This window comes from Cibotium barometz, chromosome 59, assembly GCF_041138505.1.
Source record: "Cibotium barometz isolate CiBa-2024 chromosome 59, ASM4113850v1, whole genome shotgun sequence".
Taxonomy (NCBI): Eukaryota; Viridiplantae; Streptophyta; class Polypodiopsida; order Cyatheales; family Cibotiaceae; genus Cibotium; species Cibotium barometz.
The window spans coordinates 21,171,712-21,315,890 of record NC_141104.1 but is presented as its reverse complement, the minus strand read 5'-3'; the positions used below and the strand labels follow the sequence as shown (position 1 = coordinate 21,315,890).

Genomic DNA, 144,179 nt, shown 5'->3' with positions numbered 1-144,179 from the left:
ACAACAACAAAGTTCTTATATGAGCAAATTATTTCGAGATTCGACTACCCATTAGAGTTAGTCAGTGATCGCGGTTCACATTTCATTAATGAGGTGATTGATCACTTACTTGGCTGGATTCCTAGTAGTTCACCAAAAGTCATCACCTTATTATCCACAGGCTAATAGTCAAGCAAAGAGTACAAACAAGATTTTGTGTACTATCTTGACAAAAACCTTGGAAGCAAGTCAAACAGATTGGGAGCATAAGCTAATAGTAGCCTTATGGGCATACCAAACATCGTATAAGGTAGCGACGGGATATACTCCCTTTTGTCTAGCTTATCATGTTGAGGCAGCAATGCCTATGGAATACTTAGTTCCAAGCTTGAGAATTGCAGTGCAAGAACATTTGACGAAAAATACATTAGCTGAAAGGCTAATTGATTTAGAGAAGCTTGATGAAACCAGACTAATTGCATCACATGGACTTATGGTCAAAAAACTACGAAGAAAACATTGGTTCGACAATAACTTAAAACAAAAAGAACTGGAAACGGGGGACCTTGTCCTCATGTATGGTGTAGGGAGCACCAAAAAAAAGAAGCTCAAGTATAGAGGTTAAGGACCCTTACCCGAGATCACACCTTAAGGGTCAGTTAGAATTGAGACAATTGAGGGCGTACAAATGGAGAGTTACATCAATGGGAGAAAACTTAAAAAATATTTTGGACCACTGACCCAAGAGATGCTTTGGCAAGAACATCTTTTAAAACAACGGAAGGAGCTCGTAAAAGAAAAAATCTAGCAAGCTCAAGAAGAGGCTAAGGCAAGGGAGGCCAAGGCCAAATAGATACTCTAGAAGAGAATGTTGCATGTGAACATGGCTTCACTAACTCTCCTAGACGAAGATGAACTAAACATTGAGCCATCACGACTCAGGGTGGGAATCTCTACGACTAAATGTCATGCAACAAGCATTGCATTAATAGATACGGGATCAAGTCATAACTTGATCTCATATGAGACATGGGTAGCCTTAGATAAACTGCACCTTGAAACCACCAATGCACAAGTACGCAGTGTGCACTTGATAACTACAAAAGCCGATGGATTTCTAAGTGTTAATGTTTCCATCAAAAATAATTCCTTGGTTAGAAAGGTGTTTGTCATGCCTGCAGGTTCAATGGAGAAGGAAATGATCCTAGGACGATCTTGGATTTGTGCTAGTAACTATAATATCCCAATGGGAAGAGGACAACACTTCTAAAAGAGGGCAACAATGTCATTTTTGTACCCTTATGGAGCCCGATAAACACAGGGAAGCAGGCCATGATTGAGGGTATAGAACCACCAAACACTGTGACATCAGCTCAGGAAGCAAAAAAAGCATCAATTTTGCAATCCCTACGCAAAAAGCAGCCCAAGTCACAGGGTTCACATTAGTGGGTGCCTAAGGGTCAACTTGGAAACTAGCTCTACAAGGATGAGAAGGACGTTAATAAGGAATCAATAAGAAAGGTTCAAAGAGGAGATAAGGGACAGAAATGGTCTTCACATGTAAGTTGGCGGTACCCCAAACAAAACAGCACTCCAAAACAAAACAGCACTCCACAAAGCCTTCATAAGCAATGGGTTCAAAAAGACTTGCTAATGGCACAAGGTTATTACCAGGGCAATACAACAGTATGGGTGCCCAAACTCCACCCACCAGTGGTGGCCACTGTTGCAAACACATCCAAATAAAAAGACAAGGGGCAGTAAAGGCATTTAGAACCAACTCCCAACTAAAATCAATGCTAAGAGTGCACAAACACTGGTGTGGAGGAAGAAGCCAACCCAACAAGATGGGTTAAATATAACAAAACCAATACCCGTAACCACCTCGATCAAGGAGTTGGACAAGGACATTGAAAAGAAGAAAAAGAAGGTGCAACAAGTAGACACCGATACAAACCCCAATCCAGAGGACTCAGTAAAAACACTCTTCAATTGGGTGTAGAAGGAAGAATCAAGCACTCTCACATGGAGTTAAAACGCCTGCAACAACACCTGCCCAAAAGTGCCAAAGTACCACCTTGGTTTCCATGGCAATAAAAAGATGAAGGTATCCATTACTCAAAAAATGGATACAAGGTAAAAATTAGTATCATTCACTTCATCCAATCTTTGAATGTGTGGTTAAGTGTCTGAGCATGAATAGAAATATAGGGTATCAATCTTGCACACACATGGTCTAAAAAGGTTCATGCTCTGAACTGGTACAAAAAACCAGTTCACACCATGAATTGGTACAAAACAGTTTACGTCGTGAACTGGTCTTAAAAGTTTCACGCCGTGAACTGGTCTTAAAGGCTTCACGTCGTGGGTCCAAAAGGCTTCATGCCGTGAACTAGTCCAAAAGACTTCACATCATGAAACAGTTACTTTTTTTGGACCAATCATAGGAAGACACGTGGCATTCTTCATTAAGACAGTCGCCCAGTCCGATGGCTACGCCATAAAATCAAAATTCTTTCCTTTTTTTGTCATTTTGCATTCGCCGTTCATCGTGTGTGCAATGCAAGCATTGATCCCTTCTCTCATTGCTTTCCTCCTCAATTCATCGAGTGCAAAATCGACACATACAGGTTTGAGGTGGGAGCTTGTGCCTTTCCCTTGCGTTTTCTTTTTTTCATGTTTTTGAATCTTTTCTTTATAAACATAAAATTACAAGAATTGAAATCATTGATTTCCCTTGTCGACAATGTCTTTCGTTTATCATCGTTATACAAACGTCGCTCTACGGTTCAAAAACATCATGCATTCATTAAATCAAATTAATCAAAAATGAAAACTTCACAAGTTCACGGCCTGCAATTTCATGAGTTTCCCCATCTCACGGGATTACCCTCATTGCCTACACTTTCACGAAATTCCACCATTTAACATAACTAAATTTCACGGAACTGAACTTCACGGGTTTACCCCATCTCACGGGATTACCCTTCACAGCCTGCACTTTCACGGGTTTACCCCATCTCATAGGATTACCGTTCATAGCCTGCACTTTCACAAATTTACCCCAATCATGAGAATTGGGACCCTATCATGTCATAGCACTTATAACCCGTTAATTGCTCACACCACCACGAATACACTTCCCATCAAAATTAACCTTGATACCATCCAAAAAAAAAAGAAAACAAAACAAGGCGTGGCACATGCCCCCACCAGTCTATGGACTGACCTTTTTCTCAATGTACGGATGTCGACCTCAACAACATATCCGACACCCGGAAGCTGCACAGAGACCGCAGTGGGTGGTGACACAAGCTAGTGCCACGGGATCCGGAGTGAGCAAAAAGAAAAGATCTACACGGGGCCCGAAGCTGAGCTACCTGGGTCAATACACCCAGGCATTCCATGGCACGATAATCAACAGAGAACTCCACACAACGCATGGAAAGGTGGCATTACAGTACTACAGCCTTGAGTGCCTCCAAATTTTGGAAGATGCCGAAGTCAAGAGAAGGTGGCCCTCAGGCAGATGGCACAGATTCTCCCCCGAAACATAGACACAGAGCTATGTGCGGAGTACATAAAGACATACGACAAAGCCACCAAGAGGGGGACATTGACTAAAGCAGATATGGCACCACGGAGCAAGTGTTGATCACAGAGAACTTGATATGTGAGGCTTTGCAGCTACCACCTAACTATGAAAATACATACACATAACTATGAAAAGATGCCCCTAGATGCAATGCTAAAGAAGAGCTCGTATAACTCTAATGGAGCAGAATATGAAAATATCAGGGATGAAGTGGGCAATGTCATTAATAATGCAAGTGAATCCAGTGGACATGTACAACAGGGTGCCACTAAACAGAAAAGCCAAGGTGCATGAGGAAAAGGAGGATGATTGGGGATACTACATCCACAGAGAGATGAAGAATTATCTAAAGGCTCATCAGTTGAAGATCAACTAGCACTCCTGACAAAATAACCAACACTGACGGCTGTAGAGAAATGTAGGAAGGGTAAGCTATGCTCATTGAAACTAAAGAGATAATGAAGGAGATCAAGAGAGGAAGGAAAAAGAGGACTGAAAAAAGATGAGGGGAATCATACCAGTTTTTGCTGAAGAAACACAGACGATTGAGGCCAAACTAGCTCAAGAAATAAAGTCGTATCAAGAAGTACTAGGGCAGCAAGAAGTAAGTATCAGCGAGAGGCAACACATCAAGAGAGGACGGAAGTACATCAGCTGACTCCTCCTCAAAGCTCGACATAATTAATCTTCAAGAATCTGTCTCCCCTAAAGAATTCCACAATGTCAGACACACCTGCAGGGTTGCAGACAAAGCCTGAACCAAAAGCATTACTAGTAGTAGCACAGCCCCAAGGACTCGAAGAAGCTACATCGCTCCTAGTGCAACTCACAGAAGAGCCACTGGATATACAAGAAAATGACCACGGTGATGGCACGGAAGCGGTAAAGCAGTTTACGCCCTTATAGCATGCCACACTTCCACACACGCATGAAAACACACCAGAACACTAGACCAAAGAGCATGAACAAGACTTATATTTCAAAACGAACCTTGACCTTTACAGAGATAGATATCCCAAGATATCCCAGACACCAGCTTCAGCAAGCAACCGCTCGCAATCAGCCCTCTCCAGCTCCTGGTCGCTCCCAAATCCCTTTGCTCCTTGCTTCTCTGCAGCCGACCTTCTCGTTCTCTGCACTGCTCCTTAGCTGAAGTCCTCTCTGCTACACCACCAGCTCACTGCCAGTCCTCAAGGCAAAACCCAGTCACACTTCTGACTTTGTCACAAACCCAACAACCAAGCCAAATCTTCTCCCCTGGCATCTGGCCCCTCGCCAGGCACTCCTCTGCGACCCACTACACTTGCTACAGTCACCAGCCAGTCTACTTCTTTTTGGTTCTGCATCCAGAGGCAACCATCCCTTCCTCTCTCTCACTCTCCAGAGGAGGCACCTTCCTCAGTCGTCTTCAATACCTGCCACCCTCTTCTCTCTTCTGCGCCTATGGCTGCTGCTACCCCACAAAAACACACAAGCCTACTGTCTTCCACTCGCTTGCTCATCCAAGAGCCTCTCCATCACCAGGTTCTGCACATGCCAGTCCATAACAGCTTCCTTATTTGTAGCTCCAGCCCCACCAGCTGCCCGCAGCATCGTAGCAAGCTCAACTTGCCCCCACTTTCTCTCCTTCGTTGCCAACCCCTCTGCACGCCTGCAGCAACTTCGTTCCAGGCCGCTGATCACCTCTGCAGCAGCCGCCCAATGCAACACCTTCTGTGCATTTACGCCAACTCCTCGTCAGCAGCTCCTTCTCACCTCGTCGCCCAGCTCCAAGGGCGACCCCTTCTACACCAGCTGCGCCTGTTGCTGCAGCGCCACACACTAAACACACGGGTCTCTTCCCTGTCGGCTCCCAGCCGTATCCACACAGGCGGCGCTCCCCCTGGAGTCTTCACAAAAACGGCCCCCCCTCTTGTATTCGGCGGCGCACCCAGCAGAATCACCATCCCCTCACTTCCTTTTTTGTTTAGCTGCGCCAACTCCATGCACTCTCTCGCAACGTCCAGAAGATGCGCTGGCAACTGCTCCAACCTCCACGTAGACCACCAGTTGGCTACGTTTTTCTATTTTATTTAATTTTGAACAATGGCCATTATATTATTTCCTTTCACACCAAGTCCATACCTCCATACCTTTTTTTCCATGCTTCACATATCTTCAATTGCAACCTCAAGTGCCCGCACAAATCAAACATCCGAGCAGCTGACATCTTCTCCAGCCGACCACGCTCCGGACAAGCGGCACTCTCAGAATTTCACCATTTTTTCTGCACATACACCTCCATCAAAGCCCTACAGCCTGCTTGCCGCATCCACAACGCCCACACTGAGTCAATGGGTACTCCCATGACTTCACCACAACACGAACATCACTCATGTACACATGTACAAGTTGAGTCTGAGGTTCCCAAAAAACTACACACATATTTAGCAACCCCCTTTCTTCTGCTGAGACATTTATGTCCAGCAGCTGCACAATCAGAAACCACTTATCCCCCTGGATCAAACAGAAACCTTGGTGCATCTACCTTCCAATTCTTCAAGCATCTTTCTCCATCAAACAACCATTGATACACCCTGTCATGATCCTCTGCTCTCAGCAACCCCCTGGGCCCTTTGTATACGGCCTCATCACCATCTACTGTTGCACTTCCTCCTCCAGACCAGCTCACATAACTTTGTGAGACGGGAACATCCATCCTTCACCTCTACTCCCCTCTCCCACTCATAGTCATGTACCGAAACTACACACATCTCATCATCAACTCCCATCTCATGGTCACCCAATTTGCCACCCACATCACTGGCTTCCAACCCTTTTTCTGGAATATCTGCCAGACTCGAACTATAACCCAACCATTCATCCATATGCTGAGTATCCACATGTGGTGTGTCCACCAAAGACCCATTTCCCTTCAGCCTATCAACATCACTCATAACAACCTCGTGCACTGTAGACTCATTGCCGCTTTCCTGCAATTTCTCCAGCTTCAAGACCATTGGCGATCCTTCAAGATTCTCCACATCTTGCACAGGCATCTCTACCAAGTCCAAGCTCCCCAAACTGCCAGGCAAAGCATCTTGGTCCCCCTGACCAACAACAATAGCCTCACATGCATCCTCACCATTGACAACCACCAACTCATTCTCTTGGGCATGACAAGGAACACACACCTTATGATCAGCAACCACACCTGCGAAATCTATTGCACCATCAACCAAAGGAGCATCCAGCTCACCATCTCAGTCATACCATCACTCCCTTCTTGCTGCACAACTGGCATGCAAGCAATCTTCTCCAAGGAAGCCAACTCCAACAGATCATCTAGTGCACTGTCAAGTACACTATCCAACTCATCATCCACACTCTCACAGGCTGCAATATCCAACTCATCACCCGGATCATCCACATGCACTCCATCCACAGCATCTTCATTAGTAACACCTTGATCATCACTCTCTACCTTGACTGGCTGAAGTACTGGCACATGCAAATCATTACTCTTTTCTGAATCAAAGAGATTATCCAAGTCATATCTATGCTCAAACTCATCAGGCTCCACAACACTAGCACCACTTTCACAATTCACAGCATCATCAATAACCTCATCCTTCTCCTCCTCACCTTCTGAAAGCTCTTCAGGGCTGATTCCAGAAACCTTACCCTTCTCCATTTCCAACAGGTTAATCTGTCCCATATCCTGCTCTGCAAATGTGACCTCATGGACCTCACAAACACTGGGCTGAATTGCCTCCTTCACCTGCACATTAGAGCCACTCACCCTTTCACTCATTCCCAAAGGCAATTGATATATGCCACCATTAGCTTTGGCTGGTCTCTCACATTGCGGACTCATATGACCCCACTCACCACAATTGCGGCATTGCACATCACTCAGATACCCTCTCTCTCTTCCAATATCTGCTGAATTTCCTCCAAAACCAGATGATGCATCAGTCTTCCTTCCCATATCACCCATGCCTCGTCCTCTTCCTTGCAGATTCTATCCAATTCACGCTTAAAGACTTCATGAGCTCCACTGCTTCATGAACCTCCCTCTTCAATGAGTCCTCCTGCCTAGGAACAACAGCAGCTTTTCTTCCAGGATGCATGCTCTCAATCTGTGGCACTTTCACAAACCTCTTCGGCTCTTCCTGCATTCCCAACTGCCTCACACGTTTCACCTTCCACTCCTTCTCTCGAGCAACTCTGACAGCCTCCTCAAAGCTATCCAGGTTCTTCAGCTCCACCTTCAGACGGATCGTTGGCTCCAGACCAGCCACAAACCGCTCCCTCTTAATCATCTGCGGGGGTACTTTAGGAATCAGAGCCTCACACCATAGACTCCACAGTTTACCAAACTTTATCAGATACTGATCCACATCCTGACCATCCTTCTGCTGAATGTTACACAACTCCTTCCACACTTCATTCGGACTCTTCACATGGACAAACTGTGCCAAAAAGGCAGCTCTGACTACACGGTACTCAGGATCCTGTTGATGAATGTCCTGTGTGTAGTCACAAACATCTGCAGCCATGCTTTTGCATCACCCTGCAAGCAATAAGTCAAAATCCGAGAAAGGATCTCCGGGGTTGCCCTGTCTTTCATCAAAGCCGTAAACTCCATCTTCTCTAAAAACCTGGTTGCATTCTCCTGTGGCAATCCCCAATACTCCAGAAAATCCTGAGCCATTTCCAAATCTTTCTTCACACAGTCCCTATTCTCTTTCACAAACCAGAGGAAATCTGCTCCTCTGTGGAGGCACCAAAAAGTGATGGCACGGAAGCGGTAAAGCAGTTTACGCCCTTATAGCATGCCACACTTCCACACACGCATGCAAACACACCAGAACACTAGACCAAAGAGCATGAACAAGACTTATATTTCAAAACGAACCTTGACCTTTACAGAGATAGATATCCCAAGATATCCCAGACACCAGCTTCAGCAAGCAACCGCTCGCAATCAGCCCTCTCCAGCTCCTGGTTGCTCCCAAATCCCTTTGCTCCTTGCTTCTCTGCAGCCGACCTTCTCGTTCTCTGCACTGCTCCTCAGCTGAAGTCCTCTCTGCTACACCACCAGCTCACTGCCAGTCCTCAAGGCAAAACCCAGTCACACTTCTGACTTTGTCACAAACCCAACAACCAGCCCAAGCCAAATCTTCTCCCCTGGCATCTGGCCCCTCGCCAGGCACTCCTCTGCGACCCACTACACTTGCTACAATCACCAGCCAGTCTACTTCTTTCTGGTTCTGCATCCAGAGGCAACCATCCCTTCCTCTCTCTCACTCTCCAGAGGAGGCACCTTCCTCAGTCGTCTTCAATACCTGCCACCCTCTTCTCTCTTCTGCGCCTATGGCTGCTGCTACCCCACAAAAACACACAAGCCTACTGTCTTCCACTCGCTTGCTCATCCAAGAGCCTCTCCATCACCAGTACCTGCACATGCCAGCCCATAACAGCTTCCTTATTTGTAGCTCCAGCCCCACCAGCTGCCCGCAGCATCGTAGCAAGCTCAACTTGCCCCCACTTTCTCTCCTTCGTTGCCAACCCCTCTGCACGCCTGCAGCAACTTCGTTCCAGGCCGCTGATCACCTCTGCAGCTGCCCAATGCAACACCTTCTGTGCATTTATGCCAACTCCTCGTCAGCAGCTCCTTCTCACCTCGTCGCCCAGCTCCAAGGGCGACCCCTTCTACACCAGCTGCGCCTGTTGTTGCTGCAGCGCCACACACTAAACACACGGGTCTCTTCCCCGTCGGCTCCCAACCGTATCCACACAGGCGGCGCTCCCCCTGCAGCCTTCACAAAAACGGCCCCCCCTCTTGTATTCGGCGGCGCACCCAGCAGAATCACCATCCCCTCACTTCCTTTTTTGTTTAGCTGCGCCGACTCCATGCACTCTCGCAACGTCCAGAAGATGCGCTGGCAGCTGGTCCAACCTCCACGTAGACCACCAGTTGGCTACGTTTTTCTATTTTATTTAATTTTGAACAATGGCCATTATATTATTTCCTTTCACACCAAGTCCATACCTCCATACCTTTTTTTCCATGCTTCACATATCTTCAATTGCAACCTCAAGTGCCCGCACAAATCAAACATCCGAGTAGCTGACATCTTCTCCAGCCGACCACGCTCCGGACAAGCGGCACTCTCAGAATTTCACCATTTTTTCCGCACATACACCTCCATCAAAGCCCTATAGCCTGCTTGCCGCATCCACAACGCCCACACTGAGTCAATGGGTGCTCCCATGACTTCACCACAACACGAACATCACTCATGTACACATGTACAAGTTGAGTCTGAGGTTCCCAAAAAACTACACATAACGGGCTAAAAATACACCAAGTCCTAGCAAAAGGAGGAGGATGAAGAGGTGATACCAGAAACATCCTTCCTACATAATTTGGATTATGAAAGATTCTTTCAAGAAACTATGGAGGGATTGGACGAGCTCCTGAATTTGCCACAAGCTAGACTAGAAGGGGCCGCTGCAATAAGTGCTTCCCTTTGGGAGTAAGAACAACGAGTATGGCAGTGCCATCTCCTCACGACCCACATGCTTCATGATCGCAATGCCACACTATGAAAGCAGGTTCAAGAGGCAACCAACCAAGTACAAAACTTGCAAGAATACCTCACAGCAGGGCAGAAGCAACCCATAAGGATGTGATCCTAAAGAGCTTAAAGGCGACTGAGGAGCAAGAAGCTAGATACCAAGCGCTAGAAAAAAACATTAATCTGGTTCTAAGCCAGATACCAAGCGCTAGAAAACATTAATCTGGTTCTAAGCCAAACAATTATGCAAAGGATTAAAGAGAATACAGATTTGAAAGCGTAGCTGGAGCAACTTCAGAAGGAAGTCACACATAACCAGGAGAGCAAGCAGCTATCCGTGCTCAACAGCTACTACTACAGGAGCTCAAGCACACCTCCCTAGCCAAGGAAGAAGAGCTACAAGGCCAACTCCATACACTATCCTTAACTCTGAAGGAAGTAGAAAATAGAGTGAGCCAATTACAACAAGAAAGAGAACAGATCAACAAAGCAAATACCGAGAAGATTAGAGCATTCAATGACACCATCAGCACCAATCAATCTGATATGCAAAGAATGATGATTACACACCAAGAAGCTGATGATTACAATAAGAAAGTGGACAGATCAACAAAGCAAATGCTGAGAAGATTAGAGAACTCAATGACACCATCAGCACCAATCAGTCTGATATGCAAAGAATGATGATTACACACCAAGAAGCTATGGTGCAAGTCACACAGTAGCTACAAGAAAGTCAAAAATTGGCTGCAAAAAGAGGATTACAAAGGCTCAAGGAAGAGAGGCTACTGCCAGACGAGCATAAGAAGAAGAAACAAGGCACTTTGAGGACCTGGATGTTGCCAAGATGGTCAGAGAAATAGCTATTTCAAACCTTCTCAGTACCAAGGACTCGCGCATCCAAGAGTTGAAATGTCAACTGGCCATCCAAGAACAAAGTCGATGACAAGAACCCACAGACAAGATGCACCTACTCCTTGAGCGAGCCTCGGAGATAGGTTAGTTGCCAGTAATTCCTCAGGCCCCTCCTCAAACTCTGACTCTCTTTTTGTCTACTCTAACCCTCTCTTTGCTTAAATATGATATAAACCTGTTTGAGGACCTAAGCCTAGGAGAACTAACACTCATTAAACAAAACACCGAACGTGATATCGCACCATCATCATGGGAATTTTTTGAGGGGACGTAGTATTAATTGATCCTCAAGATATTTACTTTTATCCCTTGCACCCAATGGTGCTCAACCTTTGTAGTTGGTGTTGGGTGCTCCAGAACTCCGAAATCCTAGACAACAGCATCAATAAATTAGACCTGTTTGTTCCAGATGATATTCCTGACACATTGGCCAACTATGAGGTTGTAGCCTAAAGTTTTCAATGGATCATAAGCCATGGATGGCTAGAGGTATATAATACTCACCAACACTTAAATCTATGTGAATCCTCTTTATATCATCCTTTTGGTATTCTAAAACTATATCATAATATCTACAAACATCTAGAAGCCATGTTAACCAACATCCTTTATACATTTGATAAAACACATATTGAGTATCCCAACATAAATCCAAAGGATATAACTGAGCTCCAAGACTTTATGAAGCTCCACAAACCTAGCCACCCACCCCAAGTTCAGGCCATGGTCAAGAAGAAACATCAAGTTCATCATTTAACCCTACTTACCCATATATTCTAATGTCACTATACTAAATTACTTGATCCATATCCAAATGCTTCGCCTACTAACAAATCTCAAATGGAATGTATTTTTTCTACTCTCCCTTCTCAACCCTTAGAATTTCCCACTAACACTCTCGCCCTGATGAGGAGGTACCGGCACCTGACCCGTCTCCCCCACGGCAAACTCAGGAGGTATGTCACACTCTCCCACAAGACACCATTGAATCTTTTACTGATGATACAATTCTTGAGTAGGAGTGTGCTTTGCAAAGTACGAAGGATTCATAAGATGAAACAATTCTTGAGTCCTTGTCTACTACTACAGAGTATGAAGGATTCATAAGAGCCGGGAATCTGCTACTAAAACCAAAACTCATGTTCAAGGTGCTAATGCAAATTACACCCTTTAAACAAACTCATGTTCAAGGATTCTACCAGAAGCATACTCAGATGTCACACTGACGAAGCAACCCTATGTACCATACACTCTCTGAGCACCTAGACCAAAATTAGAAGAGCTCTTGCCTTTGGCTAGAGAGGGCACTTTATGGTCTAACGTGGCATGACACACCAAGCTAGAAAATCCACATCTGGTAGATCTATTGGAAATAAGAATTGTGACATTTATGATCAGTTACTGCTTCCGTAGGTGGAGGAAGGCTCATCCAGTCCACACAAGAGGGGGTTATATAGCAATTAACATAGATGATGCCAACCCCAAGCTGTAGGATTTTGGAATACCACTAGATTGGAGAAAAGAGTACCTCACAATTCTGAAGTATAGCCATGAATATATATGTGTGCGCCACCAACTCAAACAAAGAGTAGATCCCTTGTACATGCCACTGAAGAGAAGATGAACACCTTTGGAATTTCAAGAGGCAAAGCAACGGGATTCACATGTATGCTATAACTTCCCCAGCTTCATGCCAGCCACATTTACAAATATAGGAGAGCAAAGGAAGCAGATGCTGAATTGGATACAGGCATGGCACCGTATCCCGGACCTAGCAATTGTGGCCAGCGTTCGATTCCTAAAATTGCTCGTGGTCTTGATAGATCAACCGAAGAAAAGGTACAATGGATATGGTGCTGACAGCTATAGTTCGACATGAATCAAGGACCAAGTGACAGAGGCATGATGTTATATTATCATCGCCTAAGGTGTCTACCAGCCTATACGCATGTCACATTCAAAGACATGGTTGACACTGGGTTCTAGAGATCACACACTACATTCAGAAGAACCCTAAAAAAGATTCAGTCACACCTTAACTTCTATTGTCATGAGTTCGGCGACCAGGTCTTTTGACCTCGGTAATAGGTTCTGAGGATAGAACCTACATCATGTAGGGGGGATGTTAATCCCATTTTGGATTCACAAATATGCTCCTCCATTTGAGGACATTAATAAGTGTCATGCAAAGGCACTATAAAGTTGTACATTATGAGATATTGGCCACCCAAGGCCTTAGTTAAGTAAGTTTTGGGCGCCCAAGTGTGAATAAGGGCCAATTGTATCTAAGGAATTTTCTCAAAATGAATGGACACAATCCCCCTTTGTGTTATTGTTGAGAGCTCTTGCTTTTGTCTTGAGAGAGAGAGATTGAGAGAGAGCATTCTAGCACTTGTGCCTTTTTTATACTTGTATGTTGCATGCTTGTATTGAGGAGTGAGAGAGAGTGATTGCCTTATGTGGTGGTGTGCGTGACTCTATGGTGACAGCATGGAGGTGGAGCTTGGAGGATTGGAGCTTCTCAAGTGAGCTTGGAGACCTCAAGGGACACAAGCTCGAAGAATTGATAAGTACCCTACGATAGTTATGTTCTATTGCTCTTCCCTAAGGTGAATGCATTGAACTCCCTCTTGGAGGTGTGGTAGCCCATAACAACAAACAAATAAAAGGAGAATGGTAATTAAGAGGCTTATCCCTTAGATCACTTCATCAACAAGCTCTCGAACTCACCCAATAGTTTGAAGTGATGCACATCAATCATATTCTCTGTGTTGATGAAAATCACCTAACAAATCAGTTGGTCAAAAGTGCTTGATTATTGCCATCACCTAACAAGCACATTCATCCCAATGATTATTGCCATCACCTAACAAGCACATTCATCCCAATGATTTGGTGACTTTAAAAAAATCGCATGGTATTCATAACCTTATCCCAGCTAGCTCTCAGCCCATAAATGAGAAAGGAAATGCCATAGTATGTGTCATTCACAACACAAAACAGCCTTGCTTGGCTTGATTCAAGAAGTTAAGATGCTCTCATTAGTTGTGGACCATTTTTTTTTCACACAGTAGATGTTGTATTGAAGGGATTAAGATTAAGGAAGGATTCAAGGTGCTTGTGTGGAGGGTAGAGCTTCATGTAATGTGATGCCTACCTATGTGTATGACAAAATTGATAATTAAAATGCGCTAGGAAGACACTAGTAAGAATCAAAGTTATTAATGTCCCTAGTGGATTCCTCCAAGGGGTGTGCTTAATGGCCATTAGATTCCTCTAAGGGCTGTGTTGGTTGAAACTTCTAACAATGTTTGTGTAATTACACTTGTGGAATTTCATGTTGTTGATATGCAGGAGAGGCTACAAAGGACAAACCATTGATCTTTGAAAGACTGTAGCTACAAAAGATTAATGCGGTAAATTGTTAGTAGGCAACTGGGCACATTGTCCTTAGCTACAAAAGATCAATGTGGTAAGTTGTTTGTGGCCCTTAGTGTAATTACTATTGAAATTTGAGCATAATGATGAGCTATGGTGGATCATACACTAGAATCAACATCATTAACAAAGTGATTAACAAATGATTAAGATGTAATTAGTGAATAATTAGCAAATAGATTAATGTAGGCATGGATACTCAAAAACCAGCAAATTCTTATTAGGGCTATGCCTCAATTTATAGAGTTTACATCAAGCATCAAATCCCATTGATTTCTCCATGATTCACTCCACTCTTTTCCCTGATTCTCTCCACCTCTTCACTTTTCCCAGAATACCTCCCAAAATAACTCCACACTTCCCAGAATATCTCCACACTTCCTAAATCTTCTCATGCTACCCTTTATTCTCTCCCAGTAGATTATTCTCACCTTTTCACAGGTTCTTTCACATTTACTCATCTTCTTTTACAGCCTCTAACCAAGGGCTTATTCCCGCACACACCCTATTCACTTGTATTTTCAACACCTCCCCTCAAGTGAATACTCCTAGTACACCTAGACCCTATACCAAGTTTGCCTCCCTTTACAAGGAGGACTTTCAAGAAGATAGAGTCAAAACAAAAGTATTGAGACACTTTCCTATCATACTCCATTATCATAGGTTCAAGAGAAATTCCATCGCAAATCTTATGAGTTGGCATGCACTCAGTAGATGATGGGACATTGAGAACCCCCTTAGATTATAAAGCATGGAAGCACATGGAGAGAGACAAGGTGGCCCGAGTTTGCAAATGAGCTTGATAGTCGGCGACCAGTGTCTACTCCTCCCCTCAAGTTATCTCAGCACACCTGGACCCTGTATCAAGTTTCTTTCTTACTTGACAATCCGCGACCAGTGCCTCAAGTCCCTAAACTCCATAGTCCTTGACACTCTCTCTCTCTATGTGTCCAAGGCTACTATAAGTGCCCGCAACCTTGACTAAAGTGCTCACACATACATCTACCATGTGGCCTACATCATCGGTGGCTCAGAGGTGGTTTTACTTTATTGGGGCAGGTTACATTGGGTTGTGGGGTCTCTCTCTCTCTCTCTCTCAAAGATTTTCACATGGCTCTTTGGAGCCTCACATCTTCTCTTGTCTTCAGTCTTCTTCTCGTGGTGGCAGCATCTCTCCAGCGTCCGTCTCTTCTTTCAATCTTCTTGGGGCAGCTTCTCTTCTTGTGGCAACTTCTCTTCTCGTGTCCATGTCTTCCTTTAATCTTCTTTCAATCTTCTTTCAATCTTCTTGTGGCAACTTCTCTTCTCGTGTCCATGTCTTCCTTCAGCTTTTCCTTTAGATCTTCTTCTCGGTGTGGATCCTCTTCTTGGAAAGAGATATTCTTCTTCTTTCATGGCTGGGGCCATGAGCTCGTCCGTCAGGTCATTTTGCTCCATGTGAGCAACATGTTTCAATGTTTTGGCTGACAGTTCCTTTGGGCTTTTTATGTTTATTTTGTATCATTATGCAATGCAAACCCAAAATTATGCGGGAGGTCTTACCTCTTGATCCAATTTCAAGCTTCAAGGGCAGTGTCTACCCTTTTACAACTCAATCTGGTGTTTAATAGATGATTACAACAATTTTATCAGCATAAAATCACCAAAAATTACATTAAATTAAGGGTAACCAATTTGTACGGGATGGTTGGAGTATCAAACCAACTCCGATTTGTAATCTGAAGTTATAGGGATCTGTATCAGATACCTAATGGTTAATTTGAACCCTCAATTGCACCAAAATATAATTAGCAAATTAATGCTCTATTTTATGTGCAAAAAACAGAGTATGCGGGGAGTCCAGATGTGGTGCCTTCCACTTCAAATGAGCTCAAATGCTTTCAAAGGCATCAATAGCAATGAGTCTAGTAGAGGATTAAGCCAAGAAACACAAGATTTGACCAAATATTGAAAGCTTAATCTCTGTTTTACCAGATTTGATGAAGAGCTTGGATCTCACTGTAGACTTGATGAAACTCAATTCTGTCTTCACCAGCTTGTAGAGCATGCTTGATTACACCTTGGGCTAAGAGGAATTAGAAGGATTTGACTTGATGAAGGAGAAATCTCCAATCTGCTTCAAAAAAATGGTGCCCTTAGCGAAAATCGACAGTTCTGCGCTGAATTGGGCCATAAGCTTTGAGGTGTGTGTAGCCCTATGAGTCTACTATGAGTACCTAAAAGGGCTTAGCCTAATGTTATGTGTGCAAGGAGAATGGAGTCCTCCACTGGTTGGGGGTGAAGGGGAAAGTGAAAAGCTAACTAAAAAATTTGATTTTTTGAATTATCTACTAATCCTAATTAATTAACTAATGGGCTCATAAACCTAATTGATTCTAGGCATGGCTCTGATACCATGTTGAAATTTGAGCATAATGATGAGCTATGGTGGATCATACACTAGAATCAACATCATTAACAAAGTGATTAGTAAATGATTAAAATGTAATTAGTGAATAATTAGCAAATAGATTAATGTAGGCATGGATACTCAAAAACCAGCAAATTCTCATTAGGGCTATGCCTCAATTTATAGAGTTTACATCAAGCATCAAATCCCATTGATTTCTCCATGATTCACTCCACCTCTTTTCCCTGATTCTCTCCACCTCTTCACTTTTCCCAGAATATCTCCTAAAATAACTCCACATTCCCAGAATATCTCCACACTTCCTAAATCATTCACTCCACCTCTTTTCCCTGATTCTCTCCACCTCTTCACTTTTCCCAGAATATCTCCCAGAATAACTCCACATTCCCAGAATATCTCCACACTTCCTAAATCTTCTCATGCTACCCTTTATTCTCTCCCAATAGATTCTTCTCACCTTTTCACAGGTTCTTTCACATTTACTCATCTTCTTTTACAGCCTCTAACCAAGGGCTTGTTCCCGCACACACCCTATTCACTTGTATTTTCAACAATTACACTTGCTGAATTTCATGTTGTTGATCTAGGAGAGGTTGCAAATGACTATCCATTGATCTTTAGAAGACCGTAGCTACATAAGATTAATGTGGTAAGTTTCTAGGGAGTTGGGTAAAATCCTCCCATGCAACTAAGAGCTAGAGAAACAAGGGAGGAAGCCATGACTTCTTGGGGCGAGGAGGAAGATTCTGAGGACATGTCTCACATAAGCAATTTCAGTGATGCAGATGTACATGGCCCTAGGTGATTCCCATGTAAAAAATCTTGTATAACCAGGAGCTATAAAAACAAGGGAGGAAGCCATGAATTCTTGGGGTAAGAAGGAAGATTATCAAGACATGTCTTAAGAAAATGATTTCAATGATGTAGATGGAGAGGTATACACAATCGGTATGGACGATCCAATTAGTTATGAAAGATAAACACTCTCCACTTTCACCAAGCAACCTCATGCTTAATAAAACTTGAACCAAAGAAGAATCCATGTGAGTGATGATATGCTAGCAGGGTTTCCACAACTGTTTGCCACTTCCTATGAAGAAGTGAGGCAATCCATGGTGTACAACATGATAGAATTAGAAGAGGGTTGCAAAGCAGTGGTTTAGAAGCCAAGATGGTTGGGGCCTCTTTAAACTCAAGTGTTACAAGAGGAGGTGGCAAACTTTCTTAGGGGGAAAGATTCATTATTCCTATATAAAATTCCCACTCGATGTCTCCCGTAGTGGTAATACCAATGAAAAATGAGAAGTGGAGGGTCTGCATAGACTATAGGAAGTTAAACAAGGGTAAAAAAGAAGGATTACTACCCTATTCCTTTTCATGATATGATCTTAGATAAATAGTAAGATATGATCTTGGATAAATAGTAATGAAATATACACCTTTTTGTGTTATATATTTTGGATACTACCAAGTGTTGTATAGGTAGCTCCTAAAGATGTAAACAAACCACCTTCATCTCTCCTTGAGGTGCTTTTGCTTTTAAAGTTATGCCTTTTGGCCTTACCAATGTAGGTGCGACATTTTAGTGGTTGATGGAACCATATCTTTGTACCATACTTAGCTATCTTTATGCAGGTTTATATGGACGACTTTGTAATTTATAGTTCCTAGAAGGAACACTTAGAAAGAGTAAAGTTGCCTTTACCAAGATGAATGATATAGGGGGATGACTGAATCCAAGAAAATGCAAGATTGCTACAGAGAGCGGAAGGCAGAATGATTGGTCATATCATCTTAAACAATAATTTAAAGATTGATCTAGAGTCTACCTCACAATGTGCGGCCTGGTATAAGGATTTCTTTGATTAGTAAAATATTACCATAGATTTGTTTTTAACTTTGCACAGATTTGTAGACTTCTCACCTTACTATTCATAAAAACAATTAATTCTATTGGGGAAAAGAGTCTCAACCTAGATTTGAAGATTTAAAAGAAGCATTAACTAGTACACCATTTTTGAAGGATCCACAGTGGCATGAAAGCTTCTATCTAAATGTAGGCGATACATCCCATGCACTTGCCAGAATCATATTATAAAAAGGGGAGGAGAATAGAATATTTCCCATCTCCTTTACTTCTAGGTTGATGCTAACCACATAAACTAAGTATGAGGAGGAAGAAAAGCTACTAGGAAGAACATTTACTGTATTGGTAGAAAATGGTACTTTGAAGAGGAGAATTCTATGGGGCTTCCCTTGTGGAAAGTTTATCAAATGGAGCCAATTCTTTATAGAAAATGCCAAATGGGCTGAAGCCTTAGCCACTTCAAAGTGAGATGTTGTTATAGTGGTAGGGTTTATCATTAGTGACATATGTGCTAGATTTGGATGACCCTTTGAAATAGTGTCCAATCACAATATATTTTTACATGAAAGGTGGTGACATAACTCTTAAAGAAAACCTCAGTGAAACACAAGAGAAGCAACCGTTACTATCCCCATGCTAATGGGCAGACCAAGAAGACCAATGGCATTCTCTATGAAATTTTGGAGAAAATATCCATCGAAAGAAGAAATTGGGATAAGCTCTTACTCATAACGTAATACACACCCTTTGAGTTAGTATATGGAACCAAAGACATCATGCCCTAGAATATGAACTCTTTACCTTAAAAAGGTGTTGATGCACCAAATAATTAAAGACACAAAGAAGTTGGGGAACTCAAGATTCTCCAGCTAGGAAATTTGGAAGAATCTCACTAGATACCAAGACAGAACATGGAATATATGTAGGTTAAGTGGAAGGTTGCATTTGATAAAGCCTTGATAAAATCGAAGAAGAACCCAAGACCTACAAAAAATGGAATATGGAGTTGATGTTTGATGCTCGATAGGATAAGAACTTGGATAAGAAGTTTGCTCGAAAGGACCATATAAGGAATTAAAATCTTGGACCATGGGGCAATGGTACTAAAGAGGTTACAAGGAAGGCAACCAAAAAAGGTATATAACTAAATATATCTAAAGCCTTTCCTATCCAAAGCAATAGTGAGGTTCAAGGAAGATGGCACTCTCACTAATTTTGTTTAACTTCAAGTCCATTGCATTGACTTGAAGTTGAGTTGGGAGAAGAAATTGGGATAAGCTCTTAGTACCGGCACTTTGGGCTCACAACAATACTCATAAAGTTATACACATCCTTTTAGTATATGGAACCATCATGCTCTTAGAATATGAACTCCATACGTTGAAGGTATTAATGCAACACATAATTAAAGATGCAGAAAAGTTGGAATTCTCCAACTAGGATAGTTGAAACTTGGGATTCTCTAGCTACTAGGAAAGTTGGAAGAAACTCATCAAATAGCAATACATAGCATGGAAGAAATGCAGGTCAAGAGGAAGGTTGCATTGAAACCCAAGACCTACAAAAAAGGAGATCTGGTGTATAAGTTTAAAAAATCCATGTATATATATATATATATATACTATAATTACGAGCATGTGATGAAGTATGTGACCGACCAACCTCTATTGGTGCATTTTTAGATTAAGCTTAATGGCATCCTTCACTATTGAAGTGAGATTTGAAAAGAATATCATTTTAATATTATGGAAATGTCTTCTTGTAATAAAGAGTTGTAGTTGCTATTGAATTAGGAGTTGTCTTCTTGTAATAAAGAGTTGTAGTTGCTATTGAATTAGGAGTTGTCTTCTTGTAATAAAGAGGTGTGGAGTCGCTATTGACTTGGGAGTTGTCCCATTCACACTATACCCCACTTCTATCTGCCACATGTATGGATTAGTTTCATCCACTTCACCTTGTCTCCCATGTGTGCTTAGGATATGGTAGCATGTACCCATGGGCTCATGGTGCCTCCATTTTCTATATAAGGAGGGCTATTTCTTTGTATTGGATCATCAAATCCTCTCTTAGTGAAGCTCTTATTTTGTTAATTCTCATCTTTAGCCATGTTTTTAGTTCTCTTCTCTAGATGTGAGAGAGACTTTGTATAGTTCTTTTTACCATGAATGACCAAGTGTATTAGTGTGCATATTGGTGTGCAATCATTTCTCTTGAGAGTTAAGTCTTAGTTTGTACTTTAGCTCAATATCATCATGACTGTGATAATTGTAATTGGGTTTGAAGAACATTTCTTGTAAGATAGGGTTGTTGTTGGGAGGTGTTGAGAAATTTGGAGTGATTTCTTATTCCATCCCTAGAGGGATTTTGATTCCAATCCATCAACGCCCCTTATCAATGTGTGCTATGTGAAGGAGATGTGTGGTGTTGTGTGAAGGATGTGAGATAAACCTTTGGTGTAGGATTTTCTAACAACAACTACTATAGCATATCCAAGTGCCAAGGTATCTCCACTATTCCTCTTCTTTATTGAGGAATATGAGCATCGATGAATGCTTTTATGCACCTCTTTGTGCTAAGACTAGGAACCACTCTACCTTAGCCAAGTCTAAATGATCAATCAAAGAGGTGAGAGAAATTGAATGTGAGAAAGGCTTAAGATCATAAAAGATGCTATTAACACAATGGTGTATGACTATCTTATGTAAGTCTTATCTTGGGGGGAGAGGATGAGGAGTGGGGGAAATCATGGAAAGGCTCCAGACTTGGGAAGAGAGAGAAGATCATAAAAGATGCTATTAACACAATGGTGTATGACTATCTTATGTAAGTCTTATCTTGGGGGGAGAGGATGAGGAGTGGGGGAAATCATGGAAAGGCTCCAGACTTGGGAAGAGAGAGAAGAGGGAATGGTGAGGGATCCTTAGCAAATCTATGGAAGAATATATGAATTATCAATGATATACTTTTGTAGGGGTGTGGGCTTCATATATTGCAAGCTTGACCTCTTCCTTGATGATCTTGATCTTGTCTTTATTCGCCCTTGCATTGTGGATGTCTTTAATTACTGCTAGGTGCCCTTTCAACATAGCATTTGCCTTGGGCTGAAGTTGCTTTGGCAGTGGTTTCCTCTAACCACTCCTTGATTTTTCTTGTCTCCTCTAGCTAATGTAACCTTTAAGGACCTAATTTCTTTTACCATTCTTGTAAATCTAACATTTTGTGTGTGTGTGTGTGTGTGTGTTTGGATCTTTTGTGCTGCTACTACTGTTATAGCTTAGTCTTTAGAAGTACTAGCTCTTTGCGGTCTTCTTCTACCTTGATCTCTCTTTCCTTCATGGCATTATTATTAGTGGATAAACCAACACAGAGACTATAAGTTAAAAATTAAACATAATTGCATATAAACCATCATTCCAATATTCAAGATTATGTGATACACATATTACTAAACATTATAACAATCAAAAGACTACATAGAATTGTAAATATAAATCACACATAACTATATGTTACTTTTTCCTCTAGATCTCTTATGATAATTATATTGATAATGATAATCTCTTCCATTAAAGCTTTGTGTAGTGCATATAATGGCATGAATCGAGGAATAGAGCATCACCTACGATCTGCCACCATGACGATGATGAGGATTATACGGATAAGTAATGATGAATTCGGATTCTATAATTTCTTGATGGAAACTAGAATACTGTTTATATCCAAGTCTAGATTTATCACATAAATGCTTAAAATTTTATATCTATTATTTGAGCAAAAGGGTAAACTTGCCTATAAGAATCTATTTGGGAAAAAAATTATGCACTTCTAGATTTCTAGATTTTGCATTTTGCATTCTGCATTCTACTATCCAAATTGTTACTTCGACTATAATAATCAGGTAACAACACCATGCCTTATGAGTGCGAGAAGAAGCACTAGTAAAGCAAGTAGTAGCAAGTACATGTGAATTGGATGGACCATCTAGTGGAGGTTGCTATGCCAAATGTTGGACTTCATTACTTAAATTAGTGATAATAATCATTTGCACTACATTCCAATTTGGTGAAATGGGCAATTCTTCGACTCATAAGGTTTCCACATCATGTTGAATAAATGTGGCACATTTACTAATCTCTCTCTAGTACATAAATAGACGATTTCAACTGTTTAACCTATTCTTCCAAATTCTTTTATTTGTCTTCCATAATTCCGATGTACTCTACATGATTATTCTTAAGATTGCATATTTCTTCTTCATACTTATCAAGTTTTTCAAATAAGTGCTTTAAGCTCTCTTGATGATGCAGCTTTCTTTTTTAGCAAAGTAATCATGTCTATATCTTTTATCTGCTATTCTTGAAATTCAGTATTCTTCCTTTTCAGATCTTTATTGGCTATCTTTAAAGCCATAACTTCATCTTTTAACATCACTATATTGTGAAAATCCTTTTTCCTATTCCTTATAAATGATGCTTTCTCTTTGTGTTATGGCAAGCAAGTCATCATGTTGTAAGGCAACTTGTTTGCCCTTCTCTTGCTGGCTTGAACCTTGTGCAGATTCAGAGCTACTTTTTTATAGAGTTGGGTTCTCTAGGGTTTTTTCTAACATACTTCTGAATCCGCTTACTCCTCTAGATCCACCTACTCTAGATGAATCGTCAAGATTTTGAAGACCAAGGGCTTCTGATCAACATCCGAATTCAATCAAAAACTTAAATTGTTGAGTATACCCAGCATAGAGATCTTCTATGAGCTATGTTATTATGGCCTTATATGAATCAATATCACTAGACTATGAGCTTATAGACCTTATATGAATCAATATCACTAGACTATGAGCTTAGAGACCTCCAGACCTTGCATCGTATCATCTATCCTAGTATGGTAGGATTTGGAGTCTAGCTCGATCAGCTTTGGCCACAGTACCTTCATGCTGTCCCATGAGAAAAGATGCTACTCCATTAGCTTCTGGTATTTCATCTCTTAGCTTATAAACTTATGCTAGAAATCCAAGATCTCTTCTTGTATCTGGGCTTTAGCATTAGCTTGCAAAATATCATGTTGGAGAACTTTCAATTGTTTGTCTCGCAAGGTTTCCTAATCCCCTTCCAAGGAGGCCACCTTATTTTTTAGATTGTTTGCAACCCCAACAATTCTCCTGTGGATCTATTCAACTCATTATGTAAAGACTCCTTTTGAGCTGTAGGTGCCTGCATTGCACTGGTTGTATCTACTACGCACTTTAAAATGTAATATCAAGAAGAATATAGCAAGAAAGATCCAAATGATCTGAAAAGACCACAAATGATAACATTCCTACTGGTCTCGAAATTGGAGCTTATGGGGTTTGCTAGAGGGCCATCCGTATTAACATATGATATTACCCTTTTCTCCAACTCTTCAGTCCCTTCAAGTATTTTCTCCTTACTTTTCTCTTTGTTGGACACCTCATCCTTATCTTGCACCTTTTTCATTTTCTTCTTAAATTACAACTATTTTGCTACACCTGAGGCTACCATAATGGGTGTTAAAACTGCATCTGGTATACCTTGATGTAATAAATACAAGTACTACCCAATCTATGTCTTTGAATTGGGATAAATACTTTTAATCCTTCCCTTGCAATAGCTGGGACAAAACAAAATATGGGCCCATGCAACAAGCTTTCCTGCTCTGATGCATATAAGTATAATCCCAAGGCCTTCTTAGACATGTATGGGCCCATACCACAGGCTTTTAATGCATATGTAAATAAGTATAACCCTAAGACCTTCTTAGACATATATGTGAATTTATGTGTGAGGATAATCATCTCAATGATGATCTTGAAGTGTGGGCTTCTTTGTGGTTGTTCAGTTGATACTCCTTGCTAGACCCTTTGGAGCCAAAATAGAACTCCATGTCTTCTTCTATTGTAAAGATGGGACATTGGTGGATCCCTCTAAAGATAGCTAGAATACTTTTGCTACAATGTGGGTATCATCCCTCTAAAGATAGCTGGAATACTTTTGCTACAATGTGGGTATCATCCCTCTAAAGATAGCTGGAATACTTTTGCTACAATGTGGGTATCATCCCAATACTATTCTTCTGCAACTCAACGAGTTGCTTATTCACATTAGGGATAAGGGTCATCGGACTGCATGGTGGCAAAGATGCAAATTGCAACAAACAACCCAACTTTTTCCAACCATCTATCTATGGCAGTTGAAGGTCGTGTTAACATCCAGAATAGCTGTGTGAGTTTTCAATCTATCTACGGCAGTTGAAGGTCGTGTTAACATCCAGAATAGCTGTGTGAGTTTTCAATCTATCTACGGCAGTTGAAGGTCGTGTTAATCTTATAGTTATGTAGTAAGAACTTATAGCTTGTTAAAAAATGGAACTTATAGTTGTGTAAGAACTTATAGCTTGTTAAAAAATGGAAATTATAGTTGTGTAAGAACTTTCCAGTTATACATATATTTTGATTTTATCAAGTTTTTTAGAAACAAGAGCACTTTGAGATTGTAAACACATCACGAGAAGCATCTAGTAGGGGATTTTGTTTTTCTATTAAAACTACTTTACTCATCTTTTTAAGTGATTTAGAAGAACATTCTTGAGAAGCGTGTATTGAAATATATGTTAACATTTTTGAAGTGTGCAAAATTTTGGCATTTGATATTTAATATATGAAAGCTATTCATAGAAGGTAGTTTTATGTATTAACTATTTGAACTTACTAGTTTTCCTCTTGCAGTCTAGAGAACTAGATATCATTGATCATTGGAATGTAGTCAAACATGAGAATTGCTACACAAATGATTACATAGGTATTTTAAATAATAAAAGGAAATTAAATACATATTCTTAGTAATAAAAATACGTCAAACATTAGTAAAAGAATAAAATCTTTGAAGATATTTATCTTCAAAACTTTTTACTATTTTTACTTATCTTAATCTAGGACAAACTATGCCAGAATCGTTGAATATCAACATTATTTATATAACTCTTTCATGTCGTAAGAAGACAATATAAGGATTACATTTATGACTAGAACTAGTGGCCCGAGTTGATTTTTATAAATGGCTAGTGTTCACACTTGGCCGATCATAATTTAAAAATTGTCTTGGGCCACTAGTTCTAGACTACTTTCACCTAAGAGCTACGAGATTTTTTAATTACTAAGAAAAGATAAATGTATTGGGTCACTACAAAAAAGTAGACTACTTTAGTTTTGGGTCACTACAAAAAATAGAGTACATATAACACTTTAGTTTTATGATTGGTAGAATACTGAGTGATGAAGTTATGAATGTCACTATTGTGTGACTTCACATCTTTTAATATATTTCATGGAGTGCAAATTTGAAATAACGCATTATTACAATTGAATAGAGAACATGGTGTATGCAAGTTTGAAATAACGCATTATTACAATTGAATAGAGAACATGGTGTATGTAAGCTTGACAAGTACGGCAAAATGAGACTTGTATACAAATGGCTAGTGTTCACACGAGTCAAAACTAAAAAATCATCTCATGCCACTAGTTCTAGTTTTAAGTAAGTATATACACAAAGTTTGTTACTTTCCTATTTAATATTAAGCTCGCGTCTTTGATAAAGTCCAACATTGTCTTATAAAAGATGGGTTTTGTTGCATGTGAGTATAATGGCAATGCACCTTATGATAGGATAGGCAAGTGAAACCATGTTAACTTGTGAAGTAGTTAACATACCCCCTTCCTAATGATGATCGTGTCCTCATGTCACCAAACTCAAGTAGTGAAGATGTTGGGGGTTCTCGAGAGGTGTGGATGGTTCAAAACAAGGAGTCTAATTAGTTCAAAGAATGGATATGAGGAGAAGCATGACTTGTAATATTACTTAAACCCTACAAAATCATGATGCCAATGTTTGTGGTTGAAAGATTAAATAGAAAATGGGGTAACCTTAACCCATTTGGTATAGATATGTAAGATCAATTAGTGGGTCAATCTTAGCCCCAACATTTGTGGGTTAGACAAATAGCTAGTAAATGGGTAACTATGAACTTGGTGGTTTGACCCTTTTGCAAGTAAAAAATGGAATCCATAATGCATCTCTTTTGGCTTTGTCATACTACATGTAAATGGTGGATATGGTTGGACAAGGTGGAATCAAGAGTGCTCAAGTGATCTCGGTGAAGTTAGCATTAGTGTTTACTAGGAAGTGAAGTTGAATTGGTAGTGACCATAGTTGCATGCTAGTGACCACAATTAGATGCTATGCCCATAATGGATATGCTAGAATGATATGATGTTCAAAGGAGAAGAAGCTAAAAGAAGCTGTAGGATATTTAGACAATTATTAATCCATGAGGGCATGGTTGTAAGGAAAAATCAAGAAAACATAGTCTCATAACAAGGGTTTGATATCACTAATCACATGTTGAATCATGATATTTGATGACATTCCCCAGATTATAGGTTTAACTTTGCCAACCACGATTGTCAATAGTTAGTTTTGAAAGAAATTATGCCTTTGGAGTCTAATGATTTTCACATAAATGAGAAATAGGCATCTTCAATTGATGCACATCATGGCCAAGGAGATAATAAATGCCAAGGATTGGGGATATGTAGATTCATATGGATTTGGCCTTGCGAACTAGGAGGGGACCTACTTTGATCCTCTCCCTTTATGATGGCCTTTGTGACTAACTAAGGCATGAACCTTGTGATCAACTAAAGATATATAAGGGAGAAGTGTGAAGAATACGGGTCATGCAAGTGCCACTATTATTCTTTAGATTTCGCCAACATGGAAGCCTAGGCTAACAATATGAAGTTTGTAGAGGTTGTATTTCATTCCCATATAGCTCGTCTCCTAATAAAAAGTCAAGCTGGGCATTTAGATGATGGGCATTTAGATGATGTTTATTGTGAAATTTTAGTAGAGGTTGTATTTAAAGAGCTTCATTCCCATACAGCTCAAGTCTCCCAATAAAAGGTCAAGTTGGGCATTTAGATGATTGGTGTTTAGCTGCTTCTACTTGTTTTTTATGATAACAGTAACATAACGATGGTTTTAAAAGAAAAACTAGAGCTTGTCATACAACCTAACTTTTGAGATAATAATTTGTAGCTATTGAGTTAATTGATGTTTGATGAGAATCTTGATTGATATACATATTCATTAACATTTCCCATACAAATTCTATGTAAAATAGCCATGCCATCCCTTAGATTTGGAAAAATCTTAACTTATGTCAAACAATTTCTACCCTTTCCCATACAAATTGTATGTAAAATAGCCACATCATATCTTAGCTTTGGAAAAATCTTAACTTATGTCAAATAATTTCTATCTTTTCATTTAAAGTACCTTTACACACTTCATAAAAAAGTGGCATATGCACTATTCATACATTTAGCATAGATAACTTTGAAAGGATTTCATTTCAAGGTAATCATTTATTTAACATTAATTATAACTATCTAGCAATAACACTTTCTTGTTTTATTTGTTGGACACCCTTGAGCTCATGAACACTAATTTCTTCCTTATAATGTATAAGGTTTGTAAAAGACTAAAAGTACATGAAATAAGTGGTGATGAACTTCACAAAAATGATGACAAATACTATTAATAAAACTCCTAGCTCAAAAGTTCAAATTGAATCACCTTCTATTAGCATTTCAATGTCATATTATCTTTTTTTGAAAGAGTTTTCTTGGAGTTTGAGGCTACTTTACTTATGTCTCATATAAAACCTCTTGCAAATCTATGAGAGTATGTGTGCTTGTGTATGCACACTCTTACATATGCACGTGCATGCACACACATACGTGTGCATGTCCATGCATCGACACAATCACATGCATGCACACATGTATTTAGTGGTTTTAATTTCTATTTCACATTAACTTGTTAATTATTTTTATCATACACATTAACAAAATCTATGCCAGCCAAATTCCACCCACTTGGCATAATTCCCTTCACTATGACTACCACATACCATGCACCCCCAAATCCCTTAAAAAAAACATGTGTGTGTGTGTGTGTGTGTGTGTGTGTGCGTGTGTGTGTGAACTTTCAGAGGGGTGAGCCTTTATTCAATAATTGTGTGTGTGTGTGTGTGTGTGTGTGCACATGTGAACTTTTAGTTGGGTGAGCCTTTATTCAATAATTCGATGCCAAAGCCCATGGAACCTTATCTTCTAGATGATGTATGTATACTAGGCTTTGAAAACTCTGTAGAGCATAGGAGCTCTTTATTTCTTTTTTCCTTTTACCTTTTTGTGACGATGCCCAAAATGAGATGCTTCATCATCTACGGTTTATAATTGGTTTTATATTTGACCTCATCAAACATTATTAGTCTAGTTAGTTCTATATTTGACCTCATCAAATATTATTAATCTAGTTGCCAATGCATAGGTTAAGGACTAGTCTTTATGGTTTGTTAGCATGAGTTTTGTAATAAGAAAAACATTTTTATGGAGTTTAAAGGATTTTATAGAATTTTCAACCTTAAGGTTTTAAAGGAATTCGATAAATACTCTCGACACAAGCTAGTAATTAACAAAACATCAAGTATTATTCATCAAACAAATTTGAAAAAAATTCTACAAAATACCCTAAATAATTTTAAGGCATTGAAAACACAAGTAGAGATAGACCGAGTAAGGTTGAAAAATAAGCGGAGCAAGGTTGAAAAATTGGTGGTGGAGAATTGACCAGACATGTTCAAGAAGCCATGGTTTTTAGTCCTTAAAAAAAGCATAGTCTTAATGTCACTCAGTTTTTATCTTGGTTTTATAATCCGTCAAACAAAAAGCACAATCTTAACACCTCTTGATTTTATCTTGCTTTTTTTATCCTAAAACAAAGTATAGTCATAATCTCACTCCATTTTTATTTCTTCTTTTATAATCCAAAAATAAATCTAAAATTTTGACTTATTAATGACATATATATATATATATATATATATATATATCTGTGTGTGTGTGTGTGTGTGTTTACACTTACAAAAGTATGGCTTAATATAATTAACATATATGTATGTATATAACATTTATGAATATATATTAACTTATTAACATAGATAAATATTTCTTACACACACACACATATATCAAAATTCTAAGTGCATCAATAGACGTAAAAAGACAAATATATTCAATTTGACTATAGATTTGACCCAATTCCAAGTTCATAAAGTTATTGCTTAGCGTGCCCCTATTTTTAGTCCAAAGGCCAAAACTTGTAAGAGCTATAACTTCTGTATTTGGACTTGGAATCACATGAATAAGACACTTTGGATGCTTTAAATTTGAAATTTCAATTATTTAGAGAACCTCCACAAGATTCTTACCTAAACCCTCTCCCAATCATGGGGGGATATAGTAACATCTATTTCCTTTACAATATTTGGTGCTTTTGTATAAGTTCTAAAGCACGAAAATTTCATAACAATGTTTAAGATTATTAATATATAATTATTCAATGTTTAAATACTCGCTATTATTAATATATAATTATTCTGCTATTATGTAATACATAATAAACACACCATTTTTTTCATGATATTTGCTAGGTAATACATAATAAATACACCATTTGTTTTTTATATAAATATTATGTTGTTTTTATAAAATATTGATAATTATTAATATCATGTATATTATAAGTATACATATTATTTTAAATATTTCTATGCATATAATCATAAAATATTACAAAGATATCATATGCACACACTGTTATATATATATATATATATATATATATATATATATATATATATATATATATATATATATGTGTGTGTGTGTGTGTGTGTGTGTGTACTATTTTTAACAATGGGTATATTTTGTTGTGAGTTTTAAAACAAGATAAGAAATAGACAATATTTGCAACTGTGCTTTGCTTTGTTTGGCAATGTGTTGAATGATTATAGTTGTTTTGAGTCATTGAAAAGTGGAGCTCACTTGATCCATCACCGCATGGTTATATTCCTCCCTTAGTCCTTTGCTATTAGGAGAATGGAAACAATTTCTAAAGCATGCTACAAATATGATACACAAATTCTTTGATATGTATAAAAACTATTGCTTATACCTTCTATCAATTAAATACATATTGTTATCCTTATTTCCTTAAAAAACAAGGCTATTACAACAAATCAAGGCACTTTCTATTCTTTGAAAATCTAGGTTCATGTTTCTTTTTAAAAACTCTTACCTTTTGTAGGCTAACTAATAACACTTAAGTATCCTTTTGATTTTATTTACCTTATCATTTTTCAAAAATTCATAAATGAGCATTATGTAAATTTTTTTGGCTAGATTACAAGACTAGTGCAAGCAAATGAAGTTGAGGGAGAAAGCATATCACATTGTATTGTGTTAAATGTTTTCATATTAAGCATGATGCATAAGAAAAAGCATAATGTCAATCAAGGCAAGTACAACATAAACTTAATATCATATGGATCAAAATGACCCATTTCCTTGTAGAAATTATGACCCATTTCTCCATAGATATTGAAGTTTGGGGGGGGGGAGTGGGGGTAATAAATGTATTAAGCATCATAAGAAGTAAAAGCCTTGCTTTCAATTTTCTAAAAAGGCTTGTTTACTTGCTTAAATATGGTGGAAATTGACAAAAATGGTTGACGATGTTGACTTAGAATTGAAAACATTGATATCATGTGTTGGTCAATATCGCCTCCTTTCACTTAAGTGCCATTTGGAAAAGCATTATCGTTCAACATTGTCCTCTAATCATGTTGGGCCTTAGCTTTAACTTGCGGTCAAAGTGCATGTAATGTTGCATATCAAAGCCATGTTGGCAATGGGTATATTATTAGCATCACACTTGAGTTAATACTTGTAATGAAAATTATGCAAGCATTACCTATAGAACATCAACATAACTAATCAATCATGAGCGCCATGGCATGACATGACTAATTTGTCAATGTAGACTTTTCCTTAATTTTTGAGACCTTCCATTGGCCATTTGTAGTCATTAACATTTGCCTTAACCTAAAGCCTTCTTTTAGAAATATCATTTTCACCATGACGTAGCTAATTTATGCATGTTAACTTTTCCTTAGGTTTCATACTTTTAAATTTTTGAACATTGACCATTTGTAGCAATGGCGTTTAAAGCCTGCTTAATCTTTAAATTATCATTCTCAACTTTCGAGAACAAGAGAAAAAATTCATGTAATTATATTCAAGTTTCAGCAAAAGGTGAGCTCATGTCATCTTATTGTTGCCAGTTCAAACTTTGGGAAAATCCACTTCCTTATATTTTTTTGAAAAATAGTTATAATTGGACAAACATATGAAGGAAATACTTGTTTGAGATTACCATTTCTGGCAGCAGAGCAGGTGGTGGACATGTAGGTCATGGGTTTAATCCCTAGTACATCCTTCAGTACAAACATCTTGCCATTAGAAAAAAATAGCGTTCCTCTTCACCCTAAGGATTCTTCTAAAAAATGTTTCTAATGCCTTAGTTATATTTGGATAAAAGTATGAAGAAAATGCCTAGTTACCGTCTCCCCTTCAACTGATGATGTAATGTTCAAAAGAAATAGTTTCCCAAACACATCCCCCCACCCTCTAACACACACACACACACATAGCCATATGACCTACCTCCCTCCTCTGTGTTGTCATGGTCAATGGTCAGAGGAGGGAAAATGTTGCATGTTCAATCACGTGGCCTTCCAAACTAGAATGTTGAGCAAATAATGATACATGACAATTCTAGAATGATAGGTTCTTCCTCAAAGCAAACCATGACACAAATCATTTCTTATTTCTCATCAAGGATGTTTTTTGACACCCATCACGCTCATTTTTGAGCATTTGAAATGTTTTGTATTGCTATTTTTTGGGGATAGATTTTCCATCAAGAAGTAGTGTAGAATTTACAAAACAAGGTAATTTTTGAGAGACTAATCCCATCTATAATGACAGGGCATGGCTTCCCATCTGAATAGGCAAACCTTGCTCCTTGCCGATATCAAAAATTGAAAGGATGTATTCCCTAATTCATCAAAACTTCCTCCCCCCCCTCGCCCCTCCTTACTTCCTCTCATCATTATAATGTCCCCATGGGCTTGTCCCCTCGACTGGGAGCTTGTGCATCTACACACCTCTCACTGTTCTTGGAGCGCTTCCATTGCCATGGCTTCTCTCTACAAGTGGATCTTCCTGTTCTGTCACGGCCACAACACATTTATCATGCTTTATATAATTGGAGTTTATTAATCTAACGAGTTTATTGTTTGATTATCAATCTAAGAGATGGATGAGTTAAAGGGTATAGGTTATTTGGCTTCAAATTGAAACATTTGACCAGTATTTGTAGATAATATTGTCCTATACAGATACTTAGCTCAATCTTTTTTTTAAAACATGCATCCTTTAAACTATGATTTCTAATATATAAATTCATGGACTGATTTAAAATAACCCCTGGTAGCTAATGTTGTTTGAATTTGAAAAAATTAACTAGCCTTTGTTGATAGATTAAAAAGGTGCACTATGCATCTTGGTACTTAACTTGTTTATTTGGTAAGACTAAATATCTAAATCAATAATTTAGATTTTGATTTTAATTAAAATTAAAATTTTTGCAAACCCAAACATATAGATATATTGCAGTTAGTTTGAAATTTTAATTTTGGAGACCCTGACATCCTCATTTCAACACAATTGTTCCCTTGTTTGGTTTTGCCCACTTCTGGGTTGATTTGTAAAGGCTTAAACGGATATCGAGGGTAGCTCTCGATTTCTAGAAATATAAAATATACTTCGATAAGTCTCAGAATTTCGAAAAATACCTAGAAATATCAAGGTTGAAGGTCTCAAAAACTGCAAATTTGTGATTGGTTATAGAATGAAAAACATGAAATTTGGAAATTTTACTTATTTTTTTTTAAAAAAATAAATTGTTTTCCAGGTCTTTTACACCGGGTCTTATAGGCGCGCCACGTCGTCTCCACTAATGCAACGTGTCGAACCCTTTGATCCTGGCGGCCCGTAAGTGCTACTGGCTACGCCAGTCACTCCCCGCTCTGCTACAGGCAACTGCCAGTAAAAGCCTTTCATCGTCTCCATGCTTTTGGCGCGCCCGTCTGCTGTTGTGCTTGTCCGCCATAGCCAGGAGCTCACAAAACACGGGACAGCTTGCTATCCACGAGCGCCCACCAAAACCCCTGTGATTTTTCCTCTTTCTTTTCGCCACCAAAACACAGCCTCCTCTCTGCCCCCTCCTTCTAACCGCCCTCTTCCATTCACTCATGCTCCATGAACCCTTCTTTTAGCAACAATCTCTAACTTCCTGCTCAATGCAGTTGGGCAGTAGTTCACAATCCCTTGTTACCACCCTCCATAGCCAAGGAGCATCATATGGACACTTTTATGGTTTGACTGTTGCGTACAGATATCGAAGTGTCGAGAAGTGTTGATTCCTGTATGTGGGCTGGTACCATGCAGCAGATCGGAGTGTCCAAGCCTTCCCATCATGGCTTCCTCCCTGCTTCAAAGGAAGTGGTGTTAGAGATCCAGCTTAACAAACTGATCAATGATTTCTTGTTCTCCAGTGTTGAAGACCACAGAGCTACCACCATGTCTCATGATGCTGCAGGTGGACAAGATGGGTCGAAGCTTATGCCAATGCATGGCAACCCATCATGGAAAATTGAAAACCCATCATACTCTCCACGTGAAATGGGCTCCCCATCAAACCCATCTTGGGGAATGGGCATTTCTCAGCCGATCCCGCCTAATGCCAAGCAAAACCCTAGCAATGTGCCCACCCTGATGCCCGCAGAAAGCAATGGCATGTTGTATAGCAGTAACAATGACAGATGCCCAACCAGCTCGCTAAGCACAGAGGAGATTAGGCTCAATGTACTTGAGCAGGAGACAGGTTTTTGTGATGTGGATAAAGCTTCGTCTTCAAACAAGCTGAAGGTTCTCCATCTCAGCAAAGCCCACTCTGAAGCCAGCTCCTTGTTTTGCTTTGCCATGGAAAGGCGAGGACATGAAGAAGAAGAAGAAGAAACAGAAGTGGAAAGAAGTAGCATAAAGTTAACTAGAATGGGGAGTTTGCCATGCCAGAGCAAACAACACAGTGAAGCAGAGACAGAGGTCAAGCACACCTGCAGAAAGCCCCCCAGGCCGCCCAGGTCATCTTCAGAGAAAGGACCTTGTTCTTTGCTTTCAAGGTGCCCATCTGAAACCATCTTGGTCCTTCACAGTTCTTCAAGAAGGTCCAAAATGGAGAGGAGAAAGAAGCTGGCAGCGGCTTCAAGCTCAACCACATCCATGTGGGCTCTTGTATTCACATTCTGTTTTGCAGTGGCCATGATCGGCGAAGGTAAGAGCTTCATAAAGCTGTATCTTACTGCCAATGGCTTAATTAGCTCTGCATCAAAATCTACTTGTTTATGCAAGATGAAGGTGGTTGCAAGTCTTGCTTTGTCTTTGATTTTCTTATATGATTTTTCAGGTTTTTGGTCCCAAGGCACCCACATACTAGCAATGGAGGCGAGCACTACTGTCGTTCCATCGGAAAGTCACATGTGAGCTTGTTCTTTTCCTCCATTTCTTGTGTTTGGAACTTTTGATTGTATCCATGTACAGTTTTTTTTCTTTAAAATTTGTAATTGCAAGAGCTTGATACTGAAAGCAGTTTTTGTTTAGCAAGCAGGGCTTGAACCCAGGTTCTCCCTGAGAAGGTCAAACACCCTTAGCACTCCATTACAATGCTCGTGGGGGTTAGGATCCATCCAGAGTTAGGGTGTCTTCAGAAGAGATCAGACTGTCCAGGCTACCGGCCGAACAATCTGGCGGCCCTTTGAAGAGGCTCTCTTCCTGGACAGCTCTCCCTCCATAGCAGCTTTCACAAGGAGAGCTGTCTGAAGCCACCCTTATGTTAGTATATTTTTCAGGAATTGTGTATATGGTACATTCTCTCAATCATGACCACTCTCCAAACTAGCCTCACTAGTTAGAAGTGTAGATACCCAAACCCAACCCAATTTTACCATGCACTTGAAAGCACTAGGTCCAAGCATGTATACATAATAAGCAGGTGTTGCCTGATTAAAATCTTTGCCCACAAACTACCTTCTACATGCCTTTGCCATGCCCACCCATTGCTCATGTCTTGATGATCTCATGGTCGTTGCACTTTCTAATACGCGCATCGCTATACCTTTTCCATGTCCACCCAAATGTTTCAAGTGTTGGCATGGAAAGTAAACACAAGTAAATAGAGCTTGTGGTGTAATCTGTGTGCTTTTTATATTCTTTTGGTTATGTGAGGTCCCATGTTGAAGCATTGTGTGGGGAAGGATAAATATGAAGGCTTTTATTGTCATGACAAGGCATGGATTGAAGTGAAGGGAGCAAGTGCCATTCTTCATCTAACTTAAATTTTTGATCCAACTTAAGATTTGGTTGAGAACTGATAAGCATACAAATGATAATATTGTGTGTATGTGGATAAGTATGTGCATGTGTTCATTGCTTTCAAAATACCAATGAAGTTGGTGGTGATGCTTTGACAAATTGGCTCTTTGGTATCTGCAGAAAATCAAATAACCCCGCTTCATCAATGGATATGGGTGTGCAGAGTAGCCTGCACGGTCCTGGCCAGTTAGAAAAAGAAATGCAGATGCGAGCATTTTGGATCTCCAAGGGTCTTGATCCTGCTTGATGCATCTGTGAAAGGAGACTTGTTTTTCTAAGTCTCCTTGCGTTTCTTAATTTATACTCATTAATTGCCTTTCCTGGTGTTCTGCCATAGTTCCCATGTGTTTCTGGCCTGTGCGTGTCAAATCTCTGCTTAATTGGCATGCAGGGTTTTTATGTTGCTCATTAGGATTGGGAAAGGCCATCCCAATTGTTCTCTTGTTACACTTGATGTTGTGATTGTCATACTTGCAAGCAAGACCATATGATGATGCCTCCTTTTGGGATGTTTGGAGGTGGTAAAACTGTACTCCTGTTTGATTCCCTTGATAACTGAATAGTCTTTACATTGGTTTCATTGAGTTATTTGATGATCTATGGATGAAGTTAAGGTGGGATTATGTGTTTGTGGGCCTCTGAACAAAAAAGTGAGACAATCATGTCAAGGGCTGTTTTCAGACTCACCTGCCCTGCGCGCATAGGTGAGGCAATCAGGCTAGAGCTTAGATGGGGGAGATCATGGTCCATTAGCTATGAGTGGGGTCATGATTTTGTGAGAAATCTGTGCTACTACTGTAAATCTGAAAACAGAGAATAAAACAGCATATATATGTAGACAGTAGACTGTAGATGATCAAGAACCTGAATATGAATGAAGGTACAGGATGAGGGAGGCCCTTGAGTGCTGGTATGTTCAAGTCCGCTGAAATCAGGGATGGAATGATGTGGGAATGAGGCACCTATTTATATAGGTCCTCATGAGCTGTTCAGCCAAGTCCTACAGGCCGACGTGGACAAAAATCCATAAAATGCTAAAAAGGGCACCTAAAAATGGTGCAAAAATAGCATATAAAATATGCAATGCAGGCTCTTTTAAATGTGCTAGATACAAGCATGCGAGGAGTCTATCTGGGGATGAACAATTTTTCTAACACCTTTGGCATCCGTGAATCCCACCAAATTAGAACCATTGGAATAAGAGATACCATAACTTGATGTGCCGCGAAGATACCGAAGAACCTGCAAAGCAACTTGTGAGTGAGACCATCGAGCCATAGAGGAGAAATGATTGAGAATACAAAGGCGTAAGAGATATCCAGACGAGTGTTGTTGAGGTAGAGCAATGAACCAACCAATTGCCTATGCTTAGTAGAATCAACCAAAGGAGAATCATTGTCCTTTGAAAGCTTGGAATTAGGATCCATGGGACAAGAGAGTATAATCTATCAAACCATAAAGAGAAAGCAATTTGCGCACATACTTCTCTTTAGAAATAAAAATGCAATCATCACATTGCCATACTTCAAGGCAAAGAAAATGAAGTAATCCAAGATCAGTCATCTCAAATTGCTGTGAAAGTTGAGATTGAACATGAGTGACCAATTGAGAAGCAGATTTTGTAAGGATGAGATCATCCACATATACACAATGATTCAAATATTACTATAAGAGAGAGACAAAGGTTTGAATTTGAATAAGCTCTCTTAAAGCCAAGTGAAATTAAGAAGGCATTAATCTTTTGATACCAAGCATGGTGTGCTTGTTTGAGACCATATAGAGCCTTCCACAATAAATAAACATGATATGTGTCCTTGAATCCAAATCCTTGAGGTTACTCAACATATACCTCCTCTAAATCTCCTTTCAAAAAAGTAAATTTAACATTGATCTAAAAGGTAGGCCATCCAAAATGAGCAACCAAGGCTAAAACAATCCAAATGGTGCTATACTTGGCTGTAGGTGCAAATGTCCCATCAAAGTCCTTGCCATCTTTTTGACCATAACCATGAGCAAAAGGCGAGCTTTGTACTTATCCAAAGTACCATCAAAATGAAACTTGACTTTGAAAGTCCATTTGACACCGATGACCTTTTGATGTAATGGGTGTGGAACTAACTCCCAAGTTTTTTTCCACTCGATAGAAGACATCTCGGCTTCCATAGCTTGTCGCGCCACTGCAACAAAGCAAGAGTCTCCTCTGGAGACTCGGGCTCATCAATATCTTGTAGGGTACTCATAAGAGAAATTCATGGAATATCGAGATAGCAAGTCGAGAAGATCTCCGAGGTCCAGAAGATGGAGTAGATGCCTTAGAATGCAATTGGCTCGCGGGGTGGCCATCCACAATCCATGCTTCATGAAACGGCTCCATCTGCCCGTCTCGCATTTTCCTTGCGGGTCTCATCGATCACTTGCCTTCCATCCATGATCCGTCGGTCCGATCGCGTCTCGGCCCGTTGGCACAGCATGGCTTGTCGGTTCGCCGGTCTGTCGTTTCCACCATTTTCGGTCCCGGTTCCACGTTCGGCCCGATCACCGTCAAGGCAAGGAGGGCAACCCCCGGGGCACTCGGCACCCATGGAACCTCACCCACACCCTGGAAGGCCTAACATGCCTACCCGGTGCGTGAGTACGTTCCTAGGTGTGCCTACCATGGGTCCGTGCTTTGCCTCTCCTTGCACCTCCTCCCCATATAGATGCAACTTCCTCGGCGCGGGCTAGCATACCCTCAAGGCACCAAGACCCCTTGGATAGTTTTCCCACATCACATATACCCCCCCTTTATGGAATTGACGCCCTTGTCAATTGCTTTTGAAACCAAAGGTTGAATGTATGCACCTTGGAAGATGACCTATGTGCATAGTGATAGATAGTAGATATTCGCGGGAGGTCTTAACCCTACTTTATAGCCATCAGCAAGGTCAGTGTTTAACCCGTTACAAAGAAAAATGGTGCATGTTTTTGTATTTTTATCTTTTCTTCTAAAGGCCCAGACTTCGAGCCCCCGCTTGAGGTCTCCCAATCCCCACAAAATTGGCGAGGTGATTGCGTGATCTCGTTGAAGCTCCTGTCTGAGCTGAGTAAGAGTGATTACCTGAGGCAATGCAGTTTTGCCTGGAATGCATAAGCCTTCATGGAAGTCGAGACTTGTCTGCCGAGTTGACACCAACTTGGTTGCAACATCTTTTCTTCAAATCTAACTTCGCATTCCTTTGCGTTGGAGCGTTGTCTTGAGCCTTGTTGCTCGTCGATGCCCCTTGAGCTCTTTGTGCAAAATCTTCATGGACAAGAGTTGTCCACCTCACTAACTCTAGCTTGGTTTGCCCCATCTTGTGCCACTTCCAACTCTGCAGTTGGTTGCTTTGGACCTTCTTGCCTGCTTCAACCTGTTCGGTACATAGGTGCATTGATCCTCTATGACAAAGGAGAGAGTCTTGTGATAATTTTTGGACCCACTGGGTGGGACTAGACCTCCTCTCAAATCTGAAAGAAGAAGAACGTACTGATGATGTATCCAGGACAGCAACGAATGGAGAAGCAGCAACCAAATGTGGAGAAGATAATGGAGAGGCTACAGATACTGATGGAGAAGATGCAGGAGGCAATCTAGCTCTACATAAGGGGTTAGACATAGCAGAATAGGGGCTAAAATCGAGAGTACAACGGGCTAAATTGGTGCTAAAGACATCGGAGTCACTGCAGGTGAAGAAGCTCGCTGTGCTAGATGACAAAACTCTCTAATATCAGTTGGAAATGGGTCCAAAATCTGCACAGAAGAAGACATGGAAGAATCAAGTCCAAATGATGTCTCATCAAACCGAGATCTCGAGATATGATAATATCCTCCACATCTGGATCCCAAAACCGATGTCCTTTGGATCTTGAGCTATAGCCAATGAAAATCATCCTCTTGGACTTAGGGGGAGACATGTACAAAAGCAACATAACCAAAGACACGAAAATGTGATATCGATGGCTTATGTCCAGAAAATGCCTCCTCTGGTGTCAACCCGTCACTGTCTTCGTGAGTGAGTGATTTATGAGATAAACAGAAGTAGCCATAGCTTCTCCCCAAAACATGGGAGAAAGACCAGAAGGATGCAATAAAGATCTCACCATCTCCTTCACAGTCTGATTTTTCTTCTCAGCTACTCCATTCTCTCCTGAGGAGTATAAGGAACCGTTGTCTGTTGTTGAATACCTTTCGATGCAAGAAAGTCATCAAAGGGTACAAACTCACCACCATTGTCAGTCCGCAAGAATGAAACTGTAGAGTGAGATTGATTCTCAACCATGGCTATCCAAGTCCTAAAATTGGCAAAAGCATCAGACTTCTGAGCAAAAAAAAAAAAGCACACTTTCCGAGTATAACATCGAGCTTTCATGTAGCTTGATGTGTAGCCTCCTCTAGAAAAGCATCTCTGTGATGTTTGCATATCATGCAAGGCGAGCATATATGTGGTAGTTGTCGAAGCTTAGGTAATCCAAGAACCAACCGTCGAGAAGAAATTTTCTGTAAAGCAAAAACAGGTACATGACCAAAGCGGGAATATGCCACAAAGAAGTCTCATCAACGGAGACTAAGGCATGAGAAGGAGAGAATAACTGATGGATATGAGAGTTAGATAGATGAGGGAATTTGTGAGGAGAAAGTTTTGATTTTGTAGAGGCCTCCATCATGAACTCCATTGGCCACAATTGAGAGTGACTTTTTGTCAATGACCTCAACCACCTCATCATCAAAATAAACTCCGAGTCCCTTCCGAGCAGCCATGTGAATTGAAAACAAGTTTTTTGAAAGCTGAGGCACATGTAAGACTTCATGGAAAGTAGTAAAGGAACCAAGAGAAACATTACCAATACCAAGAACCGGTAAGAAAGACTCATCTCCAGTGCAAACCGAAGAAGAGAATAGCTGGTAATCCTCCAAAATATGAGAATGTTTGGTCATATGGGCGAAGCACCATTCACTGACCCACGCAACCTATGTTGGTGTGTCACTAACCTCTATGGAATAAGTTATATGTGTGATCACAAGGAAAGTATCATGTGGAGAGGTAGGGGGTGAATCTGTAACTGCCATATATGCCACTTTGGCATTGTCCTCGTCCTTCACCTTTTCCTTGCCTTTGTTCTTATCAGAATCCTTGTCAAAATCTGGAGAGTTATCTTTGGCTTTGTATTTGGCTTTGGCTGCTCGAGAATTGTCACGTCGAGCAAAGTTCTGTTCCTCCGTATGGCTTGATCTGCCACAAAAAAAACACTCTAAGCTTTTGTTACCTTTGGCTTGTCACTAGCATCCTTCTTGCCCTTTCCTTGGGCAGCTTTGTTGTTGTTGTTGTTGTTGTTGTTGTTGTTGTTGCCTCCTTGTCCTACTTTTTTCTTGCCCTTATCTTGGGCAACAAAAGCAAATTTCGACTTTCCTTTTCCTCTCATCAAACACTTGTCATGTAGATATCTCACAACTTCTTCAAAAGATGGAACAAGCTTATGAAAGTAAATATGATCTTTGAAGGAATCAAAAGAGGGAGGCAATTTACCAAACAGTTTACAGCCATGTGTTGATTGAGCTCCCATATTCTTCAAGTTCTCGCTTGATGCAAGTAAAGTCCCCAATCTTATTAGTGATATTGTCATATTCATTGATGGAAATCTTCTCAAAATCCACCTCTAGCTTGGCAATCTTCACAAAAGAAACAACACCAAACCTCCTCTGAGCCTTAAGCCACATCTCTCGAGCATTACTCCTTGAAAAAATAAACTATGCGTGTATGGTAGGAGTCATACAATTAATGATGAGGCATGCATGAGCATCCAAAACTACCCGAAAAGCTAGAGCCACCAAGGTAGGTGTCAGAACTGATGTCCAAACACCAGCATCTTCAAATAGCAACTGGGTATAAAAAGACAAGTATGATAATTGGTGGTTGTAAGCTTCATGGAATCACTGATTTGGGGAGGAGTGTAGGATGGAACATGAGAGAAAGAAGGGGAGAGGTTCTGTGGGAGGGGAGCAACAAGAGAAGAAGTGGTTACATGAAAGGATGGGGGAACCGCGCCAAGGGGGTGGAGGGAGAGGGTACCGATGAAGTGGTAGCCTAAGAAGTAGGGGATAAGATTCCTTGGGGAGAAAAAAGAAGTCCATAGAAGTTCGAATATTGATCTCCAGAAGCCATATCCTCCAAATGCAAAATAATCCTCTTCAAATAGGGCTAGAAGCAGCTAGACCTTCTCTAAAACTGGGCACAGTTAGTATGAGGATGAAGAAGAAGGAATGCAAGGGGGGAGGGTGGGAAAAAAAACAGAAGAGGAGAAAAGAAATGGATCTCTAAGGTTAAATGGCACCATAAATGTCAAAAACACAACTCTGTGAAGAGAAACACATCCTAATTGAAGAAAATGTAGCACCGTTGAGAAAATGAAGCTTTCTGCTGCTAATGAAAAACATAGCTCCCAGATGAAAACACAGCTCTCAAATCTAAAAACGCATGTCTTTATGTGCTGAAATCTATGAACAACAGGTTCTTGAAAGAAATGCAGGTCCTATAATAGTTCTAGGCTCTAATACCATGTGAGAAATATGTGCTATTGTTGTAAATTTGAAAACAGAGAATAAAACTGCATATATATATAGACAGTAGATTGCACATGATCAAGAACTTGAATATGAATGAAGGTATAGCACGAGGGAGGCCCTTGAGTGGTGGCATGTACAAGTCAGGGTTGATATTAGATATAAAATGACGTGGGAATGAGGCACCTATTTATATAGGTCCTCATGAGCTGGTCGGGCAAGTCCTACAGGCCGAGCTCGACAAAAATCTATAAAATACTAAAAAATGCTATTAAGAAAAAGGGAACCTAAAAATGGTGCAAAAATAGTAGATAAATATGCAGTATAGGGCCTTATAAATGGGCCACATACAAGCATACAGGGAGTCCATCTAGGGATGAACAACAGATTTTTCTCATATCATTGGTTCCATAAGTCTATAAACACCCTTAGTTCATTCTGTTCTTGTCAGCATTACCCTCCACCGATTGAGTTTCCAAACTTATTTTTGTGAAAATGAGTGTTTTTGTGGAGTGCCAACTTTTTCTCTTAAGAAGGGTATGAACCTTAGCTTTTCAGTTGATGTTACATGTTTATAAATTGACTATTACTCTTGTTATTATTTTCCTGGATTCCACAAAGCATTAATGAGACTCCACTTTGAAAATTTGCCCCAAGAAGCCATGAAATTGTATATGATTCACATGACAGTACCAGAGTTGAAGGATTAGGACATCTCTCAAGCTACTGAGAGAGAGAGAGAAGGCATGCTGGAAAACAAGGAAAAGTTGAAAATCCAACACTTGCCAAGAGAGAGCCATAAGCACTTTTGTTCAACTGATTACGTTATTGAATTTTAAGCATATGTGAAACCAAAGTCTCCATCTCCATTGAGATATCCAATTACTCTCTTTGTTGCTCCAATGGAAATCCTTCTGATCAGACAAAAATTGAGCCAATACATGTTACTATATAAAAAATTAAGCCTACATTCCCATACTACACCATAGTAATAGTAGTGAGATAGATAAGAGATTCAACTAAATGTCTATAATTATGTACTACATTTATTGTTGGTTCCACTTTATACTTAAAAAAGCTTGGAGTTTGCATTTGGTTAAATCATCAATGGCTTACAATCAATCAAGCCATGTTGAACTTCTATTAAAATGCTATGTAAATACCTCTCTTAGAAATTGAAAATAGAGTCATGTCAAAAGCAGTATGCAAGTTAGCTTGTATTATAAGAATACTTCCTTCACCTTGGATTGAATTTAGTGTGTTGTCTATTGTTTGAATTATAGCTTTAAAATAGGAGCCAAATCTAAAAACTTACTTCCTACTATATGAGAATCCACATTTCACTTGGAGTATTTTTGGCATGGTCGACATGGTGGTAACCACTTCGTTGGGCTAATTCACTTGCATCAATTGTTAGAGTCATAGTCTTAATTATCACTAATGTATTATCTTGAGCATGCAAGAGGCACAACATAGTAGTAATAACTCTCTCTCTCTCTCTCTCTCATTTTCCAAGATCTCTATTGCATTATGTGTGTAAGAGTCCCATATGATAACTCAAAAGTCACTTATGTACCTAGATATGTGTTCACACTAGGTTAGACACTTCTTATATACTTGGATATGTTTTCACACTAGGCCATACACTTGGATATATGTTCACACTAGGCCATACACTTGTTTAAAAAATAGCCTTTACAATGGCATTATCCATACATGTACATAGTAGGGAGTGGTAGATGGTGTAATAGAAGGGGGCGGTAGATGGTCCAAGAGGAGAAGAGGGTTAGTAGGAAGAGTGGTAGATTATGTAGTAAAAGAGCACATGGTGTTAGTTAAGCTATGTTGTGTTTGTGTTTGTGGTACATCTTGTGATGTTGTGGTGGTGTTGTGTGTCTCCAATTGGTGGCTAATGTTGGCTATTGAAGTAGATGGTTTTTCCTCTTTATATTCTTCTTGGTTCTCCAATGATGATGGCTTCATTTCTTTAAAAAGTTATTCTTCATTTTCATAAATATGTTCTTCTTTGTCGTCATCGAGGTAAACAATGTGTGGTTCATCAGAAGAATATGCACTCCCTTGTTAGATTAGCTTGGAATTGCATGATGCTACGCTCCATTTTTCTCTTGTTCAAGAAAATCCAACTATAATATAGGCTCTCTAGCATGATATCGAAATCAAAATCCTACCCAACAGTCATCACAGGCATCTCTAGAGTGTGTGGAGTAGGTCATTGAGAAGTTGTGGGTGTGGACGAGCAGTCACATTCTTTGGAGAGATGAGGGGAGAGAATCCTCCTTGCATTCCCTGCTCCAACTAAAGGAGCCATTGGAGCCTCGTGATTGACCACAATCCCAGGTACGAGAATAAGCTATAGATGGTGCATCATTCTTGCATACCCAACAATCTAAGCACCACCACAAGCTGGTGGGAAAGGGTGAGAAGAAGGTGTGAGAGAGACTCAACATGGTCCATACTAAGCACTCATTGGTGGGCAAGGGTGAGAAGCAGGTGGGAGAGAGACTCAATATGGCCTATACTATGCTTGGGCTTGCACTATAATTGATGTGATGTGATGAGATTCGTCGATAGCCACAAGGAAAGCTTGCCCTCCCTAAAAAATCCCGTTAGCCCCAAGGAGTATAAAGAGAATGCGGGTGAGAGATGCGGGTGAGAGAGAGAGATTAAGTTCCTTGCAAGCAAACACACACACACGAGAGTGCAAGACACGAAAGAGAGATGGATGGCTGAATTTTTCTTCTATCTTCTTCTCTTTTCTACAACCATATAACTAAAAGATAAGAGTACATATATAAAGGGAAAGTACTCTCCTACAACAACATACAATGGTCGGTCTATAGTGTGAACCCGACTATATGAGCTGGCACTATGACTATGCCATAACTCTAATACTCCAAAGTGGCTGTCACATAGCCTGTCGTCCACTGGCAGCATAGCAACCATGCCAATGGCATAAGTGCGAAAGCTATCACCTAGGCGGGTCATCAATGTCCATTGTAGCACTAGTTGAGCTTGATATCTCAACACTCCCCCTCGAGCTCAACTCCACACACTGCACTCCAAGTAAGCTCCTAAACCTATGGACCTTCTTGTGCCCAATGCCTTCATGAAGATGTCAGCCCACCTGATCCTCTGTGGTGCTGACATGTACCAGATCTACATCACCTGCTAGAACCTTCTCCCTCTCACAAAGTGATAATGCACCTAAATTTACTTCGTTCTAGCATGGTATACTTGATTACTGGCCAACTATATGCTACTCATGTTGTTACAATAAATGACAACTGCCCTATCCCACCACAAGCTCACCCATATCACCAAGTAGCTTCTGAAACCAAGATACCTCACAAGGTGCCATAGCAGCACCCATGTTCTCTATCTCTATACTCGATAAGGCAACTATTGGTTGCTTCTTATAGCTCCAACTCACAATGACAGAACTCCCAAATAAGAACATAAAACCACTGGTAGATCTCCTATTTGTAACACTACTAGCTCAATCAATATTTGTGTACCATTTGTGTACCCATGTAGCTACCAGCCTCATAGAAAAGTCCATAATCAACTATGGACTTTATGTACTTTAGAATCCGTCTAGCCGCATCCAAGTGTGGCTTCCTAGGAGCCTACATAAACTAACTCACAAGTCCAACAACATAGCTCAAGTCTAGCCTAGTAATAATGGTCATGTAGATCAAGCTACCCACTATGCGCCTGTATGTAGTGGGGTCCTCCAAAAGCTCACCTTTATCTGTGGAAAGCTTTATGTTCTACCTTATGGCACTGAAATAGACTTACAGCCTATCATATCATACTTGGACAACATGTCCAAGCCATACTGCCTCTGCAATAACAAAATGCCATGAGGTGATCTCACCACCTCTATGCCCAAGAAATACCATAGCTCACCCATCAATGGACAACATGCTAGACAAATCAGTGGTGTTTCTAGACATCTTACTTAGCAAAGAAATGGGCAAATTGAAGTATATATGACATAAGCAATAGCTTCAAGTGACTATGAGTACCTCAAATGTCTGCTCAATGCATTTGCAAACTCAATAAATTAGCAATCTATAGATTCAAAGAATCAGCAGTCTCGCAGAATCAGTAGGTTGCGGGAATCTGCTATAGAATCAGCAGGTTAAACGCTGATGTAGAATCAGCAAGTCAGCATATCGAAAGCTGACGTGGCAGCAGGTCAACATGTCAAAAGCTGACGTAAAATCAGGTCGAAAGCTGACGTGGAATCAACAGGACGGAATCTGACGTAGCTCTACAGTAGGTCAAAAGCTAACATGAAATCAGTATGTCAGTAGGTTGAAAGCTGGCGTGGCAGCAGCAAGTTGAAAGCTGACTTGGAATCAGAAGGTTGGAACGTGAAGGCAGAGTTGCCATATCAAAATCAACTCACGTCGTGGACGGACGCAGAACCAGCTAAGATGAAATGTGAATCAGCTGATGGACGGACACACAATCGGCTAACTAAATCAGCTGACGGAAGCTGAAAGCTAAACGCCAAATGCCGAAGGCGGATGTCCAAAATTTTAAAAACGAAGCTGAAAGGCGCTGCTGAATGGGTAAAACCACCCAAAAACCAAACACTGAGAGCTAACTGCTGAAGGTTGATTGTTGAAGTGGAAACCATAGTCAAATGTCAAACGCAGAGTGTTGAAGTGGAAGGTCAAACTTAGTAAACCTTGCCAAGGGATTAAACCCAACCAAGAAACCGAGATGCTGAACATTGCTGTGTGCACACACAATCGTATCAAGATCAGAGAGCAGATAGTTGGAAGTTGTCACGTAGGCTGTAATGCCTGTGACCGACGGCAGACCGGATGGCCATATCCGGGGTTCAGTGGGAGAGGACGCCCATGCGGAGTCATGGGCGGCCAAGCTAGTGTGGACAGCAGGCCACACACTATATAGCCTGGGGGATGAGGGGCAATCCTCATTCTTCCTCTTTGGCTGGGTGGTGAGCCAGAGGCCGTCCCCTCTCGTGGTAACGCCCGTAGCGGCGTTACGGATATCTAACAGAAGTACTTGATGATGATGATATGAAATGAGTGGAGTACAAGAGTACTAGTAGCCCTAGCCTTAGGGCTGATGTGGCTAACACACAAGAGTGTGCTCACACAGGGAAAAAACCCCTCCCAAAGCACACAATAAAAATTGCATGTGTAGGGCTGTTCACATCATGGACTTCCAAGGCTAACAAACCACACTACCTTAGTAATAACCAATTGAAGATTCCAGATACCAAAACTTGCATTGTTGATGTTGGTAAAGGCTCTAGGATAAATTTTGAAGTTGGTAAAGGCTCTATGCTAAATTTTGATGTTGAGGTGGTTGGTGAGGTCGAAGCATTACCCTCATGTGAGATGAGTTCTTATCTTATGGTGCTATGGATCTACATTACCCTCATGTGAGACAAGTTCTTATCTTATGTTGTTATGGTGGTATGGTGCTGCATCTTTTTTGGACATTGGTTCTTGTGGTGCCACTCGCATAAGGGTTAAAGTAGATGTAGAATCCATTTTTAGGAGTCAAGGGTAGATCTATCTTTTGTTTACCATTGTCATTCACCTTGCAAGCATGTTTAGGGAGTAAGGGTTAAAGTAGATTTAGATTCCATTTTGTCAGAAGGGTAGATCTATCGTTTGCTTACTATTGTCATTCACCTTGCAAACATGTTTTTGTGGCTCTAGAGAAAGGCTATTTGCTTTGATTTTGGCCTCCTAATCATGTGGCATTGGTGTAGAAGTTTGAATGGAGGTTGATTATGATTATTATTTTCTTTGAACTAGCTTGCGTACCATTACCATTGTAGTACCCGTGGGCATATAGCACAATCTTAGGCACCCACCTTGGTTTGTCACTTGCCTGGGCATCCGAATAAGAGTGTTATAGTAGTATTTATGGTATATGCACCTTTGATGATAGAGTGATTGTTGAGATGTCAAGCTCAACATGAGCTGACACTCACGAGGTGCCTGTGTGACAGTTCAACATTTACATCACTAGTGGGTTTGGTAGTTGGCACCGACATAACTTTGCTAGAGATTCTACAGCTGGACTACACCGACTAGTCTACACTTATCCACTTCACTTAGCATGTTCACATTATGGACTGCTTATATATACTCTATTATGAGTTTTAGTCACTTTATCTTCTTTCTAAACCTCTTTTGTTGTGTGAAGAAGAAGAAGAATTTTCAGCCTCTCACCTTGTGTGTTCTCTTCTAGGGTTTGTGTGTGTGTGTGTGTGTGTGCTTGCAAGAGCTCAAGCTCTCTTCTCCCCTGTATCTTTACGTGGTATCAGAGCTTGGTTCATGCTAAGAGCTGAGTGGCAAGAAAGAGAAGAACAGCAAGCGGTACGAGGGTAAGAGCTTCATCTACTCTTCTCCCTTTGTGTTGGCTACTACAGCCTTGTCTCAAGAGCTCTTTGGGAGGCACCGGCAAATGAACTCCGATTTAGGAGCTTTCTTCACGAGAGCAAAGCTATAGGAAAACTATATTATTCTTTAAATGCTATTTTTTGGGCCGAAAACGGGTTTCGGGTGCTTCTAGACCTCTGTTTTTCAGCTCGCATGCATTCACGGGGCACTGCGGGGTAAGTTTCATTTCTCTACATAACTCTATTTTTGGAACTGCAGGAAGGGCGATTGGTTGTAGAGACATTGTGTGTAGTGCAAAGAGGTCTTCAAGTTGCCATTGGGTATATGTATGCAAATTGAGATCACTAGCTGTGACAGTTTGGGTGCAGTATAGTACTGCTATGTAGAGAATACAATAGTTTGTGCAGGTCAAACAAAAGTGCTACTTTGGTGAGTGTGTTACAGAAAAGATGTCGAATGATGGAATTAACCAAAGAATTTGGTTTTTGTTGGCCAGCTGATTGAGCAAGGTTTACAGGTCCGATTCAACCCTGATGGTTGTTATGTAGAAGACTTTAAAGATAAGTGTAGGTTGGTTGCAAAAGGCAACAGAGTGGTTAGAATGTTTACATTGAATGTAAATATGCCTAAAGTGAGTGCTGCAATGTTTGCAAATGTTCCAGGATTTGTTTTGCAGATACAAACATTTGGCATAAGATAATTGGGCATGTAAATGTGCAAATAATGAAATCTATGTAGACTAAAGAAATTGTGACAAGGCTACCTAAGTTTAAAGTTGAAGGTATGCAAAAAGTATGTGAAGCATGTCAATTTGGAAAGCAAACAAAGCATGTATTTCCACATGACAAAAATGTGAGCAAGAATGTACTAGATGTTGTGCATTCAGATGTATGGGGTCCTGTGAGGACTACGTCTATGGGTGGCTGTAGGTACTATGTAACATTCATTGATGAGACCACACGAGGAAAGTGTGGGTGTATTTTATGAAGGAGAAGAGTGAAGTTTTCACTCATTTTCAGAATTTCAGAGCGATGGGGCTGAAAATCAGACAGGGAAGTATGTGAAGTGCCTAAGGTCATATGGAGGGGGTGATTACTTCTCCAATGAGTTCTCTGATTTCTTGCGAAAGAATGGCATTTAGAGACAGTTTACATGTAGATACAATCAGCAGCAAAATGGAGTTGTTGAGTGGAAAAACATGCACATTGCAGAGATAGCACGAGCATTAATGTGGCAGAGAAGAATACGCATAGCTATTGGGCTGAGGCTATGTCTACAGCACTTTATATTATGAACAAGACTCCTACTGCAGCCATACATAATGTAATGCCAGAGGAGAAGCTTACTAGCAAGAAACCTGATATGTCTCACTTGAAAGTTTTTGGATGTATTGCATATGTCCACTTGAAAGTTTTTGGATGTATTGCATATGTGCATGTGCCAGACGAGTTGCGTACTAAGTTGGATCCAAAGGTAGAAAAATGTGTGTTTATTAGGTATTCCCTTGAGCAAAAGAGATATAGATGCTATAATCCTGCTACACGTGAATTGAGGGGTAAGCAGGGATGTTGTATTTTGATGAGATGAGTAACTAGTATGGTGCTAAAAAAGATGTTGTGGGAGCTTATGTAAGTGGAAACGTGGTTGCACAGAATGCAAGTCAGCAATCACAGTCATTGAGTGGACCAGGAGAGTCCTCATCGACGAGTGGTTGTGTTGATAGACCATGGAGTGGCAGGTTGCGTCATAGTACCAGTCCTAGAAATGTAGTTGTGGTACATCACATAAAGGTAAAGAGAAAGTGGTTAAGCCCCTTGATATGCTTGATATTTCTCCAGGGCATTCTCTTGTTGTTGATGGAGAGTCTAGTGGCTCAAAGATGAGTCTTGTTGAGGAGCTTGGGATTCGAGCAATGTGGACACATGGTGTAAAGAAGGCTATAGAAGCCATGAATGTAAAGCTACAAAGATCCGGAAGAGTCAAAAACCATGTGGAGAGGTTGACTTACAACGGTTATGTGGCACATCACTATGCTTATATGGCAAAATTTGTGTAGGTTGTAGAGCCCACATGTTTTGATGAAGATATTGGAAATGTGTATTGGGAGAAAGCTATTGATGATGAGATGGATGCATTGTATGGAAATGAGACTTGGGATTTGGTGCCATTGCCCGAAGGCAAGAAAGATATTGGATGTAAGTGGGTATATAAGATGAAACATAACAGTGATGGTAGCATTAGCAGGAACAAGGCTAGATTGGTAGCCAAAGGATATGCGCAGACACATGGGATTGATTATGAGGAGACGTTTACCCCGGTTGCAAAAAGATGACAAACTGTGAGAGATGTAATTGTGGTGGCTGTAGCTAAAGGCTGGTTTTTACATCAAATGGATGTAAAAAATGTGTTCTTACAAGAAGAACACATTTTGAGGTGGCTGTAGCTAAAGGCTGGTTTTTACATCAAATGGATGTAAAAAATGTGTTCTTACAAGAAGAAGTGTAGATAGATCAACCACCTGGTTTTGAGGTTACAGATCACCCAAAGTATGTATGTAAGCTTCGTAAGGCTTTTTATGAGCTGAAGCAAGCTCCACGAGCATGTCATGACAAGATTGTTAAGTATCTTGTTTCACTATTGGTTTTCATATGGCAGATGCAAATCACTCTTTGTATGTGCGCAAGAGTCATAAGGGTATTGTGATAATCACCATCTATGTAGATGATCAATAATCACTAGTGACGTAGGTATCCCAAGGTATCATCCTCTCATACAAACCAATCTAGAGATTTGTCAAAGCCCCAAGGAGACTCAATTGTGTGATCACTAAAAGTAGTTAATATTTAAATATGGAATCACCCATGATATTAAGTTAATGTAACATAGTGCAAAGATACATTAGACATCCCCCCCAAGAAATCTAAGAGGGCAAGACATCCCTCCGTACTTGAGGGCCATCATTCTTAGCTAGAAGTTTTCTTATAAGAGTTAAGAATTTGAGGATAGGCATGAAAAAATCACTCAAGCATCCACCGATTATCTACTTTGGGATGATTTTTGAAAGTCAGGTCTTACAAAGTGCGAGTGGAAGTAATTTGTTGGTCAATGTGGCTTCAAGTTGGAGAACTTCTTCTTCTTCTTTGATAAGAGGTGGTTCTTCATATACATGCTGAGAAGGAAGTGAACCCGACTTGGAAGAGATTGAGCATGTGAAAAGTCTTCTCAAAAGGAAGTTTGAGATGAAGAATTCGGGAGATCTGTGCTATTTTTTGGGCATTGCAATCATTCACACACCTTACGGTATTTGGCTGTCTCACAGAGGCATTATGTATTGGACATGTTGTCTAAGTATGGAATGGCTAGTTGTAAGCCAATCTTGGTGCCATTAGATCAAAATGGTAAGCTTAGTGTGCGGATGCAGGTTATCTGTTGGGGAGGATCCCTCTATGTACAGGAAGATGGTGGGGAGTTTGATCTATGTCAGGATCAGTAGGCTAGATTTGAGCTACACTGATGGCTTAGAGAGCCAGTTTATGTAGGTTCCGTGCAAACCACATTTTGACAGTGTACGACACACACTTTGATATTTGAGGGCCACTGTTGATTATGCATTGTTTTATGTAGCAGGTGTACCATTGGAGCTATATGGGTACATATATGCAAATTGGGCAGGTAGCATTTCAGGAGATCTACCAGTGGATTTATTTTTTCATTGGGGAGTGTTTCCGATATGACATGAAGCAGCAAGAAGTAGCCCACAATTGCCTTGTCGAGTACAGAGAGGCAGAGTACAAAGGAGCTGCGGTGGTGGCAGCATGTGAGGTAACTTGGTTACGCAATCTCCTTGTGCTGATTTGGGGTTACATGTGGAGAGAAAGGTTGTCATATATTGTGACAATCTTAGTAGTATACAGTTGGCCAGGAGCCCAATTTTCAATGCACGGACAAAACACATTGAGGTACATTACCACTTCATCAGGGGGGAGAGAGTATTGGTAGGCGACATCGATGTGGCCTACGTCAACACACAAGATTAGGCTGACATCTTCACGAAGGCCTTGGGAGCTGCGAAGCTCCATAGATTTTGAGATATGCTTGGCATTCACGAGCTGGAGTTAAGCTTGAGGGGGGGTGTTGAGATGTCAAGCTCAACATGAGCTGACACTCACGAGGCGCCTGCGTGACAATTCGACATTTACATCATTGGTGGGTTTAGTAGCTAGCATTATCGACATATCTTTGCCAGAGAATTCTACAGCTAGACTACACAGATTAGTTCGCACTTATCCACTTCACTTAGCGTGTTCACATTATGGACCACTTTTATATACTCTATCATGGTGGGTGTTAGTCACTTTATCTTCTTTTTCGACCTCTTTTGTTGTGTGAAGAAGAAGAAGAATTTTCAGCCTCTCACCTTGTGTGTTCTCTTCTAGGGTTTGTGTGAGTGTGTGTGTGCTTGCAAGAGCTCAAGCTCTCTTCTCCCCTGCATATTTACAGTGATAGGATTGCTATTTGATTAGTTCTTCAACCTTGGTTTTGCCCCTTTGTTTAGTCCTTCTTCCTCTTGGGATATTTTTTTAGATTCTTTGATTAGTTCTTCAACCATGGTTTTCACCCATTTGTTCAGTTCTTCCTCCTCTTGAGATATTTGTTTGGATTATTTAAGGGTCTGTCTGGGATCCATACTTTGGTGTCCCCCTCAAAGTAGCCTAGGGAAAAGAGCGCTTTGGGAACCCACTATTGATTGTGGGGCTATCATAGTGCGATGTTCAACAGGTGTATTTTAGGTTGGAGTTTATTAGGGATGCATGTTTTTAAGGGGAGTTATTCGAGGTTGATGCCTTAAAGGTGGTGGAGGTTATCAACATTAATGATGGTTTTGATATTAAAGGTATAGATAGGGGCCTTCACCTTCATGCCAGATGGCAAGGCTTTTGGTTGAGGTCCTTGGAGTGTAGAAAAGATTTGCTTTCTATTGTGGCAAGATTTGGCAGTAAGGAATTTGAGCGGTAGAGGCTTTATTACTTGAGGGGATTGCCAACGATGAGGATGGGTCTTGAGTATGAAGGGCAGTTAAAGAAGAGGTTTCTTCTTTTGGTGGGGAGTTGGAGGTAAAGATACGTACTATGGTAGGTTTTTCTTCAACATGTAGATGTACACAAGCACCTCCATGGAGTGGAGGTGGAGTTGCAGTGTAGATATTTGCATGGCTAGCAAATGGCACATCAATCGATTCCCACACACAATGATCACTTCTTCTTGGACTTAGAATTGCAGTGTAGATATTAGCATGGCTAGCAAATGGCCACACACAATGATCGCTTCTTCTTGGAGTGTAACTATGTCATCAAGCACACACAAAAAAATGCACTTTACAAGGTCATTTCCAATGTCAAATTCTTTTTTAAAATATCCAACATAGGGAAGTTTTGCATTAGATGTGAATGTAATAATGTATTGAAATGATGGTGGGTCTACCTAAAGATTTCCAAGTGTTAAACTTCATGACACTATGGTCATGGTTTTGGATAAATGAGAGCCTATTTTATCTCTATTTTATTCTCAGTGATAAACCCTAGCCACACACTAGGAGGTGCATGGTTTTTCTTACAGGACTTTTGGAGATTGCAATGAATCAATAGGATTAGGAAGTGAATCCACAAACCGAGTGCCATGAATAGTTGTTGCCTCTTTGCCACCAATAGTTGCATCCAATTTTCTAAATCTTTTGGATTGAGAAGTGAATCAAATGTAGGTCCATAAGTTTCATCCTACAGGGTTTAGACACATGTTCATAGGATATGTATGGCATTATACTTATTTACAAATAGGTCTTTACCATGGGGTGGTCCAAGTGGATTTTTACAATTTGGTGTTTATAATGTAGATTTAATTTATGTCCAAGTGGATTTTGACAATTTGGTGTTTATATGTCTTAGTCATGGACCTATTTAGCATCTCTCATGATTGGGAAGTCCCTTATAACAAAGGTGTCCATTTGACAATTTGGTGTTTATAATGTAGATTTGATTTATGTCTTAGTCATGGACCTATTTACCATCTCTCATGAATGGGAAGTCCCTCATAACAAAGATGAGTTTGAGCTTAAACCAACTTTTTTGATCTTGAGATATAAAATTCCCCCATTGGTCTCGCTTCAATTCCATCAACAATTTAACCACAGTTTTTTCCCAAGGGTGGCTTACCCCACCGTTCCCAACAATACTCAGTGAGGATGTTGACTCTAACACCTCTATCTAGTATGACACACTTACTGATTTTTATGCTCCATCAAGGGTAAGATGGAATTTGATGCATTAACTTTGAAGTAATGTCCTAGCTTGTTTATGGATACCCATGGAAATTTGATACGTTTTGTGTTCGGTGAAGCATCTATGTTTTTATCTTGCACTAGTGTTGGCTCATTTGTGTTTTATGTTGGCTCATCTTCTATATTTTCCTCAAAGGTTTCCTTCCATCCAATCAAAAAGTTCTCTCCATAGGATAGGACTATGTCCCTATGGGAATTTCGATTTTTGCAGAGATAATTGCATTGTCAAGCTCCAATTACAAAAAAGGAAGTATACCATGGTGGAAACTCCAACAAGTGAGTGGGCATCAACCAAGAGACACATGAATTATGGATGCACAAGAAGCACAACACTTTGAAGGGTATAGGCACTACCCCTTCATGTGGAAATAGCATGGGGTTGTCAAATGTATGATCAATTGAATCACGTCTCTCATGGGCTCTTCTTTAGATTCTTCTTCCAAATCCTCCATGATAACCTTAGGTATGTTGAGATTTTGTCCCATAAGGTTGACATTTGGATGAAATGTATCTATGCATTTGATTTGTTTTAGCCCCCATTTGTTACATTCCTTGGCCAATTGGTTTTTCCTTCTAGATCCATGATCTTCTTCCATTGGGTTTGGATACTCACCTAGGTCTTTAGGTGCAAGTGGACCTTCTTTTGTTGGTAATGCATTAAAGATGATAGGCTCATTATTAGAGAGCACATCTTGAGATTCTTTTGGGAGGTTTTAGTTGTAGTAGTTGTAGTTGTGCCCATCCCACATCCAATCTTCATTGTCACCCTTTTCTACGTGGCTAGAGCGTTTTTACTTCTTGCCACTTTTGGTAAGGTTTTTGCTTGTTTACACTTGCTTTCCCTTTTCTTCCTTTGAATTTGATGCACCATGGCTTGTTTATCCTTGGCCTCTCTTGGGGTTGAAGCTTTGGTTGTATCATCTCGTCGGTGTTTTTAAGATTCACCTCCGTTTATGTTGAGGCTTCTTTAGCTCCTGAAACTCTTTGCCTTGATTGGAATTGTTTGACCACATTCATAGGAATTGTTGATATCAATCCGTATTTCTCAATTAAGAGATTAAGATTTGTTATGAGTGGTTTATATAGTGTGGATTTTTTTCCTTCTCTCAATGGGCAACTTGTGTACATGTGCTTGGCTTCATAATCTTTTACATAGGGGTAGCAATGTGTCATTCATAGATTGCAAACCCTTAAAATTACATTTTAAGTAGGGGTATGCCCGATTTTTACACATAAATGGTGGTATTGATCTAGTTTTGAGGTGAAATAAGAAAGAGGTAGATTTAATGATTAAATTATGAAGTAATCGTGATTAAAGAGGCTTCACTATAACCATAGAAACCCTCTTGATTAGTTAGAATTCTCAAAGGATTTAGAGAGTTAGAAGATTAAATTTTTTGAAAGGATCTAGAGAGAGAAGGAAAAGACCCTATAACAATTTTTAGAATGAGATGTGGTCACATGGTCCATCTAATTGCTCTTAGACTAAAGATGCTTTTGATTGGAAACATTGAGACAGGTTTCCAAGTTCAGTTTCCTTTGAACTTGATGCACCTTTTTTTCTAATCTTCCCCTCCCTTGAGAGGTTGAGGCTTCTTTCGCTACTACTATTTGCCTTAATTGCAATCATGTGACCACATTCAATGGAATCATTGAGATTAGGCATGTTGCACACTCAAGGGAAATCTGTGTACAAGTGCTCGATTCCATAATCTTTACAAATCTTACATAGGGGTAGTAATGTGTCAACCGATAGAGGTAGTTGAGAACCCTTATTTGGCAGAATGCCACTCTACATGGCTCATGGAAGTGAAAACAATGTAATAATGGTTGGCTTACTGCATCATTTGCAATTCTTTCTCTTGCATAGTTTTGATTGGAAATGTTGGGACCAAATTTCCAAGCTTAGTTTCACATGTTTTGAGAGTTTCTAGACAACGCTCTTTTGAGATCTCAACAACTTACATCCTAGATGTAGTGTGTAGTGTGACGCCACTCTTGGCAATACAACTTGGTAAAAAGTTGATGATGAAGGCTTCTTTCGGTGCATTCAAATCCACCTTTTCCTTGGGCTTGAAGGATGTAAACCACTGAAACATCTTGCCTTAGTGTGAGTGCAAAGGCCCTAACTTTTATGGGATCATCAATGTTTCCAAAGAATTTGCAAACTTGATCAAACAACTCCAAAAATTTGGGTCTCTTCTCATTCCATAAAATTTGTTCATCAACTTGGTAATATGTGTTGTCTTTATGTGGTTGGCATCTATGTTTTGTAGTTGTTTGCACTACTTGCACCCCCTTCTTATAGCTTCTATTATTTGAAGCATATCATCTATGAAGGTAGGGTATATGTTAGTTATGGGAGGATATATGAAGGTAGGGTATATGTTAGAATCCCATTCAATTATGGGAAAAAGGCATGTGTAATCTAACAACTTGCACTACTTGCACCACCCTTATTATAGCTTCTACTTGCAAACCCCCCCCCCTCTTATAGTTTCGATTATTTAAAACAAGGTCATCGAAAAATATGTTGTGTTACTACTGAAACATGAAACGTTTTAGTCATGGACTTTTCGTCCAAAGTTTCAAGGCAACCAAAAAGTCGAGAACAAAGAAATTAAAATGTTTAATATTGAACATTATTGCAATTTGTGCTTGCAGCTCCACCAATTATGAGGCATGTTATTTTTTGTTTATGTAACATGTATACAGTATGACTCAAAATGGAAAAATCACTCAAAATTGTCCATGGATGCAATCAACAATGCATCATAGTTTTAAACTTTTTTTGGTTATTTGCTTCTAGATTTTGGTACTTATGTTTTCTTGATTGTAAGTATTAAAGTAAAATTGTAAATAAGTTTGAAGGCCCAAATTTGAAATTTCAGATTTAGACCCCCAAATTGGAGGGAGAAATTGCACTTTCACTCTCCAATTGAAGGCCCATAGTTGAAACTTGACATTTGGATTTGGGGGAACCCTCTCTAGTTGAAGGCCCAAATCTGAAATTTCACATTTAGTCCCCTAAATTCGAGGAAAAATTCACACTTTTCCTCTCCAATTGAAGACCCAAATGTGAAATTTTACATTTGGCCTCCCAGTCTTTAGATTTTATGTATATAATCTTTTCGGTCTATTGTTTCATTGTTCACCTACCTTGCGTTGAAACGTTTCGTTCCAAAGTAAATCATCTCAATAGTGAAACGTTTCACGACGACCTTGATTTGAAGCATATCGTTTATGAAGTTAGGGTATATGTTAGTTCTGGGAGATAGAATCATGTTCAATTGTGGAAAAAAGGCACGCATAACCTAACAATGAATGGATTCGTGGGCACTATGGGTATGTGTATTGGGTTATGTGCATTTGAGGCTCTTTCAAGAGCTTGAGGAAATCCGAGAGGTTGAGACAATGGTCTAGTCCCCTTATTGCTAGTGATAAGGGGTGACACAACCCTCTTAATGATTATGCATGGAAAATCTTCAAGCATAGGTTAATGATCTTGTTGGGGGATTATTGGGCATGGATTGGATAGATGCCCAAATTCGAAACCCGAGTTTTCTAGATCCATCACCATCATTGATTGGTTGCTAGATATAGTGCTCAAACTCTTGATTCCTAAATGAATTCAATTTAATTTGTAAGCTCAACAATGGTCAAGTGTTGTCTAAGCTTGAGAGATGTTGAGAGTGACTGATTGGATGTCACTCTTGCGAAGTGATAATAGGCAAAAAAAATTACAAAAGAGAGTTCTCAATAAGATTACATACACTTCAACCGTGCTCAAGAGGAAAAAAATCAACAAATATTAATATCCAAGTGGAGGGCATCCTGCAAGAAGACTAAACAATAAACTTCATGCTCATGATGGACATGTCCATTCTAAGGCAAGTTTAGGGAGTAAAAAGCTAGGTGTAAAAAACCAAAAGTTTCTAGAGGATTACTAAAAAGCAACCATACATAAGACCATGCACACAATGCACCTATATCACCATCCCTCTTCAGAGTAACAAAATCATTTAGCTATTAGATTTATAGCTTCACCTTTAACAAGAAAAGGCTCTTTTGTTTGCTGGATTAAGAGAGAGTCTTTAATGGTTTATGTGTGAAGCTAATCACAACCCATACACATCCAAATCATTCACATCTTTGAAAGTTTGTGTTAATTGTTGTAGCTCCTCTTTAAATGACTCTAACTCATTTTAGTTTTTTCAAAGACGAAGTGCACATGTCCTTACTCTAGCTTCAATAGATTTAAAGAACTCAAATACAAACTTCAAGCATTACCTTCTCTAACAATGTTTCATTAATTCAAAAAAGTTCACACAGAAATGAAATTATTGCCCCAAACAACTGTGTTACCCTTTGTTAAAGACTCCAGACGAATAAACATCCAAGCTACTCTCCACTCTTAAAAGAAACTCCCATCATTGTGCACTATGTACATGCAATGATAATCTATATCCACGAAAGCCAAGTCGTCTACATCTCCTCCCAAGCCCTCAAGGTTAATGGCATTTTGATTACCACCATCTCCATGTTTCACTTGATCATGCGGATGAATCAAAGAACTTAGCATCCAGCCATGGAGATTATGCCAAGGTAATCACTGAAAAGAAGAGATATCTCAGGGCAAGAGACAATATTCTCAAAGAGTTGGGATCGAAATTGGTAACCATAATTATTTCTCGTACTGGTACGAATCCCTTTGTACCGTATGATTCGTACGGGACGAGATTTCTTTTTCCAAAAAAAAATCCAAATGTTTAAAAAAATTATAGAAACCCCGCTTCACGAAGATCCCAAATGCTCGCAGTACTTCACAACTTTCGTGTCCACTCAGTATTCCATATGGGGTTGTTGAGAGACCTAAAAAATCTAGCAAGGTAGGCTGGTAAAGTACACTTGATTGGTAGGATGAGAGAATCTTGCCACATCACTTGGAGATCCCTGGTATAGGCAGGCTAGAGAGTTAGATTCTCAAGTTATGTACGAGGGAGAAGATTTGGACATGGCCATTTTGATCTAGAGAGGAGTCCCTAAACGGTAAACCTATCACCCTAGATGCACTGCTCATATTTGTGCAAGGACAGTCCCTTAGTCATAAATGCTACACTGGGAGACCTTTGGTAATGCATTACCCATCCAGGTTCTTTTTTGGAGACGATCGGGAGATCCAACTGGGAGAGACACATATCCATGTTCTGGTTCCTCAAGCACTGTAGACTCCTCCCCTCCCAACCTTCCCTTACATTCAAGCTTGAAGCTCCACAGGTTGTAAGGGAAAAAAACAAAAACAAAAAAAAAACCCGTATTTTATCGTACGGTATTCAAAAATTTCATATCGTACCAAAAATTCACGTACGGTATCGTATTTTCGTACCGTGACAACTATGTTGGTAACACAATCAATTACATGAGCCTAAGAAGGAAGGGAACACCTTCCTCAACGTTGCAAGAGTATAAGTTCCCACTACAGATGCCCATGCTTTGTGGGAAGGAGTGAAGCAAAGGAACAAGAGCACACCAACAGTATGGTGTCTAATTAGTTTACCCAAAAGTATCCCATTATGTATATTACTGAGAAACAGCCACATTTGCAGCAATTAAGAAAGCAATGGATGAATCCCAACGGAAGAAGTGGGAATGATGACTTACATTGCCATGATGGAATGAATGAGTTGCAACGCAAACAAGCTCTCCATGAAAAATTCTTTAAATGTGACTCTACCCAATACATAGGATCACGTGGAAGTCCATGCTACATTGTACTGGCTTCAAAGATCTCTACATTCCACTTCAAGCCCTCAACCTGCATGAGACTATTCTCATCCCTTTTTAGATTGATACTAGCATCTTTGCCCAGCACAAGCTTCATAATCACTATGTTTTTTGATGAGGTCCACATGCATGGATTTGTACGCAAAACTACAGTATTTTAAACATCATGACACATCTAGAGGTTCAACCCACATGCATGGATTTGTGCGCATACTCACATATCATCCAAAAGCTTTTAACACTCATGCATGCACAAGGTCTTCTATGCCTTCAACTCTCTTCACCTAGTCATTAGACCATGACATTAGTCCTGAATGCCCTAGATCACTGTTAGACCTTTGAGAAAACTTGGTGTGTGAAGAATAGGGAGCCAAGAATGGCATGTATGTAACAAAGCAGCAATGTCAAGCTCGACTTTTGTTCTTATTTAAAACAACTGCCTGTCTGTGAGTATTTACTGGTGAGGTTCAAAACAATGTCTCAATCTGTGCATTGATGGACATCTTCTCTTGAATTTAGGCAGCGATCTGTAGCACTTTAGAGAAATGAAACTTAAACCACTTTAGAGAAATGAAACTTAAACCATGACACACTCACATACATGCACACACATACATGGTCACGGTTGCTTTCCACACACACACAGACCAAGAAATCCATCATCTTTTGTGAAAGTCAGTTGCTAAGCCCAGCTTTGTTCCAAAGTAGGGACCACCCTTCAAACTCGGAGCTGCAAGTGACCACTACAATCAGAAACTACAAGGTTGAAAAAGAAACTATGTTTATTCATGTAGCATCAGCAATCTCAGACCTTCAATGGACAAGAGTTCTCAAACTCCTGTTGCTGTTTCCTGCAGAGCTTGAACTCGTTGCCATAATAATCCATACATTTTGCAAACGCGTCCATCTCCTTTGGGCACTTCTCGTGAAGCTCTTTAAGCCTGTGTATAAGAAGAGGGAGGGGGACAAAGTAAGGAACCCCCATTTTAGAAAACCCAAACATCTATAAAGTTAAACTACAAGAACTGGCAACAAATCAAGTAGTTCATGATACAATACTCCATTTTTATGGGTGCTCAGATTGCAGCATTGTATGGGCATTCACACTCATTTGTGTAGCCCACGTGTGCTGTCCTGCCTCCTCGACACACCATTTCTCTCTCTCTCTCTCTCTCTCTCTCTCTCTCTCTCTCTCTGCCATCACTATATATCTCACACATACGCAATCTCTTTATTTACCACTGGTAATGTGAGAGACACCATTCTTAAAGTCTATAGTGGACGAGTTAGAGACCATGATGAGGGGCTGAAAACAGATTGTTTTGCTTATGGGTGGAAGATAATTATTTTTGTCTTAGCTCATGAGCTGTATGCCACGGCTTCTGAACTTGGTCTGCCAGCTTCATGATTCCTATTCACAAGGCTAGAAATCCCATGGAACTAAAGCAACTACAGAACCATGGTCCATCATGATGAGCCATCCTATGACTAAGATCTATGCCTCAGCACTATAGTCAATGGTGAGCTCTTTGCAAAGCATAGTCACCAGAAACGACAAACAGGAACGAAAACATTGGAGGAATGGAAACGGGAAAACAAGTTTTTAGGGATGGAAACGGCCGTTTCTTGCGACATCACTTGGGCAACGAGAAACGGATGGGGTCCTGAAACGGAGAAACGTGTTTCTAGGGACTGAAACGGCCGTTTCGTATGACTATGATGCAAAGAGCCAGAGGGTGAAAGCCAAAGGACAGGCAAGCTTTAGACATAGCTACTCCACTTTGGATCATCTTTGATCGGCTTTGGTAGCTTGACTTCCAAGATGAGCTAATTTGGCTGCAATGATCCTCTATGAGCAAGTTATAGGGTTTGTCAATGTCACGTGCACCATGCATCCTAGAGTGCTATATGGACATTCTCCTTCATATAGGACAGAGTAGCAACCTTTTTGATGGGCCAAGAACATGTTGTGAGCCCTAGTCCAAGGGACAAGTCACCAGGTGCCATCTAGGTCATTAGGATTGAGTCATGTTGAGACCGTGGCACAAGTCTTTGTAAGAGATGTAATGTTGTACAGGCCCATTGGACAATTATTTTAGACCTATGGTTGGGTGTCTAGAACCACCAGGTGTAAGTGTCAAGTCATTGCCCAAGACCCAAGCAATTGTGTCAGTCCGTGTGTGAAAGTCATATTGTCCTATGTTCACTAGCAATGGCACCCATAGGTCAAGGACCAAAAAGGGGAATGGGTATTGTCCAGACAAGCGTGATCTTTGGTGGCCAAAAGTGGGCACCTATCAGTAGGGGGCATAAAGGACCATGTGGAACCGTGCGCTTGGCATACCTTTTCATGGGACGGAGTGGCCAACCCTTGCCATTACAAACCCTATTTATAGGGGCTTTTGGGGCTAAGGGATCATCTTGTCGTAGCCTTTCTGTGGAGCAATCAACTCTCAGCCAAAGGGCACCAAGGAGAGATTAACCCAACCAAGTCCAAGCAATCAAGGGCAGACATCTGGAGGTTAACGCACAGCTCATAGGCGGCAAGAAGACCAAAACACGGCCTGTTTGCAGCCGGCTGTGAGTGCCAGCCAGCTGTGAACGCACATCAGAGGCAGCTTCTGTGCTGTTAATGCAACTCCCACAGGCAGCCAGAGCAGCAGCAGCAAGGCGGCCTGCTGAGGCAGCAATTGCACCATTCAGGGGCAGCCCATATCAGCTCCAATTCTGTCCTGTCCAGTGGACAGCAAGTAAGTGTTTTGTACTTCATCATCTTTGCAATAAAATCAAGCAAATACACCGACCAGCGATGGGGGCCCTCGTAGGGATTAGTTGGGGCCCCATCTAGTGCTCTTGTGTACTTCTCTCAACCCTAACCTCAGCATTCAGTTTTCAGCAGTGTTTTGATGCATCATTTTCTATCATTGAACACTTTCATATAAAGTGCATGTAACCATCAAAATGTCAGGAGTGTCAAAGAAAATCAAAAGCACCATCAAGCAAGGCTGTCCATTATCTCCAACACTTTTTGGGTTCTATATTCAAGGGGTGGTTGGTTTTATAGAGGTTGAGTTGGTTCTCTTTTGAGACAGGCTCCTGCTGCTATGTATGCATATGATATTCTGTTGATCTCTTCTTTAGAAAAAGGGCTACACTATGCTATAATAGCAACATTATAACCCATAACCACAAACTTCTTGTTTGGGTCTATGATCCTCAACACAGAAGCTATAGCAATGAAATAGCTTTTGTCCCCCTTCACACTTGGGGATGTCCACACATAATACCATTTGTCCGGGCACCCCAAATATGAATCATTTAATATTTATCTTGCTCACCCACCACCATGCCCACACTAGTGTTGTTCCACTTTCACAGGGTCATGACATACCCCCCTCTTGAAAAATGGCAAGCGTCCTCGATTGCAATCTGGTGATACAGCAAAATATCCAAAGTGAAATGTACAATATGGCAAGATCAGCGTCCCAATCTCTCTAAGTTATGCATATGTAACAACATTCACTGCAAACCAATGGTGTAGTAGTAGTCCAAGTTGTATACCACTGTGAACCACAACATCCAATGTGACTAGTACACATATATCATAGAAGTCCCATAAACAGATGTACTGTCAGCCATCAGTACCTCCAAGCGACCTCTAGATGTCATCTGAGCCTGTCTGTATCAAGGGAGTGGAGGTGCTACCCCCCTCTTGAGCATCAGGCAATGCTCCAGACCCATGCTCTGCTGAACCTGAATGAGCCGTAACAAGAGTCGGCTCCAACTCAAAGGCATCGAGATAAAGCTGCAAAACCTGAGGTGAATCTGTTAAGTCACCTTCCTCCATCCACTTCGCATCCATTGGTGAATAGTTCTTGAACTTCACAAGATAGCGACGGGAAACTTTACCTCGTACCTTTCTTTCCTTATGTGCCAGTATCTGCTCTGGAATAAGAACCTCATCAAGTTCCTCAACTTCCGGCTCAGCCTCATCTGATACATCCTCAGGCACATCCCCATGGAAAGGTCTAAGTAGACTCACATGAAATGCACTGTGAATCCTCCAGTGATCTGGTAGCTTCAAGCGATAGGCCACCTCACCAATCTTTTCCAATACCTGAAAAGGTCCATAATAGCGCATGCTCAACTTAGGGAATAAGCGCTCTTTACCCTTCATCTTCTTGAGCCTAGCTTTTTCAAATCGCAAAAGAACCCAATCACCCAATGCAAACTCTAATGCACGTCTGTGACGGTCTGTTGCTTTCTTTTGCTTTTGCTGAGTTTTCTAGAGTGCCAACTTAACTCTCCGATAAGCTTCATCCATATTCTCCACATACTGATCAGTCTCGAAGATCTTATCCTTTGTGTGCAAAATGGGTGGTACCTTCTTTCCTCCTTCCACAATCTCAAAAGGCGCCTTGCCCGTCAAGGTATGGACGGTGTTATTATATGCAAACTCCACCAAAGGAAGATACTTTTCCCATTGTTGCTTGTGCTCTGACACATAACACTTAAGAAGATCTAACACTGTAGAATTAGCCTCTTCCGATTGACCATCTGTTTGTGGATGAAATGAAGATGAAAACTTGAGAGTTATACCCATGTTGTCAAACAACCCTCTCCAAAATAAACTCATCATCCGTGGATCACGGTCACTAATGATAGACGAAGGCAAACCATGATACTTGAAGATGTTCGCCATGAACAACTTCACCATATGATCAACTTTGATCGTCTTACGCACGGGAATGAAATGAGCCTGCTTACTGAACCTGCATATGATAGTCCAAATGCCATCATTCCCCGTTTGTGTACGTGGAAGATCAAATATAAAATCCATGGCAATGCTCTCCCATGGTCTATCTGGAATAGGTAAAGGCTGAAGTAACCCTGGTGTCTTTTGACAGTCAAACTTCACCTTCTGACATACGATGCATTGCCTAACAAAAGCATCAACATCTCTTCTCAAGGTTGGCCAATAAAAGAAAGTTTCAACTGCTTTTACCGTGGCGTCAATTCCTCTATGACCTGCATATGGTGGAGCATGACTTCCAATCATAACCTTGAGTCGTAATTGCCTGGTAACACACAATCTACCATGCATCAACAAAAACCCATCTCTGAGAGTATAATGATCATGCCGCTGACCCTCAGACATTTGATCATAGAGCCTTCCAAAATCCTCATCATGGGCATACTGCTCTTTCATCTCATCAAGCTCATGATGATAAGCAAGTGAAACTGCTGAGACCTGTGGCTTGCGTGACAAAGCATCTGCCACAACATTCTTTTTGCCTTCCACATGCACAATCTGGAAGCAGAACATAGACAAAAAGTTGGCCCATCGCATATGCTTCTCAGAAAGTTTAGTTTGTGTGAGGAAATAACGCAAGGTCTGATGATCTGTCTGCACAGTGAAATCAGCCCCAAGCAAATAGTGTTTCCATGTAGAACGAGCATGAATTACAGCCAACATCTCTTTTTCATAAACCTGTAAATGCTTCTTGGCATTCTACAATATTCGACTCTCATAGGCTATCACATGTCCTTCTTGCATGAGAACTGCCCCAATGCTGTTTCCACATGCATCACACTGGACAACAAAAGCCTTTCGGAGATCCGGTAATACCAATACTGGATCCGAAGTAAGCTTTTCTTTAAGCTTTTTAAAGGCTGTAATTTCCTGATCAGCCCATCTAAACGGAGTTGCCTTCTTTGTTAAGGCATGAAGGGGCGAAGCAATCTCAGCAAAATACCGTATGTACCGCCTGTAGTAGGAACACAATCCCAAAAAGCTGCGTACATCATGCACGGTCCTCAAATCTGGCCAATTAAGAATTGCTTCCACCTTAGAAGGATCCATACGACCATACATATTCCCTTGCATACCAGGCTGAAAACTAGCTCCAAAATTCCCTCGAATACCCATGCCTCCGTGAGGATAACCCCCAGTCATGGATTGGAACACAGAGCCACCACCAAAATAGCCTGGATGCATAGACTGCTGAGGAATAGATGGCTGTCCGAAAAAGGAACTCTGTGAGTTGGCACCAAAAGCATGTTGCATGTTCGGAAACTGTCCAAAAGAAAGATCCTGTGGGAAGGCACCACTATTGCCCTGAGGTGGGTTCTTAGAACGCACTTTCTTCTTCTTCTTTTCAGGCTCAGAACGGGATCTCATAAATTCAGCAAACTTCTCACTTTGAGTGAGCTACATAAACACATCCATTACACCTGCCAAACAATTTTTAAACTGAGCATCATCTTCCTTTTTACTAGGCATGTCTTCTGGCTGTGTTACATCCTCATATTGTGCATCATCTGCAGCCTGTTCTCCTGCAAGAATATCCTCAGATTCATTTCTCTCAAGAGAGGTCTCTTGCTCTTCCTCTTCATTATAAAAATATTCGTCTTCTGTGTCTGACATGTTGCTGAATTTTTCAGCAATGACTTTCCTCGAGTCAACCACGAGCTCACCCCCTTAAGAAAGTTGATGATAGTCCCGGCAACGAAACCTTGAAACCGGCCTCTGGTAGAAACCAAAGTGCGGTAGACTAGCAGTCACCCTTCCAATTGTAGTCCAAATAAATAACAAATTAACAGGAGCTAGAATGCTCCAGAACTGAAAGGAAATCGACACCTGTTGGCCCCAAAGCTTGGCGCCCCCTTCGGTATTTCTTTATTCAAATTCAATGAAATGTATAACTGAGTACAACAAAGCCAGTCCAGGAAATTAAACCTGCATGTCCAATCTGGCAGCCCTCAAGACCTCTTAGCACAGAGGATTCACACACAGATCTGTGTCCCACAAAAGTAACACACTGTGCTTCCCTCTAATCAACCAAGATAATTCAACAGGGCAGCCTTGAGCACACATCTGGCTGTTCCATGAACATGGTTTCAACTCAGTTCAAATACACATCCACTGTCCAATCTCTGTTTCCACCCTTCAAATTGCCATACCCCTCCTCTCACAAGGGGCCAGATGACACAACTCTGCAGCAGACATAAGCCAGTGGAAAGAAAGAAAGATTGATATGTTCAGAGCTTACCAATTTTAATGCGTGGTTCTGCACCAGAGGGACTGACCGTACCAATCTGTACTTGCAACAGGCTGTCTGTACTTTTCTCCCTGCAGCCGCTTGACTGATGCACCGACTGTACTCTGATAAAGCGCCGCCTGCAGCTGAAGATGCGCCACCTGCAACTGTTCAGGACTGTACCCGCCTGTACCTGTCTGTACAGGTTTGTAGTACCCGACTGTACCAGTCTGTACAGTATTGTACGTGCAGCCGCCTGTGTTAGAAGAATCTGCAGTAACCGTACCCGCCTGCGTCAGATAGCTGCGACTGTACTGTTCTGTAAAGTACCCGCCTGCAATCCCTGTATCGTACAGGTCAGCACCTGCACAGCAGTCGCCTGAACCTGCAGCCGCCTGCTGTCCGTACCCTGGTCGCCAGCGCCGCCTGAACCAGCCGCCACCTGCTCTCTACGGCCTGCGGTCACGTGGTCTTCACGACCAGGTTCTGTACGACCTGTATTCTGTACGGCCTGCTCTTCACGCAGCAAAACTAGCAACTACTCTCTGCAGCTAGCTTCCATCCAAAAGCAAGAGAGAGAGAGAGAGAGAGAGAGAAGTGAGGCGTGTAACTCCCAAAGTGGAGTTGCCCCTTTTCCCCAAAAATATCCTAGTGGCCCCTTTCTAAAGTTTATCGAACTTACTAAGGGTCACTTATGCCTAGGGGCCACCCAAGGTTAAAACATTAAAAATAATAAATCCCTTGGTCCCCCTTCACACTTGGGGATGTCCACACAATACCATTTGTCCGGGCACCCCAAATATGAATCATTTAATATTTATCTTGCTCACCAACCACCATGCCCACACTAGTGCTGTTCCACTTTCACAGGGTCATGACAATCATTATCATCATCATCATGGCTGCATTTCTTTTGCTATTGTTGCCATCATCACCAAGATCATATTTTCACCACACTTCACCTCAGCCACCGTCAACCATCATTGTTCATCTCTGTCAAGCACCCGACGTCTCCATCAGTTCATCTATGCCACGTCAATGCCAATACGTCGACTATCACCTGCAGCTTGCCATGCCAGCAATCAAAATCGAGGCCTTTCACACGAGGTGAAAATTGATAAATTACAGTTTTTTAGTTCATCAAAATTTAGGGCATTTGCAAAAAATTTGGGGATTCTACAGAGATTGAAAAATTGCAGCTTCTGCAACTTGCAAATTTAGGGCTTCTCTCAAATATGTAGAAATCCATCCAACTGAAGATCCAGCACCTGCAAATTTTTGGGGCTTTTCCAAAATTTAGCCTCTTGTATCTTTTTTCCTCTACAGCTCCTAATTTGTGCAGGTCCTCTACTTTGGCCCCCGAGCCTAAAAAGATAGCCCAAGTGTTAAATTGCTTGGCAACTCTGTTGAAAAAGGACAAATCTTCATCGACACATCAATTGGAAGTTTCTAAACTTCCAAAAGTTCTTCTATTTCCAAGTATGAGTCAAGGATTCTCTCCCCGGGATGTCCCCCAAAATCTAAATATTTTGTAGTCATGGGTTCTCTGCCTAGGAAGTCCCCCAAAATCTAAATATTTTGGGTTTCTTTTTGTAATGCTCCATCTTTCCCTACTTAGAGCAAGGGGGGTTTGTTTTGGTATGCTGATGTAGGTTGTCTTTGTCTCCCAAGGCAAGATCTGGTGTCACGATTGTGACTAACTCTCTTAATCTCTCCTTAATTACTCCTTAATCCCTTATTAACTGAAAGGACACTTGTGAAGGGTCACACCCTTACACATGGGTCACTATCAAAGGACATGTCAGATGTCTATTTATTAAAAGACACACCCCTAAGTCCAAAGGACATAACCGTTGATTCAAGAGCCACACCCCTTCCCAGGGATGTGTCTCTTCACTTGTACCCTTTCGGCCTCTATTTAAGAAAGGCCCCTGTCTCAATGCAAACAACTCAGCTTTCCGCTCTCTAATTATCTTTAGTTCTTGTATTCAATTTTAATCATGTCTTAATAAACTAGGAAGTCCTCACAGTGAAATCAGTCTTCCCAAAGCTTCGCCCAAGATATTATGGACCCTTTCGTATTATTAAGAAGAGCTCATCTCTCAGTTATAAGTTGGAGTTACCACCTTCTTGGGGTAGAATTCATCCAACTTTCCATATTTCTTGGCTCAAGAAGTTTGTGGACGGTGATTTTCCAGTTTTAGATATTTTGGATTATGTTCCAGAAATCGAAGATGAACACATACTCTTAATTCCAGAGACAATTCTTGATGTCAGACAGAAAGAAACACGACATAAACTCACTACAGAATTTTTGGTTAAATGGAAAGATCTTGATGATTCCGACTCTACTTGGCAAAGTGATGAAGACTTACAGGAATATCCAGAAATTCTTCGGGAATTCTTTCAAAGGCAACCATCTCTTCTTAGCCGGAGTCTTATTTTAAGTGGGAAGGAATGTCACGATTATGACTAACTCTCTTAATCTCTCCTTAATTACTCCTTAATCCCTTATTAACTGAAAGGACACCTGTGAAGGGTCACACGCTTACACATGGGTCACTATCAAAGGACATGTCTATTCATTAAAAGACACACCCCTAAGTCCAAAGGACATAACCGTTGGTTCAAGAGCCACACCCCTTCCCAGGTATGTGTCTCTTCACTTGTACCCTTTCGGCCTCTATTTAAGAAAGGCCCTTGTCTCAATGCAAACAACTCAGCTTTCCGCTCTCTAATTATCTTTAGTTCTTGTATTCAATTTTAATCATGTCTTAATAAACTAGGAAGTCCTCACATCTAACCACTCAGTCTTTCGCAAAGACCATACTTGTTAAGCCTCTAAGCCATGCTTGTTGAGTCTCTCAGCCTTTTGAGCCATGCTCACTAGCCTCTGAGCCATGCTTCCTAGCCTTTGAGTTTGACGCAGGGAACATGTCTTGTTTCTTTGCTAGTGTTGGAATATTGAGAAGGCTATCTTGGCATCACCTCCATCTCTCTGAAGGGAATACTGGGATTTCGAGTTAGTTGGTGTGAACACCCTCTAGAGGTGTGAACAACCCTTATTAAGGTCTAGGTCAAGAGATGAGGCTTGATGCCTATAAAAGCATGTACTTGGGTCCTGGGAGGTTCTTATGACAATAAGAATATCATTTGAGTTGTGCTTCCTAGCCTTTGAGTTTGACGCAGGGAACATGTCTTGTTTCTTTGCTAGTGTTGGAATATTGAGAAGGCTATCTTGGCATCACCTCCATCTCTCTGAAGGGAATACTGGGATTTCGAGTTAGTTGGTGTGAACACCCTCTAGAGGTGTGAACAACCCTTATTAAGGTCTAGGTCAAGAGATGAGGCTTGATACCTATAAAAGCATGTACTTGGGTCCTGGGAGGTTCTTATGACAATAAGAATATCATTCGAGTTGTGCAACATCTCTCTCTCTCTCTCTCCACCATTGTTATGGATTGAGCTCCCTCTCTCCTTGAACCCTCATCTCTCCTACACTCACATCATGGAAATCTTCCACCCTCCATAGCTTGAGCTCCAGATCTTGTGGATACCAACACTTAGATCTATCATACATTAAAATATTATTTAAGAAAACAACCACAAACTTCTCTAAATATGGCCTAGAGACACTATCCATACGTGTCATACAAGTGGTTGGCACATTGGTCAATCCAAAACGCATGAGTTTGAACTCTACTAAGTCCCAAATTGTCACGTGCATACCGCACTTAGATGCCACATGGACATGTTGTACAAATAAGTGCAAGGACTTGGAAAAGAACACACTGCATTTTGTGAGTCCTTGTCCAAGGACAAGTGGCCACTGCACTCCAAGGTTGATCACGTCGTGTTGTGGAAAAGAATACATCAATTTGAAGCATACTTTGAGGCCGTGTCTAGGTCAAATAGCGAGAAGATTCTGTGAGCTAGTCATCACCCTACTGATGCACTACACTTTGTGGCACAATTGGTATGTGGTCAACTATGACACACCTCCCCCTAGGTATGCATGGCTGACCTATAGGAGTCCGGGAGTAGGCGTAAGAGCAACCGGCAACACAAGTGCCACATGGCAATGATGACGTGGCAAGTTGGTGCGACCAACAATAGTGATGCATATATATACGTAAATTGATATAACATCATAATCATATGCATTCTCAAATCTAGTCTTTCAATAAAGCATTTCTCTTAGAGCATGGCCAAGAGATCTTCAACAGTGCTTGGACTGAGAACTAACTGTTTGTAGTCATCTCCTATCTGTATCATATTACTCAGTAGGGAGTGAGGGCCTCTGTTGTGGGTGTGCCCGCTCAAGTTAGGAGTAGTCTCCATTTTTCCTCATTTTCCATGTTTTTCCCTATTTTTTCTTGGTCAAGGGACTTTTTGTGCTGGTCGACTAATCTAGTCTTGGCCGACCTGTTTTTCTCTTGGCCAACTGCCTTACATGCTGGCTGACTGGTGTTATTCTAGTCGTGGACATGTATGTGCGCACCCTATCGGCTGTTTTTGGGCTGGCTGACCAGCAGCATAGGGTGGTATAAATACCGCCCTTGCTCCCCTACTTCCATTTGTACCGGATCTTGTTGTATATAGCAGAGTTTATACAGCTTCTCTCTCTATATATACTTCTACGTTTTCTTTCTCACAGTAGTAGTATATAGCAGAGTTTATACAGCTTCTCTCTCTATATATACTTCTACGTTTTCTTTCTCACAGTAGTAGTCTCATTTTCCGCTGTGCATTCCAACATGGTATCAGAGCCCCAGGTGGCTTGAAGCTTGGAGACAGTGAGAGCTCGAGGGTTTGCTATTTACACGCGGAGCTCTGAGAGTCTTCTTTCAGTCCTAAACACCACTTAGAACATGCTGATGCAAAAACGCAGATAGAAGGGAGAGTAGAGAGAGAGAGAGAGCTGGAAATTCAGTATATTCATATGGTACAAAAAGGTACCTAGGTTCTACAGCCATGGGCTGCCTTGAAAAGGTAGTGAAATACCCTATTCTAATCCTAGTGTAGACCCACACCCAAAGGGGGAGTGAATGACTAAATCAATGAGCAAACTTGCCTTTTATAGGCTGGAGAATATCCCATGGGCTGGCCGACTCCAAGAGAAATAATTCACATCCTAATGCAGCCGACAGGGAATACTCCATAGAAAATGCTCCTAAAATGTGGTTCTATTCTGATCATCCCTTCTTTATCTTGTTGCCTCCTTAGGGTTCGCCCCTGTGAGAAGCATGTACATATGTGTGCACATGACATCCCCCTCTACTAAACTTGATGACGGGGATTCCAATCTGATTCTTGGATGACTGTCATCATTCCATATTATTCCCAGAGTCCCTCTATCATCCTTCCTACTCTGGCAACCTTTTCACTGAATGCTCGACCCGGTCTCCAAAACCACTCTGACTCTGAATAAGATCTATACATCTGTTCCATCCAGTCCCCAATCTGTTCCTACCCTAACTCTGAACATTGTCTTGGTCTTCATTCCTAAGAAATGAGTCTGGCACTCTCACATCACCCCTTGGAGGATAATCCTCCCTTGGGACCGTTGCCCAAGAACCTATCTGGCTCACAGGACTACCATCCCCTCTAGCTTTGTGGAACACCACCAACAAACCTCCTGGGAGCTCTTCCCGATCTTGTGTTCCTTGCCTGGGGCTTCGTATCCGTGCACTTTCCTGTACCTTGGACCTGTACACCATCATATGGGACTAAAACAGCGTTTGGCCTTGCTGAGCCTGATGCTCTGATACCAATGTAACACGCGGAAGCTCTGAGAGTCTTCTTTCAGCCCTAAACACCACTTAGAACATGCTGATGCAAAAACACAGACAGAAGGGAGAGAGAGAGAGAGAGAGAGAGAGAGAGAGAGCTGAAAATTCAATATATTCATATGGTACAAAAAGGTACCTAGGTTCTACAGCCATGGGCTGCCTTGAAACCGTAGTGAAATACCCTATTCTAATCCTAGTGTAGACCCACACCCAAAGGGGGAGTGAATGACAAAATCAATGAGCAAACATGCCTTTTATAGGCTGGAGAATATCCCATGGATTGGCTGACTGCTGGTCGGCCAGCTCGAAGACAAATAATTCACATCCTGATGCAGCCGACAGGGAATACTCCACAGAAAATGCTCCTAAAATCTGGTTCTATTCTGATCATCCCTTCTTTATCTTGTTGCCTCCTTAATCCTCCCTTGGGACCGTTGCCCAAGAACTTATCTAGCTCGCAGGACTACCATCCCCTCTGGCTTTGTGGAACACCACCAACAAACCTCCTGGGAGCTCTTCCCAATCTTGTGTTCCTTGCCTTGGGCTTCGTATCCATGCACTTTCCTATACCTTGGACCTGTACACCATCATATGGGACTGAAACAGCGTTTAGCCTTGCTGAGGCTGATGCTCTGATACCAATGTAACACGCGGAAGCTCTAAGAGTCTTCTTTCAGCCCTAAACACCACTTAGAACATGCTGATGCAAAAACGCAGACAGAAGGGAGAGTAGAGAGAGAGAGAGCTGGAAATTCAGTATATTCATATGGTACAAAAAGGTACCTAGGTTCTACAGCCATGGGCTGCCTTGAAAAAGTAGTGAAATACCCTATTCTAATCCTAGTCTAGACCCACACCCAAAGGGGGGAGTGAATGACTAAATCAATGAGCAAACTTGCCTTTTATAGGCTGGAGAATATCCCATGGACTGGCTGACTGCTGGTCGGCCAGCTCCAAGACAAATAATTCACATCCTGATGCAGCCGACAGGGAATACTCCATAGAAAATGCTCCTAAAATCTGGTTCTATTCTGATCATCCCTTCTTTATCTTGTTGCCTCCTTAGGGTTAGCCCCTGTGAGAAGCATGTACATGTGTGTGCACATGACATCCCCCTCTACTAAACTTGATGACGGGATTCCAATCTTATTCTTGGATGACTGTCATCATCCCATATTATTCCCAGAGTCCCTCTGTCATCCTTCCTACTCTGGCAACCTTTTCACTAAATGCCCGGCCTGGTCTCCAAAACCACTCTGACTCTGAATAAGATCTATACATCTGTTCCATCCAGTCCCCAATCCGTTCTTGCCCTAACTCTGAAAATTGTCTTGGTCTTCATTCCTGAGAAATGAGTCTGACACTCTCACATCACCCCTTGGAGGATAATCCTCCCTTGGGACTGTTGCCCAAGAACTTATCTAGCTCACAGGACTACCATCCCCTCTGGCTTTGTGGAACACCACCAACAAACCTCCTGGGAGCTCTTCCCAATCTTGTGTTCCTTGCCTTGGGCTTCGTATCCATGCACTTTCCTATACCTTGGACCTGTACACCATCATATGGGACTGAAACAGCGTTTAGCCTTGCTGAGCCTGATGCTCTGATACCAATGTAACACGCGGAAGCTCTGAGAGTCTTCTTTCTTCTTTTTTTTTTGGAAAAACGATCCTTCTATTAGTTAATGAGAAAACGCCATAAGGCTACAAAGCTCACCTCACAAGGAGGGATAATAAACACAGTGAACACCGGAGCTCCACCCCCGTGGCTGGCCGCTCTCTGGGGGGGGGGCTACCTAGTAGTACATGCGGGAGGTGAGGAGCCAAACTGGAGGCCTGTAGTGCCAAGTGACATCCTCGCCCCTCGCAATGAGGAAAGGGCCAGGCTGCCAAGTGCAGAGGAACGCCTTGCGGCGACCTCTCATGCGATCCGAGTCGCCCTGAAGTTTCCCCCAGTGTCCTCTCAAGGTGTGAATGATGTCCACCCAGAGGGCCTGTATGACCTCTGCCGGTGGAGTCGCCTGGTGGTCTATGGCCTCCTTGCATCGGGCTCTCCATATGTGCCAAGCCGTCATGCTGCTGATCATCTCCCATCTGTGCCCGTCCCCCTCCTGGGAGACTGCCGAAGAGAAGTCTGGCGTCGGAACCACCGCCATCGCCCTATCAGAGACCTGGATGGTCACACTGCAGTCTTTATGGGCTCAAACAGGCACCAAGAGAATGGTATCATAAATTTGATACATTCATGAAATCCCAGAAATTCAGGAGAAGTGACATAGATCACTGCTTATACACCAAGAAAGCTTTGGATGGCAGTCTATTGATCCTCATCTTGTATGTTGATGATATGTTGATTGCCGGGAAATCTCATAAGGAGATGGATGCCTTGAAGCAGAGGCTGCATCAAACCTTTCATATGAAGGATTTGGGTGATGCAAATCACATTTTGGGTATGCGGATACTTCGGGACAGAAATCAGCATGTGTTGTATTTGTCTCAGAATACATTGGCAAAGTTTTGCAGAGGTTCAATATGGACGGGGGGAAGAAGACTAGTACTCCTTTGCCTCCATATGTGAAACTCAGTGCTATGGACAGCCCACAGTCAGATAGAGACAGGGCTGATATGGCCAAGATTCCGTATGCTTCAGCTTGTGGCAGTCTCATGTATGCCATGGTTGCTACTAGGCCGGACATTGCATTTGCAGTGGGAGTGGTTTCTAGATACATGGCCAAACCTGGCAAGAAGCATTGGGAAGCAGTGAAAGGTGTCATGAGATACCTGAAGGGCACACAGGATATGTGCATTTGCTTTGGCAAACAGGATGCATTAGTGCATGGTTACACGGATTCGGATTATGCCGGTCATCCAGATAACCGGAAGTCTACTACCGGTTATGTGTTTACATTCACAGGAGGTGCTGTGTCATGGATATCCAGGATGCAGAAGTGCACTGCCTTATCTACTATAGAGGCCGAGTATATTGCAGCCACAGAGGCTTGCAAGGAGGCATTATGGCTATCTCGGTTAGTGGTTGATTTGGGTTATACAGGGGATATTCCATTGTTGCATTGTGACAATCAGAGTGCCATCCAGTTGGCAAAGAACCCTGTCTTTCATGCAAAGACGAAGCATGTGGATGTGAAGTATCACTTCATCAGAGAGGTGATAGAGAACAAGCAAATTCAGCTTGTTAAGATTCATACGGATGACAACCCGGCTGATCTGTTGACAAAGAGTTTGCCTCCGGAGCGGTTTGCTCATTGCAGACACTTGATGGGCATTGGATGAGGCCATTTTCAGCCTTGATATGGCCTTGTATATTATCATGTACATGCTGATTTTTCTTTTCCTTTACTTAAGGGCACTTTGCCTTTAAGTGGGAGGTTGTTGGGGTAAAGGCATAATGCCCACCCTTATAGTGTGTACAAGCCCATAAGTTATAGTACATAGTACACTTAGTACTTTTAATGTACTAAGTGCACACTGTGTACTAGTGCAATATACATGTGTGATAGGGGAGTCACACACTCATGCCTCATGAGTTGACTTATCCCCGCAACTCTCTCTCTCTCTCTCCCTTGTTTCTCTGTGTATGTCTCCCACATAACCTAACCCTAATTTTCTTTCTCCCATCATAGCGCACTGTAGTGCCGGGGGGCAGCCACTGAAACCCATCAACTGGCCTCCAAGTCGGGGGGGGCACAGAACTGACCCACAACCCACACGACTTGTCCCAGTTGATCAAAGCGCCCGAAGCTCTGCAAAACCTGTCCATGGCTGAGGCGAAGCGGCGGAGGTTCTCCTCCCCTCCCTGAAGATAGACAGCAGTGTCATCCGCAAACTCCGAGTCTAGGAGCTCCTCCGTGGTGCGGATGGGGAGCTGGAGGCCCCGCAAACCTGTATCCTGTGCCGTCAAGAAAGTGCTCATGGCCTCCGCCACAAAAAGAAAAAGAAAGGGCACGGGCACCACTGCCGCACCGAGAGCGAGAGCTGGAACCTCTCTCCGCGCACGCCCTGTATCAGCACCTGGCTATGGGCCGATGTGTAGAGTGCAGAGACCCCACGGATCCACTGAGGGGGGAAGCCCATCCTCTCCATAGTGCCTTCCAAGAAGGCCCAGTCCACCCGATCATATGCCTTCTCGAAGTCGAGAAGGAGCACTGCCAGATCCTCCTGCCGAAATCTAGCCAAAGCCGTAGCCTCCCAGAAAGAGAAGATGTTATCCAGGATGCTCCTATCCTGGATGAAGCCTGTCTGCGTGGAGTGGATGATGTCCGGAAGGTGAGGCTGAAGCCGCCTGCTGATCGCCTTAGCTAGGACCTTGTAGGCCATGCCTAGCAAGGTGATCGGTCTCCACTGTCTAATCTCCAGTCTGTCTCCTCCCTCTTTAGGGATCAAGTGAATCAACCCCTCTGCCATGCTGTCCGGCATGTCTCCCGACTCCATGATCTCCTGGAATGCCAATCTGAAACCCCTATGCAAGAGACCCCAGTACCTCTGGAAGAAAGCCACTGAGAGACCGTCCTCACCAGGGCATTTGCCCCGAGGAAGTGCCTGAAGAGCCTCCTCCAGTTCCGTATCCGAGAAGGGGGAGAGAAGGGAGTGCTGCAAATGGGCCGGCACAACCGGTCTCGTGAAGCTCCAGACTGCCTCCCGAGCCTCTCTCACCGTCATCTGCTGGCTCAGCAGAGAGCAGATCCCTGTAAAAATCTGTGGCGATCGCCCAAACCCTGGGGGGATCCACCACCACCTGGCCATCAGCCTACCGAAGACGCCTGAGACCCTCTCGTCTGAAGCGAGGCCCTGTCGCCTCAAAGAAGTCTCGAGTCACTCTGTCTCCAGCCTGTGTCCAAAAAGAAGCCCAGCATGGAATCGGAACTCCACCCTCCTCTCCTCGATGGATCTGATCTCTGTGCGAGCTGACTCCATCTGCTCTGAAATCCAAGGGCTCGTAGGCTCCCTCTCCTGAAGTCTCTGAAGGGAAGCTAGACTCCTCCGCAGGCTCCTCTCTTGCTCTCTGAAAGCCTCCAGTCGGTCCAGGGCAGCCTGTCTGAGCATCCTACTGATCTCCTGCAAACCCCTGTCAAGATCGCTGGCTGCCGATCCTCTCCTGAACTGAAGCTCCTGCCAGACCTGCTCAACTCTGGTCGCAATCTCGGGCTCCTCTATGAGACAATCTGGAATCCGGATGCTCTGGCCTCGCTCTCCTCTCGTAGGGTCATTGATCTGGAGAAGCACTGGAAAGTGGTCTGAAAACGAGGAGCCTGCAAGTATACCCACAGTGCCACCTCTATCGCAAGCCCACTCATCAATGTAAAACCTGTCGAGGCAAGAAAGGTTGGGGAGGGACTGCCTAATGGTGCTCCAGAACTCAGCTCTCCCGGTCGCCCCATTAGGGGCGTAGAAGTTGAGGAACCCAATGCGGTCTTCCCCAACCCGAAGGATGATCCACTGCGCTCGACCCTGGACCAGAGTGCCAAAATCCACAACCTCGGATAGAAGCTGCTCGCTGACTGAGATGCATACTCCCCCCTGGTTCCCCTGGGAGCCATATGCCCGTGACCAAAAAGTGTGACTCCTGCCTGGCAAGATCTTCCCGCAGGTGCGGGTACGCCCGGCAGAAAGGTGGTGCTCCTGGATGAAAAGGATATCTATGGGTCCTCCAAAGAGAGCCCTCTGGATCTCCTGGCGAAGTCTGCCCCGACCAATGTAGCAGCGAGGTCCACCAAGACCCTGGATGTTCCATGAGAGGATCCTCATGGATGACCTATGGCAAGTGAAGCAGCCGCCACTGGCTCACCCCTCTCAGCCGGCCCGGATGAGCTGCCCTCCACTCTGTGAGTCTTGGGCGCCGGCTTGGAGGGAGAATAGTCACTGTCTGTCCGGGTGCGGAGTCTCTCCAAAAAGAGGGTGACCTGTCTCTGTGTCCAGCCCCACTCCGCCTTCGCCCTGTCCAGGGCATAGGCGTGAGACCAATCCTCTGCATATATGTATCGAAAGGTAGGCTGCACCCTCGGGGCGGCGTGGAGGAGAATCAGTAGCACCGCCTCAACTGAGGTGTGAACCGGATCCGCCCGCCAATCTCCTATGCCAAACAAGCTCATGCGGGCTGAGTGTAATCGGGTCTGCAATAGGTCCGTGAGCCCCAGGTCACTGAAGTGGTGAGAAAACTCCAGTATCTGATCACGCAAAACTTCCTCTACAGAGTTGCAATCCCATGCTGTGTCTGGGGCAACACTGAGAGAATAGGAGAAGGCCACCATGCTGCTCACCACTGAGGGAGAACGAGAGGGATGGCACACCACGCAAACTCGCAAGGGCACGACCAGTGTCTCAAACGGGCCAGCATCTAGCTGGAGACTCCTGAAAAAACCATAATCCACTGGGAGCCCCATCACTCGCGGGGGCTGAAACCGGCCTCTGATAGAAAACCAGAGTGCGGTAGGAGCAATCACACGTCCACTTGTAGTCTAGATGAGAAACAAAACACAGATTGGAGCTAGAGTGCCCAAATCTGAAAACACAACGACACCTGTTGGCCCCAAAGCTTGGCGCCCCTTGCGGTATTTCTTTATTCAATTAAAATAATATGATTGGCTGAGTACAACACAAAGACCAGCCAAGAGTTTACACCTGTAAGTCCAATCTGACGGCCCACAAATCCTTCTCAGCACAGAGGATCTATGCACACAAATCTGTGTCCTCAAGCAACACACTGTGCCTCCCTCTGATCAGCCAAGATCACAAAGTAGGCCAGCCATGGGCATACATCTGGCATAACTCAGGAGCATGATACATCTTCTCAGCTCAAACATACATGTGCTGTCCAATCTCTGTCTTAATCCCTTGTCAATCTGCCATACCCCTCCTCTCACAAGGGGCCAGATAACACATATCTGCAACAACAGACATCAAGCAATAGAAAGAGAGATAGATGAACAGAAACAGAGCTTACCAAGTTCAGCTCGTGAAACAACACTGGAGGAAGCAACAGCACCAATCTGTGCTTGCAGGCACTTGAGTCCACAACCCTGCTTCACACGTGTGCTTGCACTTGCCTGTATCCTCCTCCTGATGCTCACTCCTATGCTGTCCTTGAAAATACAGATCTGAAAATCAGCACTGTACCCGTCTGTACCGCCTCGGGATACGTGCCAGGAGTTGTACTTGCATAAACAGCCTGCTGTCCACTTCTGTACCAACCTGAATCAGAGTATTCAGGTCTGTCCAGCCACCTGACAAGCGCCGCCTGCAGCTTCAGAACCCAGAAAAGCGTGCGTCAGCCCTGTCCGTACACTGTACGGCTGTCGTACAGGGCTGTACGGCCTGTGCACTTGCTGGTACAGCCTGTACTGGCCTGTGCGCAGAGTATTCCAGCAGCAGTTCCTGTGCGCAGCCAGCAACAGAGGAGAAAGAGAGAAAGAGCTTGCACAGTTCTGGCCGTACAGTGCTGTACGGCTGATTCCCTCAGAAAAACAGCAACAATCCACAGCAAAACAGCAGCTGCCTCCCTTCTCCTGTGCTTTTCCACGCTAGGATAACATGCGCATGAAGGAAACTCCTCTTTTGCTACACGATTCCCCAAAAAGGGAAGAGAGAGAGAGAGAAGAGAGAGAAAACTCCTCCCCAATTTAATCCCTAGGGCCCCAACTTTAATAAGTTCCTAGGGCCACTAAGGCCTAGGGGCAAACTCCAATAAACATTAAAACTTAATGTTTCTAGTTCCCCCCTTCACACCTAGGGATGTCCACACATCTTAAACTCTGTCCGGGCACCCCCCCATGTGAATCATGAAATATTCTAACTCTGCAACCACCATGCCCACACTTGTCCTGCTCCATTTTCACAGGGCCATGACATTACCCCCCTCTTGAAAAATGGCAAGCGTCCTCGATTGCATTCTGGTGATGCATCAAAATATCCAAAATGAAATATACAATATGGCAAGATCAGCGTCCCAATCTCTCTAAGCCATACACATGTATCATCATTCACTGCAAACCAATGGCATAGTAATAGTCCAAGTTGTATACCACTGTGAACCATACATATCCACAAAAAATCTCCATGTGACTAGTACACATATATCATAGAAGTCCCATAAACAGATGTACTGTCAGCCTCAGTACCTTCGGACGAGATAAAATCTGCACCAAGCGACTTTTAGATGTCATCTGAGCCTGTCTGTATCAAGGGAGTGGAGGTGCTACCCCCCTCTTGAGCATCAGGTAATGCTCCAGACCCATGCTCTGCTGAACCTGAATGAGCCACAATAAGAGTCGGCTCTAACTCAAAGGCATCGAGATAAAGCTGCAAAACCTGAGGTGAATCTGTTAAGTCACCTTCCTCCATCCACTTCGCATCCATCGGTGAATAGTTCTTGAACTTCACAAGATAGCGACGGGAAACTTTATCTCGTACCTTCCTTTCTTTATGTGCCAGTATCTGCTCTGGAATCAGAACCTCATCAAGTTCCTCAACTTCCGGCTGAGCCTCATCTGATACATCCTCAGGCACATCCCCACGGAAAGGTCTAAGAAGACTCACGTGAAAAGCATTGTGAATCCTCCAGTGATCTGGTAACTTCAATCGATAGGTTACCTCACCAATCTTTTCCAAAACCTGAAAAGGCCCATAATATCGCATGCTCAACTTAGGGAATAAGCGCTCTTTACCCTTCATCTTCTTGAGTCTAGCCTTTTCAAAACGCAAAAGAACCCAATCACCCAATGCAAACTGTAAATCACGTCTGTGACGGTCTGCGGCTTTCTTTTGCTTCTGCTGAGTTTTCTGGAGGGCCAACTTAACTCTCCGATAAGCTTCATCCAAGCTCTCCACATACTGATCAGCCTCAAAGATCTTATCCTTTGTATGCAAAATGGGTGGTACCTTCTTCCCTCCTTCTACAATCTCAAAAGGCGCTTTGCCTGTCGAGCTATGTACAGTGTTGTTATATGCAAACTCCACCAAAGGAAGATACTTTTCCCATTGTTGCTTGTGCTCTGACACATAACACTTGAGAAGATCCAACACTGTAGAGTTAGCCTCTTCTGACTGACCATCTGTCTGTGGATGAAATGACGATGAAAACTTGAGAGTTGTACCCATGTTGTCAAACAACCCTCTCCAAAACAAACTCGTCATCCGTGGATCACGGTCACTAATGATAGACGTAGGCAAGCCATGATACTTGAAGATGTTCGCCATGAACAACTTCACCATATGATCCACTTTAATTGTCTTCCTCACGGGAATGAAATGAGCCTGCTTACTGAACCTGCATATGATAGTCCAGATGCCATCATTTCCCGTTTGTGTCCGTGGAAGATCAAATACAAAATCCATGGCAATGCTCTCCCAAGGTCTATCCGGAATAGGTAAAGGCTGTAATAACCCAGGTGTCTTCTGACGGTCAAACTTTACCTTCTGACCGATGCATTGCCTCACAAAGGCATCAACATCTCTTCTCAAGGTTGGCCAATAAAAGAAAGTCTCCACTGCTTTGACCGTGGCGTCAATACCTCTATGACCTGCATACGGTGGAGCATGACTTTCAATCATAACCTTGAGTCGCAATGGCCTGGTAACACACAGTCTGCCATGCATCAATAAAAACCCATCTCTGAGAGTATAGTGCTCATGCCGCTGACCCTCAAACATCTGATCATACAACCTTTCAAAATCATCATCATGGGCATACTGCTCTTTCATTTCATCAAGCTCATGATGATAAGCAAGTGAAACTGCAGAGACCTGTGGCTTGCGTGACAAAGCATCTGCCACTACATTCTTTTTGCCTTCCACATGCACAATCTGGAAGTGAAACATTGACAGAAAGTTTGCCCAACGCATATGCTTCTCTGAAAGCTTAGTCTGCGTGAGGAAATAACGCAAGGTCTGATGATCTGTCTGCACAGTGAAATCAGCCCCAAGCAAGTAGTGTTTTCATGTAGAAAGAGCGTGAATTACAGCCAACATCTCTTTCTCATACACCTGTAAATGCTTCTCGGCATCTTGCAAAACTCTACTCTCATAGGCTATCACATGTCCCTCTTGCATGAGAACTGCACCAATGCTACTTCCACATGCATCACACTGGACAACAAAAGCCTTTCGAAGGTCCGGTAACACCAATACTGGGTCCGAAGTAAGCTTTTCTTTGAGCTTTTTGAATGCTGTAATTTCCCGATCAGCCCATCTAAACGGAGTTGCTTTCTTCGTCAAAGCATGAAGAGGCGAAGCAATTTCAGCGAAGTGCCGTATGTAACGCCTGTAATAGGAACACAATCCTGGAAAGCTGCGTACATCATGCACGGTCCTCAAAGCTGGCCAATTAAGTATTGCTTCCACCTTTGCTGGATCCATACGGACTCCATGACCAGACACAATATGCCCCAAGAAATGTATCTCCTGCAAAAAGAACTCACTCTTCTTGCCATTAACCACCAATCTATGGTTTCTGAGTTCTGCAAACACAATGGCCAAATGCCTTCTATGCTCTTCCTCAGTTCGTGAATGCACAATCATATCATCAAAGAATGTGCCCACAAACTCTCTATGAGGCCTGAAAATCCTGTCCATCATTCTGTTAAATGTGGCAGGCGCATTCGTCAAACCAAAGGGCATAACCAAGAACTCATACAACCCAAACGTGGTTCGGAATGCTGTCTTATGCACATCCTCGGGTCTAATGCGTATCTGATGATACCCACTTTTCAAGTCAATACGACTAAAAACTGTGGAGCCCTGTAAGCGGTCCAATATGTCATCGATCCTCGGTATGGGGAATCGATTCTTGATGGTATGCTTATTCAGCGCCCTGTAATCTATACACATGCGCCAAGAACCATCCTTCTTCTGCACTAAGAGCACAGGTGAGCAAAAGGGTGATGAGCTAGGCTGAATCAACCCCTTATTCAATAGCTCCTGCACCTGACTCATAATCTCTTCCTGTTGGGCTGCACTAACACGATACGGCGGTCTATTCGGTGGAGTACTACCAGGAATCAGATCTATGGCATGATCTTCTGGCCTCTCAGGAGGTAATTCTCCTGGCAATGACTCGGAAAAACAGTCTTGAAACTCACTTAAGAAATCAGCCCTGTCCTTATCTATCATTGACAAATTAGACTTAGACTCATCATCCTGTGCATCCTTTACATAAATCAAGTACGCGGAAAGATGCTTTTTCATTACTGATGAAATCGCCGAAGCGGATACAATAGGAACAGATTTCCCTTTGAGTTTTACATCCAATACATGCTCTTTCCCTCTATGAGTCAGAGTAATTTTCCTATTGTAAGTATCCACCACCGCATGTACCCTGTGGCACCATGGCATTCCCAACAAAACATCACAGCCATCCAAAGGCATGATGAAGAACTCCTCGCTGTCCACATAACCCTGCAAATGAAGCCGAAGCTTCCCAATGATAGGAGTAACGGGTTCTGCATACCTGGACAAGCCATATTTGCCTCATGTAACGGCCCCACCTCCTCTGCGCGAATCCCCAATCGGCCAGCCAAATCTGGTGAAATAAAGTTGGCTCTAGCACTTGTGTCAAAGAAGATCAAAGCATTCTGATCTCTCACTTTGCCCCATGCCCTGCACAACTCTGTAGCTTCACCACCTAGCTGCTCCCCCACAAGATCAGGAACTAAGCCTGCAGAAGGCTTTGGTTTCTTTGGCTTGGGCTCTCCTTTATTGTCAGGGTCCTTCTTGGACGTTCTTTTGGGACAATTGAATGACATATGCCCCTCTTCAGTACAGTAAAAACACTTTTGAGCATCTCTCAAAGCCTGTCTTTCCTCAGAAGTCCTTTTGGGCATTGGCAACTTCTTATACTTTGTCTCTGTAGACCCTTTAGCATCACGAGAAGCATGCCCAAATTTTTCAGCTTTCTTGCCCAATTTCTTACTGCCTTTAAATCCAGATGAACCACCTGTGAGTAACGCATTAGCTGTCATAGCATTTTCAATCATCTGTGACATGTTCGTTACTCTTGTCTTTATACAGTAATCTCGTACCTCTTTGGGCAGCCCACAACAATATTTCTCAACCTGCTCAGATAATGGCACGGCACGATAAGAAGTCACTGGGAGTAGAGCTTCCCAAAACTTCTTGTTATAATCCTCCAAACTATCACACTTTGAAGCATCTAGCTTGTGCCATGCGGTCATAACATCCACCTCAAATGTAGATGTGAGCCATACGGAAGAGAAAACCTGTTTGAATTGGACCCATGTGGTGGGTGCTATGCCCTGCAAAAGAAGAGTAGACCACCACTGCAAAGCATTGCCCTTGAGAAAAGTGGCAGCTTTCCTCACCTTTGAGGACTCTGTGTAATTCCCACCAGAAAAAGCAGCATCAAACTGCTGTAAAAAGGTAAGTGCCTTCAATTTATCCTTGGCCCCACTGAAAGTGTCAAACTTCACTGCAGCTCCCCCTTCCTTATAATCCTTCGCCTTTCCCATAGGCGTTAGATTATCATATGGAAGTGGTTTCGTGAGATTGCTGCCCCCAACATTCATACCCATCATTGGGTCAACATTTCCCATTCCCATGCCAGGCATACCATACATTCCAGCCATGTTTCCATACATTCCACTATGCATACCTGGCTGCATGCCACCAAACATATTGCCTCGCATCCCAGGTTGCATGCCTCCAAACACATTTCCTTGCATACCGGACTGCATACCACCATACATATTCCCTTGCATGCCAGGCTGAAAATTGGCTCCAAAAGGCCCATACATACCCATGCCTCCCTGAGGATAACCCCCAGTCATGGATTGGAACACCGAGCCACCACCAAAGTACCCTGGATGCATGTTCTGCTGAGGAATAGGTGGCTGTCCATAGAAGGAACTCTGTGGGTTAGCACCAAAAGCATGCTGCATGTTCGGAAACTGGGCAGGAGATGGATCCTGTGGAGTGGTACCACTATGACCCTGAGAAAGATTCTTTGAACGAACCTTCTTCTTCTTTTTCTGGGGCTCTGAGCGGGGCTCTGAGCGAGATCTCAAAAATTCAGCAAATCTCTCACTCTGTGTGAGCTGCATAAAAGTATCCATAACACTAGCCAAGCGATCTTTGAACCGAGCATCATCATCCTCTTTACCATGCACATCTTCTGGCTGTGTTACATCCTCATACGGCTCAACATCTGCAGCCTGTTCTCCTGCAAAAATATCCTCAGATACATCTCTTTCAGGAGAAGTCTCTTGCTCTTCTTCTTCATGATAGAAGTACTCTTCCTCTGTATCAGACATGATTGCTGAATTTTCAGCGATGGCTTTCTTCAAAGCAACCACGAGCTCACCCCCTTCAGAAAGTTGATGATTGGTCCCGGCAACGGAACCTTGAAACCGGCCTCTGATAGAAAACCAGAGTGCGGTAGGAGCAATCACCCGTCCACTTGTAGTCTAGATGAGAAACAAAACACAGATTGGAGCTAGAGTGCCCAAATCTGAAAACACAACGACACCTGTTGGCCCCAAAGCTTGGCGCCCCTTGCGGTATTTCTTTATTCAATTAAAATAATATGATTGGCTGAGTACAACACAAAGACCAGCCAAGAGTTTACACCTGTAAGTCCAATCTGACGGCCCACAAATCCTTCTCAGCACAGAGGATCTATGCACACAGATCTGTGTCCTCAAGCAACACACTGTGCCTCCCTCTGATCAGCCAAGATCACAAAGTAGGCCAGCCATGGGCATACATCTGGCATAACTCAAGAGCATGATACATCTTCTCAGCTCAAACATACATGTGCTGTCCAATCTCTGTCTTAATCCCTTGTCAATCTGCCATACCCCTCCTCTCACAAGGGGCCAGATAACACATATCTGCAACAGACATCAAGCAATAGAAAGAGAGATAGATGAACAGAAACAGAGCTTACCAAGTTCAGCTCGTGAAACAACACTGGAGGAAGCAACAGCACCAATCTGTGCTTGCAGGCACTTGAGTCCACAACCCTGCTTCACACGTGTGCTTGCACTTGCCTGTATCCTCCTCCTGATGCTCACTCCTATGCTGTCCTTGAAAATACAGATCTGAAAATCAGCACTGTACCCGTCTGTACCGCCTCGGGATACGTGCCAGGAGTTGTACTTGCATAAACAGCCTGCTGTCCACTTCTGTACCAACCTGAATCAGAGTATTCAGGTCTGTCCAGCCACCTGACAAGCGCCGCCTGCAGCTTCAGAACCCAAAAAAGCGTGCGTCAGCCCTGTCCGTACACTGTACGGCTGTCGTGCAGGGCTGTACGGCCTGTGCACTTGCTGGTACAGCCTGTACTGGCCTGTGCGCAGAGTATTCCAGCAGCAGTTCCTGTGCGCAGCCAGCAACAGAGGAGAAAGAGAGAAAGAGCTTGCACAGTTCTGGCCGTACAGTGCTGTACGGCTGATTCCCTCAGAAAAACAGCAACAATCCACAGCAAAACAGCAGCTGCCTCCCTTCTCCTGTGCTTTTCCACGCTAGGATAACATGCGCATGAAGGAAACTCCTCTTTTGCTACACGATTCCCCAAAAAGGGAAGAGAGAGAGAGAAGAGAGAGAAAACTCCTCCCCAATTTAATCCCTAGGGCCCCAACTTTAATAAGTTCCTAGGGCCACTAAGGCCTAGGGGCAAACTCCAATAAACATTAAAACTTAATGTTTCTAGTTCCCCCCTTCACACCTAGGGATGTCCACACATCTTAAACTCTGTCCGGGCACCCCCCCATGTCAATCATGAAATATTCTGACTCTGCAACCACCATGCCCACACTTGTCCTGCTCCATTTTCACAGGGCCATGACAGGGGCCCCCCAGGGGAGGCTGGAGAGAACTCTGTGGCGGGCGAAGCTATGATCGCCATCTCCACCGGCCCGGAGTGGCGGTGGAACAGCCGCCCGCTGAACTGAGCTCTGGCCTACCCAGCTGCGCTGCCCCGGGGTAGTGGGTGGTCTGGAGGAGTATCCTAGAGAGGCCGAAGGAGGGATGGAGGCTCGCGGAGAGGAGGGGGGAGAGCGAGGAGAGGGTGGAGAGGCATCTGCCAGGAGAGGTGTCAGGGGGGGCCGCCGGGGGAGGCGGGAGCGGGGGGACTGGGGGGGGAGAGGGGAGGGAGGAAGGAGTGCTCTCCGAGTGAAGGGAAGAGGGGCCGGGGGTCGCAGAGTGCGGCCCGGGATCCTCAGGAATCTGCTCCATGGAGGGGGCGGGGCCCCCCGCGGGGGGAGGCGGGAGCGGGGCCTCCACGTGAGGGGCTCCACCGTCGGCCTCAACGGGCACTGAGACTGAATCCTCGTCCATCGGGGTGGGACCTGCTGGCCGCCTATCCCTGACTGGAGCATAAGTGCGGGTAGGTGCCTGGACGCCAGCCTGTGCTGCCTGCTGGCGTCTGCGACGGTCCCTGCGGGCCGGGCGTTTCCGCCAGCGAACCTCCTGCCATCCGCCAGCCTCCTGGGACTGCGCGGCATCCTCCGCCGGGGCCTGCTCGTCAGATGATGGCGCCTGCTGAGACGAGCCAGGGATGTCCGGTCTCTGAGGTGGATGACCACCCCTCTGGCCTCCTGAAGGGGGTCCAGAGGCAGCAGAGCGTGAAGGATGAGCCCCCTTAAGGGGACAAGCGCGTGCGAGGTGGCCCATCTCCCGACAGATGTAGCACTAGCCGAGGAGGCCCGAATACTCCACGCGCTATATCAGATGTCCTCCAGAAAGACAAGGGAGGAGGATCGTCTTCGGGACACAACACGAATGGCCGGGAATCCTGCTACCCGAGCTATCACTGAGGCCGCTGTCTGAGGCGTCTCCACCACCTGCCCAAACGCCTTGCCAATGGATGACAAGAGGGGCAAGTACTCCCTACGAAGTCCAGGAAAGCAGATAGTGATGGGGAAACCTGTCACGCCTGCTAGCGGGTCAGAAGCGGGGTCGAAACCGTGAGTCCATTGCGCCAGGAACGCCCGGGATGAGCGGAGGGCAATGGGGCTCCGAGCCAGCACCGTCTGAGCCGCCTGGGGGGACTCGAAATCCACCTGGTAGTAGCCACGTCCCAAAAAATCGACGCTGACGATCTTGGCAGGCACGCCAACGAGGCTGCCTTGCAGAAGGTCGCGAAGCTCTCTCCGCATCGGACGGCTACCCACTATCTTGCAGACCAAGGAGGAGGCCTCAAGAGCGGACACTGTGGAAACAAACAACTGCTGATCTGCAGCTGTGAACTCCAGACGGAGACCGAAATCGGCAGGGGTAGTCGGAGCGGCTTCCATGGAGTCCTCCAGAGGGAAAAGGCCAGAAACCGGGGTCACCAACGGGAGGGACACAGCCCTACGAGGAAACGGAGAGGCGGAAGGTGCGAGGATAGCGGGGGCGGAGCGGGGGGAGGGGGGAGGGGGGAGCTGAGGCGGGGGGGGAGCTAGCGGTGGGAGGAAGGGCTAGACGGAGGGGGAGGCGAGGAAGTAGGCGGGGGGAAGAGCCGCGAAGCGGAGGAGAAGGCGGGGGGGGAGAAATGGCGGGGCAGAGATGGCGCAGGGGAGAGATGGCGCGGGGGAGAGAAGGCGGGGGAGGAAGCGTGGAAGGAGGCGGGGGGGGAGAGATGGCGGGGGAGGAAGCGAGGAAGGAGGCGGGGGAGGAGAAGGCGGGGGGAGATGGTGGGGGAGGAGGCGAGGAAGGAGGCGGGGGAGAGATGCGGAGGAGAGGCGGGGGACGGGGGGGGGGGGAGGTGGCGCGCGACGGCGAGGGGCAGCGGGGGGAGGGTAGACGGGAGGGAGGGGATGGGCGTAGCTCGCAGGAGCAGATCGCGCGTTTTTCCTGAGAGTCTTCTTTCAGCCCTAAACACCACTTAGAACATGCTGATGCAAAAACGCAGACAGAAGAGAGAGAGAGAGAGAGAGAGAGAGAGAGAGAGAGAGAGAGAGCTGGAAATTCAGTATATTCATATGGTACAAAAAGGTACCTAGGTTCTACAGCCATGGGCTGCCTTGAAAAAGTAGTGAAATACCCTATTCTAATCCTAGTCTAGAGCCACACCCAAAGGGGGAGTGAATGACTAAATCAATGAGCAAACTTGCCTTTTATAGGCTGGAGAATATCCCATGGACTGGCTGACTGCTGGTCGGCCAGCTCCAAGACAAATAATTCACATCCTGATGCAGCCGACAGGGAATACTCCATAGAAAATGCTCCTAAAATCTGGTTCTATTCTGATCATCCCTTCTTTATCTTGTTGCCTCCTTAGGGTTAGCCCCTGTGAGAAGCATGTACATGTGTGTGCACATGACATTTTTGGTGCTGATTGGAGAACTTTTGGGCTGTTCGAGACTTGGAGAATAGGTAGAAGGCGGCCATCACTGTGGAACAACCACCTTGCATAGTGTTTGCAGCCTTTCTTCATTTTTTTTCCCATGCACCCTCCCTTCACAAGACCTTGTGAACCCTTGAGATGGCTCAGAAGCATCCCCACTCTCCCGACATTCCCGGTGGATTGGCAGTTGTACGGGACCAACTATGGCATCTAGAAGGTAATGATGGAGTCTGTCTTGGAGTCTTATGACTTGGCTGATTTCATTGTGGTTCGTGTTCCACGACCAGAGTTGGAGGACGGGGAGCTTTTACCCTTTAATAGGAAAGAACGGGAGGCTCAGGCATAGTTATGGGATCGTGTCAATGCCCGTGTGCGTTCTTTCATCTTTCTTAATTGCACACCCCAGGTGATTAATCATATCAAACAGGCCCGAGGGCATAGTCACAAGGGACGGGGGACGGTGACGGGGGGCGGGGACGGGGACGGGACGAGGGACGGCCATAAGTAGGGAACAGGGACGGGGGAGGGAACGGCACTCAAAAAATACTTTTTAAAAAAAAAATTCTACTCTACACTTATTCTACTTTGGAAGTACATCAAAATGAGCACAAATTTACACTAAAATGGTAAGATTTTGAGTCATATTAATAATTAAGTAGATACAAAATGAGTCATGACTCAAGAGTCAGGACACAGGAGTCAGGACTAAGCCTTAAGGAGGCAAAATACAAGGACGGACTCAAATGAGTCAATGACAAAAAAGTGCTGAAGACTAGAGGCTAGAGGCTAGAGCTAAGTAGTAAGGCCCATGAATCATGATCCATGAATGATCATCCACGTGAAGTGCTTGCCTCATGGTCATGGGTAGCTTGTGCGGCTGCCAAAGAAGCATCAAGCTCATCCTCAGTCTCATCCTCACTGGCATGCTGCTCCTGCACCTCATCCTCCCGTTGCTCTTCTTGTTGACTCATCTCCCACTCGGTGAAGGAATCTGCCTTCTTGGTCACGCTCTTGCAAAGCATTCGCAAGTTCGCGCTAACGAAGACAAGGTCATTGGCACGCTCTACCCCGAGTCGGTTCCTCTTCCTAGAGGCAATGTGGCTGTAGGTACTCCAAAGTTGCTCCAAGCAAGAGAAGCTGACGGCCTGGCTAAGTATGCGGATGGCAAGCTGCTGCAGCTCCAGTCCATCTGAACCAAAGTCCTCCCACCATAGAGCAGCACCAACTTTGGAGCGGTCAACCTGTGCATCATGACAGCCATAGGAGCCATGAAATGACCTGTACATCGAAAGCTGGTCCCTGATCTTGCGCCTAACCGATGCATCAGGCACAAGACGATCCAAGATGATCCTCCATCCAACGCTCACCTCCCGGTCGCTCTCCTGCTTGTTGCCTTGGAATTCTGGGTCCACCACATAAGCTGCTGCATGCAACGGAGAGTAGTAGGAATTCCACCTTCCTAGACACAAGGCATGGATCTCCTCGTATCTGTCTTCGTCAGGCACGAAGTCTTTCAACTTCTCTATCATGCGATCCATGGCCTCGTAGACCTTGCCTATGCATGGCTGCATAGCGTCTACAATCCTCAACAGGTGGACTATGGGCCTCACCATAGCATCTGTGGTCTTCACACGCTCCCACCAAGAGGCGTCATCCGCCTGTAGCCTTCACTCTTGGCCAGTGTTTGTATGGGACTCTTGCATGGCGACAAACTCGTCGCTAAGGAAAAGCCCCCTGAAAGCACCACTACAATCCTTCAACCGGCCCAACATGAGAAAGTTGTAGGAAAACCGGGTGTCGGAATATTTGAGGAGAGAGAGACAGGACCTCTTGTTGAACTCATGCCGAAGTCTTTGGTGGTTGAGGACAAAGGAGACCATGGTGTTGGCCTCCTCAATGAGCGGGCTGATCCATGGTAATGCCCCGATGTCCTTGAGGAGGTTGTTTAGGCAATGAGCCATACAAAAGGACACCGTGACAGGTCCATACATACTTTGGAGAATAGCTCCCGCCGCCCTATTGGAAGGCTCCCCATCCGCAACAAAGCCCACTACATGCTCGGGGCCAACGATCTCCATGGTGGTAGCCCACTCCGCCGCAAGCACATCCGCGCTCTTCCCAGTGCCGGATGCATCATGAGATGAGATGAAGTACATCTCTCCGCGGGAATATGCAACCATGCCGTGAATACTCCTCTTGCGGGTGTCACTCCATCCATCCACAATGAGGGAGACTCCGTTCCTCTCCCATTGCCGCTTTGTGTTGTCGGCCGCTTGCTCCACAATGCGCTTCTCCTTGTCGAGCAATGTAGTGCGCAAGCTCTCGGATGAGGGGGGCGTATAGGTTGAGCCATACTCCCCAATCTTCTTAACCATTACCTTGAAGTATTCCGACCTATTCAAGAAAGTAATTTACTAATGAGAAGGGGACTAGGATGATGAAAACATGAATGATGAATTGGCAATGATCGATTGCACTTACCTAGCCGCTTGAAAGGCAATGTGGTCGTGGAAGAAGAAGCGGGCCACCGCCATATCCACCTCCTCCTTCAACTTGGGGTTCCAATTCTCCCCAAGTGTAGATTGTCGCCGTGGGCCACGTAATGATTGAGAGGCCGTGGAGATGGAGGGTGCCGGTGTCGTGGATGGAGTAACATTCCGACTTGATGGTGAAGGTGATGGTGTGCATGATCCCGATCCACCACATGACTCCATGGTAGAGGCTTGAGTTCCTCTCCCCATCGTCGCGGGATCCACGGCCACTCGTGGTGTCCTTCTTGTCACTTCGACCGCTTCGTAGACGCTAAGCTTGTCAAGAAGTTCCCGTCTCTTCTCGAGCGTGACATTCGTGCAAAACCTCACCTCATGCCCACTCTCATGCAAGAGGTGGGCTCGCACTTTGTCGGCGCCACCCGTTCGCCGGTACGGGCAAAGCTTGCATACCCATGGCCGAGAACCGCCTCCATGAACGGATGTGGTGTAGTTTACCTCCTCCCACCATGTCCATCCCGTTGTCCTTCTACGAGAAGCCCCGGCACGTGAGGAGGATGCCATGGTTGAAGATGGCTTGACTCTTGAGCCTTGAGGAATGAGAGAGAGAGAGAGAGAGAGAGAGAGAGAGAGAGAGAGAGAGAACCTAGAGGCTTGGAAGTTGGAACTTGGAAGACTCAAGAGGCTTGAGGGAGAGGTGAGAGCCTAGGCCCTAGAGCTTGGAACTTGGAAGTTGGAAGAGAGAAGATTCAAGAAGCTTGAGCCTTGAAAGCTTGAGCAATGAGCCTTGAGAGTTATGAACTTGTGTGTGCTTGTAGCCTTGTAGAGGTGGGCTCTTATATAGATAGGCGAGAGAGAGAGAGAGAGGAAAGCCTCAAGGGCAAAAGAGAGAGAGAGGGCCAAGGCCCAACAGCCATAAACGGCTAGAAGAGCCCAGGCCCAACAGCCATAAACGGCTACGAAGGGGCAGGCAAGCGGCAGGCAGGCAGGCGCAACGGCCAGAAACGGGCATAGGCGCAGGCGCAACGGCTCTCTGCCGTCCCCGCACAGGGCCGTCCCCGTCCCTATGCCGTCCCCTGCGCCGTCCCCGGTTTGAAACGCCCGTGGGGGGACGTCCGTCCGTCCCCGTCCGTCCCCCTCCCTGCGCCGTCTCGTTTCGGCGTCCCAGCGTTCCTAGGCTCCGTCCCCGCCGTCCCCTGTGACTATGCCCGAGGGATTTGGCAGCACTTGGCGTCCCTGTATAACAGGGTATCACCCATGAAGCGGATTTCCTTGGAACTGCAGATGCGATTAATGAATCCTGCAAAGTCTTCGTCGATGCGGGAGCACATCAACAAACTCCAGGCTCTTTAGTAAGAGGTTCTTCAAGCTGGGAAGGAGATATCTTCAGAGGACATGGTCATCACTTTTTTGCTGTCTCATCTGACCTTTCAATATTTAGCTTTCTATTCTTCTTTGATCACCAATGGGAGGCTCAGCACCATCACATGGGAGGAGCTTGTGCCTATGGTCTTGGACCAAGAAGAGTGATTTACGAACCCTCCCCAGGGTGGAGGTTCTGAGGCCTTGACAGGCCAACGATCGAAAGGCCGCAACAACAATAAGGGCAAAGGGAAGTCTTCATCAGAGAAGTATTCTGAGAAGAAGCCCGACTCAACGCGTGATGCTTTGAAGGCCAAGCGAACCTGTAACCATTGTGGCTAGAAGGGTCACTATTGGAGAAAGTGTCCTCAGCGGAGTACCAAGAAGAGTGTTGATTCTTCAGTTGCAGCTGCAAAGACTCCAGCTTTTGTGCACTTGGAGATTATGGACACAGATGCTTCATCTTCTTCGAGTAGGGAGGCAGTTGGTCTCACCACCAGGGATACTTGATAGTGGTGCTTCCACCAGGAGTGGATTCTTGATAGTGGTGCTTCCAAGCACATGAATCCTTCCCGAGAGTTATTAGAGGATCTTCAAAGGCATACAGGTCACATCCTTATTGGTGACAAGTCCACTATCCCTATTCACAGTGAGGGCAAGTTGGAGATCGTTCCCGATGGCAGAGGGGTGAAGCATTTCTCCCAAGTTCTTTATATCCTAACTCTTGGTTTTCATCTTTTGTCAGTGCATGAGGTTAGCAAAACTGGCATACGGGTGCAGTTTGATGAGCATTTTGTTGCTCTCCAAGACAAAGCAACAGGCCGGGTTGTTAGGAAAGGCGGAGTGGAGAATGGGATTTACAGACTCTCAGCACTCTCTCTTACAGGTTCTCAGTTAGGTGATTTGTGGCAGTTTCATCATGACCACTCGAATGTGGATACGCTGCGGCGGGCTTTCCGGGACTAGATGATGGATGGCTTGCCAAATGTTAGCAGTAGGCAGGGACATTCCAGTTCTTGCGTTCATCAGTCAAAGGAACCTTTACAGGTAAATTATGCTTTGATGTCTCGTATTATTGGGGACAAAGAGCCCACTTCCGTTAAGGAAGCTCTTTCCCAGGACACTTGGAGAAAAGCCATGCAAGTGGAACTTGAAGCCATTGAGAAGAATAACACTTGAGAATTGGTTCCGAGGCCGTCAAAACAGTCAGTCATTGGTGTCAAGTGGGTCGATAGGACCAAGTATACGTCTGATGGGTCAGTGGACAAGCACAAGGCCAGACTTGTGGCTAAGGGCTATGGTCAGCGGCCTGGCATCGACTATGACGATACCTTTGCACCGACAACGAGGATGACCACGATTCGGACAGTTCTTGCCCTTGCCTCTTCTCAGCAATGGCCGGTGTATTAGATGGATGTAAAATCTACGTTCCTTAATGGTGACTTGCAAGAGGAGGTGTACGTTGAGCAACCTCCAGGCTTTGAGGTTCCGGGTTTACAGGTTACGAAAGGCCTTGTATGGTCTTAAGCAAGCTCCCAAGGCTTGGAATCAGAAGATTGATTCCTTCTTTCTACGGACAAGTTTTCAGAGATCAGTTGCGGATCCTAACTTGTATCTCTTAGGGAACGCGGTATGGTCACGTTGATTATCCTTTATGTGGATGATCTTATTCTCACTAGCGGTCATGTGGAGCACATAACTGTGACGAAGACTGTCATGACCCTGTGAAATTGGAACAGCACAAGTGTGGGCATGGTGGTCAGTGAGCAAGATAAATTTTTAAAGATTCATACTTGGGTGTCCGGACAAAAAGGTAACATGTGTGGACAACCCCAAGTGTGAAGGGGGACCAAGTTATTAAATTTTATAAGGTTTATAAACCTTGGGTGGCCCTTAGTTTTAAAAACTTTAAGGGAGGGCCACTAGGATAATTATGGAGGGGGGGCTACTCCACTTTTAGAGTACACGCCTCCCTCTCCATCTCTCTCTCTTGCTTTTTGGAAAGGACTAGTCGGCTGGCTGCGTGGAGAGAACAGGTCGGCTGGCTGCGTGGAGAGAGACTGGTACAGGTCGGCTGGCTGAAGGGAAGCCGTACAGTATGTGTGCTGCAGGTACATATTGGTACGGACAAGTACAGGCGAGTCAGGCCAACAAGTACAAGCAGTTGCAGGGCGACTCATACGGACAGGTACAGGCGGCTGCTATAGATTTGGTGACGCAGGCGACTGCAGGTACAGATTGGTAAGGACAGGTACAGGCGACTGCAGCAGATTTTCTGACGCAGGCAGCTGCAGGTACAGACTGGTACGGACAGGCCGACTCGTGCAGAACTGTGCAGGGCAGTTGGTACTCACTGAACACACACTCTCTCTCTCTCTCTCTCTCTCTCTCTCTCTCTCTCTCTCTCTCTCTCTCTCTCTCTCTCTCTCTCTCTCTCTCTCTCTCTCTCTCTCTCTCTCTCTCTCTTCTTCTCTTCCCCTTGTGTGAGCTCTGGAGGGCAAAGGCGGGTGGTTGCACTTTCAAGACAGCATACTCTATACTCTCAGGGCTATGGTTTTTGAGGAGGATTGGACTGAGGGACAGCAGTGAATCTGCTGAATATCTTTCTCTCTTTCTACTGGCTTACGACTGCTTCAGAGTGGTTTCTTCTGGCCCTTTGTGAGAGGAGGGGTGTGGCAGTTTGAAGGGTGGAAACAGAGTTGGATGGTGGATTTGTTCTTTGGTTGAGTTTGAAGCTATGATCATGGAACAGCCAAATGCGTGCTCAAGGCTTCCCTGTTGCATTGTCTTGGTTGATTAGAGGAGACAGCAGTGTGTTGCTTTTGTGGGACACAAATCTGTATGTATATCCTCTATGCTAAGAGGTCTTGAGGGTTGCCAGATTGGACATGCATGTTTATTTTCCTTGACTGGCTTTATTGTACTCAGCTAAACTTTTCCATTGAAAGTGAATAAAGAAATACCGAAAGGGGCGCCAAGCTTTGGGGCCAACAGGTGTCGTTTTTCCTCTTTGTTCTAGAGCGTTCTAGCTCTTGTTCTTTTGTTAATTGTCTGGACTACAATTGAATAGGTGACTCCTAGTCTACCGCACTTTGGTTTCTACCATAGGCCGGTTTCAAAGACTGTCCTGTCAAAGAAGTTTGAGATGACCCACTTAGGCTTACTCCATTTCTTTTTGGGATTAGAGATTTGGCAGATCCAGAGGTCTTTGTTTCTCAACAACAACAGTATATTCAAAAGTTGCTGGAGACCTTTGGGATGGAGAACTGTAAGCCTATTTCGTCACCAAGGACCCAAACACCAAACTTATGTTGAGTCCTAGGATTGAATCAATCCTAGGACTCAACAAAAAGTCCAGTAACAAAAGGGCAAGGAGATTCCTACATAAGGAGCTGTTAAGGCCATGGAGGATAACAAGAGTTCTAGTGGGAGAGTGACGCTGATACAACTCTCTCAGGAAGAGTTCCGAGCCATGCAACTGGCCAGTCAATGTTTGAGTATGGCTGCACCAAGCCGCAAAGGATTGTCCAAGGACCCTAGAGGAGCAATCCAAGGAGGAGGCTTCTTCAAAACAATCATTTTAACAGTTCCATTAGGGTTTACATCAAGGAAAATGCTCTTGCAGGTTTAGCATGCTAACTTGCATTTCAAGTGTCTCACCCACTATAAGAATTTGTTGAAATTAAACCCAGAGAATAAGAGTGAAAACCCCCCATTACGTTTTCACCCATTGAAGTTTCGAATCATTAACTTACACTCAAGTGTCTCACCTGCTATAAGAATTTGTTACAGCCAAAACCAGAGGATAAAGTTGAAAACCAACCATTTGGTTTAGCGTCATGAACAAATATTAAGGGTTTATACTCTGTTGCATTCACCCAACTCTCGCTTCGTTAGAAGTCATTTCCAATAGGCATTTCATCATAAAAAATGCAGAAGCTACGGTTTACAGCACCATTAGAATTCGCATGCTGGATACGATGATTCTGTGCGGTATGATGGTAAGGAAACCGTGAACCCCTGCTGGACAAGGTCTTCTTCCTAGTGACTCTTTGAGGTCAAGCAAGAATGCAATGGCCATAATATAATCACTTTGGAGCCAAGCAAGGATGCAATCGCCATTGATGTAATATAATCAGAAACAGTTGAAGAAAAAAACAGAGAGAATGTAAAGAGGGAAAGGGCAAGGGAAGATGAAGGGGGGACTTACAGGGAGAGGGTGCAGCGGGTGACGTCGAGGCCTCTGCCAAGGCACTTCTCGGGGTTAGGATCCGCGCGCTTGCAGTCGAGAAAGGCCTTGTTCTCAGCGCGGCAGAGGCTGGTAAGGTGCTTTGAGGCTGTCATCAGAACAGCGGAGGTCGTGATGGGCACGTATGGTGCTACTGCTGCTGCATCGTCGCTCGCCATGGCCGCGCTTCCTCTTCCTCCTCCTCTTCTTCTTTCTTCTCTACGTAGAAAGAGCCCTTTGGTCCTTAATTTTTAGAGAGAGAGAGAGAGAGAGAGAAAGAGAGGTGGGGAGGATAAAGAGGGGAGCTCTTATTAAATGGCCTTACAAAATAAGTTTTTGACTTCCTTCTTTGGCATTAAGCTCACGATAAGGCCACTTTGTGATGTCCGACGTCGTCTTACAAAAGATAGACTTTCATTACATGCACATGCAGATAAGATAGACTTTCATTACATGCACATGCAGATAAGATAACAAAGCGTCTCTCTCTCTCTCTCTCTCTCTCTCTCTCTCTCTCTCTCTCTCTCTCTCTCGGCCACACTCATTCTGCTACTACACATGAGAGATAAGGTCTAGCCTTGAAACCTATCCATATACGAATAGCAATATTCACTCGACACTTGACAACATCCTCACCGTGATAATTGAGGAAGCAAAAACATGGAGAATATATATTTTATTACTTCTTTGTGGACTTTCATAAATCATTTGGCGTTGTTGCATGATGGGAAAGGTTGATCATAGAGCTAAGGTAGTTAGAAGTAGAGGATAAGGTTGTTTGGGTGGGTCACGTTTTTCATATCACAAGTTCTCTAGGTTGAATATACATGAACTTGTGAAAAATTAGAAGTAAAGGGATCTACAATGGCTAAGCTAGTGGTCTCAATGCAGGTAAGCTTATAGACTTCAATCATACACTAGCAAAGATAGTGGTCTAAATACTCATCTACATAGATGATGTTATACTCCTATCACATTTGGTCAATGTGAGCATGTGGACACTCAATAGATAGATGCAAAGACAGCTTATTGCACTCTACCTCTTTTTGCAAAGAAAGGACTTGATATAAGCTACGTACGACTACCAAAAAAAACACCTTATGTTCAAAAATGACATCATTAGGAATAATAAATTCTTACACTTGTTAGGCATAAAATCCTCCATGGAATCCATAGTAGTAGCCCAGGTAGCCCAAAGGATATGTATCGCTAGCATGACTTAAACAAGAAGGCTTTTAGTTGTGCTTTTAATAAGCGTTACAACAATATAGGGCAAGTTTATATGTAGTAAAGCTCACAATGTTGGAATGGAACCAAGAAGAGAGACTACAAATCATCACAACTCATTGGCAATAAGACTTCCATCCCACATCACATCATTCTAGCCTTCAGGCATTTGTTCATTTGGTCACTTACATATTCAGTCTATAGACATATTCATTGATTAGTGTCCCCCATAAGCAAGCACTAATTAATGAATAACCTAAGGTTTAAACCTTAGCCTCTCTCCCTCTCTCTCTCTCTCTCTCTCTCTCTCTCTCTCTCTCTCTCTCTCTCTCTCTCTCTCTCCTAGTATGCTTGTCCCAACCCACTCTCCGTGTCAGCCTCAAACACGACAAACACCTCCCATCCTCTCTCTCTCCCTCGTTAGCCTCACAGACGTGCCCTCCCTCGCAAGACCTAACCTCTCCCATGGCTCAAACACCCTCCCCCCCCCCCAACTCCATGTGTTTGATGCACGAATTACAAATTGCAAGAAAAGGCTAAGGTTCAAAGGAAGGCTTGTTTTTGTCCATTGAATAACCCAAACCCATACTTATTTTACCCACAAGGAAACCAAGGGTGGAAAACCATATTCCAAAACCACCTAAAACCCAAAAGTAGTTTTTTTAGAATTCTTACCCTCTTGCAAATCCGCCACCACAGATCTGTTCCCCTTCAACTACAAGCTCCTAACCACTATTATCAAAGATTTTACCTCAATTTCATATGGTTGATGCACCGTTGGGTTTTTATCTCAATTTCTCTTTTTTTTTTAACTCTCTAGCCCATAGTCAGCAATTTGTTTTCTCCTCACCATCAAATTTTCCAAAAATTCCATAGTGCTTTTTAGTCTCCAAAATCATTATTTTTTACTCAAAATAGTCATTTTGCCCAAAATGCCCTTCAAATTACAAGAAAATTCCCCAAAATTGTTCAAAATTTGTTTGAAGCTTTTGCCAACTTTTTGACCACTTATGCATGCCATTTCAATCAAACCACCAATAGGTAAATTATTTATTTTAAAAACCAATACATTTGAAAGCTTATTTTTAATATCTTGTACACATCGCAATGACTTGGACATCTCCACATAGCCCTCATCAACCATCCAAACTTTTACGACTTTTGGCCGAATGTCTTCGACTCACTTCTATATCTGAACGTATTTCACACTTATTCGAGGCATTACTATGCATCTTCAACGACAAATCCAACGATAGATGGTCGAAAATTTGGACACACGATCATGAAGGGTGTTTTATCATGATCCCTATTGGCAACACTCGCATCTTTTCTCCCAACATTCAATTTTGTCAACTCATGGAACAACATGGAATTATTTGAGGGTACAAAATCGAAGATGCTCCCACAGTCACATGAAGTTTTTTTGACTCATTTAAATTATCTTCAATCTCACCTCCCACCTGAAAAGATTATTTTCACGCTTCATACACATGTTCTTCGAGGATTATAAAATAAAAACTTTTACATTTTATTTTGTAGCACACAAACCATCCATTAGGTGCCATTTTCTTATTACAATAACTTTTATTTCAATATTCCCTATTTAGATTTAACTCTAGCATAGAGCTACTTTACCATTCTAATTCCTGGTCAATAGATTTTAGTGAAGTGAAGATGCCACCCCATTGAAGAATCTCAATGGCTACCTGATTATACCCTTGCTCCCTATCCATCCTTGCTTGTATCTTATGTTCATACTAGCCCATTTGATTTTGCGACAACTGAGGATAGTTGCTCGTTACCCCTGGGGCGAAGCAATGTCTACACTGATGTTATGTGACCAATGTCAAAGGACAAGAAAGCTCATGCCAAATGACATGATGCCTCTACAACCCATACAAGCATTAAAACCATTCATGAAGTGGGGGCTAGATTTCATGGGACCATTTAAAAAGGTGACACTGAGACATAACAAGTACATCATAGTTGCAATCGACTACGTAATCAAGTGGGTAGAAGCAAAAGCTTTACCAAATAACTAGACACAAAACACATCATTGTTCATTTTATAAATCAATCATAACAAGGTTTGGTTGCCCTGTTGAAATTGTGACTGATCAAGGAACTCATGTCCTAAATAAAGCCATAGAATAATTAGCAGGAGAGTTCATGATAGTGCACAAAAAATCAACCACATATTATCCGAGGTGTAATGGGCAAGTTGAGCAAGTCAAGAGAACAAACAAAACACTTTCTCATCCTCTTTATAGCCTCTCTTCTTGTGCCCTTTGTTTTGCTTCTCTTTGTCTTACCTCTTACTAAGTTGTTTGTTCTACCTATTTGTGTGCTTTATTTTCTACTTCTCTTCTCTCTTGTTCTTAGAAGTTATCGACTTCCGTTCTTTGATTTTCCTCTGCTTCTTAGATTATCTATTGCTCTAGACTTTTAATTTGATTTGGGCTCGGCCTACTTAAGCTTTTATGAAGCTTTCTTTGATTTTGTTTTCCTTCTTTCGTGCGTGCTTCAACCTTTGTAAAGCCTTTTGTAGATTTTCATGCAGTGACAGTGATGGTTGGGTGGCTTCTTCCTCTCTCTTTTTATCTTCTCTCTCTCTCTCACGCTCTCTTTTCCTGCCCTTAGATTGGTATAATGAACTGAGGCTACAACTTCAGAATGCAAGTGTCGAGCTCTAGGAAGCAAAAACAAAATTGATGAAGTGGGAGAAAAAGGCTGCTCTATCAAAGGGAAAAATCAAAGAAGCAAGGCTGTTATTAAAGGAGCAAATTAAGATCAATACAAACCTAAACTTAGCCAATGATACCCTTAGAAGAAGTTACTACAAGCAAGTGGCCATGAATTTTCTTGAGCACATTTTGTGTGAATGAGTTAATAGGGGGGGGGGGGGGGGACATTACCATTGACTTCCAGGCATTGAAAGAGATGGCAGAAGGAACGAAGGCTGAATACATGGGGGCCTTGAAGGAAGCATGGTGGGATCCCCACTCCCATTCCCAAGGTTAAAACAATAGAGTTATAGTGTCAAAGAAAAAAGAAGACCGAGCCTATGAAATCATCTAGAATGATGATGAAGTAGAAACCTGTAGTAGGAAACCAAAAGAAATCATGGAAGAAATGGAAGATAGTGATGCTGAAGAAGATTTAGAAGAAGACAAGGATAGGGGGAAAAGAAGACCTCGACCTTGAGGAGTAAGATGAAGATGATACAAATGGGAAAAGTCCAGGACAACCCAAGGGTGATAAGAACTCAATAGTAGCAAACCCAGGGACTGGAAACTTAGAGTTAGGAATCATAAAAACATCAGAGCCAGGAAAAGTCAGTACAAAGACAATCCAAGGGCAGCAAAGACAAAGGGAAAGGGAAGCAAGAAGAAGAAACCAAAAAAGAACAAGGGAGTTAAGAGTAAGTGGTAGAAAGCTCACATACATACAAAGAAATGACCAAAGAAGAGAAGGTACATTAGAGCTTCCAAAAGATCAAATAGGGATGGCCGGTGGTAGAGCCTACTCGGTACCATATGTACCTTACAAGCATCCAAGACGCATTGTGCTCAATGCATCCAAGATGCATTGAGCTCCTCTACTGTGAGTAGCAGAAGATGATAAAGCTCCCTCATTGACATGGGCAACCACAATAGACTTTAGGTCAATTAGGAGGAGTGTGGAGTTTCTACTCGGGTCTCGAGAGTTGATAAACAAAGTTAGAGAGGCAAGAGAGAAATTTGTTGAAATACACCAGAGGGTGCTTTGGGTCAAAGAAGAAAAGGAGCGAGAGATCTAAAAAATCAAATTAGAAGGGAACACTCTAATGTAGTTATTTAGATATGCACATCACATGATTGAGGCCCTACTCAAGTTGAAAGAGTTGATCTTGCAAGAAAACGAGGTGTTGAAAAAGGTAATCAATCACCTGTCACCTCCACACGTCTTGTATGTGCTCCGACCTCACGATGATGTATTTCCTCACTTCTTTCTAGTACTCTATCCCTAGAGGTATGAACCCTTCAATGTCGAGGAATACTGTTCAATTGTCTTTTCCTCTAGAAGGACTCCATGGTAGCCGCTCCGTCATCCCTGACCGAAGCCACTCCTGCTTGCATTTCTTTCTCCAAAGTGGATTTTCAGGTTCTTGCAAAACGACAATTGCCTCTCTTGAGGCCTCCACCCTAGTATGCAAAATTGTTGGTAGGGCCGTTGTACACGCGAACAGCTCAGGGATCTCTTTCAGGCCAGCCTCATTAGAAAACTTGTGAAGATCACCGATATTCACCCTTTGGGGCGTGGATACTACCAGGTGGAATTCGACTCGCCAATGGCATCAAACCGAGTCATGCAGCTAAGTCCCCTTGCACTGCGTATGGTGCATGCCTTCTTTGCATGGTGGTAGTATGGCTTGGATCTAGTGTCTGACCTGTTGGCTAGCGTTTCGGGCTTCTTCCAGATACAGTTTGTTTTCCAGGCCTTAGGGGTGATTGGTGGTGCCATCGGGAGAGTGATGGAGTCCCCCCCCCCCCAAACTGCTGCCTTTGCCCTCGTGCGGGTAGCTAGGATTCCATCTCTCTGCATTTGTGTGGCCTCGTTGGAGTCTGTACCGCATTGTATATCTCTTCCTACCCTCCATGGCGACCCCATATAGCCTCCCAGGCCAATGTTTCATTTGCAGGTAGATGGGCCGTCAGAGCTTACCCTCAGCGGAGGCAAGCCAGGAGACTGCCCCCAGTGGTTCGTCCCCTTGTTTCTTGTGCTGATCCTCGTCAAGGGGCAAGAAGAGCGGTAGGCTCTCAGGCAGCAGAGCCCTAGGCCCTGACTTCGGATGACCCAACTACCGGAGAGGTGGTGGACGGCTGGCCCGTGCTCGGGCCACCAGACGACCACTCGAGCTGAGCACCGCTATCGTACGAGCACTAGGTTGGCAAATCTCAGAAGGATTCGATTATGTCAGAGAACCGTTATGAGCATTTATCTCAAGGTTTTCTCGTTGGTGACGCACCCTTGCCGGGCCCCTTCAGCCTCACTAGTATGGCGACCTATCCCTCGTAGAGACCCCCCGTCTCCCAGTGTTCTGAGAGGCCGACTGGCCTCTCTGAGCCCTCGGTGAGCCCATTCCTACAGCCATTCTCTCCGATGGATGTCTCCTAGCAACACCCCTCCCCCGCCTCTCCACCCCTCCACCCTCCCTCACCTCCTCTCCCTACTTCATTACTGATTTTACTCGTTGCGCCCCGCCCTTATCTTTCGAGGCTCCCCCCCCCCCTTCTTGCCTCTCCAGAGCACTCTCGTCGTCCCCAGCACCTCTCTCTTTCTGAGTGATAAGTTGTTAGTGGAACCATTGCACCCTTTCAAGTCAACCATTGTGGAATTGTTAAGGGTCTCTAAGAGACCTTTGTTAACTACTCTTATTCCTTGATTATCATGTAAGAGGAATGTCTCTCTCTCTCTCTCTCTCTCTCTCTCTCTCTCTGCGTTCGTATATAGCGCGCGCGCGCGCACACACCCACTCTCTCTCTCTCTCTCAGCAAGTGCGCAGGGATCTGGCTGCAGATGCGATGAATTTTTTGAGGCATTCCTTCTCCAGCATCTCCGACCCTCCATCCCTGCACAGCGACTCCGATCGGGAAGCGCCGCCGCGTGCTCCACCAGCTACGCCTCCCCCGCCCACCTTCGACTCCGATAGCGAGGATGCTCGCCCTGCACCCCCAGCTGCCGTCTCCGCTGTAGATTCCCTCCGCACCAGGAACCGAGTCGGCATCGAGGATCACCTGGACGTGCTAGAAGGCAGGGGCGGCATCTTGGTCCTGTCCAGTATGGACTCATCTTTTCCCCTTTTAGCTGTCTAGCTCTCTTGGTTTTTTGCTTGAATTATCTCACACATTTTCCTTGTGCCATCACCAATGCAAGTGCCATCTCTTGCTTTTCTGCTTGAATCTGGCCATTCTGCTATCAGAACTGCCGTCACAAATGCAACTGGCTCCACATCCCACATCCCACCTCATGCCGACGCACACCATGTAGTACTCTTGTCCGGTCCTGAATGTGGCTTGGTGCCAGGGTGATGGGCTGTGACGATCGCAATGATGCTGGGTATTCTGGGTGGGGGGTGATATACTTAAAGTCCCACTGTACGTTATCTTGAAAGGGGCTTAATCTTTGTATGATCCCATTACTCCACGCATGATGTGGGTGGGGTTTAAAGGAGCACGGATGCTTGAGATGTCCTCGTTGACCTCGTTGAGGAGAATGAGAGTCCTTCTTGGATATTCAAGCACTTTGCTCACCAGCACAATGTACCTTGTCGCGAACTTAGAAATTAGATTTGAAGTTTGAAGCCAATTTGTTGTGCAATGATCCGTGTGCAGAGACACAGGACAACTTATATGACAGCGTCTAAAAGTGCGTTTGGATAACATTATACATTATTGCTTTGATCTAGAAAGTGGTGCATAGTTGTGGTCCATGCAGTGTTGGCTTTAAGGGTGAGCTTATGTTAGGAAGGATATGATTTCTCTATCTTCATTGCTGCCACTACACTTCCTCTCGTTATTCTCTACTTGGCATAAAAAGATAGATCTGAAAAGAGTAATGCACAGTGCAGTGCTGTCTGAATATCTTTGTCATCTTTTACTTCTATTTATCCATATATGCCAACTTTGGTTCTACTGCTGAGTTGATAACAATCAGGGACGATGGACACTGGGCCTCTTGGTTATATCCAATTTTTGCAGGGAGGGCTTGATGAACCTTGAGGTTTCCAAGGGCTTGAGTTGTAAGACTGCGTGTGTGTGGCTACAAAGGTCTTTAATTTTTGAATGGATTATTGTTGTGTCTCGAATCCAGCACAGTTTTTGATTAACTAAATGCATAAGGTGGCTTAACTCACTATGTTTGGGTGTAAATTTTTTTTGGGTTGCAGGGGGGCTGCCAAGTGATTGGCATCTGGGTGGAGAAATGACATCAGTGATGGGTCTGGACCGTTGCTTTGTCTTTCCAGGTAAGCATGTGGATCCAAGGTTTTAATTGCAAATGGCTGGGTATTTAATCTTAGCCTACCCTTGGAATCACAATGAGCTTGTTGGTCTGGGCCTAGGTGAATGCTTAAGCATTGTAGTTTATGTGTCTTCACATGATGCTTCGATGCCGGAGATAATAACCCCTTTCAGAGTGGCTGCCATGATGGACAAAGCAAATTTGACACAAGAGAACAACGACAAAGAAAATGGCAGTGCCTCCTTTCATGAAAGCTCAGAGGCAAGTGATAAAGGAGAGGAGAAGCAGCACACACCTGCTGCAGAGGTGGAGTCATGCCCACCTTATGTGAACACGTATCCGGTCAGTGAAAGCCTTATCAGGTTGGAGGGGCACAAGAAGAGGAGTGCTGCACTGCTGCAGTTGTTTCAAAACTCTCATTTCTTCTCAAGAATTTCAAGATTAGACGAGCAACTGTGGAAAAAGCAAACTGTATTTGACCAGCCTACTGAAGAGCTGGATGATGGAACAGCGTCAGACAACTCATCAGAACACAAAAAATCTACAGAATCAGCTGAACCTGTTCCCATTGTCATTGAAGGAAGGGACTTTGACCCTAGAAATGCAGGTGGAGTTGCTCGAAATGCTAGATGCTACAGCTTTGACAATGGTGATATTGCGGTATGCCTATCATTCTTTCAAGATATTACTTCTCTTGAGTCCTTTTTTTCTGGCGATCATTGTTTTTTGTTGGAAAGTTGTTTTCATATTTTAACAGGGACCTGCAAGTTGGTCCTCTTTCAAACGTACAGGTTTGAAACATATACAGAGGGATTAGGGCTACCTGAGCAATACCAGTTGTGCATAAAGAGGATCTCTTCAACCAGCTTTAGCATGTAGAAACACCTCACGTACAAATAGATGCTAATCCTGATTGGACTGTGCAGGTTTGTCACAACCCATGGGAAGTCAAGACTTGGAGCAGGCCTACGCCAAGCTCAAGCCTAACATAGGAGGGGTGAATCATGGTGGTATGCAGGCCTACGAGCACCCCTCCCTTCTTCAGCAGTCAAAACGCCTATTGATTGAGTCACCACAGAAGTGGACTGTATAGTCTCCACGTGGATCATCATGTGGGGTGACTGCAGAGTCATCACGTGACTATCATTGTGAGAGCCGTCATGAGAGCTGACACTCCAGTCGCCATGAACATCGTTATGCGCATGGCAATTGCCATCAGCATTGACATCGCTTATCCCCTTCTTGGATCCTTTATGTTCCAGCTCCATTTGTAGATCGAGGTCTTCTTCTCCTCCCTCCATTTGTCAGCGGATCAACTCACATGCCATGCATGGAGCAGTCCGAGATATTGAAGCTGCTTTGAGCCTCCCAAATACAGTGGAAAGATGGATGGCCTGCATATCCTGGCCCACGTAAAAAACTTACCCACTAATAACCTTGGCCGAGGGCTCACATGCCTTACAAACTGCAAACAGCGTTACAAACATGTTTCTTCTACTCTGCCGAACATTGCATACGTGTCTCTTGAAACCACTGTTGCAGCGTCTTACCATATCTTCAATCCCGGCAAATGATCAGCCATTAACATGCATGGGACAGATTGTCCCCTGGCTTCAATTCTTGGCCATTCTAGAATGGCCAAGAATTGAAGGCTTTTAGCATGGCCTGATTATGCCCTCTTGGACCAGCCATACATTCAATGTTAATTGAATCTTTACCACTATGCATCCTTGCTGACCAATGGCCACTTGGACTTGTTTGGGAAGTCCCCATCACAAAATACAGAAACAATTAATTTGGCTCAAACAATTCTTGGGGAAGTCTCCGTCACAAAATACAACTTCAAGTTGTTTTATGAAAGAAGAAACAATTATTTTGCCTCAAACTTACCATACAAGTTTTCCTTGAAAATGACGTCTTTTTGTTGCAAGAATTAAAATCCTTGAGCCGCTTCTCATGGGGACAATCTTCATGGTGGTCCTTTGCTTTGCAACCCATATCTTTTGTACCTCTGGGTCTTCATGTAGGGCCTTTTAACTCCATGGTTTTGCACATGAGGGCCTCACTTCTGAAGCTCATACTTCATGGGATGCTCCATGGCCTTCATTTCACTAGAGAGAGTGGTCTCCTCACACATGGTGTATGGGTGTGTTCTAACTAAGCTATTAATTAAGATTCACAAGATAGGTGATAGAGTGTGCACAGAGCGGAAGCAAAGGGAGAACTAAAATGTGCTGAACTGAGAGTGCAAGAGAGAGAGAGAGAAATGAAGCCAAAAGGCTGAATATACTGCAGTGAATACAATACCAAGCAAGAGACCTAGTAGTCTCAGAAGTGAAGGATACAAAAGGGAGCAAGTGTGTCAACACATGAACCACACAACAACATGAATGAACATATGGAATGGGAGAGGCCAGCCCACCTATATATAGGTAAGGGGCTGGTCGACTGGACTTCAGCACCCGACTTGGGAAAAATGCGAGGAAAATAGGGGTGGCCAGCCCACAATCAAGGCCCATAAAAGGAAACAAATATGGGCAGCATATAGGGATGAATTGCTAACACCCCCTCTCAGGATGCTGAACAAACTCCAAGAAGCCAAAGATGAGCCAAGGAAGCCCGAAACACCGGCTTGGTGAACAAATCTGTTGCATTCTTTCTAGAAGGACAGTACTCCAAACACAAATCTCCAGCAAGAACTCGTTCACGAACATGATGATACTGGATCTCGATGTGTTTCGTACGAGCATGAAACATAGGGTTCTTGGCGATGGCGATGCAACTCTAATTGTCACACCAAAGAAGAGTAGATTCAATACGAGGAAAGCCAAGTTCTCCCCGTAATCTCCGCAACCAAATCGCCTCACATGCAGCACAATAGGTTACTCAATACTCCGCCTTTGTAGAGGAAAGCGCCACAGTAGGCTTCTTTTTGTTGCTCCGTGAAATGGCTCCAGACCCAAGTGAGAAAGCACAACCAGTGGTCGAACGTCAAGTATCGAGATCTCTAGCCCAATCTGAATTAGTCCATCCAAGAAGAGTGCACCCTTGGCCATAAAAGATGCCAAAATTTAAAGTACCACTCAAGTACCAAAGCACCCTGAGAGCACACCGCCAATGCTGCTAACGGGGCTTGGATGTGAAAGAACTCAATAAGCTGACTATGAAACAAAGGTCCAATTGGGAGTAGGTCAACCGTACCAAACAACCGATAAGAACTTGATATTGTCCCAAATCAATCCATGGAGAAGCATCGAGAAGAGAAAGCTTCTTACTAGTATCCATAGGAGAAGATACTGGTCTACATCCAGTCATCTGAAACATGTCAAGAATCTCCCGTGTGTACTTTTTGTTAGATATCATCCCCTTCTTGCTGGCTTCCTATTTGGTGTCCTATTTTAGCCTGTAGGGCTGACCATGTTAGTCAGAGGGGTTGGTCACCCCTCACCTATATTTTACCCATATTTATTCTCCATTTTATGGTCTTGGGTATTTTCCGGGTCATGGAGGTACTTTATCACTAGTCGGCTGCCTTCATGTGGGCATATATATAGTTGGCATGCCTCCCTCATATTTCAGTGCTTGCCTAGCTTTGTTTGCTACAGTCCCTCACATACGAGGTTCTCCCCTCTTGCTCGGGACATAGACAGCAAGAAGGGGATGATGTCTTAACACACCCTCTCAGCATCGGATGCTAAGTGAACTCCAAGAAGCCAGAGATGCCATCCTCGATCAAAGATAAAAGACTGCAGAAACAGGTACCAAGAAAGCTCCACAAGCAATCTCCTCAACAACTTAGCTATAAAAGCAATAGAACAAGTTGTCAGATACATCGCTCCTCTGGAAGAAAATAACCATAGAGTCTACGACGTGCTGCTCCAAATAATGATTCCAAACCCAAGTGTAAGAACACTCCCCGAAGTCGAATGTCGTGTATCCAGCTGTAATATGCGGAAGCTTCGGAGAAGGATCGGTACTTCAAAACTCAGAAAACAGCACTCTTTTCGCGACGGAATTAACGCACAAAACTGAAAGACGATGTGCAGAAAATAGAGAGAGAAGGGGGAGATGGAGAAGGACACAGTATTGGGTCCCAATTACCCTCTGTAGGGCCCCCACCACGGATGGTGTATTTGCTTTATTAGAATGATGTAAATCTGAAACAAATACAAAGTACTTGACCTTTTCTTGGCTGGAAAACCTGCCCTTGACCTTCAGTCCTTCACCCCTTAGCTTTAGCAAACCCTTGGCTGTCCTGGCCCTTGAATGCTTGAGGCTCTTGGTGAATTGTGAGATGGTTGAAATGAATTATGACTTGGGCTTTTATACCCCTCCTATCATCCAGTCGGCCTGCTCATAACAGCCCCACGACTGAGTTATAATAAATAAATGTTTTCACACTTTAATCAAGTGTTTTCACACCTGTTTAGAGCCTGTCCAGCCTGCGCAGCCTTCTGGGACAGCACCCTGGCTGCTGGGCATTCAACGCAGAGGTGTGGGACTGCCCCCCACACCTGGCCGCCTTCTGTTCTAGGGTTTTTACCCTCTGTCGGTTGCCTGTCCAGAGGCTCTGGAGCTGGCCGACTGCCCCTCCAGCCCTTGCCTTGGCTGGTGGGCAAAGTCTTGGGCCCTCCTGGCCCCTTGGGGGTGGTTCTACACCTCCCCCATGCCCATCTAAGTATGCACATGCAAACCCTTGTCCTGGGGTAGCCCTATGGGCTGACCCCATCTCTACATGCAATCTACATGCCTACAGATGTCTGGCATCCAGTTGCAAACCAGATACACAGCACATCCGACATCATTCCAGAGGGAGACTCACAGCGCGGACTGGCACTGCTTCATGTGCAGGACAATGCACACCTGACCTTGGACTCATGTGCAGGACAATGCACTCCTGACCTCGGACGACTGAGATGGATCCCTGGCTGACTCGTCCCGGACTGGGCTCACATGGGACCAGTTCACCATCCCAGGTCCTGCACCTTCTGTACAGAATGTTTACGTGGCATCCAAGTGCGGGATGCACGTGACATCCCCTTCTGCTTAACTTGACGGAAGCTGCATAGCCTCCAAATAATCCGTCAATAAAGCCGGATAGTCTTCGAAAAATTCCTTGTCGAGCCATACCGCTTCATGAGTTCCTCGGTCTTGAAACTTCGTGAGGAACTGTCGTAGTCTTCGGCCTGAGCCATGCTTGAAACGGTGCAGAAGGATCTGTTCTGGAACCATTACCTCAGCTTCATCAATGATGTCTGGTTCCGCTTCGTCTTTGACCTCTGAAAGGGGTGTACCTGCATATGGCTTCAACCAACTGACATGAAATACATCATGCATAGTCCAACTCGGAGGTAGCTTTAACTGCATAGACACCTCATTAATCTTTTTCCGGATGGGGAATGGTCCGAAGCTCCTGAAAGACAACTTTGGGCATCGCTTGCCCACTTGCTTTAATCTTTGCTTCATAATCCGAAGATATACCCAATCTCCTTCCGAAAACCTCATGTCCCTTCGGTCTTTATTGGCCTGTCGAGTGTAGGCCTCTTGCGCTTTAGCCAATCTGTCTTTAACGGACTCTAGGATCTCCTGGTAAGACTCCGTCACTCTGTTCGCCTCCGGTACTGAAGACGACGTCCTGGTTAACAACGACTGGAAAGGTCTTCCAAACGCTGCCTCATATGGAGTCCTGCCAATAGCTGAAGAAAAAGAGTCATTTAAAACAGCTTGAACTAAAGGCAAAAACGATTCCCACTTACCTGCTGATCGTGGACATAACACTTCAGCACATCAAAGGCCAACTGGTTGTATATCTCTGTCTGGCCATCTGTCTGTGGGTGGAATGCACTGGAAAAATTCAACTTAGTACCAAAATTATCAAACAATGCCCTCCAAAAATGACTGGTAAACTTGGCATCTCGGTCTGACACTATGGTCCTAGGAATCCCACCAATCGGGTACCAATGCCGAATGAAGAGCTGGGCAACATCCTCGGCGGTCACATTGGCCCTGCAAGGAATAAGCATCACAAATTTGCTGAACCTGTCAACAATAGTCAAACACTGTGTATTACGCTTACTCGGACTGGGAGGCAGATTTGTGACAAAGTCCATCGAAATGTCTTGGAAAGGACCCTCAGGAATTGGCAAAGGCTGTAACAACCCTATCTTCTTTCCACGAGGAGCTTTCACCTTTTGACAAATGTCACAGCGTTGTACATAAGTAAACACATCACGCCTCATCTTTGGCCAATAGTATTGCCGTTCTAACTTCTCCAGAGTCGAATTCATGCCCCTATGACCACCTGTAATGGCGTCATGGGCATCATGGAGAAGAGCTGCCCGGAATGGTTTCATGACACACAGTCGGCCTTTGTAGTAAAGCCAACCATCGCGTATCAGAAAATGGCATGGTCCTGTGGCATCCAATGCCTGTTCCCACTGAGTACCGAATTCCTCGGAATCCGCGTACGTGTGCTTCATGTCTTCTAGTCCTGTACCAACAAGGTCCAGTCTAGTGGTCTGAATCGCAGATACTTGTCCCTTCCTGCTCAAAGCATCGGCCACTGGATTGGCCTTTCCTGGAAGGTACTCAATCATACCACCGAACTGCTGGAATATCTGACTCCAGCGGTGCTGTCGATCACTCCACTGTGCACTGGGCATCGTCTGAATCCAGCGCAATGCCTGATGGTCAGTGCGAACCTCGAAGTCACGGCCATACAAGAAATGTTTCCAATGTTTCAAGGCCTGAATGACTGCTAGGAGTTCACGATCGTAGACTGAGTAATTCTTTTCGGCGGGCAGTAACTTACGAGACATGTAAGCTACTGGATGACCATTCTGTTGCAATACACCTCCAATTGCGATGTTACTCGCATCGGTGATCACCTGAAATGGTTCGTCCCACGAGGCAAGGGCTAGACAAGGCGCTTCCGACAAAGCCACCTTGAGGTTCTGGAATGCCTCCAACGCTCGTGGAGTCGTTCGAATCTTTTGCCTCCTTGTTTTCACTCCCTTTAGCAGATCGGTGAGGTCTGCCGAGAGATCGGAAAACTTGTCAATGTGGGTGGAATATGCCTGGCATATACCCACAAATGATCTAATGTCATAAGCAGTCTGAGGTACTTCCCAGTTAACAATCTCGGCCACTTTAGCCGGATCAAGTCGAATGCCTTCGGCACTGATTATATATCCCAAGTAATGTACCTGGAACAGATAAAATTCTGACTTCTTTTCATTGACATAGAGCTCGTTGCTTTCCAGCAACCTAAGGACTTTCTCCACATCAATGTCATGCTGCTCAACTGTAGCTGAAAATATGAGTATGTCGTCCAAAAATATGAACACACACACTCCAATCAACTCCCGGAAAATACGCATCATCATGCGGTTAAATGTAGCTGGGGCGTTCGTCAAACCAAATGGCATGACCACAAATTCATAGTGGGCCCGTTCTGTACGGAAAGCTGTCTTGGGGATGTCCCCCTCAACAATCCGAACCTGGTGGTACCCACTCTTTAAATCCAATTTAGAGAACACCTTAGCTCCATTCAGCCTCTTGAGAATATAGTCAATTCGAGGCATCGGGAATCTGCTCTTGATAGTCAGCTTGTTGAGTGCACGATAATCGACACACAATCGAGAAGACCCATCTTTCTTCTTGACAAATAAGATCGGTGCTGCAAACGGCGACACGCTGGGGCGGATGAAGCCAGCTTGCAACAATTCTTGGAGTTGGCGGTCCAACTCCGATTCCATTGCCTTAGAAAGGCGATACGGAAACTTGCTCGGGGGTTCCGAGCCTGGGAGGAGATCAATTTTGTGATCCTCCGGTCTGGACGGGGGAAGCTGGGGAGGGAGACTGTCCCGAAGAAAAATCTTCTGGAACTTTTCATGGAGAACCGAGTACTTCTCGGAAGCACTGGCCACCGTCTGGGCTGTCTGGACGTAAATCATCGCACACTGTGCGCCTTTCCTGACTGCTTGCTTAGCCTGCAAGTGGCTTATGAGCGGAAAGTTTGGAATACCTGGCTCACACTTAATGGTCACAGGGGTGTTTGACACATTCCGATCAATCTGGAACGTGTGCTTGTCCCACTTGACATCAGGAAGGAACTTGTGAAACCACTGGATACCCAAAATTATGTCTGCTCCTACAAGAGGGGCAACCATAAAGTCACGCACAAACTCTATGCCCTGAATGACTAATTTAGCACCTAGAGCTTCATACTTGACGCTCGTAGTCATACCTGTGCTAAAACCCTCAACTTGTTTGTCCACCGGAGTGAGCTCGAAACGGGCACGCCTAGCGGCCCCTTCCGTGATCACATCCTCCGTGCTGCCGCTATCAAACAAGACAACGACTCTCTGGCCACCTATGTAGCCAAAGGACTTGAGCAATTCGTTGCGCTCATACTCCTGGTCATGGGCGCCCTTCTGCTTATCTTCGAGCTCCCGGCTAATAATTGCTCCAACTGAAGCACCGGGGGTTGAAGAACTAGGGGTAGCCACTGGGGTCTGTGTGGGAGCTGTGCTCACCACGGAAGCTGTGGAGGCGGCGGCGGGCTTTGGAGGCTTCTTCGGACAATCCCGAGAAGTATGTCCTTTTGTGTGACAAAAGTAACATCTACCCTCCTTCCTGTACTGAGCAAGCTCCTCAGCACTCAACTTGCCACCTGTCTTGCCTGCCTCCGCTTTCTGGTCTAGAGTAAGCTTAGACGCATTCTTCGAGTTCTTGGAGCCAGAGGCTCCCGGGCTCTGTCCTGGGGAAGACCCCGTCTGGTTCTGGCTTTTGCCCCCCGAGGTGTTAGCCTTGGGAGAAGCCGGCTGGGAAGTCTTGGGCTTGCCACCATTGTGTTTCATTTCTGCACTCTGCGCAAGTGAGAGTGCGTCCTCAAAGGTGGCTGGCCTAAACATACGCACCTTCCATTGGATTTGCGTGTCTAGGCCATACAGAAACTGCCCTTTCTTGTCTGCATCAGATAAGCCTAATTGTAGACACAAGGTCGAAATTCTATTGGCAAACTGAAGGACTGGTTGCGCATTCTGACGCGCACCCCTGAACTCGTCTTCGAGTCGCTCAAGGTAGTGGGGCGGTAAAAACCGCTGCTTAAGGTCACGGACGAACTCGTCCCACCCATAAGCTGCCATACCTGATCTGGTGTGGGCATGAGCCCACTGAGTCCACCAAGGAATGGCCTCACCTTCCAAATACCAGCTGGCTAAGATCACTTTGTCAATATCTGATTTCCTAACTGCGGCAAAGTAAGCTTCAAATTGATGTAACCATGAATACAGAGTAGTGGGATCGAGTTTACCATTATACTTACTGAAGTTCATTTTCTCGGGAAAATGATTCGAGGGCGCCGCCGGTGTCAATCTGGCGTCCAAAGCTCGGAGGTAACGCTCGTGTTCCACTCGTCGCATGGCTTCGTCTTCTCGTTGTCGAATCTCCAATGCCCGTATCTGCATCTCAAGCAAGGAGCTTGACTGCGGCTGTGACCCCTCGAGAGGGTCCCTGTGACGAGGATCTGGTATCTGGGGTACGGAAGGAGAGGGAGGAGGAGATGGAAAATGCGACGCTGGAGAGCGAGAACGCTCCTCCAGAGCCAAAATCCGCGCCTTCTGCTCGTCCAACTTGGTTGTCTGGTCTGCGATTGCTCGCATCATCTGCTGGAACATGTCTTGTACACTCAAGCCGGGTGCCCTAGCTGGGCTGCCTGGTGCACTCTGGTCCCATGGTTCTGGTTCTCTCTCGTCGCCGAAGTTCGCCATAGCGGGAAAATGCAGTTCCTTTTCGGAACGCAATCTGACCATCCACTATCTGTGTGGGAGACTTCCGGAGGCTTCCGGAGGCTAAAAACCAACCGTCCTTCGAGGGACAGGAGTCACTCCGAAAGGGGTAGTCCACCGGCGTCTAAAAACCAACCACACGAGCGAAAAAATTTTCTGGTTTTCTTTGCTGAATCTTCGTCCTTGAAGTAGGCTCTGATACCACTGTAATATGCGGAAGCTTCGGAGAAGGATCGGTACTTCAAAACTCAGAAAACAGCACTCTTTTCGCGACGGAATTAACGCACAAAACTGAAAGACGATGTGCAGAAAATAGAGAGAGAAGGGGGAGATGGAGAAGGACACAGTATTGGGTCCCAATTACCCTCTGTAGGGCCCCCACCACGGATGGTGTATTTGCTTTATTAGAATGATGTAAATCTGAAACAAATACAAAGTACTTGATCTTTTCTTGGCTGGAAAACCTGCCCTTGACCTTCAGTCCTTCACCCCTTAGCTTTAGCAAACCCTTGGCTGTCCTGGCCCTTGAATGCTTGAGGCTCTTGGTGAATTGTGAGATGGTTGAAATGAATTATGACTTGGGCTTTTATACCCCTCCTATCATCCAGTCGGCCTGCTCATAACAGCCCCACGACTGAGTTATAATAAATAAATGTTTTCACACTTTAATCAAGTGTTTTCACACCTGTTTAGAGCCTGTCCAGCCTGCGCAGCCTTCTGGGACAGCACCCTGGCTGCTGGGCATTCAACGCAGAGGTGTGGGACTGCCCCCCACACCTGGCCGCCTTCTGTTCTAGGGTTTTTACCCTCTGTCGGCTGCCTGTCCAGAGGCTCTGGAGCTGGCCGACTGCCCCTCCAGCCCTTGCCTTGGCTGGTGGGCAAAGTCTTGGGCCCTCCTGGCCCCTTGGGGGTGGTTCTACACCTCCCCCATGCCCATCTAAGTATGCACATGCAAACCCTTGTCCTGGGGTAGCCCTATGGGCTGACCCCATCTCTACATGCAATCTACATGCCTACAGATGTCTGGCATCCAGTTGCAAACCAGATACACAGCACATCCGACATCATTCCAGAGGGAGACTCACAGCGCGGACTGGCACTGCTTCATGTGCAGGACAATGCACACCTGACCTTGGACTCATGTGCAGGACAATGCACACCTGACCTCGGACGACTGAGATGGATCCTTGGCTGACTCGTCCCGGACTGGGCTCACATGGGACCAGTTCACCATCCCAGGTCCTGCACCTTCTGTACAGAGTGTCTACGTGGCATCCAAGTGCGGGATGCACGTGACACCAGCCTGGAGAAGGTATGAAAAACCTCATAACCAACCAAGATCAGATCCTGTAGATAATCAATCCTGGGAGAAGCAAGTTGCTTCTCACTGGAACCCTCAAAAGGATGAGTCAATATGCTCCAACTCTGTACAAAGAGTAGCCAAATGTTGTACAAAAGCATCCTCTGAAAAGGTCGGCATCGCAAGATGTAAAGACTCTGTAGAAAAGATGGGGTCCATCTGCTCAAACTCTGTACCATGAGTTGCCCAATGCTGTACATAAGTACACGCCACTGAGGTGGGCATCGCAAGATGAAAGGACTCCACATCCCTCTCTGAAAACTGATGTCGTCGGACTAGTACAAGCCCAACCTGATTCTGATCCAAATCCAAAAAACTCTGGAAGTACCACTGTGTCCCAAGCACGGTTAGCAACCACAGATCCAAAGCATCTCACTAGGTCCAAAAAACCATCCTCCAAAACAACAAACCTGAAGAACTGGCAAGGGGAGGGGCATCCTCAGAAGCATCACAAAGAGAGGCAAAGGAAGACTCCTCACAATGAGGAAGGAAAGCAGGAATATAAACTGCAATGGTAACAAAGTCCTCAAAAGCATCACAGATAGCAGAAGACTGTTCCAGAAGTAGAACCAGATCCCAAGAATCAGCAACAAATAAATGATCCATGTGAAAGGATCACACCACAAGGGCAAAACACCCTCCTTGTTCTGCATACACTGCAAAGAACACAGGCTCGGACAATATAAACTCTGCTCAGGATCTCTGAAAAGATCACTGCACTCCTCCAAAATCTGTAAACTCCTATCACAGAAGAAAGCCTCCACAGAAACAAAACAGCTCTCGAAACTGATCCTCAAGTGAGGTAGCTGGAGAAAGGCCCCCTCTGAGTGTAGAAAACTCCTGTGGGAAGCAAAACGCAGCCAAAACACTGCTATCCAGCAAAAATAGCACTGCACCGCCAACAAAAGGCAAGGAATATGAAGAAACCGAGAAACCGTGTAGGCCAGGAACAAAACACAGGTATAGATGCTCCAAAATCAGCAAAACGCTGATTGAAATCTGAAATTCAGAATCCTCCTCAAGTACCAAACTGCCTCCAAAGCCACAATCCAAACAAAAAACTCCCTCTGCAAGTGATCTGTGTCCACTGGAAAAGAAAACGCAACCAAACAAGGGGCTACAAACCTGAAAATTCAGGCCAACCAGTGTCCACACCTCCTATGAGGAAAAACGCTGAAGAGGGGTACTTTCGGGTCCACCAGATGAAGCCCAGGTGATGGTAGAGCTACCAGCAAGATCGGTTCAGAAAAAGGCTGAAGCCTCAGATCAAGAACTACTGCAAAGAACAAGTACAATCGCGGGGGGGGGTGGGGGGTGGGGGGTGGGGGGGATGGCACAAGATAACCAAAAGGGACAAGCGCTGGCCTAGGGCCTAGTAGAAGGCCCTTTGAAGAGGCCAAAAGGGGAGCCCAGAGAGCTCCAACAACAGGGCGTGGGAAGGCAAGCCCAAACAGGCCAAAAACACAGCCTGTTGGGACAGCAGTTTTGCTGCCCAGACCCTGAAAAACAGCCGCCTGAGAACCCTTGGAAGGTGCCGCCTGAAGAGCAGGTATGCTGCCCTGAAAAAAAACACCCCTGTCAGGCCGCATAGAGGCTGCCAATTGACGCCCTGATGAAGAGGGACTGCAGCCCACTGAATTGGGGATGAGTCAGCCCTTGATTGACCTGAAATGCAAGCTTCATCGCATGAAAAACGCAGATCTGTCCACAGGTAGAAAAAACAAAGAAAACAAGAGGTAGAGGAGGGAGCATCCAACATTGACGATCACCGGCGCTCTGATACCATGATAGAATGTGCAGCGGAAGAAGGGAAAGTGGAAATACAGGAGAGAGAGTGAGAGAGAAAGATGGAGAGGAAACACAGGTGAGAACCTGCTCTCAATATCATCACCAAAAGGCTATTTGGTGTCCTATTTTAGTCTCTAGTGCTGACCATGTTAGTCAGAGGGGCTGGTCACCCCTTACATATATTTTACCCATATTTATTCCCCATTTTATGGTCCTGGGTATTTTCCCAGTCGTGGAGGTACTTTATCACCAGTCAGCTGCCTTCATGTGGGCATATATATAGCCGGCATGCCTCCCTCATATTTCACTGCTTGCCTAGCTTTGTTTGCTGCAGTCCCTCACATACGAGGTTCTCCCCTCTTTTGCTCGGGACGTGTATTCCTTTTGGTGATGATATTGAGAGCAGGTTCTCACCTGTGTTTCCTCTCCATCTTTCTCTCTCTCTCTCTCGTGTTTCCACTTTCCCTTCTTCTGCTGCACATTCTATCACTTTTGTTGAGAAAAGAAAATTCCTTGAGCCTTGAGGGGTTTGCCAAATCTCAAAGCCAAGAAAGTAATGTAGAAGTCAAAGATCTGTCATCCCAAACTCTTGCTCCAAAGCGTCCATGATTGAACGGATCCTCGCAGAATAAGAACCAGTAAAAATGAGGTCATCAACATAGACCACAATGATAACAACTAACCCCCTCTTAGGGAGGATATAAATGTTCGAATCTGCATGAGAACATTAGAGTTGCTTTAGGAGATGTGTTCTGAATATAGACAAAAGTAGAAGCCGCCTCAACCTAGAAATGTCGAGGTAAAGAGGAGTGCTCAAGCATAGCACGGGCCATCTAAATGATAGTCCGATTCTTCCTCTCTGCAACTCCATTCTGTGAGGGAGTGTATGTTGTAGTAAGCTGTCTCCGAATGCCCTGATCCTTGCAATATTTCTGAAACTCTTGGGACGTAAACTCATCCCCTCTGCCAGTCCTAAGAGCCTTAACTGAAGAATCGGTCTCTTTTTCCACCTCAGTCCTTGTCTCATGCACTCTGCACTGTAGTGCATGGTGACAAGATGGTTCATCATCTCTGCATCATTGTACAGCAGTAGGACCCTTGAGGATATGATTTTGTCATATGCCGTGGCCCCATTGTAAGCCCCAGTTCGGGATATGTCATGCATGAGCTACGTAGGTCTTTCCTCAGGCTTAGAGTGTCAGTCAATTAGTCAAGTCCCTTAAGCCACTTGAAGAGAATCAATCATTCATGCATATAGAAGTTAGTTAGAAGCCTTAGGATTTGCATTAGACATCATTCATGGCATTGCATAAGCATATAATCCAGCATTGCATAAGCCTTAGACTATTTTATCCAATATTATTATCCATTCAGCAGCATCATTATCTAGTCGGCAGCATCAATATCCAGTCAGCCAGCATTATTACCATTATATTCAGGATTTATCATATTATCAAGTCGTGTAGCATATTAGTTCAGCCGACCTGCTCTGTAATGAACCGACCAGCCCTTGTATGCATATAAATAGCAAAGTGATTTTATCTCATCATCATTCATCATCGCAAAAGCACACAAGCACTCAGCCATCCAGAAATCGCAGCCTGGTGTTGAAGCACTTCAGCCCAACAAGCTCTTCTCAGCCCCACATCAGAATTCAGCATTCATTCATCATCGTTATTCTCCATCCTCCCGGGTGAAGGAAAACGCAGCATATTCAGTCATCAACCTGCATATTCACAGCCATAGAACAGCCCCAATTCAGCCATCTTTCAGCCTTAGTCTTGCAGCCTTCCTACAGCCCCTTGGAAGAGTGCATTGGCATCAAGATTGGCCATCATTGGTGCTTCTAGAGCAGTGTACAGTCAGCCCGACTCTTGGTCTTCCAAAGGTCTTGCGTTTGGCTTATCTACAGCCCCAAAGTCAGTCATACAATCATTCTCTTGAAAGCAATAAAAGCAAATACTCCTAGCAATAGGAGGGGGCCCTTCAGTGGGACCCAATAAGGTGTACAAATCTCTCTCTCTCTCTCTTTCATCTCTTAAAGTTTGAATTGATAAAGTGGATTGCTAAAGACTCACAAAACTCAGGATACAGAAGGTGGTGTGAGACTTTGTGTCACAGGATCCTTTATCTACGCATAATTCCATTGCATGTTACATTCCTTCAATCACGAAAGTGCTGAAAGACCTCATCCTTGGTCTTCAAAAAGAAAACCCATGTATACCCGGAGAAGTCATTCACCATCACAAGCATGTACAACGCCTTACTGAAAGATGCAAGATTCATCGGACCACAAAAGTGTGCATGAACAAGAGCATATCTGTGTGTCGCCTCCTTTGGAAGGGTGGCTTGGTGTTGCGTCCCTTGTAAGCAAGAGGAACATATAGAAGTTGAAGCCTTGATGGTTGGTAAAGCCTCGACCAACCCATTCAATGAAGCTCGTTGAAGAAGTTGATAGCTCAAATGGCCAAACTGAGCATGCCAAAGAGTTGAAGAAGAACCGTGAAAGATCAAAGTTGTCAAGTTGTATAAGCCACTATCCTGGACTCCTTGAGCCAAGATGTTACTAGTTAGTCTCCTTATCATGAATAGTAATCTCATGATGAGGGAAGATCACCACTGGACCTGAGCTGTAAGAGCACTCATTGACAAAAGGTTAAATGCTAAATCCGGAATGTGGAACTGAATATTCAGGAGGGTCTAAGGACTGACTTGGAGTAGTTGAAAGCTGCGAGTGATAAGCTGCGGGAAGAACTGCAGACGACTAAGAAAGATTGGGTGGAGGTGGTGAAGAAGCACGAACCCCCACAGAGCATCATACATGAGACTCTCGAGGAGGAGAAATGCAGGAAGGATAGGGCCCTCCATGTGCGAGTGCGGGGGCTACAGGCGGGGGCTTCGATGCTTTGCTAGATACTAGGAGTGGATGGGATCGTTGTCACCAGCCTGGACATTTCCCAGTATGAAAGGGGTATGGTGGACTCCAGGACGTCCAGATATTTGGAAAGTACAAGCTTTGGGAATGGGGGATTATCCTACAATAAAAAGAATCACACTCCTAAAATTTAGGAGAGTTGCTATTTTTGGCCCGACTCCGATGGAAATTTTGTTCGCGTCATTACATCTGGAATTCAGCAGATACCAAGAGTTGGCAAAGTGCCTATGACAGAATGTCTACTCGTTTGGGATATTTTTAGAGGTAAAGATTATGGGAGAACCCATCTCTTAGATTGGGACATGTGGCAAGAAAGTGCATCAAAGTGAGACAAGTGGCCTTACAATTGTTAGAAAGTGGATCAAAGTGAGACAAGTGGCCTCACACTTGTCACTTCAATTATTGTGTGGCTCTTCACTTGTCATCATAGCCTTCTCTTTCCATTTTCACTCATGGGAGCCCCAAATCTATAAATTGGAGCCCTCTCTCTTCATTAATGGAGGGGCTCTTACTGTACACTAGCCTCTACCACCGTTACAGGCTGCCCTAATGATGGCTACTCTCTTTCTCTTTTTCTTGAAGGCTGCCCATGAAGAATATGGGCTGTTGGGGACTGTTTTGGAGGCTTCCATCACGAAGAAATACTGAAGGCAAGGGTATTTAATCATTTTATTATGATTTCTAGCCACGATACTTGTTTGTACCAGTCCTTGTACTTGCTGTACCAGCCATTGTATGTACCAACATTTGTACTTGTTGTACCTATTGTACCAGCCACTGTAACTATTGTACGAGCCATTGTACTTGCTGTACCAGCATTTATACTTGTACTTGTTGTACCAGTCATTGTACCGACTGTACCAGTCACTATACTTGTTGTACTAGCCATTGTACTTGTTGTACCAGCTGAATGGAGAGTTGTACTTGCTGTACCAGCTCTATTGCATGAAGACCTGTGGTTTTGCGGAAGAATCAGTACCCACACAGAGGTATATGGATTATATTGTTGGCTCGGCATTTCTACAGCCTGTGTTCCGGCTTGGTAGCCTCGTGTTGGGTTGTGTTATGGCATTTGTATATGTATAATCCGGCATCTCCCGTGGGGAGAGTGCCCTCAAAGCTTGTACATGATATTATTCTCCTTGGGTAATAAAATACTCCAAGGGGGGGTCAGCCCATTTCGGCCTCTATGCGGTGTCACATGTGCAAGCTCCATTTTCAGCATTTGTGGATGTTTTGTCTAGCTTTATGTTTTATGCAAAGTGATGATGGATATGTGTTAAGGTTGTGGCCATGTTTAAATGTTTTAATATGCATTGATGGTATCAACAAGTGTGCCAAAGGCCCTAGTCCCCCGGGCGCTGCGAGTTTCAATCGCTCCCCCCTTTGCAAATACATGGAGAGCAGGCAAGGATATGACACAAGAGCGGCCCCTCATCATTAGATTCCCTGATGCCACCAGCAGACAAGCCTTCTTAGACAGGTGGGCTGCCCTCAAGGGCACATAGGTGTACATGGGAGATGATCTCACCCCAGCACAGGTGGCACACCGGCATGAGGCGATGGTGACAGTTCATGAGGCCTGTAGAGCAGGTAAGTGGGCTATCTACAGAGATGGTAGGGTCATTATCATTGAGCGCTGTCCCAAATAGGGACGCGGGGTCTATGAGACCAAACACCTGAGGTTGGCAGTATGGAACTGCAATGGCATGCTGTGGTCGAATCCAGGAGGCTTGAGCGAGATTCTCACAGGCAGGGATGCCAATTTTTATACCGAGACTCATCAGAGCCCTGAGAGGGGCTTACCGTACATAGCTAGGTATGAGTAGGAGTTAGCTTTCCGAGGCGAGACCCGCACATCAGGAGGAGTACGTGGCTGTGGAGGGGTAGCTGTCCTTTTTCGATCCCATCTTCGACAGATTCTCAGCATCGTCCGGAAGAACGAAGATGCATTGTATCTTTCGGTGCGGCTACAGCTTAGCAGTGACAGAGTCATCCACATTGTTGTGTTATTTTGCACCACGCCACTCCCCTTACGCCGCACAGCATGGCCAATCACCATACTTACTATTATATGGGGATATTATGGAGTTCTCACAGTTGGGGGAATCCTCCTGCCCGGGGATTCCAACACCAAGACGGGAAGTCAGTAGGTCCCACTACTCGATCTAGATGACCCTATCAGACTACAGGAGCTGGACATCATTCACACAGGGCTACAGAGATCATCACAGGACCGTGAGGAGGTCACGGTGTATGGGAGATATTTCTTAGAGCTGGGAGTTGCACATGGTCTCGTTATCTATAACGTGATGTCTTGATGGCCCTCCTCCGACGCCCTCATTCCTTCCCTTACTCAAGAGCTACTAGCACAGTGGACTACCTTATGGGATCTCTGGCTTTGGCACACCTTCTCCCCGACTTCCCCATCCTGCCACCCCCATGCCTACTTCTTTTTCACTCTTACCTGCACACCACCTGCCCCTTGCCACCACCCCCCATCTCACATTACACTCAGGTCCTTTTTGATCACGAGCTTGACCTTGTTTACTCCAACCACATCTACCGCCAACTCCAGGATGTGGAACCTACTGTCCCCCTATCCACCCTCACATCACAGCTCACCACCAGACTCCGCACATCTGCCACCACTTCTTTCATCTGCGCACGACGGTCTACTGCCAAGCCACCTTGCGGTTCCATGTCCCAGAACTGTTGGTATGATGACGAATGTCGGGCCACATGCTCCCGTCTTAAGCATGAGGTACGGATTGGGCAAATCATGAAGCGCCAAGTGCAACGGATTTCTCAATGGCTCACCCAACACAAGAAACGAGAGTTCTACACTCGGAAAGAGGATGAGTTATACCGACTTTTCTTAGGGCCGAACTGCAAAGAGGCTTGGAAGAAACTTCGAGAACACCGCCCTCCCACACCTATCACCTGCCCAGACATATGGCACTTCTATGCACGCTCCCTCTATCATATCCCCCATCAGCCACCCCTACCCCCACAATCAAATCCCCGTCCCACCACCTCCACCTTCTTCACAAGGGGCATGGTCCTCAAGGCCATTCGTAGACTACGCAATGGGCGAGCCCAGGAACATGGGGGACTCACTGTCGAGTACATCTCGCATGCTGATGATACCCTGGCGCCCCTATTAGCCTACATGTTCATTAGAGCCCTTTGTGAAGGATTTCCACCCTCTTGGTCCACCAACACCAACACCATCACGATTCACCCCCATCCTCAAAGCCGGGGATCCACTTGATCCTAATAATTATAGGACGATCATGATTGGCCACACATTGGCCAAACTCTATGGATCAGTGCTAGAGGCGGAGCTTAGTTCATTTGCAAAGAGCCAGGGATGCAGAGCCTCAAGACAGGCTAGCTTTTGGAGGAGCTACTCTACCCTTGACCACATCTTCACCCTCCGTGCCATCATCGAGGAGGGTAGAGGACATCATCAGAGGATTTACTATTGCTTTGTGGATTTTCGCAAAGCTTTTGATACTGTACCCCGAGCCCGCCTCCTACACCGTCTACAGGAGATAGGAGTCCCATCTGACATGGTTTGGAGCATCATCGCCCTCTATGAGTCCGTCACCGGACGAGTGAGAGCCCCAAGAGGTACATCACAAGAGATTTCTAGCACTATTGGGGTGAAATAGGGATGCCCTCTATCACCCACTCTTTTCGGTCTCTACATTGATGAGATCTTGAGCTTCATTGACGGATTAGGTGGGGCTGGCAGGCATATTGATCCCCATACTACTTTATGCAGATGACATCGTTCTCCTCTCACACTCGGCCGAGGGGCTTCAAAGACAGTTGGATGATTAATAGGTTTTCTACACTTAGCGGGACCTCTGTTAACCTTGGTAATGGTCTTCAATACCTCTCACCCCTTCACATCCAGATTGAGCTTCACATATAGAGGGGATCCTGTGGAGATTGTCTCATCCTATGTCTACCTTGGTGTCACTTTCAGTGGCCCACGCTTCACCATGCTTCCCGCAACACATGCCAGAGTGACATGGGGATATATAGCCTTGAGCTTACTTGAGCGACAGTGCTTCCAGGCACATTTCCAGGAACCCAGGACAAAGGGCTGGCTTTTTGACACCCTTGTCACACCAGCCTTGATGTATGGAGCACCCTTTTGGGGGCCAGATTTATCCGATGAGGATTGGCAGCGAGTTGAGAGGCCCCCGGTGATGATGTTCTCGCGTATGATCTGCAGCAAACCATCAGTCCCATACCAGATTATCCAGGCAGAGTTTGCTGCAGCCCCTGATGGTAGTTGATGCACTCTTCCAGACAGTCACATACCTTCATTGCATCAGTCACATGGATCCCCGCAGGTACCCAAGGCTTGCCCTGGAGTCCTCAAGATAGCTAGCACTTGAGGGCCACTCTGGAGTATGGTATGCACTAGTTTCCACTTGGTTCTCAGCATATGGGCTCTGCATGGACTGCCTACCCCCCTTTCAATACAGTTTGGACTCCCCTTTTCTCTGGCTCTCTCACGAGGATACCAATCGGGTTATCTCGTTAGATCTTCTCACCTTCTACACCCATTGCACATGGATCACACCTTCGGAGCTCCCCACAAAGATGCACTTCTATAGAGGTCACTTCGTCATGCTCATTGAGGATGGATTCATCCAGCAGCCGGGCTACTTGAGTGTTCACATGTCCCATGCCATGCAGATTGCGATTGGTCAGATATGGGTTTCATCCCACCACCTCAGAGTGGAGATAGGTAGAGTCGGGAAGCTCATACGGAGACCCAGAGAGGAGAGGATCTCCCGATTATGGCACATAGGTTTAGATGGAGGAGCATTACATATGCCGCTGCCCAGTATACTATGAGATCCGCGGGAGGTTTCACTGTCTATTTCATGAGGGATTTGGTCCACTCTCCAGGATCATTGACTTCGAGGACCAGCGTTGCCTTGGTCTCTTCCTGCTTGAGCTCCGCAAACACAGGGACACCTTCTTGAGAGAGCTTTGGCCCTAGCCACCCCACCCCCTCCTCGCCAGCCAACCATCACCAGTTTCTTCCGGACCCTGGAGGTGGAGGACACCGATATAGTGGATCTTGTGGACCCTCCACGAGCTGCTCCGGACCTACCTCGCCTGAGAGGAGTTACCTTGGACCGAGCCTCCGTACTCCAGCGTGCCCGATGCCCCGGGCTCCCCATTGGCCACGATCACCTCATCAGCTCCAGATCCAGGACATCGCCATTGAGCTACCTTTCCACGTGACATAGCTGAGGGAGACCTCTCGGCCATCCTCATTAGCCCCATGCTTGATATTTTGGAGAGTGGTATACCATCTACTCAAAGCTGATGTAGCTCTCATGTTTTTATGTTCTTAGTATTTCCATGATGAGTTTCCAAGGACAGTTTTGTATCACCCAAGTGAGATGGCTATGTTTATGTTTTCTTTCTGTTTTATTTTCCATTCCATGATGAGATATGCCATGGACATTATTGTGTCACTTTGGTCTCATAGGCCCATTGGGTCTTTAGTAGACACTTAATATATCTTTCTTTCTTTCTTCCTTTCTTTCTCTCTTTCTCTCTCTTAACTTGTATCTGTAAATCGTTTGGGAGAGAGATCATTTAACTTGGAGGATACTTTTCTGTTGATTGTGGCACCGTTGATTTGTGTACTCTCTTCTTAAGATGGTGTGGCTTCAGGCTTGTAGTCTTGTAGTCTTGCAGAGAATCTCCCATGCCAGAGACACAACGTCTGCATTCCAGTTAGAAATCCCTGTTGCTGTCAACAGCTTTTAACTCCAGTCCATTTCTTGTCTTTATTCATTCATAGGCAGCTCTATGCTTGGGTGTTTGCTGCTGTATGTGTAGCTGTTAATGGTGCAAAATAGCAGCTCGAACTACGGTCTGGTTTTAGTTTTGGCTAAATATTGCTATCATTTCCTTCCTTTGGCTTTATTTTCTCTGACTTAAAGCATTTATAGAGATTTTTGCTGATGTAGAAATGACAGATTGCAGGTGGTGCTACAAATCACTGTTGGAACAGATCTAAAACATGATGTTGTGCTGGAGGTTCTTCAGTTTGAACAGTCATGGAAGTTAGGAAGAATTTCTAGGAACAGCTTTTAACTCCAGTCCATTTCTTGTCTTTATTCATTCATAGGCAGCTCTATGCTTGGGTGTTTGCTGCTGTATGTGTAGCTGTTAATGGTGCAAAATAGCAGCTCGAACTACGGTCTGGTTTTAGTTTTGGCTAAATATTGCTATCATTTCCTTCCTTTGGCTTTATTTTCTCTGACTTAAAGCATTTACAGAGATTTTTGCTGATGTAGAAATGACAGAGTGCAGGTGGTGCTACAAATCACTGTTGGAACAGATCTAAAACATGATGTTGTGCTGGAGGTTCTTCAGTTTGAACAGTCATGGAAGTTAGGAAGAATTTCTGGTGATAGAGATAGAGAGGAAACAACCACATTCCATCGAAGCGACTCAAACTCATCAGAACAGCTTCTTCAATGGCTTCTCCCTTTGGATAACCCTTTGGCCCCCCCTCCCCCCACCATGCCTGCTGCTCCATCCTCGTTTGCAAACAGCTCACCACAAAGGCCATCACTTACTGGCTCTTCTGGCTCAACCCTGTTTTCCTTTGCAAACCTGCGGACCTACTCTGGATCATCTTCTCAGAGTGTTCAGACATCAATTACGGCAACCCCTCCTCAGCTGTCTTCGACTCATGGGTTAGATGAATGGGATCGGCCTGCCGGACTAAAAACATCAAAAGGACAATCTGTGGGAAATGAGGGACTTTTATCTTTTAGAGGAGTTCAGCTTGAACCTCAGAGGTTCTCTGCACATTGCGGCCTAGAGGGTCTATACGTACCGGGACGGCGGTGGAGACGAAAGCTTGAAATTGTTGAGCCAGTTACAATTGAGTCATATTTTGCTGATTGCAACACGAAAGATCTTATTTGTGTATCCATTGAGGTGGGTGGTTTGTCTGCCTTAAAAAAAAAGCTCTTTGTCATGCATACATACAAACATACATATACATACACCAACACACATACATGTGTACATACGTACAAACATACATGCATGCATACCTACCACCTTACCTTACCTCCTTAACAACATATTTCTGGCCATGGACACACACACACACACACACACACACATACATACACACACATACATGCGCCCATACAGTATGCGCACACGCACACATACATGGTGTACATGCATACCTACCCACCTACCTACCTACATAATTGTTTTTTTGATTCACACATTCATATGCATTGACTTGTCTCGTCTTATTGACACAGAATGTGGTTCCAGATCATCTTTCAGAAATTTTAGTTATTGTGGATTCAATAAGCATTGTCTGCCAAACTGCTGATCCCGGCAGCATACCATCATCGGCACCCATTGCTTGCATTGAGGTTGGAGAAAATCACAAATTACCAGGCGTCTCTCTCAGGTTGCTAAATTATCATGTTTTGACCTCTTATGAGGTTTCCTATTTTTGTCAAATAAAAGAAGTGTTTTTTATGTTGATGGTTGACTTTCTAATTTTCTATAAGGAAGGCTATTCGATAAAGGGGAAAATGCTAATGCACACAGTCATTGATGTTTATCTTTGATGTGCCACCCACTTTCAGACGGTTTTTTGCCGTGATAGCCAGATTGACCATGACCTGGACAATCTTGGCTCTTGCAGCCTAGGAAGGGTGGCCGATGTAGCAGATGGATGTAAAACCTAGCTGAAATGGGCCACGAGGAAGAGGAAAGCATTGAGTAGTTGTCTCAGCAGTCTAGAAAACGAGCAGGCAGGTCTTTCTTAGAAACCATAATATCTGTCTCTTTAGATAGAGTGGGCTTTCATGGTTGATGTCATCATTAGGAGGGGGCCAGGCATCTATGCATTTTCTTCTGTTTGTTTTTGGATGTCCCATATGGCCACCACCATCACAAGGATAAGTGGGTTGAAACACAGATGTGGTACTTAACCTCAGATGAGGCTTGATTGGTCGCTAATGGCATGATCGGTAAGAGGGAGAATCCCATTTGCTTATGGGAAAGTCAGATATGTGGACTATTGGAAGAAGATCTTGCTGGCTACTATTGTTTTCATGACCAGCAGTTTGCTGGGCCAACAAGCTGGGTGGGTCAGCAGCTGCTTGAGGGGCAGGGGGAGGCAAATCATGTAAATAGAGTCTCTTAATACAGCCCCCCACCTCTTCATTGCCATTGTAGCACACACTGGCAAAACTTTGCATCCATATTGCCATCTTTTGTGTGCTGGATGAGAGATCATGTAAGACAATCCTAATGCTAGGTGCTTGGAATTCAATTCTTAGGACGGTTTATCCTTGTTTTCATTTTAATTACTAAATGATTGTCACAGTAGGGACTAACTGAATAACTCTGCCCTTTGGTGTTAAGCAGGCCTGGTGAGCAACATTCATTCATTCTGAAGCCTTCAAACTCCCCATTGCGTTCATCTATCACTGACACAGCTAAACCTGTTTCAACAAGCACCTCATATGGTCATGACTTGCAGAGCTCAAAAGCATCTTATTATTCCCTGGTTGAGAATGGGAAAAAGAAAGCCAAGGAGCATAAGTCGGGCTCTTCTCAGGACTTAGGCAATTATGTTCTTGTGGTTTCTTGTAGATGCAGTCACACAGGTAAACCGCTCTCTTTTCGAAGTGTATTTATGTGTTAATGGACTTTTGCTTTGTTGCAAGGATAATTGTTGTTTTTCTTTTAGAATCAAGATTACATTTCAAGCATCCTATCAAGTGGCAGCCGCGTACTCCACGGGATCTTCTTTTGTCGGTTTCGTTAGAGCCGGTCCCTGTAGCCGAGATGCCAAACGGTTCATTGACAGCATTGTTACCAAAGGTAAAAATTTTCAGTAACTTTTTGGAGATCAAACCTCTTTGTAAACTCGAAATGGGAATTTTTAAACTTGTGGTTTGCAACCTTTCTGGGAGTTCTTCAGATACTCACAGACATTCTTGCAATGTTAAGGCCTCTTTTTCTGCTGAAACAGGTGGTAACAGTCCAAGCAACTAATTTAACTTCAGAGTTCTTGCATCTCACTTTACTAGCACAGAGCTCAAGATACTCTGGGTCTTCCTTACCAGCTCCTGTTGTGGCTACTCCGGGGTTGTCACATATAAGCAGTTTTATGAGCTTCCATGAAAGGAAAGAGTGGCCGATTGCTAAGGTCAAGGAGAATGATTTTGAACTGGAGAGAACGAGCTCAGAAGTTTCACCAAGCATGCGGCCAGGTTCATTGCAGCGCTCAATGTCTTTGCCTCCAGTAAGACCCATTGAAAGCATCATGGGAATCACTCCTAGGGTTGTAAAGGAAAGAGCAATATCTGCAGCTGACATCGCTGCAGGAAACAGCTCTGCTCGAACACATCTATGGCTTCAAAATATCATCCCTTTGGGGTATGTGGTTTGCATTAGTGCCTCACCATGTCAGGTTTGATGGGCGTGGCATTATTATCAGCAGTTGAGCATCAACTTATTTTTTGTGGGCTCTGTAGTTGCTGATTATGGCCAACCGAATGAAGTGTGTGGCCTCTTATGAACATAATCCAAGATATTTTTCCTGCAGGTCTGTACCACCCCAATCAACAACAGCTATCAGATGTGAACTCCTACCATTGACAGATGGAATCATTACGCTTGATACGCTTCACATTTCTACAAAAGAACGAGGTAAGGTTCAAGCATTGTTGATAAAACTAAGGTCTTAAGAGGGCCTATGGCAGGGGTTTGGCAAGGGGGGACTTGGTCAAAGCATGTTAGAAGAAGCCTCTTGAAGAATTTGAGAGAGATGATATGAATCACTTGAGGCTGGGTCATGGCTGCTGGGAAGAATAAGGAGGAAACAAAGCCCTTTTTTAGTCTTCCTGAATGGTGCTTACAATCACTGAAAAAGCAATGAATCTTTGGGCTGAGAAGAGGATTTAGCAGGCAGCTTGGTGGAGAACTCACTAGAATCTTAACAGTAGTACAGGTCCACGTCTGAGTCCGCATTTACATGCCTTACAGCCTTACAGCTGTATTGGTCGGTTGCTTGTGCATTTAAGATCCTTAATTCATGTCTGCCTTGGCTGCCTGTGGGCTGATATCTGGTAAAGGTGTGATATCAGGCTGTAAATCCTATCCTACCATGAGCGGCTAGATGTAGCCAGTTGTCTAGATATGAGGTTGCCATGCTTCTCCAGCCATGAATGAGTTTGGCATCCCCGTGGTGTCTCGTCATCCTTTGTCTTGAGTGCCTTTGGCTTTGCACTGACGGAGTGTTGACTTCAAAGTCCTCGTCTCTGAGCACTAGGCAATGTGTTTTGCCACTAGTTTCTTAGTATTTCAGGCATTATACTATATATGTTCCTTTATTTCTAACTCTGGCATGTCACAACTCTATGTTCCCATGTTATATCTATCTGCTGTCATTTCTTGATGTGAAGCATCCTTAGTGAGACGTTGAGCTGTTATATAATTATTGTTAATGCGTATGATATTTGCATCCTTAAGTACCATGGAAATTCAATGAGTCCATCGTCTGTGATCTCAATGCAAACTCATCTTGGAGGAAGCGTGCTGTGCACGTGCATGGTCGGGGGTGATTGTGCAAGCATATTCCAGCTGTCCTTTGGAAGTCTCAAGTTTGATATTGATGTTGTTTTCTGAAGATTTTGAATTCTGTGGTTGTCTAGCTAAAGGAAAAGTTTAGCAATTTAACCTTGCCCCCCTTTTTTGGGTTTTGCAGATGTGTATTACCCAGAACAGCCTTTACAGATTTATGCCACGTCTAGTATTAGCATTGGAATCCCATAGTCAGCAAGACATAAAATGGAGTCTGACAGAAAATGGAGTCTGCATTGGAATCCCATAATTAGGAGACAATTTTGCAGCCTTAAGAAGGTTACTTTTGGAAAAACACCTTGGGAATGAAATCGGTTTATTCATGCCTTGTTTTCAAGTCTTCACTTGTCACGTGTCAGTGCTAAAGAGTAGTCTTTGAGCTGCTGTATTGCATAAAGAATAGACACAACATGGAACCAAGAAGCAAGCAAACCTCTCTCTCTCTCTCTCTCTCTCTGTGTGTCTCTCTCTCCTTGCAGCATCCCACAAACCGAGGATTCAATACCATAGGAGGTCAGTGGCAGGTCACAAAGAGTCCAGAGGAGACAACCACCACAAAGAGTCCAGAGGTTTATAGGCAATAGGGAGCGACTCTTGAAAACGCAGTTGGATGCTTGGACATGCCTTTCTCTCTAGGGATCAATGTAGATTGAGGGAGTTAGATGGAATGTTGCAAACCTCCAAGACATCTTGAGGCACCCCCTTGTGAGTGGACCTCAATCTGAGCTCTGATTGGGTGTGTGTTGCAGCCCTAGGATTCATGAAGCAACATACAAGAAGTCATAGTCAGTAGGGCAGATGAGGGAGGAGACACAGAGTGAGCTTGCAGCCTTGGCAACAAAATCTACTATTACATTTCTTGGCGTTCGCACTGCTAGCTATCCTTTAATATTTTGCTTCTTTGTTGCAATAGCATTTAGGGGGATGCTTAGGCATGTTCCATTACATATTGCATACATGCGGTACTGTTTTGGTCACTTTGCCTTCTCCAAACAAGTTTCTGTGTGTGTGTGTGTGTGTCTCTCTCTCTCTCTCTCTCTCTCTCTCTCTCTCTCTCTCTCTTATTGTATTTCAGCCTTCACCATTCAATGCCTTGATAAATTGTATGTGAAAGAGTTTGCACAACTATCGTAAAGCAAAGGTACATACAAGGTGCTCATACGATGCTTGAGTGCTGATAACACCTCTCTTACTATATCTATTCTTCTTGCTTACTTGTAGGTACACAAATAGCATTAGTTTACTTGTATGCTTGGACTATGTAATAAGCCATGCCTTGTAAGTTATTTACTTAAAACATAGGAAACATTGAAAGGGAAATTTGGGAAAAAAAACCACAATGGTGGAACAGAGCATGCTATGCAAATATATTGCACATGACACGAACTAGGTAGGTCCCCTCATCCTCCCCTTTATGGTATCAACCGTACTAGCAAAGTGAGATCACAAATCGAATCAACTTGTTAAATGAAAAAAATAATGGTTTATAAAGAGGAGCTTGTAGCTCCATCGAAAGCATATATTTAGTATTCCTCATAAAATAAACAGCACTCAACATATTCATAGATATTTTGATCTATGGAAACTCTTTTTTTTAAAGAAATAGGCTCAAAGAAAGGTCTTGGTGGTCAAACATTGGTAGAGCTTGATAGAACTTCCTAGTTGGCCCAAGTTAAAGGTTGCTAATGTGAGTAAAAGTTTGATTGATTTTGCTAGAAAATGGTTCATCATAATCATAGGTGATTGTTAACCACTCTGTTGGTCGATATGATTTCATTTGCTTGCTCAATCGATCATAAGGTGCTTTGCCATCTTACTTGCTCAAACATGGACTTAACTTTTTATATGGTGGCATTGAAACATATAAAGTAGCTTTATCTTGCATTTGATATCAAATAGGGAAAGTCTACAAACTTGTACATAGTTGCTTAAGACTAGTAATAGAGGTCGGACCATTTTTAAGTTTGGTCGGCTTAGAGTGAAAAGTAGTCATTTGTAGATAAGTAATTTTTTACACAATAAGTAATACACAATCATTTCCTTGCAATAGCTTACATGTGAGCGAGACCTTTTCCCTCTTCTTGCTTGCGTGATACTAGATAGGTTTGATTGTAGGTTTTCTTCTTGCAATAGTTGCTTCTTCGTTTCCCACCTTTTATAAGAGAGAACCAGTGCGAAGGATCGTCTCTTCTTGCCTCGATCTAGGGATTGACAACTCTACTTTCACCCTATTGGCAAAGGAGCATTCTGGTGTGACAACAGAGTGAGGATGCAATGGCCATGCACTGTTATAAGAAGTTGCGTTTGTAGCTCGAAGAAGGCAAGACCCAACACATGCTTTGGTAAGGCCATGTACACTTTTGTTCCACTGGGTTTTTGTCCATGGCCATCCAGGTATGAATAGACACCTTAAGATTAGCTAGTATATTAGCAACCATATTCATTGTTTAGGGTTGTTGCTCATTTTGTTTATGTATTTCATAATTTTTCAGAATTTATTCATGCATTGTTGAAATTGGTAGATTAGAAGTATGTTGAACCTTAAAAAATAATCAAAAAATACTTAATTAGTTACATAATAACTACTATTAATTAGAGTTAGGGTTATGAGAGAACCATTGCGAAGGATCGTCTCTTCTTGCCTCGATCTAGGCATTGACAACTCTACTTTCACCCTATTGGCAAAGGAGCATTTTGGTGTGACAACAGAGTGAGGATGCAATGGCCATGTACTGTTATAAGAAGTTGCATTTGTGGCTCGAAGAAGGAAAGACCCAATGACACATGCTTCTGTAAGGCCATGGGCACTTTTGTTCCACTGGGGTTTTGCCCATGGCCATCCAGGTGTGAATAGACAACTTAAGATTAGCTAATAGATTAGTAACTATATTAATTATTTAGGGTTGCCGCTCATTTTGTTTACGTATTTCATAAATTTTTCCAGAATTTATTCATGCATTGTTGAAATTGGTAGATTAGAAGTATGTTGAATCTTAAAAAATAATCAAAAAATACTTTATTAGTTACATAATAACTATTAATTAGAGTTAGGATTATTAATCACATCCCTCAAGTCCAAAAACCATAAAAAACGAGACCAAACGAGCTCTCGGGGACGTGAGCCCACAGTCTTGGCAAAAAGATGTGAGTCTGGATATATGAGCCTTAAGCTATGAGTCCGGACACGCTTAGACATGTGAGTCGTGAGCCTACAAACATGAGCCTAGAGACGTAAATCTAGAGGTAGGTATACCTAATATAATACAAACCAATTATTACTTCCATAAAGACTTGTATGGATATACCTACTCATGTCATTGGAAGATTTTCTTGTCCTACAATTTGTACCAACTACAAATTCCAAGGAAAATTCTTATCCTTCGTAATCATTAGGAAATTAAAGTATACTTGTTACCTAATAATTGCACACCAACCCTAATAATTGCACACCAACCCTATCATAGACCCAGTTCCGAGATTTTCATATCCCAGCTAGGCTTCATTCAAGACAAGTACATGTGCCGAGTTTACTCAAAAAAAGCGTGAGCCTAGAGACGTGAGTCTGGAGGTGTGAACCTGCATATGCAAACCTAGACACATGAGCTTGCATACATGAGTGTGGAGATGTGTGAGCCTAGAGACGTGAATCTAGAGGTGTGAACCTGCATAGGTGAACTTGGACACGTGAGCTTGCATACATGTGTGTGGAGATGCGAGTCTAGAGGCATGAATTGGATACGTGAGTCTAGAGGCATGAACCCAAACATGTGAACCTATATACGTAAACATGTATACGTGAGTCTAGAGGCATGAGCTTGGAGACGTGAACCTAGTAGCAGGAGCAATAAAAAAGAAAAAAGAAAAACTTATCTAAAACCATTTTTAGATCTAGATTCACTAGGGCCCTTTGATACGAACCCGATCTAGAATAATTGTTGGAAATGATAATACAACCAACTGCAGTGCATTAAACTGCACTTCCTCAAACATACTAAGCCTTCGATCCCATAAAATGATCCGCACTCAGCAAAGTACTTTTCAATTAAGAAGGCTGAAGGCTAGACTCTTTGGATCCACCTCAAGCAAGGAGATTTGGAAAATGAGCCAACAAAAATCAAACGTAAGTGGAGGAACATGGAAACACCTAATTTTCGGGGCCATGGAATGGATTGATGAGCCTGCCAAGGTCTGTTCATTCGAACTTTGCCTTGGAGGCAAAGTAGGCCAGTGGTTTAGGTCATTAAACCCACCTGAAAAGGCCACTTTTAACGAGGTCTTAACACACATGTTCATACTAGGGTTCTCGCCCAGTTTGGAGCTAGATGGAGCCCCATTGCAGACACATACAACTTTAAGCAGGAGGAGGGAGAAACCGTGTGATTACATTGCTAGAACCAACTATCTGTGTTATGAAAAAGAAGGCATGGGAAAGCTCTCTAAAATTCGATGTTTATTATGAGAGCCAATATCCCTTTATATACCACTTTATGAATAGCAGGAACACTAAAAACAACGGAAAGCACTTAGCTAAAAATACTTAAGTGGGAAAAATCTTATAGCTTAAAAAAGCCACTTTCACACACATACTAAATTAAGATTGTTCACACATGTGCTTGTGGAACATGCTAGAGTATTCGATATCAATGCCATTTAATCCGTTGACTTCATCTTACTCTCCTTGATCATCTTGAGCTTGCTATTTCTCTTACACTCCCCCTCAAGCTCAAGACCTTCAAAACATATATATTGTACTTCCACTCTTTAAGGTAGGTCCATCCATTATTCCCTTCAAGTCTTTCAAGTCTTCAATATCGATGTCAAACTCCATTGTTGACAATTCTATGTCATCAACCACCTTTGTGGTGTTGAAGATTGAGTTATTCTGACTCTTGGCTTTTCCATTGCTTTTGTCTTTAGCTTTTCTTTCTTTTACAGTTGGTGTGTAAGCCTGAGAATTCTTGAACTAAGTTCATGATCCATCATTTTGATGCTTGAGAAATATCCAATTTCTCCTTGTTCTTGTGTGTTGTAGCCTCCTTTGGTGATCTAGCCTCTCTTGGAAATCTTTGAACCCTTGTTCTATTCTTTGATGCATTTGATGTACACCAAACTTTAGGTCTTCCTTTCCAAGTTGATGTAGACTTTGAGGGTATAAACTTGCATATGTGAACCTGCATAAGTGAGTCTGGAGGTGTGAATATGGATACATGAACCTAGACACGTGAGCCTGGATGCATGAACCTAAACACATGAACATACATACGTGAACACAAACACGTGAACCCACAAATGTGAGTCTAGAGGCATGAACCTAGACATGTGAGGCCAGAGGCATGAACTTGGACAAACCGAAATATGTGAAACCTATAGATGCAAGTCTAGAGGCGTGAACCTAGACACATGACCCTAAAGGCATAAATCTAAACATATGAACCTACATACATGAACCTGTAGATGTGATTTTAGAGGCGCGAACCTAGACACGTGAGCCTAGCGGCAAAAAAAAAACCTTATTTGAAATTGTTTTTAGACCTGATCTAGATTCACTAGGGACCTTTGATGCAAACCCAATCTAGACCAGTAACGTTGTTTGGAAATGATAATATAGTCAATTGCAGTGCATTAAAATGCACTTCCTCTCAAACCCACCAAGCCTTCGATCCTAACAAATGACCAACACTCATCACTAGAGTGCTCCCTCTTGTTAATAAGAAGGCTAGACTCCTTCGGATCCACCTCAAGCGAGGAGATTTGGAAAGAAATGAGCCAATGAAACACACAAGTGTGTGGAGGAACAATGAAACACTTGGAAACAGGAGCCACCCAAAATTCCTCTGAGCTCTGGATTCACCAACTGGCTTTGTTATTAATAGTACCTTAAATTTTATGAAAAAGGTATTCCACCACCCTATCTTTGGACATGCTACTCCAGTGAAGGAGAAAGTGCAGGACCAAAAACCTTAAGGTTCGCTCCCACATGAACTAGTCAAACCATGTTTGATGCCATAATGTTTTCAAATAGTTTGTGTCGATCCTGAGATGGTTTATCCTAAGCAAATGATGTAACTGACAAGTAACCCAACAACCGTAGTTATGGTGCAAATGGGACATGTCTCTTTCCGCTATACCACTAGGGACAAATGTTCCAAAGTACATGCAATAGCCAGTACACACTATATAAGCAAGAGTCTCGTTCTCCATAGGATCCCATTATAGAAGCGCCTTTATCAACAAGGAAACCAAGTTCCAGTTGTTCTCAATTTTTAGATGAGGGAACATGGAACCTAAGGAAGCGTAAAAAGGGACTACCTCATCACAAAGGGATCCATGTAGCATTCAAAGAATGTGTCCTTAGTCACATTGACCTTGCATCCTTAAAGACATGCCATGGAGGACAAGCATAGGGTAAGAGATCCCCTATCCTGAAACAAAAGGTTTTATGCAACCACCTCCTTCCATCCCCATGGCCACATGAATATGCAGAAGACATACTGAGGTGGCGTTTGAAATGGGAAGAAGATTTACGACCAACATAGCACCTGGGTGGAGAGTTAGGCAAATCCACATATTGAGGATGATGACCAAATTTGCTGAAGGAACTGGAGATCCCATTTAGTACCTAGAGAAGTTTTATCAAATTTGCGAGGCCATAGGATGGATAAATGATCCTACCAAGATCAGTTCATTTAGAATTTGCCTTAAGTAGGCCAGTGCTTTAGGTCATTAAACCCACTTGAAAAGGCCCATTATGAGGCCTTGACACACACTTTCATAGTGGGGTTTCTGCCCAGTGGAGCTAGATGGAGCCACATTGAACTGCTTTGTGTGAAGAGCTCCATTTGGTGCATGGATTAGATGGCTCCATTACATAGTCAACCACTTTGTGTGAAGCGATCCATTTGGGTGCAGGGATCTGACGCCTCCATGGACTACGATTTGGGATACCCATTTGAGTGGGCAAGCTAGAGGATTCTCTGATGGGTATCTTCATGAGGTCCAGGCATGCCATGCATGGATGGAAGGCTAGTAGCCCTTGTGGGTGTGCAAATAACATAATGGTGAGTCATGTATGGGAAGAGGGCTATACTTAGCAAGAATGAGACTCAATGAAGACAAGACAAGGTAAGACAATTGGATCAAAGGTATGAATACAAAGTGTTGGCATGGGGCATGGATGTTACGTGTAAGAATGAGATCCGATGTTAGATTACCTTGATAAGGTGAAATTATTGAGACCATTTGGTATGAGTGGCAAAAGGCATGAGAGCATGGATGGGTGTGGGGGATGGACCACAAGATAACAAGGATGGTTTGGTTCTATGTTCCTAAGTGCCGGTGGCAAAAGTATGTGGAATCATCCCCCATGATTTGTGCATGAAGCTTGCTTGTGCACAATGGATTAAGTCCTTAAATTTTTGGTGAGTGCATGGTCGTTATGTGGTTAGTGCTATGCTAGTGCTAGGTGTATATTTGTGTAGTGGCATGGGGAGTGCATAGTTAGAAAGGGTTTTGGACTATCCGAGAAGAGGATTTTGGACTTTCTGAGAGGGTACTTGCAAACAACCTAAAAAACCTAGGTGTACCACCTCTACCCTCCGTCTTGGGAGAGCCAAAATAAGCAATAAAAGGAGGGTGAGAAGCATTTTACTTGCACTTACCAGTTTGTTGGGAAGACGTGAATGTCAACGTTGCATTGATTGAAGCTTATACCAGAATCCTGATAGCAGTCAGATGTGATCTTCTTTGTGCTAGCATGGTGGTATTAGTCTATCAGGTGGTTGCTTGTGGTCATGTTGGCTTTAGGGTTTGGTGTGCTGGCTGCTTGACTTAAAGTATCGATGGTGGTGAGTGGCTTGTTGTGGCCTCGCACCGCAGCCAATAGTGTTTTTGAGGCTAGATGCTTGGCTTTGGGATGCTGAGGTGGTGCTTTGGTTGGTGAAGCCCCAGGAACGGAGTGGTTTTTAGAGAGGTTGAGATTTATGTTGGTGAAGACCTGTCTTTTCCTAGCCTTGTAAAAGCTCTAGCCTACTACACAACAACACTTTGCTCATGAATATGGCATCAATAAATAGTTGCGCATGTGCTTTGAAAGATAGATTTAGTAAGGAGCATATAAAAGAGACCCTCTCTCTCTCTCTCTCTCTCTCTCTCTCTCTCTCTCTCTCTCTCTGTGAAAAGCTTTCCTCTTATAATCTCAATGCCTCTTGTGCACATAAATCAAGGACCTAGGCATGTGCTTAGACCATGTTGATTGTCGAGAACTAGTGCTATGGGGACATTGATGACTTACAACTTGGGTGTGGTAGATTCTGTACTTAACACCACTAGCAAGGTTGGTGAGTTATTAGCGATATTCCACTAGTGGGTTGTTATAGGCTGTGTGACAACCACTTTGGTGTACTGGAGTTATGGCATACTTATAGTGCTAGCTCATGTAGTATACTCGGGTTCACACTATAGACCAAACTTTGTAAGTTATAGTAGGAGATTACTTTCTATTATAGTAGTATGAACTCTTATCTCTTTATGTTGTGGTTGTAGAGAAGAAAAGAGAATATAAGAAAATCTTGCTTGTGTGCTAGTCTATTCTTTTGTGTGTGTGTGTGTGTATTTGCTTACCAAGGTCATTCTCTCCCCTGCATTCTTCTCATGATTTCAGAATGCCGGTTCATGTGAAGAGATCAAGAGACAAAAAGAAAGAGGCAAGCAAAGGAAGCAGTATACATAGGTAAGGGTAACTCCATCTCTTTCCCTCTTTGATTTTAGAGCAACACCTTTAGCTAGCCAGCTATAGGCAAACAGTGAAGTCACTGTCTCAGATTGAGGCATCCTCATGGGTGAAGCAAGAAGAGCCTATTGTGTGTAATTAACTTTGTTAATTAAAATTTTTCGCATTATGAGGTATTTTAGGCGTGGTTTTGGTTGTGCAAGTTTTCTGTACGCACTCTGTGAAAATTTTGATTTCGACTATGTATGCCCAATTTCTAGTTGGAGCAAAGTTGCAGGGCAAGTAGAGGAACTTTGCAGTAGCTCTCATGTCAGATTTCTACATAGATTTGGCTTGGGCCCACTTTGTGAAGTAATCTGTGGGTGATAATGATGAAACATGCCTAGGTTCCCTCAGGGAGTAGGCTGATAAGACCCACAAAATCTAAATCCCATTTTTTGAAATGGTTATTCCAAAATTACAGGGGTTAGGGTACATTTTTCCTTCTCGTAGACCATTACAAACCTTTGTCATTCATCATAGTGTTTGGCAAACTTAGTTGCATCTCCAAAGAGTGTAGGCCACCAAAGTCCACCTTGGTGAAAGTTGCGTCCCTGGAAAAATGTCATCTTCATCTGCCTATTCCAGCATGGGCTTTACTCAAGAATAGTGACAAAGTCATCTTCATGAACACATCTCCTCATGATGCCATCTTGAGTCTTCTTGTAAAGAATTCCTGCTCTATCAATTAATAGGGGGATGCCTTATGATGCCATCTTGAGTCTTCTTGTAAAGAATTCATGCTCTATCAATTAATAAGGTGTCTTGGCCCTTGATGGGCAGTCGACTAATGGGAAATCCATTGGCTAAGAAGTGGGCAATGAATTCACTCCTAATAAGGTGTCTTGGCTCTTGATGGGCAGTCGACTAATGGGAAATCCATTGGCTAAGAAGTGGGCAATGAATTCACTCCTAATAAGGTGTCTTGGCTCTTGATGGGGCAGTCAATGGGAAATCCATTGGCTAAGAAGTGGGCAATGCCATCTTGAGTCTTCTTGTAAAGAATTCCTACTCTATCAATTAATAAGGTGTCTTGGCCCTTGATGGGCAGTCGACT

At 43.7% G+C, this 144,179-nt stretch overlaps 3 protein-coding genes across 5 annotated transcripts; 2 read left to right on the top strand and 1 right to left on the bottom strand.

Annotated features, from left to right (window-relative positions):
• The first annotated feature begins 33,918 nt into the window (after positions 1 to 33,918).
• LOC147605594 (uncharacterized) lies at positions 33,919 to 36,585 on the top strand. Its single transcript, XM_086793292.1, has 3 exons — positions 33,919 to 35,152; positions 35,285 to 35,357; positions 36,370 to 36,585. Exons 1-3 carry the CDS (start codon positions 34,246 to 34,248, stop codon positions 36,494 to 36,496), a joined length of 1,107 nt encoding a protein of 368 aa, XP_086649418.1. The 5' UTR covers positions 33,919 to 34,245; the 3' UTR covers positions 36,497 to 36,585.
• A 25,178-nt stretch (positions 36,586 to 61,763) lies between these two features.
• LOC147605593 (NADH dehydrogenase [ubiquinone] 1 alpha subcomplex subunit 8-A-like) lies at positions 61,764 to 99,890 on the bottom strand. 2 transcript variants are annotated; one of them, XM_086793081.1, is made up of 3 exons: positions 99,552 to 99,890; positions 62,175 to 62,304; positions 61,764 to 62,093 (listed from the first exon to the last, which is right to left on the bottom strand). In XM_086793081.1, the coding sequence occupies exons 1-3, from the start codon at positions 99,746 to 99,748 to the stop codon at positions 62,082 to 62,084; spliced, it is 339 nt and encodes a 112-aa protein (XP_086649207.1). In that variant the 5' UTR covers positions 99,749 to 99,890; the 3' UTR covers positions 61,764 to 62,081. The 2 variants fall into 2 exon arrangements, with proteins under 2 accessions (XP_086649207.1, XP_086649208.1); XM_086793082.1 differs by lacking the exon at positions 61,764 to 62,093 and having other exon boundaries at positions 62,169 to 62,304; positions 99,552 to 99,861.
• A 6,340-nt stretch (positions 99,891 to 106,230) lies between these two features.
• LOC147605592 (uncharacterized) lies at positions 106,231 to 134,692 on the top strand. 2 transcript variants are annotated; one of them, XM_086793062.1, is made up of 10 exons: positions 106,231 to 106,616; positions 107,725 to 107,802; positions 107,899 to 108,458; positions 130,026 to 130,668; positions 131,010 to 131,164; positions 132,133 to 132,374; positions 132,458 to 132,591; positions 132,743 to 133,149; positions 133,319 to 133,422; positions 134,480 to 134,692. In XM_086793062.1, the coding sequence occupies exons 3-10, from the start codon at positions 108,298 to 108,300 to the stop codon at positions 134,545 to 134,547; spliced, it is 1,914 nt and encodes a 637-aa protein (XP_086649188.1). In that variant the 5' UTR covers positions 106,231 to 106,616; positions 107,725 to 107,802; positions 107,899 to 108,297; the 3' UTR covers positions 134,548 to 134,692. The 2 variants fall into 2 exon arrangements, with proteins under 2 accessions (XP_086649188.1, XP_086649187.1); XM_086793061.1 differs by having other exon boundaries at positions 130,017 to 130,668.
• The last annotated feature ends 9,487 nt before the right edge of the window (positions 134,693 to 144,179 follow it).

Bases quoted from the DNA above. Each gene is read 5' to 3' on its own strand.
- LOC147605592 (XM_086793061.1), top strand. From the start codon at position 108,298: ATGATGGAACAGCGTCAGACAACTCATCAGAACACAAAAAATCTACAG. The intron at 131,165-132,132 runs GTTGCTAAATTA...GGTGTTAAGCAG, and splicing joins TTACCAGGCGTCTCTCTCAG to GCCTGGTGAGCAACATTCAT. The intron at 133,423-134,479 runs GTAAGGTTCAAG...TGGGTTTTGCAG, and splicing joins CATTTCTACAAAAGAACGAG to ATGTGTATTACCCAGAACAG.
- LOC147605593 (XM_086793081.1), bottom strand. From the start codon at position 99,748: ATGGCGAGCGACGATGCAGCAGCAGTAGCACCATACGTGCCCATCACG. The intron at 62,305-99,551 runs GTAAGTCCCCCC...TCTTATACACAG, and splicing joins ACCCGCTGCACCCTCTCCCT to GCTTAAAGAGCTTCACGAGA.
- LOC147605594 (XM_086793292.1), top strand. From the start codon at position 34,246: ATGTGGGCTGGTACCATGCAGCAGATCGGAGTGTCCAAGCCTTCCCAT. The intron at 35,153-35,284 runs GTAAGAGCTTCA...ATGATTTTTCAG, and splicing joins AGTGGCCATGATCGGCGAAG to GTTTTTGGTCCCAAGGCACC. The intron at 35,358-36,369 runs GTGAGCTTGTTC...TGGTATCTGCAG, and splicing joins GTTCCATCGGAAAGTCACAT to AAAATCAAATAACCCCGCTT.